Source organism: Arvicola amphibius, chromosome 1 (genome assembly GCF_903992535.2).
Source record: "Arvicola amphibius chromosome 1, mArvAmp1.2, whole genome shotgun sequence".
NCBI lineage: Eukaryota > Metazoa > Chordata > Mammalia > Rodentia > Cricetidae > Arvicola > Arvicola amphibius.
In genome coordinates, this window is record NC_052047.1 from 180,181,862 (window position 1) to 180,300,677 (window position 118,816).

The window sequence follows — 118,816 nt, forward strand, 5'->3', positions numbered from 1 at the left end:
AATAGGAGACACTGTTTAGATTCTGCACTGTCTGACCTTTCGTACTGGGAAACCAAGCTCAAAGGTCAGCCTACTGGCTGCTGTCAATAATCAATGCATGAGGTATCATATAAATGAGTAATAAGCATTCATATTGACCTGTGAGCAGAAGGGCAATTCCAGAATCTACTAAACACCCATTCCCATTATAGCTGCCACATATAAGCCAGAGTGCCCACCTCCTACCCAAGGAAAACATGGGAATGGACTGACAGAGCCAGTCACAGGCTGAGCTTTCAGTACTAATGCTCCTGATCGTCAGCACTCAGGCAGCCTTCCCCACACGGAGAATTCAGGTTGTTGGGAAGAGTCTCCTCAGAGGTCAGTGCTGGGTCAGCCACTTACAGACATGTGCTTCAGATACGTCACTGGACACCGCTTGCCCTTTGCTCCCAACTTGGGTGAGACATGATGCCACATCCTTCAGGCATGTCTACAGTACCCTTCCTGCCTGAATCTCCCCCACTTCCACTCTGTCACAGCAAATAAAGCTATCCTCCTGCACTACCAGGAACGCACTGTTAGCTGCCTGCCTCTCTTGGTGGGAATGAGGAAATAAACTTATGAAGGTGAAGCCCTGCCTAACCTCCTCAACAACACCTGCTTAGTGAATGAAATCAGACTGCAGTGCTGGGGTTCATAGGCAGGGCCTACACATGCTAGGCAACTCATCTACATCCCTAACCATATTAGAGGTTTGTTTTTTTTGTTGGGGGGTAGGGTTTGTGGTTGTTGTTGTTGTTTTTTGGTGTATATGTGTTTGCTGTTGTTGTTGTTGTTGTTGTTGGTGTGTGTGTGTGTGTGTGTGTGTGTGTGTGTGTATTTATGTAGCTAACCTAAACTGCAATCCAGTTCTGGGGTTATGGCTGTGCACTGCCCACCATCTGTAGGACACTTCCTAAACTAAGTTCCATATAAAAGCAGGGCTCTATCTACCATCCCTGAGACCAACGTCAGAACTTTCTCTTCATTCCGTGTACTACTTTAGTTAGGCCTGCTGGCAAGATGAGGCACTCATGAGAATGACATCACCAAGTCCTGAAACCCTGAAGAACAGACCAAACCCCCCACAGCTAAATGACCCAACTTCTGTCACTTCTGTCATCTGAACGCCTTTAGTGCGTATTTCTGTTCCAGCGTATGATGTGACCCCACTCTTCCCAGAGGACAGAGACAGAAGGAGGAACCGGCAGGAACAACAGAAAGGTCAGAATTAGGTGGGGCAAATCAGCAAGAATGAGACAGAAAAAGATCCAGGGTAGGAGTGACCAACTTGAGGATTCAAAGCAGCCCCTGGCTTTGAAATCTCCAGTTCTGCCCTGCTCCAGGAGGTCAACGGGTCTAGAAACACAGCTTCCCCTGGCTATTTCGTTTTCCAGGCTCCAGTCTCCTATTTAGAGAAGCCTTGTGGACTCTTTAACTTCTGCCCTTGTTTCATTCTCTGTAAGTGATCATTGGGTTGAGGATGGTGCTCCCCTGCGAGAATGCTTGCCTAGGATACGTTAGCACCACATAAAACCAAATATGACGACCCGCCTATAATCCCAGACCCGGGAGGAAGAGATGGGAGGATCAGGAAGTTCAAGGCTAGCCTGGGCTACATGAGACTCTGTTTCAATAATGACCCTGACCAGTATTTACCGTGACAACTGTGCCCAGGCCCTAACACCTGCATAACTGAATCATCTAATCCTCTTCTCTGAAGTCTTCTTATTCTCACAGCTGAGGAAACTGGGTTGCTGAGGCTCAGGCAGGATCTAGCAAGCAGCAGAGCCAAGACCTGAACCAAGTATCCTGGGAACAGAGTCCACACTCCTACTCACACTCCACCCCTGCATCCCACAAGGAGAGAGCCACGCTCAGCAAGGAGAGACCTAGTCCCAGCTTAGTCCATCCAAACTCGTACCCTTAAACAAACGACTCTCTGTGCTTCTGTTGACTTTACTATAGAGCAAGCTTGTCACAGACATATGGTAGAAAAACTCGAGTCTTAGGGCTGCAGTCCAGTCTGCCTGAAAGAACTGCTTGAAATGAGGCAAACATTCTAGCCCTGGGCTATCCACAGAATGGTCACCAAGCACAGAGAGCCACTGAACATTCAACTCGGGCACATGTGACCGAGAAACACAATTTCTACGGGTAGTCCATTTAAATGAACTTACAGAGTCACAAACAGCTAGTGGCCACCACGCTGGACACCTGAACTCTGGCCTGTAAGTGCCAGGAAAGCAGGTGTCATTTCCCTTTGACACTGTATTCCTAGAACCCAGTACGTTCCCTGGCACTCAAAATTATCCACTGAGCAAGTAAAAAGCAAAGCTCTTTCCAGGTGCTTCAATAATATTTCATCTCCCTTACAGGTATTGATTCTCGAACATTCCTGTCAGTAGGAGGAGAGCGTTTTCTGAAAAGGTGCCTCGGGTCTCCCCAGGCAATCTGTCAGGGAACCACCCACACCATGAAAGGTCTTCAGTGGAGCCAATCAACCCCTCAAACTTCCACTTACTAATCCTGGCACATAGCTCAAAGGTCTAGGAAAGCCAAAGTAAGTTATAAAAAAAAGCCCTCAAGTGTTTTTAAACACTTATCTATATGTAATAATCTCTACTTATATCTAATCTCTATATGCAACTCATTGTCATAGTTAAGATGACATCCATCTTACATGATAACAATGTGGGGCTTATTGAACGAGTCCATGACTACAACTCTAGAGGCTAGAGTCCTCTAAAGTCAGGGCTGCCATCCTGAACCACTATCTCCACCGACCTTAGTATCAATGCATCTGAACTTCTCAGCGGCATGAGTGGCCAGGAAATGAGCAGCAGGACCCCAACATGGAGACCTTTTCTCTGAGAAAACCCTGTAGATTCTGGCAGACAGACTTGTTATTTTCATATTCTCTCAAGAACCCTTGGTGGAAAAATCAAGTTACTCTAAATCTCCCATATGCCAAGGACTGTGGAAGACACCAAAGATGAAAAGATGACTATAAAGCCTTCCTACAAGGCAGCCACCGTCTAGAAAGAGTAAGAGATAAGCTATAAGAAGGACTTGCGCTATAAGACATGGAGTTAAGCCTTAGAGAGAGACATAGAGCTAATGTTATACCAAAAGAGATGAACACGCACAACAAGCAGTGACCTCTGGAAGAATCCTAACAGCGTGCTGTCTTAGTTTGGGATTCTACTGCTGTGACGAAACACCATGACCATAAGACAAGCTGGGAGGAAGGGGTCTGCTTGACTTACACTTATCATGGCCCATCACTGAAGGAAGTCGGAGCAAGAAGTCAAACAGGGCAGGAATCTGGAGGCAGGAGACGCAGAGTGCACAGGCCATAAGGAGGTGCTGCTTACTGGCTTGCTCCTCATGTCTTGCTCAGCCTGCTTTCTTATAGAACCCAGGATCACCAGCCTAAGGATAGAACCACCCACAATGGGCAGTCCCCTCCCCCATGAATCACTAATTAAGAAAATGCCCTTCAGGACTGACTACAGCCTGATCTTATAAGGGATTTTCTTTTCTTATCTACTCCTTCCCCACCCTACCCTGTCTCCCCCCTGCCACAAGATAGGGCTTTGGCTGCCCAGAAACTCACTTTGTAGACCAGGCTGCCTGAACTCACAGAGACCCGTCTGTCTCTGCCTCCCAAGAACTAGGATTAAAGGTGTGCGCAGCCACCACCACCGCCTGGCCTGAAGGCATTTTCTCAATTCCCTCCTCTCAGGTGACTTTAGCTTGTAACGAGCTGACGTCAAACTACCCAGCACACAGGCTTCTGCACACAGCAGCTCCCCAGCAACGAGAACTAAGCCAACACCCGACCAAGTGGGACAGGTCAACTGAGACCCAGATAGGTTAATAGATTCTCAAGGTAATTCATGTTGTTACTTATAGGGCAAAATACAGCTCCTGAGCCTCGCCATTCATGGTGCCAACATTCCACGACCGTGTTTCATGGTACTTTTTCTTTCTATATCGTGTGAGAGCAGGCAGTATCTGCTGCCTGTGATCATGTCCATTGCAAAATAAACCATGATTTATTTTTGTAAAATTCCATCTTTGGGTCTGTCTGGAAGTCTAATGCCTACTGTCCTTAAAAAAATGCATTCAATTGTTTAGCAACCATCTCAGGCCTGGGGTTACATCAGAGTGGAAGAGCACTTGCTAGCATACCTAAAGCCCTTGGTTCACAGCACCACAAAGGTGTGTGCAAGGTGGGTATCTCTTGGGCAAATACTCAGTATCAGGCAGCATAAGTTTAACAGCTTGGCTAAAGAGATGAAATAAATTTCTGATAAAATAAAAAGGCCAAACATTTTGTCCTCTATCTTCTCCTCAAATACCACTAAAAGAACAAAAGAGAAGCTTGTTTCTTAATGAAAGGAAGATAACGGCACCGCCCAAGCTATGCCAGCAGAACCCAGGGAGACACAGTTGATCAGCACACAGCAGCTGACTTGGGATCAGCTTTGTCTACTCTAAGTGCCAGCTGGGAATGGAACCACAAAACAAGTGGCCAACCCCTGGCAGAGAACCTGAGGAGTAATGGGGAACCAGGGACATGAGTGATTGGAAGGGTAGAAAAGCAGGATGGGGATAGAGAACAAAGCTTACTTTCTGAAAGTTCATACAAAGAGCAATCAGACCCGGGTTCCTTTCTTGAAGATACTCAGGTGGTACTGTCAGTCAGCAGAGGACTCAGACCCAGCAAAGGGAGGCATCTCTTAGAAAACAGTGCAATTGAGTGAAAGCCTTCAGAGCAAACACGGTAACTATAGCCCACTCCACCCGATGAGCAGGCGCGCGCACACACACACACACACACACACACCAGAGAGAGAGAGAGCAGGCTGAACCCTCTCCACGAAAACCTGCAGTAGGAAAGACCCAGAAATATCTATTGCTACCTAGGTTATTTGTGAAAATAAATAAAGAGGGTCTCTGAGGGATGACCCCACAAGGAAATTAACAGGTCCTTCTATGTCCCACAGATGCCTGTCTGTGAACAAGCAAAGATCAGCAAATATGGAAAGATGGCTCCAATGGGAAACACTGCAACCAAAAAAAAGCAGAAACGGGGACTTGGAAGAAACAAAGACGTTGCAAGGATCAGCAGAAATTTTCCGAAAGCAATCAAAAGTAAAAATAAAGAAGCCAGACATTTGAAGAACGTCTGTAATGCCAGCAAGGAGACAAGCTGGTGGATCTGGAGTTCAAGTCCAGCCTAGAACATGGAGGGAAAGGAGGGGGGGAAAAGGGAGAGAAAAAGAGGGAGGGAAATGTTGCAGGAACTAAGGCAGTCTTAGAAAATAAAACATGTACATACATATCATGTAAAAACACGAACATAGATATTTAAGAACTGAAAAGGGTTGAAGATACAGATACTCTTCAAAATATAAAAATAATAAAAAAGAAAATGAGAAATTAAAGCTTTTTAAATTATGAACTCAATCCAGGAAGTCTAACTAATAGGACTTCCAAAGACAAAATACAGGAAAATGAAGAAAAGAAAACCAAATATTCATATGTAGGAAATTTTTCAGACTTTGAAAGATGTAAACCTTCACCAAAATAGCATACTAAAGTGCAGCTTCCTATCCTCCCCTGTGGATCTCAGCCTGGGCTTCTCTAGTTCAAGAGGGCCTGGAGCTCATTATGTATCTGAGGATGGCCTTGCACTCCTGATCCCCAGGCCTTTCAAGTGTTGAGATTACAAGCATACCTGGCCTAGACAAATAATGTTTAAAACAAGGAAGTTCCAAATACAGGAAATGAGAAAACATCCTAAATATTAATAAGGTCCCCATAATGATCAAAAATAAGAATGGGATACTAATTTTCAGCCTCAGTATTGGCACCCTTTAATTCTATAATGGAGGTGTCAGGTGTGGTGGTACACACCTTTAATTCCAGCACTGGTAGGGTGTGGGGGGCAGAGGCAGGCAGATCCCTGTGAGTTTAAGGCCAGTTAGGTCAACATAGTGAGTTCCAGGCCAACCAGAGACCTGGCTTTAAAAAAATAAAAATAGAAAAGAATAAAATAAATAAAACTGTAATAGAAAATGCCTTTCAACCAAAAATTCTAGATAAGCCAAACCGCCAATCAAGTACTAGAAAAGAATTAAGACTATGTAGTGTATGCAAGTTTGAAGTAACCAATTCCCGCAAACCCTCTTTCAGAAACTGCTGGAGGAACAAGTCAAAAGGTCAAACAGAGGTAGCAACCCAAGAAGGAGTCAGGCCACAGGCCTACAGGTCAGCAATGAAGAACAGTGGAGAAGGGTGGAAGGCTCTCAAAAGGAAGGCTGGTGCGGGGTACGTGACAGAATAAAAACCAACGCATGAGAACACACAGATGTTTTTAAACTGCTGTGTAAGGCTTTGGGGGTTAAAAAAACTAACTTGAAGGGGTAAGGCCATTAAGTTAGTAAATTACATAAGATAGTGCCATTAAAGCATATTATAAGGCTCAACCATAAACAGTGTTTGCTCAGTCAAAACAATACAAGTATTAAGTGCCAACGTAACTAAAACCTGTGCTACTGCCTTATTGAAAGGATGGGAAAGAAAGGCTGGGGAGAAATATTATCAGGAGAATTAAACAGTATCAGGAAAAATAATAAAGGGTATAAAGTAACTATAATGGAAAAAATGATCGCCCCTCAAAGGTGTCCAGATCCTAAGCTCCGTACTAGGAACCTGTTTAGTTATGTGGCAAAGGGGAACGGAGGCTGCAAATGGAATCAAGACTGGTAATTAGGGGGCTGGAGGGATGGCTCGCCAATTAAGCACACTTACTGCTCTTTCAAAATAACCAAAGTTCGGTCCCCAGCACCCATATCAAACAGCTTAGAACTGCCTATAATTGTTATTCCAGGGGATTCAACACCCTCTTCTGGCCCCTATGGGCACCTGCAACTAACATGGATCAGGGGCGGGGGGTGGGGGTGGGGGGGAAATGACGACAGGGATGATAAATAAAGGGAAAGAAGAAATCTGTATTTTTAAAAACTGCTAACCAACTGGTGCTAAAATGGGAGACTGTCCCAGATTATCCAGGCAGCCCACAATAATTGCCAAGCTCCTTCAAGGCAGAGAGGGAAACACAGCAACGAGACGGTACCCATCAGAGCCGAGTCATGGCAGAATGGCTCAGACATCATTGGCACTGGCTGGCCTGGCTAGCTTTATGTCAACTTGACATGAGCAAAGTCATCTAAGAAAAGGGAAACTCAATTAAGAAAATCTCTCCAAGGCAGTGTGCACATCTTTAACCCCAGCACTCTCAGAAGGCAGAGACAGGCACATCTCTAAGTTCAAAGCCAGTTTGGTCTACAGAGTGAGTTCCAGGACAGTCAGCAATACACAGAAAAACTCTATCTCAAAAAAAGAAAGAACAAAAATCCCTCCATAAGATCAGGCTGTAGTTAGGTCTGTAGGGCATTGTCTTAATTAGTGATTTAGGTGGGAGGACCCAACCCATTGTGGCTGGGACCATCCCTAGGCTGGTGGTCCTGAGCTCTATAAGAAAGTAGGCTGAGCAAACCATGGGGAGCAAGCCAGTAAGCAGCACCCCTCCAGGGCCTCTGCATCAGCTTCCAGGTTCCTGCCCTGTTTGAGATCCTGTCCTGACTTCCTTCAGGGATGAACAATGAGGAAATATAAAGCAAATAAAGCTTTTCCTCCCCAACTGGCCTTTTGGCCATGGTGTTTCACTGCAGCAATAGAAATCCTAAGACACAGGCTTTGAAGACCAGGAAGACAGGCTTGAGTAGAGAATGCAGGCAGCTTCTGAAAGATGGCATCAGTGGGCAAACAGGCTCTTCTCACAGTAAGCACAGTCCTGCTAGCACCGTGAGTTTAACCCTGTGAGACCTTCTCAGATTACTAAAAGAAGCTAACATAAGCCTGGGTTGCTGAACATCACTGAGTTTATGGGGTTTTGTCCCCGCAGCAAAGGAAAACCCTACTCAGCGGTTAACTCTAAGGGATAGGTTACCAGGATGATAATGCCTTCTTTATAAACCTTCATATGTTTCTTGTAGTTAATACTACAATGTGTGTGTGTGTGTGTGTGTGTGTGTGTGTAAAACGCTTAGATACAAACTCCCCTCTCTTTCCAGAGCTCACAATATAGAAGAAAACCAGGAAGCCAACAAGAATAACAGAAACAGAAGAACAGAGAAAGAAATGCATGCCACTCAGAATGAAGGAGTCGGAAGTAGAAGGCACTACAAAGAAGTGTCCGGCCTTGAGGATGTAGAAGAACCAGCAGGTAAGGCTGGAGGGTAGTTCTCAACACCAACAGGTTTGAGTCTGCCCTACTCCCGGCTTCTCCAGCTCGTTTATAGACTACTGTGAGCACTTGGAGCAAGCTCAAGATAAACACAACATTTTCCTGGTCCATCAGTTGTATTCAACAGCAAAGCAATTTAAACATATTTACACTAAAAACAGCACAGATGTTATAGAGTTGAACGCAAAATTCAAGCAGATTTCTAGTAGAAAAACTGGAGACTTCAAGGTATTTTCTTGCTTTTTGAAGATCCCTTTAGATATTGAAGTGTCTGACTACTAAGCCCCAAGACTTAATTTTAAGGCTGGAGAAATGACTCAGTAGTTAAGAGCGCTTCCCAGTCTTGCAGAGGACCTAAGTTCAATTCCCAGCACCCATGTTAGATGACTCACAACTGCGTATAACTCCAGCTCCCAGGGATCTGACGCCCTCTCCTGGCCTCTAAAGGGTATCTGCAGACACATGTACATACATGCACAAAGACACACACATAGAGATACACATATAATAAAACAAGTGAAATGTTAAAAGACTCAGTCTTACAGAAGGACATTATGATGTTCACCAACACATTTCCATCACAACATCTAGAATTTCCCACCAGCAACCTGCTGGTGTGTGGCTTTGCCCAAGGTGGGCACAGGATACCCCTGAGTTCGACCCAACATTCATGGGAAAGGTGATAGTATCTTATTCTTTTCTAAAGGGTTTTGCATCCTGCTATAGCCAGTAGTAGGGTTGGGGTAGCCTGGGAAACAAGAAACCATCAGACTAAATTCTCCCTGGATGGACTCTCTTGGCAGTAGCCAGCTTCCTACCCCTAAGCATATATACCATCAGTACCCATCCAGTCTAAGCCTTCTTATTAAACACATTAATGATAATTCAGCCATTGAAGGAAGTCAAGAAACAGGATACATCTTTTGGGACAGGGTGTCCCTGGTGGCTCACAATATAAGGGTGGAAACTTTTTCTACTGTTATAGCTGGTTTTGTTTTTAAAACAATAACCACATGACAGAGACCTTGGGGGAATTTTTTTTTTCTAGAAAGAGCCACTACTGACCACAGACAAGAAGGGGGAGAGGAAAATCAATGGAAGGCCACACAGAAATAAAAAGCAGTTTAATTAGGTTTGCGTTTTTGTTTTGTGTGTAAAATACATATACATTCCAAAAGACTAAACTGCTTTTAAATTAAGAACAGAGAACATGAAATTTTAATGAGACAATAATACATTAAAAGACACTACAAAGATATATTACTAAGAGGATGAGGGAAGAGAGGAGGAAGAAGGACACAACAGGAAGGGGAAAAAAGGAAAAGAATGGAGAAAGGAGATGCAGGGGAAAAAAAGCCTGTAAAGCAACAAGGTACAGGGCCTCACAATGTGCCTGAGCCATGGAAAGATTTCCTAGCGCCTGAGAGCTGGCCAAGGGAAGACCTGCTACTCATGGCTGGTGGCTTGGGCCACAGACTTCAAAGTATTACCATCTTTTATCCTTGCCTTTGAATGGTTAATGCTCTGGTTATCCACTGCTCACTGCCCTTTAATTGCTCACTGGAACGCTGTGACGCTTAGCACAGCAAAGGTCGCAGGCCAGAGCCTCCCCACCTCCCGAAGATGAGCCAGAAGTCAGGAAGGAGCTCAGTTGTCTCCAAGTCGCTCCTCTGAAAAGGCAGTACATGAAATGCTCTCTCATAAAATGTATGGAAGTCAGAGGAAAAAATGCTGCCTGCATTAAAAAGAGATTCATCCTCTGGAAAACTTTAGTTTTGTGCTGAAAAAAAAAACTACACACACATCAAAAAGAAACTGGAATTTCAGCAGAACTGGGCCCAAGTTCAGCTCTCCCCAGCACCACCAGCAGCACACCTGACTCTCCGCGTGTTTAAGTTCTGCCTGCTCTGGCTAAAGGTCTTGCTAGGCTCTGAACCAAGCAGCATCAAACTCATTCTACAATCAGAGAGTCAGCAGGAAGCGTCTAAGACAAGATCAGTATTCAACACTTCCTCAGTACCACACACACACATACATACATATACACACATATGTTGCGGGAGCTCCTTCTGCTCCTTCAGCCAATAGCCGCTGAGATACCAGCCCATTGGGGCGTGGTCTCTCTTTTTAAAAATGCGGCCACTTCCCTCCGCTCGCTCTCTGGCTTCCGGCTCCGCTTCTGACGACTAGGCTCCCTTCCTGATTGCACAGAGGGCTGTTGTCTGGGACGGTGATCTGTAAGTTTTTTCCCCTTTAAATAAATAACCATTCTATTAATCATAATTCCAAACTGGTGTGGGATTGTTTGTGATTTACGCCATCACACATAGACATACACACATACATACATACATTTACACACATTCACACATACACACATGCGTACATATACACACATACATACACACATACACATACACACATGTGTGGGCGCTCGCGCGCGCGCGCACACACACACACACATACACACACAAACACACACACACACACACACACACACGGCTAAGCAAAAGGGTTCTGTTCCTTACTTCACTCTCCACTCCAAGGACACAGGAATGATCTGCTCTTGGCTCCGAAGGCTGACACTACAGCTTTCCTCTTCATCTCGTTTCCTCACTCTTCTCGCGCCCTTCTTAGGCTCCTCTCACAAAAGGGAGAGTTTCCCTCCACAGCATGAGACCCAGACTCACATTCCCATCTGCATCTTGCTAGCTGTGACCTCAGACAAATGGTCAAGCCTCCCAACACTCACTCCTCAGTGAAGGCTGCTGAATGGAGCCATCATAGAGGGAGGTCCCCTCCCCATGTTCCCAACATTTAAATGTTCACCTGTGCAATCATAAATAAAACATAGCTGGGGAGAGAATGAATTACAGAAACGCCCTTTCCTCGGCAATCTGTCGTCCCATCCTACCCTCCCCCATACGCCAACTCACTCTGAGGCCTGCGTCTCTCACTCGGGATCATTCTGAATTATTTATGTACTCTAAAACCACATGAATCGTACCAATCAAGAAAAAGGTAGTCTGAATCCAACAGAGGCCCGAGCTTCAAAGTGCTTTTTTAGTCCTGTTGCTAAATCCTGAGAATTTAACATCCAACCACCAAACAGGAAAGGATCTAAAATCGCCATCACAAAATGTACTTGTGAATTTAAATTACGTAGTGCTATGAGGAACCCTAGAAAGTCATTGCTCTAAAGCCGCCCACTTTCCCAAGAACACAGAATAAAGCACAAATCCAAGGCCCAGAGGGTGCTGGCCAGAGCCAAAGCTGGCTGTGCCGGTTCTGGTCCAAGCTCTTCCACCAAATCTTTTTTTTTCCGTCTTCTTCTTCTTTAGCTCATCCAATCCTCCTTCAATGACAGAGTAGTTAAATCCTAAATTGCCAGTGGGTGCTCTCTGCTTCCACAGCCAGAGAACAGTCCAGAGAGAGTAGAGCTGAGGTGGCCAGTTCATGACCAGCGCCACACAGACAAAGCCCTCTTCTTTGGGCCCTATCCTTCCACACTCTGCTATCTGCGCCCCCCCTCTATTTCAGAGAAGAAAAAGAAGAGCTGAACAGGTCTTTGTTCTGCCAGGAAGAAGCAATTTTCTTTTCTTCTTTGCCATCATTCCAACCCCATCCCAATAATCCCAATCTCTTCAAAAAGTTTACAGAAACTCTATCGCTACACAAATAAAAGCAGGTAAGAGGAAGACAGAGCCAACAACGTGGGCAGGGAACGGGGGATTCCACAGTTGAGGAAGGTGTTCCTTCACCCCACAGGGTCAAAAGTACTTCATTTCAGTTACTAATTGCCTGTAGAGAAGTCACCAGACAGTTATCACAGGGTCTCAAGCTGAGAAATATACCATCTTTGACACCCCTCTAAGAACTAACCCTTCCCTAACCTCCAAAGACGACCTGAGGAAGAGTGGCCCAAGAGACCACCCTTTCCCCTCAGGCTCAAGAAGGAGACCACAGGGTAGGGCTGGCATGAAGTTATTTAAGGCAGTAGCAGAAGGGTGGAGCAGAAAACTGTTGGCAGTATCTTCCTTCTCCACCCCTCCCCCTCACACTCTCTCTCTCTCTCTCTCTCTCTCTCTCTCTCTCTCTCTCTCTCTCTCTCTCTCTCTCTCTCTCACACACACACACACACACACACACACACACCTCACTGTGTAGACATCTCACTCACCAAAGGCTGAAGCTACAGAAATCTCCAAATGTGTGTCTGTGCGTCTTCTGTCACTGACACTTCTGTTCACTTCTGTTGTCCACCCCACTTTTAATCCACCCTTCAGTCACCACCAAGCTATCTTTCCAACCAAAAACACACACTCAAATCTAAACAGAGGCATTCAAAAATCAAAGAAGCATGTGGTCAGACAAGTCATTCCTGGCCTTCACCTAGGAAGGAAAAGGGCACACCAGTAGGGGTGGTGGTGTGGGGGGGGGGGGGCTGAAGGGTGGGGAGAAGCTGTCAGAGGCCTAACATGCCAGCCAGGTTCTATGATGTCTCTAGATGGACTTCCCACCTACTGACAGTGAAATCAATTTGAGCCATTTCAGTAGGCTGGCCCGGTGACAGCAAGGGCATCCCAGAGCTCAGCAATTCAAACAAAAATCTAAAGGCTCATCCAAAACATGCCGGGAAAACCCTCGGACTGGGTGAAATGAGCCCCGCTCAGAGGAATCCCTTCTGCTTTTATGTAGCAATGCATAATAAATTCTGTCTGCCCGAGGGAAAAAAAAAAAAAGCATGCTCTGATGAATTTCAAAGCCGTAGTACGACAAGCAGAGGCACCAGGATACAGAATTCGACAGCACATCGCCCTTCAAAGGACCATAATGACTTTAAGTCTCTTTTTCCTTCTATCTTGAATGTCACTATGGCTTATCAGGGAAACCATGCTGGAAAGCCAGGAAGGACTGCCCGGGAAATAGGAGAATGGAGTAGCTTTCTGTCCCTTTGGCAATGGGCTGCCTAGCGAGAGAGAAGCTGTCATCCACTGGAAAGATGAAGGGCCCTGGGCGGTGAGTTGAAGTACCTTATCCCCGGACACACACCCACCACATGCGGGTACAGGCGGGTATGGGCCAGCCGCTTAGTCCTTGCGCCCATCCCGCCGCCCTCGGCTTTGGAGATGGGGCGCGGGGGAGGGGGAGCGTGGTGCTGATGAATGAACACACCTGAGATGCCTCCATCCCGCGGGCTCGCTCCCTCCTTCCTCTTCTGGCCGCCGCAGAGGAGACCCTCGGTAGTTTCACTTTCCAGCACAAACCCACCAGAGATCTCCTGTCTCCATCCACCCACACTGCAGCCAGCCCGAAGCGGGCGGACATTCCCTCCTATCAAAGGCCATGATCGCACTTACCTCCACCTACCCAAACCGAAAAGGCATAAAGAAATCTGGAATCCCCCAAGCTCCCTGCGTCCTAGCAACTTTCCTTGAAGGGATGAAGGAGATGGGGGGTGGGGACACACGGAGCAGCCTGAAGGCACGGCTCGGTTGAGGTCCCCGGTGGCCACCCGGGATGCTCTGGGGGAGGGTCCCCCCCCCCCCCCAGGTCCCTCTAACAGCTGGCCCTTTAAAAGCACCTCCTCCGCGCGCGCGGAACAAAGGCGCCGCTCCAGGGACCCGCTGCGCCCGCCCGGGAGCCACCTCCGAAGAGCGCAGCCGCCGCCCGCTTACCTCGCGGGTCTCCGGCGAGGGCTGCGCGCGTCCAGCCCGGCTCGCGCTCCACGCTGCAGTCAGCCCCGCTCTGTTTTTCTGCTACTCCGAGCTGACTTCACCGACACTCTGCGGCCGGCCAATGGGCGGCGGCGGCCAGCCCCTCATTAGCATGCCCTGGAACCGTCCACTCCGGCATCGCCCAGGGGGCGGGGCCTGGCCCGGCCGTGACAGGAAGGGGCGTGTGCGCCAATGAGGAGGCGAGGAAGAGCCCGCCGCCAAGTCTGCGTTCCTGGGAGCGGGGCGCGCGCCCTCGGATACTCCGGGGAACGCGCGCGCGCACCCGCTAACCCTTTCAGCCCTGGGCTGGGCGCGAGTGCGTCCTGACTCTCGGTCCTGTAGCCTCCCCAAGGGTTCGCCCACAGGAAGCTTGAATATAAAAGTAAGCATAAACCAGCAGCCAGTGTGTCCTGGTTATATATAAATTCTTAAACCCTGTACCCTTTGACGATCTATAAAATGGCACAATAGTTCCCCTTTGGTGGAATGTAATTATTCACATGGTTAACATATGTAAGACATTTGGATCCATCAAATCTTGCTCATGACACTGCCACTCTGGTTATATTCTACCAGACGGGTGCCTAATGCTTCCTATTTTTTCATTTGATCTTCACAGCCTTGCGAGAGAAACTCTATTACTATTTTCTTTTAATTTTTTTAGACAGATGCTCATGTATTCTAGGGTGGTCTCAAACCCACTGTGTAACCAAGGATGACCCTGAACTTCTCATCTTCCTACCACCACCTCCTGAACGCTAAGATTACAGGTATGCCCCCACATACACACCCCAGGCCATCCTCCTGACTCAGCCTCTGGGATTATAGGCTGCGCCACTCTGATTGACTGGCACTGAGATTTTATTCTTGCAACCTATATTCAAGGTTCAATGGGCATGAATGCATTAACCCCGGGGGGTTACTGAAAAGGACCCTCCCCTTAAGAAGCTAACATTTGAGGGAGGGACAAATAAACCAGATCATCTGTAAATGAGCGAGAGTAATGAACAAGCATGGGCAAGGACAGGCAGGTGTGCAATTTTGTCTTTATGCTTACTGCCTTATGACCTTCTCCAGTTCCCTACAGAATGGCAGAAAGGAATGGGGTGGAGAGATTGTTGTGCAGGTTCAGTGAGCCAGCAAGAAATAGTCTGGAACTTGGTACTTCCATGACCAACATCCCAAGGACATCTGTCAAGGTAGGTATCCTAATCAGGGTTTATATTGCTGTGACCAAAAAAAAAAAAAAAAAAAAAAGCACCATGATCAAAGTAACGTGGGGAGGAAAGGGTTTATTTGGTTTATATTTTCATATCATAGTCCCTCATTGAAATAACTCAGGATAGGCACTCAAGCAGGGCAGGAACCTGGAGGCAGGAGCTGTTGCAGAGGCTGCTTACTAGCTTGCTCTGTTTACCAGCTTGCCCCCTGTGGTTTGCTCAACCTGCTTTCTTAGAGAACCCAGGACTACCAGCCCAGGAAGGCCCCACCCACAATGGGCTGGGCCCTCCCCTATCAGTAAGAAAATGCCCTACATGTTTGCCTATGGCCCCATAGTATGGAGGTATTCTCTTAATTGAAATTCCCTCTCTCACATGACTTTAGCTTGTGTCAAGTTGATGTGAAACTTTTCACCCTTCAGGCTGAGCACAACTAATTCTTTTCAGCTGCCTTTGGCAAGAACCTTCAGCCCAAGCATGTTCTCAGTTAGCGGGCTTTGTGGTGGGGTAAGGGTAGGCCTTGATGACTGCACAGGGAGGGGATCCCCATTTGTGAAGGTTCTGAGACCAGGGAACAGTGACAAGTCCTTGCTGAGCACCTGCTGTCCTGAACTCTGCTGTCTGTTAACTTATACCACAGTCTGGACAATCAGCTCTCCGGTCTGTAAAACAATAGAATAGTATTTATTTGCCCGTCTGGTCTGCTGTGCACTGCTGTACTTGTGCTAAGAGCTTTATGTGCACTGGTAACAAGCAACAAACCTGGGGAGTTAGGAAATAAAAGGAAGAGAAACTGAGTCTATCTACCAAATCCAGGTAATAGGATTTAGAATAGGAAAAAAAGTCATAATTCAAATGTTCAGTTTGGGTGGATGGGTTAAGGAAATAACAATACAACCATTTGACAGAGTTCCAGGTAGCTATGAAAAATGAGGAAGTATTTTTGGTTATTAAGAATATCAAGGGCTGGGGGATTGCCTTAGCAGTTCAGAGCACTTACTACTTTTTGCAGAGGACCTGGGTTCAGTTTCTAGCACACACATAGTGACTCACAGCCATCAGTAACTCCAGTCACAGTGGATCCAATGCCCTTTTTCTGACCTCCAGTGGCACCAGGCATACATGTGATGCAAGCACCTACATGCAGAAAAAGTATCTATTCACATAAAATAAACAAATCTTTAAAAAAACAAAAACAAAAACAACGATCAGATCGCTCTCTTTCTTTCCCTGGCTGTCTTTGAACTCCTGAGCTAGAATGTTCTTTCTCCCTCAGCCTTCTGATTGACAAGCACTACAGAGTGTGCCGCCATGCCCCGCAGTTGACATATCAACACTCAAAGATGCTTGTATTATTGAATGGGAAAGTTGATTGAAAAAAAACCATTCAAAGTTTCCCTCTGGAATTATGTACAATTACTTTTGTTCATTTTGGTTTTCTGATTTTTTTCCTTTATAAAGATCTATCAAATTGTTCAGTACAAATAAAAAATAATTTTAAAATGAAATGCCAGACTGTGTTCAGGGAAATTTGAAGTCTAGTCAAGGTCATTCCTGGAAGTGAGAGATAAACTCAAGGGACCTACAGTGATGCTGGAGTCTTGAAGTCACCCCTTAGCGGCATCAGCAACTGTCCCATTTCTCACTGGAAAGCATAAAATGGGGTGCCTAAGAGAAACAGAAAAATCTGGAAAGGACAGGAGGGTGGCAACTGGGAGAAACAGAGAGAAAGCAAAACCTTCTACCTCAAAACATTCCTCAGACAACCCTTCCATGAAGACCTGAGTGGGACAGTTCACTCCCGTGAAACCAACACTTGGAAAACTGAGACCCTGTCTGAAAGAGCAGATCCACAACTGTGGTCTAATAATAGTTCATAATAAAGGCAACCTGAGAGATCATTAGGTTTAATTATACCAACTCATCCTATCTCCAGTCATTCACTGATTCATCTGGGAGGTAGACCTGGCGCTACATACATGTGGCAAGAATGAGACCTGTCTCCCTGCTGCCCCAAGGTGAGGCTCAAGGAAGCAGAGACCCAGTCAAGCTCATGTAAGCTGTGCTGCATAGTTTATGTGAAATTGACACACACTAAAGTCATCCAAAAGAAGGGAACCTCCGTTGAGAAAATGCCTCAATTAGACTGTAGGGTATTTTTCTTAATGATTGATGGGAGAGGTCCAACCCACCTGGGTGCTGCCATCACTGGGCTGGTGATCGTGGGTCCTACAAGAGAGCAGCCTGGAAAACCATGATGAGTAAGCCAGTAAGCAGCACCTCTCCATGGCCTCTGCATCAACTCCTGCCTTCAGGTTCCTGCCCTGCTTGAATTCCTGCCCTGACTTCCTTTGATGATGAACAGTGCTGTGGAAATGTAAGACAAATTAAACTTTCCTCCCCAAATTACTTTTAGTCATGCTGTTTCATCACAGCAATAGAAACCCTGACCAGAGCATGGGTCCATCTCACTCTAAGAGCAAGCCGCCTCCACTGAGAAATAGAGCCCACACTTTAGTGCTATGGTCTCCTCTCTTGAAGCTCTTTATTTTTATATAATAGATCCTGAATTTTTATTTTGAGCTACACCCTTGGGTTAGGGATAAAGCTCAATGGTAGAACACCTAGCATGTGTTAGGCCCTGGGTTTGATCCAAGAACTGAGCCCTATAAATTATGTAACTAGTCTCGAGAAGAGGAGACACCAAGGCGAACAGTATACATCCATGTCAGAGCCTAGAGCAGTGGGTCTCAACCTTCCTAATGCTACAATGGTTCCTCATGTTGTGGAGACCCCCAACCATAAAAATGATTTCATTGTTACTTCATAACTGTAAGTTTTGCTACTGGCTACTGCTATGATTAAAATGTAAATATCTGATATGCAGGATATATAATTTTTATATATATATATATATATATATATATATATATATATATATATATAATATGGTTAAGAACCACTGGCCTAGAGCGAAGACATACAAGTGCCTCTTGTATGGCCCATCTCATTCCCAGCTCCCCAGGGATACGGGAAAGGCCCTGCTTTCCAGCCCCACAACACTATGCCGCTTCCTTTCATATGGAGTGTACCATATTTGGCATGAACTCGTGTATATTTTGTTGTAGTTTTACTCCTCAGCTCCCCTTTAAACAGATTGCAAATACCACGAGGTCTTAGCTTGTGTCTGCTCATCTCAATGCTGCTTGCTACTGTTCCTTACACACTGCAAAAAAATCCACTTAAGTTTAATTTAATCTTATTACTAACTCCTCATTTTCTCTTCACGTGCTTCGGATTGTTCCCAGCAGTCTCTCTACTACTGGAAAAAGAAATGAAAACATGAAACAGGAGAGTCATTCACACAAGCCAGAGTCCAGCAAGTTCCAGCATCTCTCGGCGGGCCATCTGTATAAGAAATCAAAAGAGGAAGAAACAAGGTTTTACAGACAAGCTGGGTCACCGGCCTTTCTGCTGTCCCTGGGATCACACAGGTTTAGTGGCAGATCTCCAGATGACAGTGGCAAGTTACAGATACAGCAAAGTGTCCTTAAGGAGCCAGGGGTGGTGGCCCACGCCTTTAATCCCAGCACTCTGGAGGCAGAGGCACGCAGATCTCTGTGAGCTTGAGGCCAGCCTGGTCTACAGCGCAAGTGCCAGGACAGACTCCAAAGCTACACGGAGAAACCCTGTCTCAAAAAAACAAAACAAAACAAAAGTCCTTAAAGAATCAGTTCTCATCCTGGCATGGTAGTACAGGGGCAGGGTAGAAGAAAGCAAAACCATAAAACATGTGCCTGAAAGTACAGAACTGATAAAAAGGACTGTGGGGGACACCTCTCTGTGCTGAGGATGGCAAGCTCCTGGGTTACATCCCCAGTACCTCAGAAAGACACACATGCACACACACACATACACACACACACACACACACACACACACACACACAAACTTAATGGAATGTCATTTCCAAGAATTTCACATTCTTTGAAAGTCTGTGACCGTAAACACTGCCTTAGGGAAACTTGGTGAAAGGAGTGGAGATTGGTCAGGACATGTCTATGGAGCCAGGTAGAAAAATAACAAGAGCAACAGGGATGAAGAGTCAGGATATTATATATAAATCACTAACCCTAAGATTCCAATTACCAAACCTATGTTTACCAAGCTACAAACAGGTGTACAAACGACAAGCTACAAGCACAATTCAGATGTGTTTTATGTTGTTCCTTGGGTAAAGGCATGCATATACAATGGAACCCCAAGTACTGTCTTTTATTTGACCAAACAAGGGTGGTTGCAGGGGCTGACTTGGATATTTTCATATGCTGTTACATAGTCAAATTAAATATGATCAAAATGTCCCAAGTGGATTTATGGTAGTAATCAGAATGCACTGCTGTCAACCTGTGTCTACAGAAGGGTCCACCACCCTTAGTCAGAGATTCAGAAGGTTGAAAGACAAGACAGACAGCCCGCTGACGGTGTTGCTAGATGATGTATCTTTTCTGACGGGGACAGGAGGGTCATTAGTTAGAAAATGCTGACTTTCAGAACACTTTTTATTGTAGAGTAATTTAATTAATGGAGTGTTTACTTGAGAAAACCATATTTAGGGTAGGTAGCTTACAGCTAACAACTCTCAAAGAGGCATTCTGGTTGAGGCTGGAGAAAGGGGGAGAGAACTCGGAAGGAGGAATCTGAGATTGGCACAGAGAAAGAGGAAGGACAGAGAACCTGGAAAGCCTGGGAGACTGTGTTAGATGGGGCGAGGAAAGAAACTCCAGAGATGGGGAAACTAGCCTTACTAAACAAATGGCAATTTAATAAGGGTGTAAAAAATCAACAGCAATGATGTTAAAGAGAATAACTGGCATTCTGGAAGCTGCGGGAGACTTATCAGAGGTAATTGGAGGAGTTCACTGAGGGACTCATTTCAGGAGACCAAATTAAGTCACAAGGATGCCTTGGGATGGGAAATTCTGCTTCTTGGGCATTTATCAAAAGGAGCGCTAAGGGAAAAGAGTGTACGGAAGATTGCTGTATAATGTTTTACTCTATTGGCTCTTTGAAGGGTCCACCACCCAGCTCCCAAATAAATTACACAAGGAGGCTTATTCTTAGTTATGAATGCCCTTAACTTGGCTTGGTTCTTGTCAGCTTTTCTTAAATTATCTCATCTATCTTTAACCTCTGGGGCTTTTTATCTTGCTGTATTCCTGTACACCATTTCTTTCCTTCTTACTCCATATCTGGCTGTGTAGCTGGGTTCTGGCCCCTGAAGTCCTCCTCCCCTTGTTCTCTAATTGCTCTCCCTTTTTCATCTGGTCTCCTATTTATTCTCTCTGCCTGCCAGCCCCGCCTATTCTTGCTTCTGCCTTGCTATTGGCCATTCAGCCCTTTATTAGGTGTTCTAGGCAGGCAAAGAATCACAGCTTCACAGCGTTAAACAAATGCATCATAAACAAGTCACACGCCTTAAAATAATATTCCCCAACAGAAGAATGTCACAAGGTGTCAGAGCTTTTATTATCTCAGCCCACCTGTCCTGCCCCAAACTTGGTTGTCTCTTCCTCACTCAGCAAATCTAATCCTTTTGTTATCTCAACCCATTGCCAGAACAGCAGGTTAGTCTCCAGACCATGCTTCTTAGGGATCTGACACCTGCTTCCCTGATGAGCTGACCCTCAACAGTTCATGGGAGCACAAAGGCGCCCAGTGAGAAGAGGTATGGGAAAGTCACCTGTTCTCAGGGCCTTGGTAATCAAAGTAAGGTTTTCGTGGCCTGCCTGGCTCTGCTGGTAAGAAGGAAACAGTCAGGCTGGAAATATAAGCTCAGGGATAGAGTGCTTGCTTAGAATGCCTGTAAGGCCCAAAGGAAAGAAAAACGGGAGGGAGGGAGGGACGGAGGGGGAAGAAGGGAGGGAGGGAGGGAGGGAGGAAGGGAGGGAGGGAGGGGGAAGAAGGGAGAGAGGGAGGGAGGGAAGGAAGGAAGGAAGGAAGGAAGGGTAACCCACAAATCAATCCTGTCTAATAACAGAATAGAAAGAGAACTGGACAGAGACGCCTATCTCTTTCTTAGGCCAAGAGGGCCAAGAACTCTAACCTTGCAGTTGAGGTAGAGAAGGAAAGCAAGTTAGCACCAGGTTTCCACAGCCATCTGCAGCCCAGAGAAAGAGGTGTTCCCAATAAACGCTCCATGGATGTAAGCAAGGTCCCCATTGGAACCAGAGGCAGTTCCTTTGACTCAGTGCGACCCTAGACACGGATGCTAGGTCTGTGAGTCCCACTCTTTGACTGTAGAGGTTGCTGGATCTAGACTGGGGCTTCTAACAACCAAAGCTGTACAAGCTGGGAACACAGCCAAACAAGCAAAGCTGGGGTTCTGGGAAGAGAACTGTCCAGCCATTCAATTTACAAACATTACATGCTGCCTCCTCTTTTCCAGGCCCTCAGAGCTGGAGAACCAGAAAGAGGGGACAAACCTACCACTCACGCTCAGTCTAATGGGAAAGGATGTAGGATCATAGGCAGTTACAAGACTGTGCTAGACACTGTAGCCAACAAGTCAATTGGTGATGTTGTGTGACATCTAAGACAGCGATCTAATTCCAGAACATTTTCTTTATTGTAAAAAGAAATTCTATTTGCACCAGCAGTTACTTCCCACCTCTCCCCTCTTCTCAGCCCCTGGCAGTCACTACTATACTTTCTGTTTCTATACATCTGCCTGTTCTGAACATCTCATATACATGAAACCATACAACATTGGCCCCTTTGCCTGGCTCCATTCTTTTGTAAGGTATACCTTTAAAGAATGTATCAGTATTTTGCCCCTTTCCATAGCTGAATAATATTCCGTTATATAAATATGCTACTTTTTTATCCTCTCATCATTTGACAGACATCTACATTGTTTCTACTGTTTGGCTGTTATAAATGACGCTGCTATGAACCTCAATGAACAACTTTTTGTATGAACGTGTTTTTGGTTCTCTTGGGCATACAAGTGGAATTGCGGGGCCATACACTCTGTTTTACTTTTTAAGGAACTCACAGGTGGTTTCCAAAGCAGCTGTGCCAGCTGACATTCACACAACACAGTAGGGCTGCAACCTATAGCCTCACAAATACATGTTATTGTCTGCAGTTATGACAGCCACGCTAATGAGTAGTTTTGGCAAACAATATTGAGTATTGTGTCCTTTTGGCCCCTAGTATATCTTCTTTGTAGAACTATCTGTTCAAAGATTTCTGTCTTATTAAATTGGATTGTCACTTTATCGTGGATTTGTATGAATGGCAGAGGAGAATGCCATTTAAAATGTCGGGGGGTAGAGAGGATAAGTAGAGGATTCTTGCCACAGAAGCCTTCCTGAGGGAGCTAATGTCTGGGATGCCTAGGAAGCAGTAGAACCAGCATTTTTCTACTTAACATCTGTTTACCAGATTTCCATCCTTCCCCACTGTGCTGGCACAATCTGACTGAGTCCTTACCCTTGAGGAGAGAGGCAGCTATTTCAGACTATCCATTGCTTCTGTAGAGCCCCAGGTGGTCTGACCCTGAATCTGCTCGGTTAATGTAGGTCTTGGATCTCACCTGTGCCTTCCATTTTCTAACCACACTTGAATTTAACCTCATGACCCCATGGAGGAATTTGAGTGGCTGTTTATTGCCACTGGTTGCCTTGGAGCCAGCTGACCAGCCAGCCCTGTGGCACTCAGATCCTTGCTGGATTCTGGTTCCTGGAAGACACCCTATCTGGAATGAGACCTGGTGCTTTCTAGTACCACACACACTTCCCTGAGCCAAGACGTTCACTCCAGTCAGGTCTCCTGAAGACCTCGCAGGTTCCAAATACACATCTACACACCCAATATATGGCAGGAGAAAGCCCTGCTTGGAATAGCTGTTCCAATATATTACGGCTTTTACAATAGGTTATTGAATAGCACATATCATATTGTCATATTTAAATTATTGTTTAATTATGTATAGTGGGGGGTATGTTCATGAATGCAGGTGCCTGCAGAGGTGTTGCATGTCTCTAGAGGCAGAGCTGCTGGTGTTGAGAACCACCAATGTAGATGCTCAAAGAAAATGCAGGGGGAGCATATGTTCTTTTGACTGCTCAGCCATCCTTCCCTTCTTTGTTGTAATTATATGTATAGGTAAATTTGACAGATATAATTTAACAGGGATTTCTTAATTTTTTTCTTTTTGCTTATCAACAGTTTCTAAATGTTTCATAATAATACCATCTTGCTAGTATATTTAAGGAAAAATGAGCTTAGTGCCACAAAATATTACGATTTAAACCTCACCAGATGTTTCGTTTTATAAATGTAAATTAATGATAAATTAATGATTTAATACTCTTGTGATTTGTGATTTGCTCTCCTAGATAGTTCATAAAATCGTATTACTTGCTAATTGTGTCGCTGATGGCCAGGGTGGTTTAGAAACAGACGCCCATGGTTGATCACAAAACAGGAAGTCCTTACTTCTTACACATACCGGCTGCCCAGGCTTCTCAGTCTTAGCACCAAACCTTGGCATATGCCAGCCTCTCTGGGTGTGAAGCCCTGGCCTGACTTTCAGAGGCTTAGACCAGCAATGCCACAAAAGCATCAGAACAATAGAATGTGATGTCGTGGGCATCCCGGAGGGAAATAAGGCTAGATTGAAATGCATTTTTGCATCACTCATTTCCCTGCTGATTGAACCCTGTTTATCGCATTTGCCAGATCAGCCGCAAAGTGCATGAACTATTTGTGCCTCATTAGTTTCCAATAGATTGATTTTGCTAGGATTGCAAATTGGCCATCTTGAATTGCAGCCTGCAGAAGCAGTTTTCCCTCACCCAGGGGGACACAGACCCATGGAGCCACAAAAGTCCAAGCAGCCATTGACATGAAAAGTCTAGAAAGCTGCTTAAGACCACAGTACAAAGTACCTTCCCATCTCTCCTGGGAACCAAGAAGGATAAAACATAGACTTAAAGCAAACAAGTGTCCACTCTCTCCTCTTTCTCTCTCATAATATTCTAGTACCTCTCTCTCTCTCTCTCTCTCTCTCTCTCTCTCTCTCTCTCTCTCTCTCTCTCTCTCTCTCTCAACATATAATACATACAGTATAATGATTTTCTTTTAATAGTAATAGAAGGAAGCCTGGAGGTGGTGGCGCACGCCTTTAATCCCAGCACTCGGGAGACAGAGGCAGGCAGATCTCTGTGAGTTTGAGGCTAGCCAGGTCTACAAGAGCTAGTTCCAGGACAGGCTCCAAAGCTACAGCAAAACCCTGTCTCAAACAAAACAAAAATGAATAAAGGGGCTGGGGAGAAGGTTCATATAGGAAAACTCCTGCCACACAAGCGTAAGGCCCCTGAGTTTGGATCCCCAGAACCCAAGCATAAACATTTATTCCTGTGATCCCATGTGTGAGGGAGGGGACAAGGAGAGGTAGATCCCTAAAGTTTTGTGAGCTTCAGATTCAGCAAGAGGTTGTCTCAAAAAAAGACACATGGCCTCAACCTCTGGCACATACACACACACACATATATACACAGAGATACAGACATACACAGAGATACTCACACAAACACACACACACACACCATGTACACAATTTTATAAAGCATAATATAGTCAAAGAAAAGGATAAAAGAAGCCAAATGAATCTAGTAGGGCTTTAGGTGCTGGGTATGTGGGTGGTATTCATTGTTACCTTTAAACTTTCCTTCATTTTCAAAATAACCTAAAATGATTAGTAACATATTTTTCCTCAAACTTATAAAAATAAAAAGTGGGTAAAGCAACAAAGTGACAAGTGTGAAAGTCTAAGAGAAACTCGTTCATCTCATTCACCACGGGATACGAGCCTCTGCCAGTTAAAACAGCAGAAAATTCAAGTTAGTCCAAATGAAAAGGGGGAAATGTGTTTGATTAGTAATTAAAATGTCAAGGGCAAATCTGGCTCAGGCATAATTCAGTCCAGGGACCCCAGAGCTGCCACTGGATCTCGCTTCGCACCTCTGCTGTGCTCCAAGTATTGGCTGCAACCTCTCCTTCTGCAGACAAGACCACCTTTTCCCACATAACAAGCAACCTGGCGATTCTGGACTCACACCCATCCAAGTCTCAGAACCTAGGTGAAACTCCCCGATAGCTCTGGTATGACAAATGCCTTGGGAGACTGTGGTTAAACCAGTTGGGGTCATGAACCAGGATAAGTCATCCGTGAAATAGTGACAAGGGATTGGCTGGCCTGTGTCACATGCCGCGATAGGGATACACAGAAGGATAGAAAGGAAACACAAAAGCATTTAAGAAAAAAAAAAAATCCTAAAATAGAGTTGTCTCCCTTGCGGGGGTATATGATATACTTAGTTAAACCAAACTTAGACAAGGAAGAAAAACTCATGGGGGATAAGCAATAGATTCACTGCAACAAAATAGAGGATTGGCACATTTCAGAATGTAACTGATCATCCTGCAGTGCCACAAGCAATAAATCCGAGACCAGGCCAGAATGATCTGAGGAAGCGTGATGTAAGAGAATAAAGGTGGGCTTGGTGCGGTGAGATGGTGAGGTGTAGAGAACACAGAGAAAGGGGAATGTCTGTCGAGACGGAGCAGGTGGCTGGGCATAGCTATGGAGCCGGTCAGGAGCCGGATGTGCACAGTAGAACGAGAGGGTAAGGACGGCTGCAGGTGATGGCCCATGACTGTCCCAGCACTCAGCACGCCGAGGCAGGAGGATTGCTGTGAATTTGAAGCCAGCCTGGGTTCCATAGCGAGACCCTGTCACTGGGTGGGGTAGGGAAGACCAAACAAGTAAGAAGAGGTTTGGGGAATGTGAGTGAGCGAGCAATATAGTCAGGGTAGGTGGAGCGCGGTGGCTTGAAAGCCAAACTCCCAGTTTCGAACTCCTGTCTCAGTCAATGAAGAAGCAGCAGGAGTGTTTAAACAGGAACCCGCTGGTGAAAGTGACACACGGGGGCAAACCGTCTCATGGCAGCGATTTGGGCAGGAGCAAGGGCCAAGAAGGTAAAGAGACAGAGCACCCAGTTGAGAGGCGACTGCCACAGCCCAGGTGTGAAGTAATGAGCACAGGAACCAGGGAGGCGGCCAGGGGGAATGGAACTCAAGAAGCATTTCATGCATCAGCTCACTCACTCGGCTAGCAAATAGTTGCTCAGTTGTTCATCTCCGAGAAGCAGGAACTGTGTGAGATATCGGAACGTGTTGCAAGACTTGCCTTCTGCTGAGATACGAGGAGCTGGGCAAAAAGCAAACAAAGACCCCCTACATAACCAGGAGAATGGCGTTTGCCACTAAGAAAAATAGGAAGTCTTAGGTTAGGCATCTGAGAGTGCATAATACGAATTCAGTTTTATGATAGGATCAGAGCAGAGAGGAGAACTGGCCAGAGACTAGAAAGGAGTGTGAGACTTGAGTTGGGGAGGGAGTTGGAGGCAGAAGCTGGACACACAGATACCTCTGCGAGGAGAGGCTTCAAAGCCACTGTGACATAGGAAGGTGCGAGCCAGCCCACCCAGGTCTATAACAGGGACAGAAATGGAGATATTTTTGCTTATCTGCTCTGTGCAATGCTGTGCCTCCCTTTTGTGATTCCTGACACCACAGCCCCATCAGCACCACACAAGCTGAGATGATTAACAAGAAGTTGATTGAGATCTCTGATCCAATTCCCATTCTACCCCTGCCTTGAACAGAGTTCTTCCCTCCTCTCGGCTAGGAGAGGGTGTACCACAGCCAGATGGTAAACTGTGGACAGAAATAAACTTTGTTCACGTGTAGCAAGAATATTTATATCCAGTCCAATAATATCACAGCAGGCCTAACTGTACCCAATCCTATTGTGGGGATCAGGCATCAAAAACGACCCCAATATGCTGCAAAGACCAAGGAGATGTAGCTATTGGGACAGGGGCCAATCAGCTGCCCCTGCAAGGTGGCTGGGCAGAAACAGGGTGGGACTGTTTGGAGATTTCAGAGGCGCCACCGGTGGAGGCCAGAGAGGATATGACGGTTTCAGAAATTTGCACTCCTGTTTCATAGTACTGTTTCTGTTTATCACATTTTTAAACATCGTAAGATTGATGCTTATTCACAGCTCAGGCTTAGGAAACATAGGAGGTACCATAATCCCACAATATAAACCAGCATTAACGTTCTTCATATCACTGAAATATGTGTTGAAATAGTATTTTAAAACTCCTGTTCATATTCATACAATGGAAAGCTACAAAGCAGTTAAAACAAATAAGGAAGATATTCATGTACAACAAATAACTGGTAAGTCTAATTTTAAAAGGTAATTTGCAGAGACAGATATTTTAAAGCCATTTATTGGAAGGGCTAAAACAATAATAGGTATAAAATGTCTAGAAAATTGAAAAGAATTTTCCCTGGGGAAGGAAGAAAAAGGTAGAATTTTCTTTATTGTTTCTAAGATAACCTAAATTAGGGATCCTGTAATTAATTCTGCATTCCTGTGATCCCAGTATCTGGGAAGCTCAGACAAGAGGCTCAAACTGAGTTTATCACACCCTTCTCCACCTGCAGCCCTGGTAACCTGTGGTCTGTCTCTGTAGGCTACCGTTTGCCCTTTCCCAGAATGCCCTGCAGTTGGAATCTTGCAGGAGACCTTTCAGATACACTTCTTTTTTTGTTTGTTTGTTTTTTTGTTTTGTTTTTCGAGACAGGGTTTCTCTGTAGCTTTGGATCCTGTCCTGGAACTAGCTCTTGTAGACCAGGCTGGTCTCGAACTCACAGAGATCCGCCTGCCTCTGCCTCCCGAGTGCTGGGATTAAAGGCGTGCGCCACCACCGCCCGACTTCAGATACACTTCTAAATGAAGTTTCCTTCTTCCATTTTCATGTGTGTGTGATATGTGTGTGCATGTTTGCACATGCGGGGAGTGCACATGCATGTGCATATATGCAGAATCCCAAGGTGACACTGGAAAATATTCTCTCTCTCTCTCTCTCTCTCTCTCTCTCTCTCTCTCTCTCTTTCTCTTTCTTTCTCAGTTTTTCCAGTCAAGGTTTCTTTGTGTAGCTCTAGCTGTCCTGGAACTAGCTCTATAGACTAGTTTTGAACTCACAGAGATCTGTCTCCCGAGGGCTGGAAATAAAAGCATATACCACCATTGCCTAGCTGGGAAACATCCTTGATCATGCGTCCACTTTATCCACTGAGGCAGGGTCTCTCGGTCAAACCCAGAGCTCACCGATATAACTAGATGCCCTGGTCAACTTGGTTTGCAGATTGCCCTGTCTTTGCTGTCCCAGCTGGAGTGACAAGTGAGCAACCCACCACCCTGCATTTGGAGTCTAGGGATGCAAACGCCAGTGCTCACACTTGCAAGGCAAGAGCTTTAAATAGCAAGCTCTCTCCCTAGCACCCCCAATAAAGTTTTAAATATCAAGAAATATATTTTATTTGTGGGAAAACCAAAACTATTACAGCACTTTAAAAAGAACTGAGAACCCTGAGCCTCAAGGGTCTGGGCAGTTTCTAAGAGATGCTTAGAATCTGTACTTCATCAAGTACAGATGAAGATGAATTCCCAAAAAACAAAAAGCAATAGCAGAAACAACAAAAATCAGACAGGAAAATGAAGAAAGGCTTTAAAAACCCTGAGCTATAGTTTAGATTCTAAAGGTCTCCTGAAGGACCATGTGTTAAGGACTTGTTTTTAGGGTGGAACTACAAGCAGGCGATAGACTCTTAAGTGAGGTCCAGTGGTTGGAAGTTAGGTCCCTGAGGGTGTGCCCTCCAAAGGGACTGCGGAGCCTGAATCCTGCTCCTTTTGTTCCGATTCATGATGTGACTGGTTTTGCTGCGTGGTGCACTTTACCGTGATATGACGCTTATGGCAAACACAGAGTGGATGCTGCAAAACTGTGGGCTTAAACAAATCTTCCCTTTCATACATTAATCCTCTCTGACATTTGGTTGTAATGATGGAATCCTGACTAATATGCCCTGTACGAAGTTCCTAATTGCATAACAAGTTTTTTTTTAAGTGCCGACTGCTGAATATGCCTGTTGCTCCTTAGCAAGAAAGAAAAATGCACGATCATATCTAAGAGATAAGATCTAGGCTAAGTCTCTGGATAAATATTTCCCCCAGGAAGAAGATACGTAAGTAGCCAAGAGACACTCAAAAATCTGCTCAACAGCCCTAATCATCAAGGGAACAGAAAACAAAACTACCATGCGACACCACCTCACACCTGTCTATAATTTTAAAGTCAAATGATGCTTTGGAATGATGTAGAGAACTGGAACCTTCATACCCTAGTGGTGAAAATGAAAAATAGCATAAACACTTTGGAACACAGTCTAAAGCTCACCAGATAACTAAACATAGAGTAGACATGTGACCCAGCAGCTCCACTAAAGAACATACACAACAGAAATAAAAACATATGCCTGCATAAAAACTTTCACATGAAGTTTAGAGTGGCATTATTCTGTCTGACCAAAAAATAATAAATGATCCAAATCCATACCAACAGATGAATGTGTAAACAAAATGTGGTATATACACAGAGGAGAATATGACTATGACAGGAAGTACTGACACAGATTACAACATGGATGAACCTTTGCCAAGAGTTCAAAGGAATCAGTCATGAAGGTCTACATATTGCATGACCCCATTCATAAAAACTGGCCAGAACAGAGCGCTCTATAGCAACATAAAGTAAATTATCAGTTGTTTAGAACTGAGTGGACGAGGTAGGATGAAAGGGGACAGATGAACTAATGGGCTTAGGGTGATTAAAAAAAAACATTGCAGTTATCTATGAGATTGCAGCCTCTCAAAGCCCAATCTTAACAAGAGGCTCCAGTCCTCTCACAGTCAGGGAGACCATCGTCAACCAGGCTTTGAAGGACTTGGCCTGTATGGCAGTGATGCCTTCTCTTTGAGAGTGGTCTTCTCTACGTCTTTTCATTAAAATACAAAAGTCTCCCAAAGAAAAAAAATTCTGTAGTGTGGGCTTTCTTTTCTTCTGCACTCAGTGCTTTTCTCGCTTGGCATGGTGCAGGCAGTGGGCTTTCTCATGACAGCATCTGTGAGTAGTGCTGGGGAGGCTAATGACTTAGTTCTAAATAAAAATCATAAAGCCAATTATAATGAAAGCAACCATGAGAACTCATTATTTTGAGATAATAACTATCATTAAAACAACTGACCCTTTCTCCTCAGTGGGCGCACAGCATGAAGTGCTTTGTTCTCTTTATTCCCACTTCACAACGTAGTAGGAAATCCGTGTGATTTCAGATGGTTGTTATTATTGGTGGTGGTGCTGGTGTGGTGTGTGTTCTTGGCACATATGTGTGTAGGCACATGCACATGCAGAGACCAGAGGAGGATGTCAAATGTCTTCATTTATCGCTCGCCTTTCTGTTGTTGTTTTTGTCTGGTTTTGGAGTCAGGGTCTTTCGCTGAACAAGGCATGTGTGCAGCCATGTTCGGCTTTTGGTGAAAGATGAATACTCTACTCAGGTTCTCCTGCTTGTACAGCAAGTGCTCTTAGCCACTGAGCCATCTCCCCATCACCTCCTTGTTTGTTTCAATATCTGCAAGAATGTTTTGTGGTTTATAATAATATATTTAATGGTTTGTGATAATGAATTGGTGATTTAACCAACGTTTCACTGCAGAACAGGCATTCTTGCTGGCTTTAAGTCTCCTCTTAAGCTAGCAAAAGCCCTTGAAGTCTCCAGGCAGCTGGGAACACAAGGCTTTGGGGAACAGACTTCTGATCTGATCACCTAGACAACTTGAGTGCCCTTCATTCTGGGTCCCCTACAGCCAAGGTTTATCACTTCTCCGCTCAGTGACAAACAGTCTAGCACCCACCAGGCACTTGATGAACGTGGGTTGAGCAGATCTGGCATGCTCAGAACAAGTTACTTTGGGGTGTCTCTAAGGAAATTCCTGAACCACTGTACTGCAAGCATAGCTCTTTTGGGAGCAAAAGACAGCGCTAGTGCTGGTAAGTAAGATTCCCCAAGCTTAAAAAGCCAGGGTGTGCCTGTAATTCCAGCATTAAATGTGAGGGTGGTGCAGAGATAGGAGAATCCCTGGTACTCACTGGCTAGCCATCAGTGAGCTCCAGGTTCAGGGAGAGACCTTGTTTCAAAACTAAAAACAGTAAGGTAGAGATAAAGGAATATACCTGACCTTGACCTCTGGCCTCCACAAGCATGCTGGCACAAATGCTTACGATCCCCCTCCTACTCAAACACATGCACACATACTTACATTACATGCACACGAACAAAACAAGGAGAAATAGAACTTAAAGGGAGGGACCCTGCTGTGTAGAGCAGAGCCAAAAGGATGCCAGAAAACTGGGAGGCAGAGACGGGTGTCTTAAATGGGAGGCAGAGATGGGTGTCTTAACTGGGAGGCAGAGATGGGTATCTTAACTGGGATGCAGAGATGGGTGTCTTAACTGGGATGAAGAGATGGGTGTGTCTTAGCTGAGATGCAGAGATGGGTATCTTAGTTGGGAGGCAGAGATGGGTGTCTTAACTGGGATGCAGAGATGGGTGCCTTAACTGGGATGCAGAGATGGGTGTCTTAGCTGGGATGCAGAGATGGGTGTCTTAAATACTTCTGTTGTTGTGATAAATTTCTCTGACAAAAGCAACTTAAAGAGAAGGGGTTTATTTTGGCTCACGGTTTGAGGGTGTGGAGGTCTTAGGCCATATTGTATTCAGTTAGGAAGGAGCTAGTGATAAATGCTGAGGTTCAGCTAGTGTCCCACCCCACCTCCGCATTTCAGACGGGTCTTACTTGACTGGCCTGAAACTCACTAATGTAGACAGGTTAGCCTCAAACCCATAGGTATCTGCCTCTCAAGTGCTGGGATTAAAGGTCTGCACTACCATAACTGGCTCTCTCACTCTTTTCTATAAAATTTTAAACTGTATTTATTACTGTCATGTGTGTCTGTATAGTGTATGTGTATGAATGCAAGCAGATGAGTGTCACAGCACACAGTGAAGATGGGAGGAAAATATCAAGGAGTGAGTACTCTCCATTTGCCGTGGGTTCCAAGAATCAAACTCAACTTGTCAGCTTTATACAGGTAAAAGAGATTACCTTTACCTGCTGTGCCATCTCAACCTTCCTCCCTGTGGTGATTAGTTCTAATTCTCAACTTTACACACTCTAGAATCACGTGGGAAGAAAATCTCATTGAGAGATCATCTAGACCAGCATGGCCTGTGGTTATGTCCAACACGATTACCTCGATTACATTAATTGAAGTGGGAAGACCCACCATGGGTGACGCCATTCCCTAGTCAGGGGCTCTTGAACTGTCTAGGAGTGGAGAAAGCAAGCTGGACACAGACACGCATGCATCTATCACTTTCTTCTTTAGAGTGTGGAGGTAAGGTGACCAGTTCTCCAAAGCTCATGCCTTTGCAACTTCCCTCTCATTCCAGGTTGTAATCTAGAAGCAAAAATAAACTCATTTTCAAGTTGCTTTCCTCAGAATACTTTTATCACACGGACAGGAAACGAAACCTAGACACTCCTTTTGTATGCAGTCCAGTTTCATAGCACAGGGAAAGGTGTCACCCACTTTTAGGAGGTGTCTTCTCATCTTAACTGATGAAATTCAAGATAATCCATCACAGTCAAGTCCAGAGGCTGTCATCTCCGTGACTCTGGATCCACTAAAGCTGAAAATCAATCTTAGCCATCATAGGTGGAGTCGGAGGGTACTGAGCATGTCCCTGAGAGAAGCTGGAGAATGGGGGATTCAGAAGCCAGGTACTTTACGGTACTGCCTTGGAGCGCCACAGCCTGGAGTACAGGAAGAGCTCTGGACACCTGAACAAACCTCCCCCACCCTCCAGTGGGTTTAATCATACCCATAGAGGACTCAGTATCTGGTACAAGACTTCTGGTTCAAATCCCAAACTCAGTTACTTCCCACCCCCCCCCCCTTTGGAGGAATGGCTAAGCTATAAAAGCCTAAACTCCAAGGGGGGAAGGCCAGAGCACCACCTCACAGAGTCGAGGCAAAGATATTTGATTACATTGCACAGCACTAAGCAAAGTGTCTGCCACTTCTCAAATACTCAGTAAGTGTAAGTGATAATGATTTTGACTACAGCAAGACATCTTGCTCTTGTCAGACACAAGATGACCCAAGACATAAGCAAGACACACTGAGAAAGCATGATTCTTACACAAGTGCATTTTCACCTAAAGGCTCTGAGCCTTTCCTAATGCCTGACATGACCTGGATCCAAATGGGTGGAGAACTGTAGGAGCAGGAAAGAGAACCAGCCCATTAGATAACTTGAAAGGCATTTGGGCAGCTTCAGTGATCTCTGCAGCTACCTGCCAATCTGCATGTGTGCTCTCTGTGTTTGAGTTTGTTTTCCTGTGTAACCACTGCTAGATCCTGGCTTTTGCTCAGCAGCTGAGCCTGGATTTGTGGGTGGATCTTCAAATGGCTGCATGGCCTTTGAGGCTCTCCTCCTTGCCCAGTGAGGAGATTTCTCTCTCCCAACATCTCTAAACATCATTACCCAATCCAGAAAACACCCCGGATCTTTTTCTTTTCATTCTTTTTCCAGCAAACTTTGCTCATTCTTATTGTCAAACCAGACTTTTTGGACTGGAGAGATCACTCAGCAGATATGAGCATGTGTTGCTCATGCAGAGGACTGGGTTCAGTTCCTGGCACCTACATGGTAGGTCACGACAATCCATAGCTTCAATTCTAGAGGATCCAGCACTTTCTTCTGACCTACATGGGTACCAGGCACTCATGTGGTTTATATACATACATGCAGGCAAAACAGCTATATGCATAAAATAAACCTAAAACAATTTGTTTGAATAAAAACAGAGGTTAGATTTCCTTTTCTCCTTTCGCCATTGGCATCTTCCTAAAGGAAGCCTTCTTCATAGTTCATCTAAGACCCTAACCTACACACAGGTACAGGCTGTTCTCCACCAGAGACCAGAGTGTATTTTATAAATGTAAATCAGGCCCTAGCTGTCAAGGATTGAGTTCCAAGATGCATGCCCTGACATAAGGATTCACGGGCCACTGTTTTACTTAGAAAGTGTCTCAGGAGACAGACATAAGAGTCTGGGAGGAGACAGCAGGCAGGGACAAGGCCTAGAAGCCCAACTTCCCAGCATATCTCTAGCCTGGGCCAGATTCCTTTGGCAAGTTGGGAGTTGCAAATTATATCCAGAATTTTGTTTTTTTCAAAAACCAAAAGTAGGCTTCCACATTCTCATTGAACTAGCAAAGTCGTGGGCTAAGGAGGTTTTGGGGGAACTTTCCATTGTTGATGAGCACTTAGCTCAGTGGCTAAGGGCTGTCATTGGAGCCAAGTTGTAGAAGTCAGGGATTAATATACTGGAAATACAAAAGAAACCCAGGAGAACCTCTGCAGAACATTCCAGACTTTTCCCTTGTGTCCTGCCTCAGGCCGTTGTTCATTTCCTTGAAGCTATATATTCTGGCTTTTAAATAATTAATGTAATAATCTGTCTCTGTCCTTGTTTTCTGTCCCCTCTCCCAATAGACACATACTAAAATAAGACACGTCTTTATTGTCTTTTAAACTACATTCCCTAGGACAGGTATGGATTCTCCACATAAGTAATGAGAATATGTTAATGATGGAATCTTGATCATACACCTTCAGCAATGGGGAGCTTCTGAAGCATGGGGTTACTACCCTCTACCCATTTTTAGAGGAAAGCCTTAGCGAGCAGTATGCCCCAAGACTGAACTCTAATCTATTTCTCAGTCATTTGCACCAACTGATCTCCCTGAAAAGACTCATGTGATGATAGCTTCTGTCTGTCAGCCCCTCACATTCCCAGCGTCCCTTCCTTCTCTGAGGCAAGCTAATCCACACATCATCTTATTCGACATGGATTTTAGGCTCCCTGGCATCTAGAAGCCCATGAGTCTTCTCACTACTCTTGCAACACAGCACACCACCCTGAATCTGCCCAGTCTTGGAAGGTAAATGGGGGAGCAGCAGAGAAGCTTCTGGAAGAGTGACTGAAGATTAATTAGCAGCCAGAACTCCCTCTGGAGTCAGCACACCCAGGTTGAAATCCTAATCCCGCATATCACCGAGGACTGGTCTTGGGTGACATGCTTATTTCTCTAAACCTCAATTTCTCTATCTGTGCTGAGAAAAACCAGAGTCCCCACAGTTCAGAATCACTGTAGTGGTTAAATGAAGACAATGGATGTCAACCACTTAGCAGGGTGTCGTGTCTGATATATTCCTAAGCCCCCAGAGCTCCCCTGAACTTCACTTCTGACTTGATGTCCGCAGCCAAATCCAGTTCCAGCTCAGACACCTCCTCATTTCTTCAGGCGTGATAATGCCCTCCTGGCTATTGTTTCTTCCCATTTTCTCAACCAGACTCCTCCCCTTAGGATTCTCCCGGTGTCTTCCACCTCCTAACTCCTCCCTCCAGGGATCACCCTTATCCGTTCTCCCTTTCTCATTTATTCCTCTTTTTGCTTAATCTCACTTGTTTATTGTTTTGCCCATCTTTCTTTTAAGTATGGAAAGTTGAGTCAGTAAGATATGTTATTGGTGTCTATTCTGGCTCCTGCCTTGGCTCCAGATAGAAAGAAAAAAAAAAAAAACAGTGAGAGCAATAAGTGCTACATCTCTCTCCTCTGAGGCATCTTAAACTGTGATTGTTTTGCATCTGCTCTTTGCCATAGACAGGTAGGTAACCATGAGGACAAAGGCAAGTTAGAAGTCAGCATGGGAAATGGGCCATCAGCCATGGTCCTTCATGCCCTCCTTGAAGCTTCCCTCTCCTCACATTAGATCCCAATACAAAAGGAGCTATCTGTCATGTCATTCACTGTGACAAAAATTCCTCTGACAGTTTACTGTTAACTGTGGCTCCCCACACTGGACCCTCAACTAGGTTTTAGGATAAATCGTCTTTATCTAACTGGAGGGAGCCCTCTTTTTTATACCTTTTTAGCTATGGTACATCATTGAGCTTACTAGTTTTGAGTTTCTAGACCATATTGGAGCACTGAAGATAAGAAAAACAGAGTACCTCTCCTGCAGGTTGGAGAGGTAGCGATAGGATTGAGGCCAGGCAGCCAGCCTGGAGATGAAGGAGCATCCTGTACTGAGAGACTTTGATGGGACACTTAACCCTCACACTTATTTTTAAATGGAGACGTTGCAATGTGGCTCTAGGGGACCCCTGGGTATAGTAACAGCAAAGCTGGGCTTGAGATCTTGTAATTTACAGAAACAACGCTCGATTTTTTTCAGAAGCATTTTGACTAAAGCTGAGATATCTGAAACTCGGTCTACCTTTCACATGGAAGCTTTTCTGCAGATTGGTACTCCATGTCCTCCTAATCCACTCTGTGGAAGCTGGTTCCTGTTCTGCTTTGGGCAAATCAGAACTTGTTTCCACCGTCCCCGCCCCTTGAAGAAAATCCAGGAAGGAAACCAAATCATTTCCAGCAGAGATAAGAGCTGATCACAGAACTATCTAAAAGGGCTTTTAAAGAGTCCAGTCCTGGACTGGAGATATAAGTCAGTGGTCTTCTTGCAGAAGACCCGGGTTTGATTCTCAGCATCCACGTGGTGGCTCACAACCATCCGTGGTTCCAGTTCCGGGGCATCCAGAGCTCTTTTCTGACTTCTCCGGGCAGCAGGCACACTTGTGGTGAACACCCTTGCATGTGGGCAAAACATTCATCCTCATAAAATAAAACAAATGAATCTGAAAATAATTTAAAGATTTCAAATTTGCATGTGGGAACCTTGACATCCAAGGAGTACTGTTTGCTCTGTATTGACAGTTTGTCGGGAGGCTGGGGAGGAGCTAGGGCCGGCTTCTGTCGCTCTGACAGGAAGCACTGTTGGAAGAAGACACTGCTGGTAAAACATGGACAGGGAGCACACCACACTGGGAGCACACCACACAGGGAGCACACCGCACTGGGAGCACACCACACTGGGAGCACACCACACTGGGAGCACACCACACTGGGAGGGCTCCAGCAAAACTGATAAGATTCCAGGGCAAGTAATGAACACACACAGTCATTTCCCAAAACACCAACCTGCGCCTGATACAAAGTTGATGAAGGGAAAGGCTCTAAGTTCCTGCATTCCTTGGCTTGTTGCTACTGTATTAAACACCCGAGACAATAAACGTTAGAGCAACGAAAAAAAGGTCATTTCAACTGGATTTGGGAGGCTTCAGTCCTTGTTGCACAGGCAGATTCTTGCAAGCCTCTGCTAAGAGGGAAGCCTATGACAGAACACACAGAACAACAAAACCGCTCACCTCACTGGTGGGAGAGGAGAAGAGGATGGCGTGAGGGCTTTATGATTCCCATTGGTAGATGCACCACAAACACACAAAACAGTCTTTCATGAGGCCTCCCCTCCGAAAGGTTTTCCATCCCTCTATAGTGCCAAGAAAGGACGAAACCTTTCATATACAGGCTTTGTGGAGACATTCCATATCCACCTCTACTGATTGTTTGTCTGCTTCTATTATATGCTTGCTCTTGTTTTGTGCTGACCTCAATTAATAGACAATTGGTCAACCGGCCCCGTGCAAGCTAGAAATGACTATGCGTCTCTTCCTTCCCTAGTCACACTCTTCTTCACTGGAGAGAGGAAAACACAGGTTCTGCGACCTGTCATAAACGGAAAATTTAGACTCAGCAGTGATGTGTGAGACAGCTTTGGACTAACCTCAGAAGATGGTAAGTAAACAAAATCTACAAGAAAAAGTTGAAGGAGCTGGCATCACTCGGCTTTAAAAACGGAAGCTGACAGTCTATTACAGTGGCTGTTTCTCCAGCACAAAAGCCAAGATCATCTGTACTCTCCGGATCTCCTCTGTGCTCCACCAGTAGAGCTGTTCTGGAAGAGCAGTGAAGCTGGCCTCAGGAGAGTGGGGTTCCAGTTTCACCATGGCTAGCACATGACCTTGGCGGATAAATAGCTGGCCGGCTTCTGCTGGGCTCAGCTTCCACCTCTGTGGGCCTTTTGGGGAACTCCTCATCAAGACTTCCTTTGAGGGTCCATAAAAGACTAAATGTCTGGAATATCCACACTGTGAGTGCTGTTGTTGTTGTTGCTATTATTATTATTATTATTATTATTTGTGGCAGGCTTTTGCTGTTGGGCCACCAGCCAGCTCCCAAATCCTGACACAAAAACTTCTTATTAGTTATGAATGCTCGGCCTAGCTTAGGCTCGTTCCTGGCTAGCTGGTTTTTTCCCTTTAACTTAAATTATCCTGTTTCTCTTTATCTACCTTTTGCCTCAGGGTTTTTTACTTTTCATTCTGTATGTCCTATTCTGTGCCTGCAGGCTGGCAGCTGTCTGGTTTCTGGCTCTGGGCATCTCCCTCTCTCCCTTGTTCTCTCTTTACTCTCATTCTCTCAAGACCAGATCTCTCCTCCTATTCATTCTCTCTGCCTGCCAGCCCCGCCTATCTCTCTCCTGCCTAGCTATTGGCCATTCAGCTCTTTATTAGACCAACCAGGTGCCTTAGGCAGGCAAGGTGAAACAGCAATATATCTGTTTACAATTACACAAATGCAGCAGAAACAAATGTAACACACCTTTACACAGTTAAATAATATTCCACAGCACAAACAAATGTAACATACCTTCACACAGTTAAAGTAATATTCCACAGCACAAACAAATGTAACACACCTTTACACAGTTAAAATAATATTCCATAGCACAAACAAATATAGCACACCTTTACACAGTTAAATATTCCACAGCATAAACAAATGTAACATATTTATATAGCTAAATATTCCACAACAACCTTATTATTTTTACTGTTATTATTTTTATGTGCATGAATGTTTTGTTTGTATGTATGTCTATGCACCAAGTGCACGCCTGGTGCCAGAGGAGGCCAGAAGAGGGTATCAGGACCCCTGGAACTAGAGTTACAGATGATTATAAGAAACCACGTGGGTGCTAAGAATCGAGCCTGGGTCTTACGGAAGAGCAGCCAGTGCTCTTAACTTTGGAACCATCTCTCCAGTCCATGGGATAGAATACTTTTAAATCATCACAAACCAACAACACTTATCCAGTGACCCATTGGGTATGGAATGCAAAAGAAAAAAAAACCCTAGCGAAGCAGAGTCAATAAGTGTGAGGTGGTGCACACCTGCACTACCAGCACTCAGGAGGATGAAGTAGAGGATTTAAGTTCATGGCCAGCCTAGATTACATAAGAAACCCTGTCACAAGAGATCCTTTTTCCCCCCTTATTTTTAGTTAGGAAAAGACTGACGTCTCTCTCTAGAGCTGGTATGGTGTTGTGGCTCCTGTATCATCTCAGACTCCTTAATCCCCAGCATGTACATCCTTGCACATATGGTTAATGATGTACTTGCTGGGGTTCAAACACACAGATGTAGAAAGAACATACAATAGATTTTCTATTCCCATCACCCACCCTGTCTTCCCCAAAGGTCACTGTAGCTTTTCTGTACTTCCACTAACTGACCCTTAAACCTCCCTGCAAATTATTTTGAGGCAAGTTCCAGAAATTCTATAATTTCAACTATGGATATTTCAATGTACCCTTGTTTTGTTGCTGTTGCTTGGTTAGTTTTTGACACAGTTCATGATGGCCTTGAACCCATAATCTGTAGTGTGATTTCTAGTTGGCGTTAACAATAAAAGCCCAGGCCGGGCGGTGGTGGCGCACGCCTTTAATCCCAGCACTTGGGAGGCAGAGGCAGGCGGATCTCTGAGTTTGAGGCCAGCCTGGTCTACAAGAGCTAGTTCCAGGACAGGCTCTAGAAACTACAGGGAAACGCTGTCTCGAAAAAAAAAAATAAATAAAAGCCCAGAGTCAGATATTATGGGGTGAAAGCTGAAAATCAGAGAAGCAGAGCAGTCAGCCACTAGTTCTAACCTCTACGAAATCCTCAAACCAAATGGGGTATCCTGTCTCTACAAGTCCTCTCAGACTGAATGCCGTCTTTACAAACCTCAGACTGAATCCTGAGCTCCTGTCTCCTCCTGCCTTACATTCCTCTCTCTGCCCAGACTTATCACTTCCCATCTCCACCTTCCCAGTGATGGAATTAAAGGTATGAGCCACCTCTTTTAAACTGATTCAGTCTCAGGTAGCCCAGGGTGACTTGAACTCAGGGATTCGCCTGCCTCTGCCTCCCAAGTGCTGGGATTAAAAGTGTGTGCCACCACTGCCTGGCCTCTATGGTTAACTAGTGGCTTAGCTCCACACTCTGATCTTCAGGCAAGCTTTATTTATTTATTATACAAATAATATATCACCACATTCTATTGCCTCGACCACTAGAATGTTGAGATTATCAGTATGTGCCATTATGCCCAGCTTCAAGGTATCATCTTAAAAGATAAACACTTGGTAAATACTATACAATTGCAATATCATTATCTCATCTAAAAATCCATGATGCACTCTCAAACTAACTCACTGTGAATTCAAGTGTTCAAATTTCCCTGATTTGCCATAAGTGGTTTTTAAAATAATTTGCTTAAATTAAGACCTAAGTCTCATTGCTGTGTGATATGTTAACTGTTGCAGTTATGCTAGAGCCCTATTCTAGTTTGATCAGTCTAGAACCCCGTAGTTGTTTGACTAATCTAGAACCCTATTCTACTCTCAACTACTTTTGATTTACTTGTTGAAGAAACAGGGTCGCTTGAATGCCATACAAACTGGCAGTGAAGCCAAAAGTTGGATGAGGTCCGGGTTCAAATTCTCAGCAAGAATGCCTTATAGGTAGATTTCTGTATTTCTCTAAAACTGTTGGAAACTATTGATCCTCATTATCTAGATACATTATTTCATTCAGAGCAGCAAATGATGATATGGTAACCTCATTTCTCAGTTGAAATATGTCTATAAACCTTCATTAACTCCCTGCTTATCTTGCACACAGAAAAGAAAGGAAGGGCAGAATAACTGTTGATCCTTTTCTGTATCTACCTTTTCCAGTTAATGGATTGAGAACTGGAGGTGCAGCTCATTTGGCAGAACTTTGTCTGGGTTTGATCTCTAGCACCACATAACCCAGAAATGGAGACAGGGGGATCAGAAATTCCAAGTCATCTTTGGCTATGTAGACAGAGATCCTGTCTCCCCCCCACCAAATTATATATATTAGATTTTATTAAATTATATATATTAGATAATATATTATATATTATATATTAGATATATATTAGATATATCTAATATATTATATATAATATATATTATATATATAATTGATTCTTTACCATTTTTCAAAGCATGGCAGTTGAGAAGAGTGTCCACTGAGGAACACATGTCCTCAAGGCTGCCAGGAGTTTCCCGGGAAGAATTACCGTGGGGACAACCACACAGCTAGACACAGGAGACTAAACAACATAGCAAAATTGTCTAGCCATCCAGCATCCCACTTAACCTCTTCCTCCATGGTGCACCGAAGCCCCTTAATCACGGTGGAAATGAGACAGAGAGATATTAACTCAGCAAACAGCAGGCTCCAGTCCTGGATTTCTGGCTTTCTGCCTGGGATTCACCAAGGAACACATATCTCTTTCCACATGCAAATGGTCTTCCTCTTCTGAGAGTGTACCTTTTAAGGAAATTCCTTCTGAGTGGCTTCAGTCATTTGGATCTGGTGGGGGTTTCCAAAAGGTGACCCTAAAATTTAGCAGCTGGGAAAGTACTGCTATGGACCAATCAGAAGAGATCCTGGCTGCCATGAGCAGGTGGGCTGCTGGAGACCCTGGCTGTTAACTCCCTAGTTGTTGGTCATAGAGACATGTGGGTAAGGAATTCAGGAGGCTTGTGTGAACAGATACATTGGTATGCAAATATTTCATTTAATGAATTTTTAATTTCAGATTACCTTTTCCAATTTTTGATGTTTATATTTTTGATGCTATTTCCTAGGTTCCAATTGTCTTTTGAAATGCTCTTTTACCCTAATGTGTCTCCTTTATTTTCTTTACTCTGTTATAAAATCCTTCTCTGCTAACTCAAATATTAGAACCGTTTGTGGGTCTGCTTTCATGGTTGCTTTTTTCCTTGATTATTAGGTAATGTTCCTGCTTTTTAACCAACTCTGATTACAGAAGACACCAGAGGCAGCAGGTACTGATTGATGTTTCTTTTCTTTTGCTAGCACACGTGGTGAGGGGCTGGTCATGTCAGTTTGGTTACACGGTCCATTGGGTTGGACCAGTTTCCAATTCTCTTCATCCTGGTGCATCTCTGAGTCTTTCTGATGGTTTGATGAAGCCCTCTTAAGCTTTGGACTGATAGCCTGGCAAGTCTCTTGTCTTCTCACTCCTGAAAGCCTGTGGAAGATTCCATTCTGTTCTTAGGAACTTGAGCTAAGCAAGCTGTTTGACGGCTTACTCCCAAGTTTGGCAAGCATCTTGAGAGGCACACCCATCTTATGTTTGATGCAGGCCTCCTCTTTCCATTAGGACTTTGTTTCTCAAATACTATAAGCCCATGGGAAATGTATCCTGCCATTAGAGCCCGGTTTCTGCTGCTCCGTCAGACTCCATCAGAATCATCAAAGTGGATGCTTCTTGGGGCAAACTGTGCATCAAACTCTACTATGTTCTCTTTGTCCCAGGAATGACCTCACACTGGGGACATCCTGTGGCCTCAACTCTCACCTGGGTTTGGAAGAAACAAAACAAAACAAAACAAAACAAAACAGGATACAAAATTGTCGGTTAGGACCAGTTCATTCAGAAAGGGCTCATTTCTCTCAAAGTTTTAGTCCACTAGACCTCATCATTGTCAGCTTTCTGTGTCCTTAAAAATGTGATTGTTGGCCGGGTGGTGGTGGCACACACCTTTAATCCCAGCACTCGGAAGGCAAAGGTAGGCGGATCTCTGAGAGTTCGAGGTCAGCCTGGTCTACAAGAGCTACAAGAGCTAGTTCCCAGGACAGGCTCCAAAGCTACAGAGAAGCCCTGTCTCAATATATATATATATATATATACACACACACACACATATATATAATATATACATAATTTTTATTGTTATACCAAACCTAGTTTTACTAGGCATTTTTAGCAACATATACTTCGTATGCAGAAGAGGAGACCCCACACAGCTTTTTTAATATTTAACCATGGTAAGGTCACACAAATGTGGCTGTCAACCCAGATCATATGGCGACGTCTCCTCATACCCACTACAGTGAGAACCAATGACCCAAGTAGACAAGTTAGGATCTTTTTAAGCCGAAATGGGGAGAGATGGGAGAAAGAACCTTCTTATTTTTTGCAGTGGGGAGGAAGTGCTAGAAAGTTGTGGGAAAAGTCTGGAAGAAGCTAACCAAGGGCTAGAGAAATGAAGCCCTCACTCTGGAGAGGGGGCGAGGTGGGGGTAGGTTTGGAGCCCTGATTCCTGTCACTTGCTTTTTCTATGGTTTGATGATTTGAACTACACGCTTCCCTTTTTTTCTCTGAGCTGAGTCCAGGCGTTTGAGAGGCTGGACCATCATAATCCATCTCTACCGTTGGGCTCTGTGGACACCGGGCATCCCCATCCCTGTATCCAGATCCTTTTCTTCTTAAGCTATGTGGAGGCGGTTTATGTTACCTGAGTTCAGAGTCTTAACTAAGACTGCTGCCATAGTGATAGACACGTCTAGCGGGGTCTGTGGATAGGAAGAGAGAGCGTGGATGGAGGACGGAGGCCTCGGCTTTATTAGATAATGGGGCCCTGGAGGAAGGAGAAATTGGAGCTTCTAGATTTGGGTCACACAACCCTAAGAGGGAGGAGCTTCAGATATGTTTAAGATGTCATCTGAACATCTGCCTGAGCCAGGCTGTTTCCGACTTTAACCAAACCAGGAAAGCGAGTTCCTCAAGTGGCATCCAAAGATGGGAGGGAAAACAGGAGGTTCTTGTGTTTGTACATTTCACCTCCGCTCAGGCCTCCTGGCTTGCAGATGAGCCCTGAGTTTACACCAGAGAATAAACGGGGGAGCTATTTGGACCTCACACACCACTTTGCCAGTTTCCGTTCTCTTCAATTATTTACCGTCTAATTGTCTACAGTGAAACAGAATCTGCAAACAGAATCCAAGATGTGGCCTCCTGAGCGGTCCGGAGAGAGCAAGCTGAAACTGTGATAGTTTTGTGTCAGCTCGACAGAAGCTAGAAAGGAGGGAGCCTCACTGAGAAAATGCCTCTTTAAATCTGACTGTAGGCAAACCTGTTGGGCATTTTCTTAATTAGTAATTGATGTGGGAGGCCCCAGCCCATTGTGTATGGGGCCAACCCTGGGCTAGCGATCCTGGGTTCTATACGAAAGCATTTTGAGCAAGCTATGATAAGCAAGCCAGTAAGCAGCACCTCTCCACGTCTTCTGCATCAGCTCCTGCCTCCAGCTTCCTGCCCCACTTGAGTTCCTACCCTGACTTTCCTCTGGGATAGATTATGATGTGGAAGTGCAAGCCAAATAAACCCTTTCCTCTCCAATCTGCTTTTGGTCATGGTGTTTCATCACAGCAGTAGAGCCTTTAGACAGATACAGTTGGAGCAGAAGCAGGACACCCCCTCCTGCATCCAATGGCCTTCAGAGACTTAGGAGTGCTGGGTGGAACCAGCACAGGGCAGTGACAGAGCCTGGACTGGAAGGAACCTCAGAAGTCCGATCTAGTCTCTGAGGCCCAGCACTTCTTCAGGGTTGCTTTGGGCTACAGTCTGGACTTGGCCCTCACTTGTTATATCTCCAGATGTCCCTAAGCCTTGGCTTCTTTCTTTCTTTCTTTCTTTCTTTCTTTCTTTCTTTCTCTCTCTCTCTCTCTCTCTCTCTCTCTCTCTCTCTCTCTCTCTCTCTCTTTCTCTCCCTACCCCCCCCTCTCTCTCTCTCTTTCTTTCTTTCTTTTTTTTGGTTTTGTTTTGTTTTTAGAGACTAGGTTTCTCTGTAGCTTTGGTGCCTGTCCTGGTACTGGCTCTGTAGACCAGGCTGACCTTAAACTCACAGAGATGCGCCTGTTTCTGCCTCCTGAGTGCTGGGATTAAAGGCGTGAGCCTCCACAGTCTGGCAAGCCCTGGTTTCCTCATCATCAAAAGACAGAATGTAAAAGGGAAAATAAGTCTCTCTTCAGACTGAAAAGACTGCTATGACTAATATTTTGTCAATCATAGGAAAATATTAGTAGCTGTGAAAACAAGAGAGATGTCTTAAAGCAGAAAACAAAAATACAGATAAAATTCACTGTACTCTCACTGCTTGTATTAGTTAATTTCCTCATTGCTATAACAAAATGACAGACGAAGCAACTTAAGGAAGGAAGGGTTTGTTTTGGCTCACGTTGGAAGGCACAGTCCATCACGATGGGGAAGCAATGGCGGCTGCAGGAGTGTGAGGCCGCTGGTCACGTGTCATCCCCAGTCAGGAAGCAGAGAGGAGCAAAAGCTGGTGACTGCTCACTTTTCCCTTTTCACTCGGTTCACAACACTAACCCATGGATGGCTTCTCCCATGGTTAGGATGGGTCTGCCTCCTCCAATCAGCGGAATCCAGAAATTCCTTCTCAGACATACGCAGATCTCTCTCTCCTAGGTGAGTCTAGTCCTATCAATAACTGATACTACCCATCGTGTTGCTCAATAGGATTTTCTCAGGAACATTTTGATATATTTTCTTTCAGCATTTCTAGACAACTATATACAATACAATTGAGGAATGCTATCATTTTTAAATGCTTCTTTGTGTGGGGCAGTGGGGCTCGTGCTACTTCATGAATGAAGTCAGAGGATGATATGTGGGAGTCAGTTCTCTCCTGCTATCGTGTGGGTTCTGGGGAGCAAACTCAGATTGTCGGGCTTGGTTGACTGGCAAGTGCCTTCATCTGTTGAGCCATCTTGCTGACCTGAGAAGTATTATTTCTAGTCTAGTTTTCCTACTGACATTTTATAATAAGCTTCTTCCCAGTGCCAATATATACATACTGTAGTTTGCTCTCTGTTGCTGTCATAAACACCATGATCAAAGCCAACTTGGGAAGGAAAGGGTTACTTCATCTTACAACTCTCAGGTCACACTCCCTCACTGAGTCAGGGCAGGTGCTCAAGGCAGGAACTGAGCCAGAGACCACAGGGATGCTGCTTATTGGCTTGCTCACCTACTTTCTTATTCAGCCCAGGTCCATTTACCTAGGGATGGTACTGCCACATATACCAGCAATCAAAAAATGTCCCCACAGACTTGTCTGATGGAGGCAGTTCCTCAACTGTGATTCCCCTTTCCCGAATGACTCTAGTTTGTGACAAGGTGACAAAAACTTAGCTGCATGGTATTCTTCCAAAACATGGTGCTTAATGATTAATTATTACATTGTAAGGAGGTCTGTGATTAGAACTCAGTGGATTCATTTGGTTGTGCTTTAAAAAGCAGCTGGGGAGCGAGGAAAGGTAGTGGTGACAGTTCAGTCACAGGCTGATAGTGAGGATCAAGAAGAAATCTGAAAACGGCTCTTTCCGACGTATCAATCTCAAGCAGCACAATGCCCCCCCCCCCACGCACACACGCACAAACAATAATAGACCTGAAAGGAAGGGGGAATGAAGAAGTGGAGCAGTTCAGGTCTGGGGGTATGTGAGTGCCCAGATGAGAGCCATGCATGACCCTGGTGCCTGCATCTAATCCATCATTTGTATGGGCCTAAGAACTATGGGCCATTTGCTGCCTTTCTATTCATATTTCCTTCCAGTCCATTTTCTAAGCATATGACCCCCGCCTCGCCATTCTTCTAGCTGAAATCTACATTATGAAAATCTAACTTTTTTCATTCATGTAAATTCAGTTTTTGGGTTTGACTTGTGTAAGTTTAGGTTCAGGGAAAGGAAAAGTGTTAACAGGAAAAAAAATGAGTCTTCCATTTGCTACTTAGGGTCCTATCTATGCCAGCAGGTGCAGCTTGATGTTTGCGAGGAAATTGGTCCAGGTCTTCCAAAATGGATTTGGGGATAAAGAATGAAGAACCAGACACACCCACAGGTTGTGGAAGAACGCCACCTGCTTCATCCTCAGACATCTAGGAGGAGGGGACAGGGGTAAGTAAAGGCATGCTGCAGAAAGTCAGCGAAGCATCCACACCTGCTGTCTGTATCAAGTGTCCAGAGACTCCCTAAATAATTGAGACGCAGTTGGCGCCCTCCCAGGGCAGGTGTGGAAGAGTTTCCAGACCAGCAGCTCCTCTTGCAAAGCTGGAGCAGAAATGAGGATCTGGTTACTTGAAAGGGGGTCCAGTTAGTGGCTATGGTGACCTCCTTCAGCCTTAGGATGCACCTCAAAGCTAAGGCACAAGAAACTTCTGGGGAAACTCTTCAGCTGCAGTTCAGTGGAGGTTGAGAGCTCTGAAGCCCACTGTCCCTTGTTTAGATCCAGGTTCCCAAGTGACCTTGAGGTGCTTACTCAACCTTTCCAACCTTCACTTTCTATATTTATAAAACAAAGATAGCAATTCTCTCATATTATTGCAGTATCATATATAAGGGTCCTATTGAAACTTAGTAGCCATGTCCAACTAAAACACAGTAGCTATGTCCAAAGAATGGTATTACCTCTTAGGAAGAGATTCTCAGAGGTATGTCCAGGGCTAAGGAAAACCTATTCTTTAGAAGTACACATTGTAACATGAAACCAGTGTACCGTGTGCTGAACATGATGTTGAGTGCCTCATAGAGGATCTCAAAAAACTTACTTATGCTGGGCGATGGTGGCGCACGCCTTTAATCCCAGCACTTGGGAGGCAGAGGCCGGTGGATCTCTGTGAGTTCGAGACCAGCCTGGTCTACAGAGCTAGTTCCAGGACAGGCTCCAAAGCCACAGAGAAACCCTGTCTTGAAAAACCAAAAAAAAAAAAAAAAAAAACACCAACTTACTTATGGATCAGTATTGCAGGAGTTCAGAAATGTTATAGACTTTCCCTTGGTTAAACAGCAAATAAGGATAAAAATTTTAAAAGTCCATGCCCTTACTCTGTAGGTGAGTGGGCCTCCGGATGCAATTTAGTGATTCCTAGGTGAACAGAATGGGAATTGAGAGCTGATCGTTAGACTGAAGAAAAGCAGACTTTGCTCAGGCCAATGGGGCTAGACTGCCCTCTAGCGTTAGCAAAGTCCCGGGGCCAGGTGGCTCAGAGGGAGTAAGAGCTTTTCCTCTGAGGTTAATTGCAACCTCCTCCCCACCTGCCCCTATCCTGCCTCCAGCAAGCTCTATCTGTGCCCTCATAGCGCCTGAAACACAGGCATACATGGCTACATCCAGGTCTTAAAGGTGATTCTGGTGGCCCAAACTCAGCCATTCATGTAGCACAGCAAACATTCTTACCCACGGGCCCCATAGGAGTCCTTTCTAAACCCAAGGCCTCCAAGACAATAATCACCCTTCCCCACACTGTTTAGACTGCCATAACAGAACACTGGAGATCAGGTGGCTGGACAAACAGCAATTTATTTCTAATAGTCTGGAGCTGGGGAAGTGCAAGGTTCAGGAATCAGCTCTTGGGGAGGGCTTGGTTCCTGGTTCACAGAAGGCAATCTTGTTTTGCTGCAGTTTTAGCTGGTCCATCTTTGGGGCAGTTTGAAGGTATTTAAGGCCCATAAATTCAGTGATGGCTAAGGACTCCAGTGTGTGTACACGCACGTGTGTGTGTGTGTGTGTGTGTGTGTGTGTGTGTATGTGTGTGTATAGGAGGAGTGTCAAAGTTGTTGCACTTAGCTTTGGTCATCTCAGGCAACAGAAAACATTCTCCTGGATACTTCAGGTTCAAAATCAAATCTCTGTCCCTTCATGCCCTTCTTGATGACAGGTGCTCACATTGCCCAGGTACTTAAAGGGCTGGTCAGACTGGGCTCTGCACCTCACTGTTCCTGGGGAGGACAAGTCTGGCCTTCCGGGGGGCAGATGTAGAAAGGATAGGAAAACCTGACTCTTGAATATAGCCTCATCAGTAACAAGAAGCTTCTGGAGTTTGTGAACAACACTGAGCTCATGAGGACTCACAGCAAGTGACCATCTCTCCCTCCTCAGCTGTGCCAACTACAGACCTTATCATCTATGCAGCAGACATAGCAATAGTCCTGAGAAGAGAGAAGCAACTTGTGTTAACCAGGCCACTCATTTTCCAAGTGGCAGAGCAGAGATCTGAATCCAGCTTGTCATCCAGTCTTCCAATTCGAAAGAAATAAGAAGCGAACTAAAACTTTTTTTATTAAACAGAATTTCTTTATTCTTTGGGAATCTCACATCATGCACCCTAATTCAGCTCATCTCCCAGTCTCCCATATCCTCCCATCACCCTTGCAGCACTCCCCGCCCCACAAAAAATTTTTTTTAAAAAAATCTAACTTAACCAAAATAAAGCAAACAAACATAAGAACAAAACTAAACAAATAAAACACCCAAACAAAAAACCTTCTTCACTTTTCCTCTTTCCTGCCTCTGTAACACCTCTTCATTTGTCCTGGTGGCACTGAGAGCAGTGTATCCAATCAGCTTTACTAGCAAACATTCATTGCCACGAGTCGCTGGTCTGGTTCAAGGCCTCTGGTTTCTGGCACACCATCATCACTGGATCCTCACGGGAACTCCTCCGGGATATCCCATGGCCACTAGAGTCATGGAGATCCTGTAGGTATTGTTCCAGAAGACCGGTCCCTTCGCGCAGCTAAAACTAGTTTAAGCAGAAAACTGAATTACTGAGTTGAGCCTAGTGGTATGTTTCAGACGCAGGTGGAAGGAGCCAGGCTAACTACACAGCCTCTGGCTCCTCCTCCTTTTTCTTGGATGACTTTTACGCACCTTCTCCCTACACAGTAGGCAGACTGGACACAATCAGCTTTAATCTCCTTGAAATAGACTTTATGGCCCCAGGAGACTAGCACTTGCTTTTCCTAATAACTGCATAAAAATTCCACCAACATGCTATTTGGTCAAATTTAAACCACATGCCCAGCAGAGTGTTTGGATTAATGAGCCCCGAATCATGTGAATGCCAATTGCAGACTAGGGGAAGCAGTGCCCCACTTTGAACCATGCCAACTGACAGGCTCGTGACAGGGCCAGGGAGAGACAGGTTTGTAAAGTAATGGATGAAGGACAGATATTCCTCTCCCCATGCAGTCCTTGTGTGTATCCAATAAGTTGGTATGTCCCATACTGTTGCCATGGGATGTAATCACAGAGAACCTACAACTGCCACTTGACTAAGATCATGCACTTATATATGCCAGAGGGATTTTTTTTCTTTTGCCCCTAGTGGGAACTGGGAGACTCAGAGCTAGCTCATCATTTTGTGGTACATGTGGTTAGGAGCTGGTAGGAGGCAGGACCTCAGGAGTGGCCTCAGAATAAGAGATTCTTTCCCATAGGACAACCCAGTAAACACTTGGTCACCCAAGTGTTTTTCAAGACTATGGCCGCCTCCTAGTCCCCTTTAGGTTTCTTCACTTTGGATGGAGGAGAGGGTGCTGGTGATCCAGAGTCTGTGGAAATTGGTATGTTTATGGGAAATGACCTTGTTGACTAAGCTTTACCTGCCTTTTCTAGATCATACCCCATCCCTGTCCCATGCTGTAAAAATGGCATCTCCAGGAGAGATGATACCAACACCATGGCTAGGACTTGTTTTCTTAAAGTGTTATAACCTGCCCTAAGTCAGCAGTCACTGCTCTCCAGACTTGCTGGTTTCATCCTCATGCTGGAGCTTGCGTGCACCAACCTGCGGCCTGCAAGCTCTGCCACTAATCACTCCCAGAGCCCATCTCCCCCAGAGCCCATGTCCTGGCCTTTGCTATCAGTGACTCCCCCAAGGGCTCAGCTCTTTTGGGGCTGCAACTTCAGACTTGTGGGGCATCTGCTGTCTGGTGGGAGCTGGTTGTCTTTCCAGCTGGACCTTGCTTATTGCCTTTTCAGGCAAGCTATGTCAGAACTCCCCCTTCATGGGGCAGGGCAGGCTGAGTGGCTTGCCAGACCATGTAAGGGTCTGGCTGAGAGGTAGAGCCTGGAGCCAGACTGGGAATATGATCTCTACGACTGTGATACTTATGCCCATAAAACTACTACTCTGAGGGTCAGAAGCAGCATGTCAGTGAATAATGGCTTCCTTTGGAGGCTCTCAAGCAACAAGATGTCTTTGAAATGCAGACTATAGAATATCAGAGACTAAGTGCAGGGCTAAAGGGGAGGGAGTGAGGAGATTATAAATTCACAGGTCAGGAGCATAAACTTAGTTACAGCCACAGTGAACCAAGGACGTGGGCAGTGTCCTGGTGAAGTGGGTGCCGTGGGGACGACATGTCGTGCACACCCCAGACATCAGATCATCATTTAAGTAGCCTCCACGTTCTTCATGCCCACTGTCCTGCTTTCCTCTCCTCTCGAGGCCTGAGTCCCTCCCTGGAGGGCTTCCAGGCACCACTTCCATGGAAACTGTATACACACACACACACACACACACACCGGCCCCAGCCAACTTCCAGAGAACAGCATGCTGAGAGCAGGCAGGGGAGAAGGGTCACCATGCAGGGAGAGGGCAGGCGAGGGTGAGGACAAATAAGGGAGAAAGCTTGAAACGTGCACACAGGCTTTTATAAGAATTTAATTTCTCAAAAAAGGGGAAAGAATCCAAAGTATTAAAATAATGCTCTAATCTTTGTTCTGGAGGTCAAGAACAGGATGACAGAATAATTCATATAAAAAGGTCAGGCATAATTGTAGGTCTTCCTCCACTTGCAGGAACATCTTGAGATTCAAAGCTCCAGTGTGATGCTCAGATTCCAGCTACATCAAAGGTACCACGTGTCCCTGGCCAGGGACCGACTGCAGCTGTCTGGGATGCGCCCTTAAATTCATGAAGACCAACCTTCCCAGGGAAGTAGGTTAGTCCATTTTAGGCACCGTTTCCGGTGAAAATGTTTAAGGTTTTAATGAGTTGCCTCTCCTTAAAGATTCCCAATCTCCCCTTCTGAAGATGAGCACGTATAAAAGAAATAAAATTACACATGGAGAGTCTGAGGATGGCAGGGTTGGTCCTGGTCGAATGCCAAGAGACCTTACCTCACTGAGGTAATACAAGCAGCCAGGACTTCCTTGTCATTGATGTGAGATGATAAGAGACGGCTCTCCCTTAGTTTCTGGGGGAATGGGCCTGGGGAAAGCCCAGTCTCCGCCTGCAAGAATGGTTCTCTTCCTGGACTGGACTGTGTGGCTAGAGAGCCAGGCTGGTGGTACAGCCTTTGCCTAGCATGTTTGAGACCCTACGGTCAACCTCAGTAACAGAGACAGACACATACAAGAAGCTGGGATGGAATATGAACATTAGCTAAGACTGGAAATGCTGAGTTGAGCCAGAAGCATAGGTGAACTGTCTGGAAGGCAGACCCTTCTAAGAAGGTGGGGACGAGGTTCTCTCTGCAGATCCTTGAGGAGCCCAACTGTGACAGTGCACAGCACAGTCCTGACAGCCTGGCTCCTCTCAGCTGAAGTTTCTCTGAGGAACAGGGAGGTTCTCGTGAAGGTATTTTAAGCTGCCGTGCTCTGAGAAGTCTGAGACCACGTGGTCTTGCCCGCGAAGCAGCCACTTAGTAGTTAGCAATCCTTCCAGGCCTACGGGTCCCCGGGCATGGATTCGTGATGTACTGATTCCTACTTCAGCTCCTATTAAAAAGCAAAACAAAACAAAAAACCATGGAGAAAGGTGTAGCTCTCCCACCCACTGCTGCCTGCTCGCCCGTGAGCCCACAATGAGTATCTTCTCTCTTTGCTAACTCTGGCCCATCCTCCCTGGCCGGAAAGCTGGTGTTCCTCACCCAGGCTGAGTGTGTTCTGTCTCTACAGATCACAATGCCCCTCTCCCACTGCCCTTCATCCAGGTGTACTCTGACAGTTTAAGCATCTCAACTGTGTACCCCATTGTAATATCTGGATGTGTTTTGAAGTGTATCTCTCTCTCTCTCTCTCTCTCTCTCTCTCTCTCTCTCTCTCTCTCTCTCTCTCTCTCTCTCTCTCTCTCCCTCTCCCCTCTCTCTTGAGATATAGTCTTACGGTATAGCCCAGGCCAGTCTTGAATTTTTCATCATCCTGCCTCAGCCTCCTGGGTGTTAGGACTTCGGGTATAAACTATTATGCCAAAACAGTATTTATTTTTAAAAGATTCATTTTTTATTTTGTATGTGTAAAGTTGCATGTATATATGTGCACCACATGCTGGTCAGTGCCTATATGGAGGCCAAAAGAGAACGTCAGATCTCCCAGAATTGGGGTTTCAGTTGGAAGTCACCTGATGTGGGTGCTGGGATAAGAACCCGCATCCTCTGTGATAGCAGCATGTGCTTTGAACCCAGGGCCCCCAGAATAGTCTCCATACTCTCAAAAGTATAGTTCTTAATACTCCTTAGGAATTTAGCATGAAGGCACCTGCCAGTTACTGCCAGTTACTACTCATTTCTGTTTCTCTCCCCTCTTGCTCCTGAGACCAGGGATTTTCCTGGGTCTGGCTCAGTGTTCTCTACTGTGTTCAGTGGGGCTGGGATTCCCCGTGCATCACAACTTCATTGAGTGCGCATGGTGCACCAGGCCTCAGGATGAAGTGGTGAAGAACGAGGTCCCGTGACTGTGGAGCAGTAGTCAAGGGAGCCAAAGGACGGGCCAGCTGTCACTTTTCTACTGGAGTAGAAGTGCTGGAGTGCAGGGCTGTGAAAATTAAATCAGAATCCCAATGCGACAGAAACTCAAGTCAAAGTCAATGACTGAGAAAACTGTGGTAAATTCCCTTACAGCTTTCCATGATCAGGGAGAGGGGTTTCTCCAGGCAGATCACATATTCCAAAAGGCTGGGGTGGGGGTGGTAAGGGGAGGAGGTGAGGGTGTAGCTCAGTTGCAGAGCAATTGCCTAGGATGTTGGAGGCCCTGGGTTTGATCCCCAGCACCGAAGAGAAAAAAACCAATACCACCAACAAAACAAACAACACCAAAAAGGGTAAGGAGATTACAATTCTCAAATGTTGGCTGGATGTGGTGGCACAAGCCTTTAGTCCTCACATGTGGGAGGCAGAGGAATAAATGTCTTTGAGTCTGAGTCAGGGCAGGTCTACATAGCAAGGTCTAGGATAATCAGTGCTATATAGGAAGACCCTGTCTCAAGAAACAAAACAAAACCAACACTCACCAGTGCAGTAGTAGGCCGCTTGTTGGTTCCTGGCTGCTCAGCCCCAAAATAACCACACAGAAACTGTATTAATTAAATCACTGCTTGGCCCATTAGCTCTAGCTTCTTATTGGCTAACTCTTACATTTTAATTTAACCATCTCCATTAATCTGTGCATCGCCATGTGGCAGTGGCCCTGGCACAGTTTTGGCATGTCTGTCTCTGGTGGTGACTCCATGGCTTCCCCCTGACTCTGCCTCCTTTCTCCCAGAATCCAGTTTAGTTTTCCCTGCCTATCTAAGTTCTGCCCTACCAACAGGCCAAGGCAGTTTCTTTATTCACCAATGGTATTCTTAGCATACAGAGAGGAATCCCACATCACACCAAGATACCAACACACACACACACACACACACACACACACACAGCCCTTAACACCTCAAATATTCACAAAATGTGCTACAAATGTCTTACTGGATGCTTAACAGTCCCCTGGAAAATCAGACTGCACAAACAACTCTAGAGAGCTGGATGTTTTATAACTGATGAAAGGACCAGGTGTCTATTTCTATGATCATGTTTGTGCTGGTGCCAGAGATGAACCCAGAGCCCTGTGCATTCTAAGTACATGCTTTGGGCTAAATCCCTCACCTCCCATCTCCTTGCTGGTTCCGAATGTTGGTGCTTAGGCTCTGTGGAGATGCCGAGCTCAGCCCCTTCGGTTCTATGTGTAGTTCCTATCCCTGAGGCAACCTGGCTGTGTCACTCAAATCTGCAATGGCATGCTCTCTGGGGACCACAACAGCTCGTGAGCCAAGATAGGTTGCTCCTGCCTGCATTGAAATGGGGGCACCCGGGCTTGTGCATATTGGGTCTGACACCGGCTGTGTGACTATGGGCGAGTTATCTGACTTGTCTCTAGGTTTCCCCACTTAAGGAAAAGGAATCAGGAGCAGGTGAACGGTCTGCCAACGCAGGTGGGTAAACGGGCCTATTCTTGATTCTCTGTTCTTTATCTAGATCACGCACATGACTGAAGGAGGTGTCTTTACAGCCTATGGTGGGAGAGCCACAGGGGCTCCTTTTCCCTGTCTTTCTTACCCAGTCCAAAGCGGTAGCCATCGGAGAAGCGAGTGCTAGCATTCCAGAACACGCAGGCGCTGTCCACGTGCTGGAGGAAGAACTCCGCTGTTTTTTCTACAGGGAAAAGAAAGAGGAACCAAATGAGGATAACCCATGGAGAACACGCCCACTTCTGGCCACTCCCCGGTGACAGATCTGACTGCACGTGTTCTCCTCGCATGTTAAACACGCAGGCTTAGGAGAGTTCTGAAGGGAAAGATGGATACCAGATCCCATGGTCCGAGCTGGTAGGGGACGGCTGGAATAGGGTAGTTATGCCTCCATGCTGGAACAGCCTGTCTAGGTCTGACCTCCAAGACCACACATTAGCTCTGTGGCCTTGAGGAGGTGTGTGACATCTCTGCACGCACGAGGCGGGGACAGTACCTGGCGCTCAGAGTATGGAGGAAGCCAGTCGGCCCGAGAGCCCTGACCCCAGTGCCTCGTGGTCAGTGGCCAGTTAATGACGGCTGCTGCTCGGCTGTGAACTCCTCAGGGGCCATATGGCTTCCTGCACCACAAGGCCTCGGAGCCAGACACCCTGGCAAGTCACTGATATGCTGTTTGGGCGGTAAATGAATGAGTGTGCAGTCTCTCCTGCTCTTAGCTTCCTGGTACTAGTTCCCTCAGCTGTAAACTTGTTTTTCTTTTTTGGACTCAAGGTCTTACTATGTAATCCAGGCAGCTCTCCAACTTGTGGCAATCCTCCTGCCTGAGATTTCTGGGTTCTGAGATTACAGAATGTCTGGCGTTGAAGTACTTGGTAGGCAGCTGCACAGGTAAGGACAAGGCCTCTGAAGCCCGGGAAGCCATCTTTAAAGTGGTACCAATCATCTCTGTCCTGCCATTGGGGGCCCTGCGATGGACCACAGGTAGATCAGAGAGCACTCCAATGCCAGGACTGTTCCTGGTCAGTCTGGAGTGTGCTTTCCTGCAGGACCAGAGCGGCTGGGAGCAGCAGAACCAACTGTAGGTCAGAGCAAAGAAACCTGGCACCACATGCCTGAAGTCCTACAAACTGACCATTCTCTGTGACGATGACATCTGTGTGGGAGCTGCCGTATTTATGGATGTGGTCGATGGCTTCCTGGACGCTGTCCACCACCTCAATGCACACTTCCAGGTCTCCATACTCTATTCGGAGCGACTTCACTTCTGAGGGGCTGAAGGTCAGATAGGAGGCAAACTTGGGGCCTGCGTGAATTTTTACCTGTCAGAGAGAAAAATCCAGTATAGAAACAAAAGACTGCAGCAGCAGTAGGAACCAACAGCAGGGCCTGTGTGAGCTGCTCGTGGGCCTGGAGAGTGACCTCCCCCTCTTCACACCAGCACGCTCTGCCCTGTGGTGGGCCAGGGCTTGCTGGCCACTTTGCCAGCAACAGGGCCCTGAGCAACCTGGGGCAGGGATTCCAACGGAAAGCCTTTGAATGTATGAGGCACGGAAGCCCTTGACTTCTGGCTTTTGAGGAAAGGAACCTCTGACCAGAAATTCCCATTCGCTATGAAGTGGAACCTGCGCTGGACTCAGGACAAGAGAGAAAGCGCCGCAGATGTATCTTTATTCCCCACACCCCAGGGAAGCCCTGGCCTGGTACTTAAGACAACCTCAGTTACCCGCGTGATTTTGGCCAGTCATAGCCAGCTCCAGGCTCTCAAACTGATCCATTTCCTGTTGGACGGACATAAGGATCCTGGACTGACCTGAGGGACGTCATCAGTCGGCTTGCACACAGGCCTTGCTCTCCGAGACTGCAGACTAGGAACATGCCCTGACTCCTTCAGGTCTTGGCTCCAGCTATGACAAGCTCTATCTGTCTTGCCTGGTGGCTTGATTTTATTGGAACTGTACTTTCTGCAGGACTGAGGAACCCCATCTGTGATCAGGTCACCCCGAGGATTTGGTTCTGATATACAAAGGTGCTGCATGCAGGACACACATTGCCTCATCTTGGTTTGAAGCCTCTGAAAAGGGTTTGCCCACAGTAGGAGGAGGAGGCTCAGTTCTAGCCAGGGACGGCTTTTCCTCCTCCATTTTTCAAATGGGCAGTGACTGTAATATTTGGCATCTGCAGGTAGTCAAGCAGATGGTCTCTAGTGGATGGGCGTGAACACGAGTAGTCGTGTTCTGATTCCCTTTACTCTGTGGGGTGCAGTGACTTCTGGTGCTGGGTGGTTCTGGCTGCTAACCTGACTGGGGATTCGTGAGGTACACCTGTGTCTGTGACAGGCTTTCCAGAGACGCCTAGACCTGAGGGCTCTGGCCTAATGGATTAAACTGGTAGGGGTGGAAGGCAGAAGGTGGGTCTACATGAGGAAGGAGACCGCCAGAGACATGTCCTTGAAGGCTGTGTTCCCCTGTCCTCCGCTTCCTGGCTCCAGTGATCAGAGCCGCTCCCCAACCATGATGGAATGAACCCTCTGTGAGCCAAGCCAAAGAGTTGCAGATGGCAGCAGGCTATGGGGTGACTAAGGAAGCGGCTGCTCTGCCTCAAGGAAAACGCTGAGTCCCACTAGGGGGTCACATTTCCCCACTTCTACTGACAGCCAGTTCTGCTCTAGACTAGACTGATACACAGTGCTGTGCTCAGACACAGACATTCCAGGCATCTGCTTTCCTCTTGTGGGTTTGTGTAAGTTTTAACAATTTTTATATTGTGTGTATGTGTGCGTACATGCACATGTCTGTGTATCTGCAACATGAATGTGGTTATATGTGAAATTTATATGTGAATGCATATAAATTTTACTCTTGAAAACACTTGTAGGGCTAGAGGAATGGCTCAGCAGTTAAGAGCAATGGTTACTCTTCCAGAAGACCCAGGTTCAATTCCCAGCAACTACATGGCAGCTCACAACTGTCTGTAACTGCAGTTCTAGAGGTTCTGATGCCCTCTTCTGGCCTTTTGAGGTACCAGGTACATGTGGTATACAGACATACAAGCATAACACTCATGCACCTAAAATAAATCATACCTCACCAAAAAAAAAAGCCCTCACCTGATGGAGGATTCTTATTGGCTAATAAACAAACTGCCTTGGCTTTTTGATAGGGCAAGATTTAGATAAGTGGAGTAGACAGAACAGGAAGAAGGAAGTGAGGTAGATGGCTCAGTCAGATGCCACGCCACTCCTAAGTTAGTCAGACTGCCGTGCCTCTCCTCAGGGAGAGAGTCGCGATGGAGCCAGCCACCAGGTCAGACATGCTGAATCTTTCCCAGTAAGACACCATTCGTGGTGTTACACAGATTATTAGATATGGGTTAGTCAAAATGTGAGTAAGAGGCTGAAAATAACGGGCCAGGCAGTATTTAAAAGAATACAATTTGTGTGTTGTTATTTCAGGTTTCAAGCTAGGCAGTGGCCGAGAGCAGGGCGGGATGAAAAGCAGGCCTGCCCGCAGCTACACACTATACTCACCACAAAGCCAAAACCATTTCTGCACAACTTTTAAAAAAATATTACATAAAGGTAACGCCTAGTTGGATATATAGTTTTGCCACCCAAATGAAACTCTGCTGTAAAGATCCACTCTGTAGGGTGGTATAAGGTCTGTTACCTTTGCATCCTTGCAGCAGGGATCCACGCGGCCATCTGGACATCAGTTCCATCCGCCCAGCAGACCGCCACCTCTGTACCCAGCACAGCACACACAGTGCAAGTGTCACACACTAGTCCCTGTGGGTCTACTGTACCTGTTCCACTCTCAGCATATCAATGATCTGGTCAAATAACGGTGTTCTCAGCAGATCGCGGTGGATGAGCAACGTCTCCAAAGCATTACAGGCAGCCGGATACTCACACTTGGAGTCCCTGACTGAAGAGAATGGAGAGCAAAGAGTGAGTCCTGAACACATGATCCGCAGGCACAGAGCGATCACTGAGAACTGCTCACTCCGGGGCCCCGGGCCAGCTCACCGAGCCTGGTGACCTTGTCCACGCTGGCCTCGGAATCCACATACATGTGGCAGATCCCCTCGCTGTGGCCCATCACTGGGATCCCCTTGGCAGCTTTCTGGATGTCTCTGACCAGCTGGGAGGAGCCGCGAGGAATGATCAGATCTATTATTTTGTCAAGCCGGCAGAGATCCTCAACTTCTTCTCTGGTATTCACCTGAAGAGGGAGAAAACCAAAGAGGAAGGCAGCGTTTTCTGGCTGCACAAAATAGAGAAACAGCAGCTTCCTCTTTACAGACCAGTGTCTGCACTCCCCAATAACGAACTCCAGCCCTGGGAAAGCTTACTCTGAAAGCAAGTTCCTCACTGTGGAGACTGAAGCGCTGTCCAGCAAACGCTGGCCATGCCGTACAGCGACGGGACTGTGGGCCTCGCTGGGACCCATGCTCTGCATTTCAGAGAGCTTAGTCCCAGAAGAGAGGATGGTGGGGCAGCTCACCATAGCACAGGGCAGAGGATGCTCGGGAGGGGCAAAGAGTTGTGGGTGGATCACCAAACCCGGGGCATGCTGGGTCTCATTAGGAGGTTCCATTTCCCCAAGACATCCAATGAAAATCTATCCTGGGAGGCAGACTGTACTTTCACAAGTACCTGGGTTGGACACAGAGATGCCAGGCATTTTCTTTTCTGAACTTATCACTGTCTTCCATCTAGTCATGTTACAACAGGAATATAAAGGTACATGTGCCGGAATATTCATAGCTTCTTTATTTCATGAAACCAACAAAAAGATGAACTGAGTATGTGGCTATAAATGGACTGCTACATGGTAATGAAAAAGCAGAAAGAACTGCTGGATGCAAACATACAGGCGAATACCACGACCTAATAATAAACAAAAGTCACGGAACAGAAAAGCACATTATGGATCCTCCATCGGAGTTCAGGGACAGACAGAAGCAACCGAATGTGGTGACAGTCAAAGAAAGTGGTTACCCTACGGTGTGGTGGGCACAGTGGACAGGAAGGGCAGGGGGGCCTGTGGTGGGCTGGGGACACGTGGCCATGTGTATCCACACAGACAGAGTCAGAGAGAAGTCTATGTGTGATCTGTGTACTACTGTACGTATGGTACACATTGGCAGGGAGAGAGGGAGGAAAGGAGAGAACTCTCAGCCAGGCTGTGCTTGAGCTGGGCTGAGTTCCTAAGCCTGGAATCTTCCCTGAGCAAGCGATGAGGCAGGCCCTCCCAGCAGGGAGAGGGCAATCCTGAGATGTTGGAGGGAGGGGCCTTCCATGGGAAAAGAAAGATCTAAAAATGACTTAAATCAAATCTAAGCCCTACCACTGACTGGCGGATTTCTGCACCCAAACCTGGTTTTCCCCGGTCCAGAACAGGGCGTAGGAACGAACAGCACTTCCCTGCAGGGGTCTAGCGAGGATTTCAGAGAAGATGGAAGTAGCTCGCACGACCTCCAGCTGTTCCCATCACACTCACCTGGCAGCTCGGGCCAGGCCAGTGTCCACAGAAAAAGTGGCAGCAACAAGGTCTCATTTGTCCATACCACACGATGACAAACTTCCTTAAAGTGACCTAAGTCAAATCTAAACTCTATCAAACACTGGTGAATTCTTTACCTCGAAATGATTACCCTAAAAAACTCCACCAATGAGAGGAAGCCAGCCCTAGAGAGGGTCTGGTGACCAGTGATGTATGGCTCAGCAGGTAAAGATGCTTGCCATGCAAGCCTGGAGACCTGAGCCCAAAATTCCTGGGACCCATGTAAAGGTGGGAGGGGAAAAGGGGCTCCATAAAGTTGCCCCCCCCCGACACACACACACATACACAACCAACAGGAATAAAGAAAATTAAATTTTTACAAAGAGTGAAGGTCTGGTTGATACCGAGTTACCAGCAGTTCCAGGATACGTCTGTATGGTGGTAGCTGTCCCAAGTCAATGAAAACCCACCTGACTCTGCAGAGTGGCTGGATTCACAGAGCCTGTGGCCGCTCTAGTCAAGCTTGCCTGTAGAAGCATCTTGGCTTCACACAACCTAATACTTGCTACAAATTTCCATAGATGTCACCTGGCCCTGTGACTTACCAGCTGGATGGCGTCCTTGACTCCGTGGATGGACAGGGCCTCCTGGGTCAGGAGGTGAAGGATGCGGTTGCTGTGTGCAGCCTCCTTCCCTCCTTTGAGCAACAAGCCGTTGCCACTTGCAATAGCCAAGGCCGCCACCTGCAGATCAAAGGGAAGACAGGCGGAGTGAGAGTACAGTTCGCATTGCTGAGCACCGGCCGGTGTGCATTAATACTGTTTCCAGCTCGCCTTTACCACCATCCAAGTACATTACAAACTCAGTTTATCCCACGCTATACTGAAGCCCAGGAAGGGTGGTGACCCCCCAGGTCACACAGCTTACACACATAGGACTGGCAGAAAACTTGTGAGATGTCTGACTCTGGGGAACTATACTATCTGGCTTCCACAGAAGCATCAGCAATGCGACCTGAGTTCAGAGGCCAGGGTCACACAGCAATCTCTTCCCACTCTGGTCACGGGTGGGGGGGATGGGATGCTCAACTCCCTCCACAGTAGAGGACCAGTTCCACTGAGCCAGCAGAGGCTGGGAGGCACCTGTGGTCCTGGAACCGACCTGGGCCGATGCTAAGAACCTGGAGAACCTGAACTCGAGCCAGCCCTGGACAGTGACAGCAGCCTGCTAGGAGGAGCACACTGCCCAGGGCAGGGTAAGGATGAGCTATCCCATTAAAGCAGTGATAGACGCCAGTCCAGTCATCCTAAGCCCGAAGCTGGATTTTCTGAATACTTTCACCCAGGTTTGGCAAGGGAGAGAAAAAGGCTACCAAAACTCTTTGCCTGGCCATTTAATCTCCAGATTAGGGGTTCTTACTCCTTTCCATTTGCTTGAGTTGCTCTTGCGCCCCTTAGGAAGGTTATAAAAACTTCCCCCCACATTTTTTAGGATTTGGGTGTTGTTGTCCAGGGCTTACACTTCAGGTGAGGAGCCCTGGCCACAGTGGGAAGCCTTGTGAGGCTTCGGGTGGCTGAGAGGCGTCATCTCATAAAGAGCCACACAGAATCAGAGCCCATACACATCTGCTAGTACAAATGAATTTTTCAGCCACCACCAGGCTCTTCCAGGAGAGGAACTTGTGGCCAGAGGGGTAGTGAGCCTGGCTGAGGACAGACAACCAGGGGGAGGGGGTCCTCTGAGGACCAAGCTGCTGTGAGGTCCGCCAGGGAGTACATCCACAGTGCATCGCAGGCTCCATAACCCCCTGTGCTTTACACGCAGAAGAACTGGATTTTCATTTTAAAACAATTTCTCTTTGAGACCTCGGAGCCAATACAAAAGGCAGAGTACATCTTGTCCCACTCAGCTCTGCGGGGGAAATGATTATCAGTTCCTCAGAGTGGAGGGAGACAAAGCGAGGCCGCCTTCTACTGTACCTCATGTTCCCAGCCCTGGCGCTCGGACGTGTGCTAACCACATTCCTTAATCAGGGCTGCATGCTACTTCCACTAATGACAGAAGCGCTTTTTCTAATAACGTGCCTACAGGAAGCACTCCGTGACGCTGATAACGGAGTGTGTGTGTGGGGGGCGGGGGGGTAGACAGGTGTCGGGCGAATGACGGCAGCAGGCTACAGGTGTGCAGTCTCAGAACATAGTGCACTGTGAGCCAGGAGAGCTGGGAAAGGGCTTTACCCGTCTTACAGGATGACTTGGGCTCAGGTGACAGCTCTACACTTACGAGTGTGACAATATTAACTTTACAATGCCTGGTTGCATCTCTGCTCTAGGATGCCTGGAAGGCTGCAGAACATAACCCACCCAACAACAAACTGACAATCCCATGGACATAGTTATCTTTGGGGTTGAAGAAAAAGATCTTTTTCTCTCCTACACATCCACATGTTCATACACACAGACACACACACATCCTGTGATGTCTTCTCTCTAATTCTGATAATATATGCTTCTTCCAATCATTCCCAATGGCAGGGTCATGGTCACACATACCTGCGGAAGGCAGTCAGGGCGAGACTCAAAGATCACCAGTAAAACGCCTATTGGGACAGTCACTTGCTCTAGTTCCAGGTTTTTGGCAATCCGAGTCCGGCGCAGAACACGGCCCACGCTGTCCTGGGAGGAAGCTGCAATCTGCCGCAGTCCGATGGCCAGGCTGTTCAGTTTAGATGTGGAGAGGCTCAGGCGCTTCAGCAGAGGGGTCGCAAGCCTTCCTGAAAAGGCAGCAGGACATGATAAAGCAGCAATGTGGGCAGGCTTCGGCCACCAGCTTTACTGTAGCAGGGACAGACGGAACTGGGGGTCTGGGTGATGCAGTGACATGCAGTCCACATAGCTCTTCCTGGAGGAAGGGAGGGACAGCATGAAACTGTATCTCGTGTCCCAAAAAATCATCACTTTCAGCGTGCAGCAAGTATGTCAGAGCACTTCAAAGCAGGGATGCCTGGATTCTGCCTGACAGTGTAGACAAGAAGCTGTGATGTAGTTGTTACACATAATCCACCACGACTGCAGACAAGCTAGCTATCTGGGGTACGGCATGTAAAACATGCTAACTGTGAAATATCAGGTCTGATCATCAAACATGGCTGTTGTACAGGTTGATGTCTTGATGGCATCAAGAACAATGACGATTTGTCTACCTTTTCTTTCTGTTATTATTATTGTTGTTTTTATTACTATTTGCGACAGGGTCTCGCTATGTGACCACCACACCCAGCTCGCCTCCACAGTCTTAAACTGGCACAGCAGAAAGGGAAGGAAGGCACCTGAGCCTGGCTGACTGTAACTGTTGTCTGTGAGGCGACATTAGCCACATCTCCTACTCCACCACAAGCGCCGCACAGAGCGCTCTGGACAGCGCCCGACGACCATAAGGACAGCACACTGGTTTAATGGCCCAGGAGGTATCTCATCTTTCTCTGCAGGCAACACAAACCACTTCTGTGGCTCTTTTATATGGAGAGTTCATCTGAACGGGAATCCTGAGCCCGCCGTTGGTCACGTGACTTTGGGTGACTGACAGCTTTGCTGAGTGGACTAATAAGCAGTAGCTCCCTCGGCCACACTGGGCTGTGCAGTTTAAAGGCGACCCTATTGGGAGAGCCCTTAGCACAGTGCCTGTCAATACGACGGTCTCAGCTATCAGTAGCTGAGCAGCCACAGCAGCCAGAGCTCACATGACTCCTGCGGACAGGGAAAGCACCTTGGAGGGCTGGACTAAAACATCTGGGAATGGGGCAGGAGGAAGGACCACGAAGGGTTAGCAAAAGCTTAAGTGTCACTCGATAAAAACTACACATAATTCATAATGCGATTTCTTCTGACAATCTCTCCTTTGGACAGATGTAGAATTACCATAAAAGAAAGGAAGACAATGATAAATGCGTGCACAGCTCCCTACCCTCTGCCTCCTCCAAGTCTTTTTTGTTGGCTAGCAGGATCTCTTCCCGCTGGTCCGTCAGCAGGTCAGCCAGATGATGGATAATTTCTGCTCTCTGCAAGAAAAGCAAATCATGAAGACACCAGGTAGGTCCCAGAACGCACAGGCTTCTTAGTCTACCCTCATGGTGCCAGGCTTGTCCTGGGAGCCAACGCTGTCAGACTGCAGCCCCTTACTTCCGTTCACATGCTCCGGCACTGCCCACCTCCTTACGTGTTTCCACAACCTGCCCTCATCCTTCTGTTCCCTTACTGATTACCGTCATTAGGGACCCACGGCTCAGCACTGGGGAGAGGATATGTTGAGTTATATAATTTGTCCAAGAGATAAGCTGAAATGAAGTAGGAATGACACATGGCACAACTTTACAGATTTTGTATCCATAGACAGTTTATTTCCCAGGTAAGTTTTTGCATCTGGCTTTTCTTTAAATTTTTTCTTTTATTTTATGTGTATAAGAGTTTTGCCTGTACGTAATCATGTAGTGTCTGAGAAGTCCAGAAGAGGGCGCCAGATCACCTTGAACCTGGAGTTATAAATGACACAGCTACCATGTGGGTGCTGGGAATCAAACCCAGGTCCTCTGAAAGAGCAGTCAGTGCTCTTAACTGCTGAGCTACCTCTCCAGCCCTCTGGCTTTCCTTTTTGGTCAATTATTGGCTATCATTGTGGGAAATGATATCATTTGGGGAAATGTGGCCGTAGGTGTGACAATCACTGAAGTAGAGCTGAGTGGCCTGAGAGAGGAGCCAGGCTCCTCCTTTGCTTTACCTTTCCTCGCTTGTAGTCATTCTCGCCTCCCTTCTCAGAGCAGAGTGCGCCACAGAAGAGACCTGTACTACTCGGGCCACAGCAGCACAGCCCAGGCAGCCGGTCCCCTTCACCTGGCCTTACCATCGGCAGCTCTATCACATTGCTGCTTACACTGATTCCCCGTGGACAAGGAGGGGAGGACCACAGAGGCTTTGAAGCTTCCCTGCCAGGTGTTACAGGTGATTCAGAAAGGACAGGAAGAGGTAACTTGCCATGTGTCCATGTCTGCCAAGTGTCAGATCCACACTTTCCTAATCTTGTCTTTGATCAAACCATGGTGACAGAAACGTTGACTTCAAAGGGGAGCATAAAAAATTAATTCTGATAATTCTGCTAACACTAGGAATAAATGGGGCCAGCAGACTTAACCATTAAACCACAATGTATAGCACACTTTGTTCTGAAAACCTACCAAACTGTGAGTGAGTGGCCTCACCTGCTCAGGCTCTAACGTGGCCAGCATCCTCCCTCCGGACCGAGCCATCTCTCCCTGCTGCTCCACTGTAGGGCCTGCAAGAGCACATGCAAGCGTCAGACCATGGTCAGCTTCACACTCCCACCTTCCCAGCCCACGCTTTGCCGACCGCAGAAGAACGCCTGGTGTCTTGGTATGCGTGGCTGATACCACGAGATCACCAGGGCCACAGAATGATTCCCCCACTCCAACCCCCCGTTGCAACCAACAAAATGAAAAGACACAAACAAACAAATCCATGACAGAATAACTCAGGGATAAACAGAAACTTCCCGTGTCTGACGTAACAGGAGTCTGTGCCTTCCAGAGTTCAATTTCATTTCGGTATGCACATTTCTTTGTGTGTGCTTCAGAGCACACACCGTGTCTCTGCCTCTCTACTGCTCATTAGTTCCTAGCATCTAGTGCAGGCTTAGCAAATGGTTCCTGATTCTGGAGAACAGGAGGACTCACTAGGCAGGTAGATTAAGACTCTAACAAAATCCAGTTGTGTAAACTGTTTAAAGCCCTAGAGTCTGTGATGTGACTACACTGGTTTCACAATCTGGATCTGCACGCAGGACGAGAGCTCAGGCTTCAGTCCCACCTAGGCTGGGGTGGCACTGGCTATCACCCACAGGCCCCGGGACTTGAGGGAGAATGACTCACCCGCAGGCTTTACTTCTGAAAAGAAGGTGCCGACTTTCTTCCCCTCCACTATGTCTGTGATGACGTGCCCAGACACCTTTGGGTGGGTTCCATTGGCAATGACGACAGAAGTACCACCTTGCAAAGCCCAGAGGGCTGCCTTCACCTAAGAGATTAAGTTAGACCCAGAGATGAAATCCAGACCTAGACCCACACAATCTGAACCACACGATGACAAGAGACACAATTTGCTATCTAGCAAGTGAAATAAACAGAGGGGCGCGCCTAACAGCTCAGATCAGGGAAAACACATACAGCCCCCCATCACTTTCCAGTCCAGCCTCAGCATGCACTGCCTGAAGGAGAACCAGTGTGTTCTGTGTCCTGAGAGCTGCTAGAACTGACTCAAAACTTGCACATTTTGATTAGTTACACCTGAGCATTTTGATTTGTCATGCCTGAACTTAGCAACACCTGAGCACTTAGAGAAGCGGCAGGAACGAGGTTTGTGCAAACAAGACTCTGCTCTTTTGTGCTGCTGCTGTATGACGCTCTGCCTCGAGGGGACACAGAACGATTAACGGAACAATTGATGGGAGGGAAAGGAGCCTTGAAAACTCCTAGAAATACCTGAGATGATAAAGGATTTATTGTGTGAAAATTACACAGTCCCTGTCCGCTATGGGCTTACAACACTGTGGACAGTTAATTTTCATCGTCTACTTGGCTGGATTTGCATTTATCACGGAGATCCACTTCAGGATGCCTATGAGAGCATTGCCAGAAAGGCGTAAGTGGAGAAGTAGGACCCCAAATGTGAGCAGGGGTAGCAGGCTGAGTAAGGAGAAAGTGAGCTGGGCACCAGCACATCTTTATCTCCTCACCGTGGATACAACATGACCAGATGCCATGTCAGCCACTGCCAAGACGTCCTTGCCTCAGAGGACTCATTCTCTAACCGTGAGCCAGAAAAGCCTTTGTCAGCTATTCTGCCATAGCAACCAAAGGTAATGAACACACGCACAAAATGCACTACTTATGTTAATGAAAATACACAGAAACACATGATTTAACATGGATATACAACAGTCATGAAACATACTTAGGTATGTACATATTTAAGTGCATGTGTGTGGTATCTGAACCATAAGCTCTCAGGCATGTTTAGCAGTAGAGAATGATAAAACACCATTTGGGCTTGAAGACTGAAATAGTTCAGTAGCAGCTCACCTTGGCTTCCATGCCCCCTAATCCCACTCTAGATTTGGTTCCAAACGTCACCGACTGCTGGTCTCCAGGATAGAATATGTCAATGAGCTTTGCATCATCTGTGCCTGGGGGACTGTCAAAGAGGCCTAAAGAGTGGAAGAGAGTCGGCATCAATGCACTGACCCAAGTGTGTCCCCCACAGGCCTCCCCAGGCACTTGTCACTGTACACAACAAAACAAGCAAACGAAAGCAACGAACGTACTGTACCAACACCTGCCTCACCAGGAAAGACAGTGAGGGATCAGTGAGCCGACCTGCACTAAGCAATAGCTCCAGCACCTTTTGTAGGCTCTAAACCAGCCTTGAACAAATGTCTCCCAACCTCTGAGCGAGGTCACGTGCTAGGCACAGTGCCTAGCACCGTGGGATCCTTCCCTCTGCTATCGCTGCTTAATCCTGCTGCACCTCAAAGATACAAGTCAGAGAGATAAGCACAGAAACAGCACAGCGGCCAGAGCATCTGGGCGGGATGAGATGCAAGTGGCTACTCATTAACTCTCTCTGGACCCTTTGACTGATACCTCCTGGTTATGAGTGAGTGTCTTGGAGGGTGGGTGAAGTCAGCATGAGAGTTAGGGCTCTCAGCATTCGGGCTGGATCCATTACTATGAACATACAACCCGCATGCATCTGAGCTGGGGGCACCACAGGGAAGTGAAATGTAATGGGAGTATACCATGAGGTTAAAAAAACCCTCACAGTTTTTCTTTGAAAGCGCAGAGACCAGGAAGGGGAAAGGAGAATGGGAAAAGGGGCCTGAGAAAACTCTTAAATCAAGACCAAAGGAAGACACACATTAGGGAGACACTGCCCACGGCTGGGAACAGCCTACAGGACACTTTGGGTGGGATAGCTTTTTGGTTTTGTGTTTATGTGCACATGTATGTGCAGGTACACAGGAGTGCATAGGTATAAACACATGCACAGGCATGTGGAAGGCAGAGGACAAGCTCAGGTGCCGTTTCTCAGTCACTAGCCACCTTTATTTGACTTTTTAAAGAGTCTCACTGGAACTTAGCAAGTGGGCAAGGCTGGTTAGGGCCAAGTTGTTCTACCTCCTCAGCTCTCAGATGACGGCCTACACCACTCGGCTTGGCTTTTTCTTTTTAATGTTTGTTCTGTGGTTAAACTCGGGTCCTTGCAGGGGCTTTGCCCAGAGCCACCCGCCCCCCAGCCGTTTTTGGCTTTAAATCACTGCTTTTCCTGCACAGGACGCCCACATCGTCCCAGATCTCCAGGACAATCCCGGTCTGTGAGAAACCTCTCTGAGGAATCAGGGTGCTACCTAGGACTGGGGGAATCAGGGTGCTACCTAGGACGGAGCAAGGCTAAAGCACGGGCAGCAGTAAGTGCCCGGCCGGCCTGCCTGCAAGGCTCAGGCAGTCCCACAGCTCTAGGATTCGGGGCAGGGGTCTCCCCAGAAGGGGACAGGTGCAGACCGAGGGGCCGTTCAGTTTCAGGTAACGCTGTGGGAAACTCCCAGAGGCCCTACCAGTATGTTGTAATTCTTCCTACTTCTCCCCCTCCCCACCGCCTTTCAACCCCACCTTCAGGATCTTTAACACAAGATACTGTTCTAAGAACAAACGCTCGATGGCAAAGCCGCTTATCACTAAAGCCCGAGTTTGAGTCACATGACGCTCACAACTTGTCCTCTGACTTCAGCCTAAGAATTTCTCATTAGGACATTCTGTGATTGTAACAGAAAAACATACAGTAACAAATAGGTACCTCAGACAAATTAGAACCCTTGTACTCTGAGGGTGGCAACACCAAATGGCACAGTGGCTGTGAAAACCACTAAGGTGGTTTTTCAATACCAAGTTACCACAAGAAGCAACAAGTTTTCTCTCTCCTGCCCCCTCTTCCTCACATCTCTCTTAATTACAGATTTGAAAGATTGGCTCTAGGGTCTTCTTCTTGGTAGGTAAGCATTTTACCATGGAGCCCAACAATTACACTCTTTTTTTTTTTTTTTTTTTTTGAGACAGGGTTTCTTTATGTAGCCTTGGCTAGCCTGGAACTCACTCTGTAGATCAGGCTGGCCTTAAACTTACAGAAGTCCGCCTGCTTCTGCCTCCCTAGTGCTGGGATTAGAGACATATGCCACCAACACTTGACAACAATTATACTCTTAGGTGAAAATAAAATACTTATACACAGTAGGTTTATAAAAGCATTATTAGTAACAGCAGAGACGCCCACCAACTAATGACTGAATAAATAAAATGCAGTATGTCCAGAGTGGAATATTATTTAGCAATATAAAGAAAAAGAGCATTGGTGCATGTTATAATGTGGATGAACACACTACACTAAGTGGAACAGTAACAAAGGACCATACAATATATGATCCATTCATATAAAACCTCTCAAGGCAAGCCCAGAGACAGAGAGCAGACTGGAGTTGTCTACGGCTGGGAATTTGGGTGCAAGTAGGCAACTGCTAACAGGGGTGGGGCTTCTTGTCAGGGTGAGGAACGCAGCTTGTAATCGATAATGGAGACGGCTGGGTCCAAAGATCGCTGAACTGAAAGCTTTAAATAGGTGAATTATGTGGCGTGTGATTATTTCCTTAAAGCTGTTTTTAAAATAAACAAAAATGAAAGCACAATTTCTGCATTCAAGCTGCATTTTCCAGAAACACCCACCCGAGTCACAGAAACAGCTCACGTGGCTCAGGAAAGAACTCCACAGTGAAAAACAATCAGAAGACAAACTATGTGTGAACAAAAGAAAAAGGCATTGCTGTGTACCTTCTACATCTGAGAGGACAATCAAAAGGTCAGTTTTCATTTCCACGGCCAGACGGGCAGCAAGGCTATCGTTATCCTTAACACTAATCACCTACAAGGCAGGGAGGAAGTAGTGAGTTAGCTGTGCAGTTTCCGATAGCGAGTCAGCTGCGCAGTTTCAGAAGAAATGCCCAGGAGCTTCCAGCTGGGCTCTGGCAGGCAAAATCAAAGGTTCAAACATGCAAACGAGAGCTCAGGCCCCACTGCCTGCCCCACACAAACATGCATGCCCGACTCTCCAAGCCATGCTCACACACAGCACCCTCTAAGGCACTGCAGCACCTCACCCACTGACTGAAACCCACTTCAGAGGTGCCACCGCCGCCGTGGTTCTGCAATGCCAGGTCTCCCAGCTCCTCCTTTGGCTCATGCCCAACGTCCAGTGTTAGTACATGCAGCACAGCGCGTGTTAGTGTCGCCAGCATGCTCAACTCTCAGTACTACTTTACCCACATTTACCCCCTGAAGATCACTGTTGGGCTCAGCTGGGGGGACGACAGCGTCGTTGGTGTTGACAATGGGGACGATGTTCATCCGAAGCAGCTCATGCAGCGTGCCGTTGAGATTCCGGCGCTTCTGCTCATCGTGGAAATCCAAGTTGGTCACCAAAATCTAGAGAGATTGAACAGGACATGTAGCAGGGAGGAAAATGATAACTTCCTCGGAACAGCACTGAACTTCTGGAATAAAACACGCCTTCGGATACAGATCCAGTTCCTTGTTTTATTTTCCTATCTTAATGAAACAAATGTTTTTGGCCACACTGGAGATCAACCCTGGGGTCTAGCATTTCTTTCCTGGCCAGGCAAGCTTGCACTGAACTATACTGCCAGCATGTTTAACCAACTGTCTGAGAGACCCCTGAAAGAATTACAATTGTCTGGAAGATTTATTTAATGATGCTAAGATCTCATCTGCATACAAAGTTGGGAAACTGGTACACCTACTTTAAAGGAACATTAGAGTGATCCAAGACTTGATTGGAAAACTATCTTTGCACTCTAGCATCTGAATCAGGGGCTGGCCACAGTAGGACTAATGTGCGAGGTGGGAGGGCCACTGGTTACCTGTCTGGAAAAGTGCATCAGACACTGGGGGTAGGCTGTCCCTAGTTTGCGCTGATGCCGAGCACTACCAGAGTTAAGACTATGTGTGAGTATGTGGGAGTTGGAGCAGAAAGAAGGTTGGACAGAATTTAGCTCAGGGTTAAGAATTAGAATAAAGGTGCTCATGGTGGACAGCTGGAGTGGAAGTCATCAATGGGTCTGTTTTCATTAAAGAATTAGAGTATCAGGCAGAAGGTAACAGGAGACAAACGTGAATGAGAATGATAGCGAGAAACCAATGACAGCATACTCAGGAGAAAAAGTTCCCTGCAATCCCTGCCACAATGGTGGGAGGAAGGCGCTGACACAGACAGGGGGTGAGGCCTGCACCAGGGCCTGGCTAGGAAACACAGCCCTGTCCCTGCTACAGTGTAAGGTGAGGAAGCGTTTCTAGAGAGTTTGTTCTGCAGGCACTCGACAGGGTCAAAGCTGAAGCCACTGGTTCTGTGTGAAACTGCAGATGAACAGAAGCGGATGGGTCCAGGAGGGGAGTGGGAGGGGTGAGCAGGAAGTGGAAAGGTCCCAGGAAATACCTGTAGCTACACAAACAAAGGCTGCAGCTCCGGCTGGGAAGGCAGGGCCGGGGCCTCCCAGGTGGGGAAGCTGGTGCCTGGGTAGAGGGAATTGGCTGAGAGGACACAGCAGACTCATCTCTGTGAAGGAAATATGAGCCGCTGCTGCGCTTGGGTGAGTCTTTAACCTGAGGCCCGTGCAGTGGGGTCTCAAGCCCACTGATAATGGTCTTCTACACAGGGTTCCTGCAGAGAAGAAGGAACCACAGGACAAGGTACAAAGAGCACACATGATAACCCCCTGTCGGGGAGGGGCCAGGACAGAAGAGGCCCTGGACTGGAGCTTCCTGGGAACAGGATGGGCAGAGCTTTTACCTCACTATCAATGCAAACGGTGGCAGCGACTTCTAATGGAACTGTGGAACTGTCACTACACAGGAAGCTAAACAAAACTGTCCAAGAGCATCAACCTCAAGGGGAAAAAACAAACAAAACAAAACAGCAACAAGAACAGAAACCCAGAAGTGCAGTCCCTGGACCACAGTGTGCTCACCTGGCTCCAGGCACTGACAACTAGCACTGCTGATGGATTAGAGGAGAAGGAAGATTAGAGGGCATGTGTAATGGAAACGGAGATTTCTACTGTGTTTACACTGACTCGTGGTTCTCAACCTTCCTAACGCTGCAACCTTTTAATATAGTTCCTCATGTTGCGGTGACCCCCAACCATACAATGATTTTTGTTGCTACTTCATGAACATAATTTTGCTACTGTAATGACTCATAGTGTAAATATCTTTAGAGATACAAGTCTGTCAAAGGGGTCGAGACCCACAGGTCAAGAATCCCCATACTAACGGAAAACTAAATCTCAGGTGACAGCCACAGGCCGTAAGGTAAGGAAAGAACTCTAGGACCTTCTGCTTCGGCGCACTTGAGAGCACTTACACAACACGAGAACATGACTGTGGGTGGCAACCACAAAGAAGACAGAGAATGAGAAAAAGCAATAGGAACCGAACACAAAACCCAAAATATCTCCCATCTAAAATAATAAACACATAACTAGCAGGGTCAAAGGTACCAGAGGAGTCAGTAAATAAAAACGTCAGGCTTTTTACCAGTTATGTGACTGTATTTTAGATATTTTTATTTATTGCACAGCTGTACAGGTTGCTATAGAGATGGACACTTTGCATTGGTATAGATCTTGGTTTATTGATACAAATTTAAGGTCAGTTTTGTTATACTGTGTATATATCTTTCTGCTTTTAATTAAGGTATTATGTTTGTGCAACTCATTTAAAAATGTAATGTATAATTAGGAAATAGGTTAATAGATAATTATCTATAATAGTCAAGCTTGTAGTCATGTTAGTTAGGTTTTCTAGATATATAGAGATATAATTCAATTCAGTTAGATAGGTATTCTTCAAATTTTTTAAAGACCACAGAACATGGCATTTAAAGTGTTTTAAGAACTTAGGACTTTTCATGGCAATGAGACACATCTGCTCCTGACAGCACCAATTAATTCAAGAGGAAGATGGGCATCAAAGAGGCTCCTTATGGACTTTGCTAGCCATTTGGGCAAGAAACTGCTCTTGCCTGACCGCTTAATGTTATGCTGTGTGAATTGGACATGCAAGACCCACAGAAAGATGACAGCTGAACTTGCCTAAAGGTGAAACGGTTCCTGCTTCATGAAAGAGTCTGCAAGACATTCTGCAGGACACAGAAGAAAGCAACGGCTGAACTTTTCCATTACAAGGCAGAATAAAGCTTTAAATTTCCTGCTTCGCGGAAAAGTCTGCCGGACAGTATAGGTCTGTTGGCTAAAGAAAGGTGCCTGCAACATTAAGAAGAACTTTGGGTGACTGTCCAGGCAGCAAGATGTATCTGTCAATTCTAGAGTTTTGGAAGTTATTTACAATGCACTTCCTGTTTACTTAGGTAATATATTCTTCTGAAGTCTTTGATGGAATTGAAGAATAAATAGTTACAGTTTCCTTAGTTATTATACAAGATAAACTAGATATAAATATTTTAACTATAATTCTTGCTTAATACTTGTCTTGTTTTATGTAATTTACTATGTTAAAGTTAAAACCTTCCTTTTTATTTCAACAGAAAAGGGGAGGTGATGTGGGATTCCCCTCTGTATGCTGTGCATACCATTGGTTAATAAACTGTCTTAGGCCTGTGCAGGGTAGAATAGAACTAGGCTGGGAAAACTAAACTGAATGCTGGGAGAAAAAGGCAGAGTCATGAGATGCCATGGAGCAGCCAGAGGGAGAAGCCATGTAGCCCTGCTGGAGACAGACGCCAGAACTTTACCTAGTAAGCCACAGCCACGTGACGATACACAGATTAATGGAGATGGGTTAGTTTAGGATATAAGAGTTAGCCAGAAATATGCTTTAGCTATTGGCCAAACAGTATTGCAAATAATATAGTTTCTATGTGGTTATTTTGGGTCTGAGCAGCCAGGAACAAACAAGCGGCCTCATACAGGTGATTAGAGCCCAACAGGTGATTAAAATCACAGTTTAAAGAAAGTCAAGACATTTGAGTAAAAATGAAATAATGTAGAAAAAAGACTCACAACATTTAGAGGTAAGTACTCAACAGTAAGTCCCATGAGGATTGGAACATTGTACCAGAGAAGCCCAATGCCAAGCAAACTTCTTTGTACATCAAAAGTGACCAATAGCCAGGCGGTGGTGGTGTACGCCTTTAATCCCAGCACTCGGGAGGCAGAGGCAGATGGATCTCTGTGAGTTTGAGGCCAGCCTGGTCTACAAGAGCTAGTTCCAGGACAGGCTCCAAAAGCCACAGAGAAACTCTGTCTCGAAAAACCAAAAAAAAAAAAAAAAAAAAAAAAAGTGACCAATATTAATTGGATAAATATAAAACAAACCATTCACCAGCATTTCTTCTTTCCCATCAACAAATTATGTACTTACTATAAATGACAACCAGGCACAGAGAAGCAAGCTACCTGGAGTCAGAGAAAGCAATGAAAGTGAAGTCTAATTTGCCTGGTTCAGGAGCATCTGCCCCGTAGCAGTTTCTAGAGCAGTGAGGGATGGAGGTGGGGGGAGGAAAGGGTCATGTATCAGATAGCCTGCATATCAGATATATTACGATTCATAACAGTAGCAAAATTATAGTTATAAAGTAGCAACGAAATAATTTTAAAATTAGGGTCACCACAACATGAGGGTATTGAAGGGTTGCGGCATTAGGAAGGTTGAGAACCACTGCTCTAGAGTTACTATCGTGGTAACTCGTGGGCTTGAGGTATATAGACACCAGGTGCTATCTTAAGTACTTTTCATGTATTTTCTCCTTGAGCCTTTCCTAAAACTCTCTGAAGTAGACACTGATAATACCTCACTTTTCAGATAGGGAAACTCAGACAGACGCTTACAGACCACACACTGGCACCTGGCTGCAGGACCTTGCTTGCAGGCTTCTCACGCCACAAGAACCACCCTCACAGGTCCCACACCCCCTGGGAGGCCCGGTCTCTCACCTGGGCAGCACAGATGCTGTACTGTGTAAACATGGCCTCGTACAAAGCCATCAGCCCACTCTGTCCAGCAGCTGCACAGGCTCGGGCCTCTAAGACTGGAATCGCCTGCAACACATCAATCAGACAGTATGTGGTGGGGAAGGAGGGGAGACCTGAGGACTTTGGGGACAGGGTTAGGGAAGCGGCACTCACCAACTCCTTGAGCTGGTTCTGCCCCGAGTGTAGGGCCTGCCGCACACTCTGAGACAGAAGGATCTCATGGCGCAGGCGCTGCTTGCCGAAGGCAACGGCTCCACTGGTGACCAGCATCATCTCTCGGCCCTGATTCTGAAGCACTGAGACCTGCAATGGAAAAAGAAAAATGCACAAGTCATAGTACCGCCCTCTTCTCTCCTCACAAGAGACCCAGGCAGGGCGGACATGAGTGGATTCCAATACTGTTCTCGGGGACAGCGCTCAGCTGGCTCTGGAAGAACTGCTCGGACTGTTTGGGTGAAACATTCTTACACTGCTTCAAGTGTCTGTTTAACAGGTGGCAGGCAGAAAAGAGATGTTGTAGGTGATGCTAACAATGTTGGAATCTTGATACCTTCTACCTATAAAGCAGAAGAAGTCTGGGAAGACTCTTGATTCCTGTGGGTCACCCTCATCAGGGACAGATGCTGACCCTGCTCTACTCTGCCCAGGACCGGCTATGGTCACTTGTGATACCTAAGATAGATTATCTAAAAAAAAAAAAAAAAAAAAAATCGAAGACTCACAATGCAACAGTCAGTGCTCCTAACTGTCCATTCCCCTAATGACTGAACCCCGTGACCTGCAGAACTCACAGTGGCTGCTAAGAAGTGTAATCTACAACAGTCAGTTCTGTAGACCAGGCTGGCCCCTATCGCAGAGAGGCCTGCCTCTGCCTCTGCCTCCTGAATGCCGGGATTAAAGGTGTGGGTCTCAAATGCCCAGCTTAAAATAGTCAATTCTTATCTTAGAAAATTTCAGTAGCTGGGGCCTGGGAAGTTGGCTCACTGGTTAAGAGCACTGGCTGCTCTCCAAGAGGACCTAGGTTCAATGCCCAACACCCACATGGAAGCTCACAACCGTCTGTAATCCCAGTTCCAGGGGATTCAATACCTTCATACGGACATACATGCAGGCAAAAACAACAGTGCCCATGAAATAAAAAATAGACAAAAGAAAATTTCAGAATTGGCTGGATAGATTGCTCAGTGGTTATGGGTACATTCTGCTCTTGCAGAGGACCGGAGTTTAGTTCCTAGCACCCATGATGGGCATTTCACAATCACCTGCCAACCTGGCTCCAGGGTGACCCAATGCCTCTGGCTCCATGGGCACCTGCTTGTATGTGCACATACCCACACAGAGACATGCATACAGAATTAAATAAATCTTTTTTTTTTTAAAGATGCATTGGTCATTTGATTTTTTTTCTTTTTCCCCTTGGTTACTGGAGACAGGGTTTCTCTGTGTAACAGTCCTGGCTGTCCTGGAACTAGGTTTCTAACTCACAGAGATCTGCCTGCCTCTGACTCTCAAGTGCCAGGACTAAAGGTGTGCGCCACCCCTGCCTGGCTGGAGATTTTTTTTTAAATCAGTATTTAATCAAAGTAGTGAGGATGATTTTATAAATCATACCCAGTTTTAGCTCCTCCTAGAGCTAATTTTCCTCTCCAGTGAAACCTGCTCCACCATGGTTTACCCTCAGTCCCAGTCCTCATGCATTATGTAGGTATCTCAGCAGCAATCCTTAAAAACCATGGAATATGCATGCATGCAAAACCATTATCACCCAAAACATGTGAAAGGCCTCCTCCGGATCAAATAGCCAGGGATCATATTCCCGCCCAGCTTGCCTTTTAGCTTGCTCAGACTGTGAAGCAAGTTAAGCCCACCGAGCACAAGCAGTTAAAATATCATTAGTCTTTCAATCCATACATTTTTCTCTCCACCATTTTCTGTTTTGCATTTTTCTGCTCATGTGAGCTCCTCTCCCTTCATGATTTCCCAGCCCTCATTTTTCTGACTCTGCTTCAGGTTTGGAGGCTTTGGCTGGGGTGTGTGCCAAGGATTTTCTTCAGGTTGTCAGCTTAATGCCCGGTTCTCTTCCTTTCTGTGATGTTGGCAGCGACTGCTGACCACCACTGATTCACTCCTCCCTTGGGGTTTGCAATATGCTGATATTCTAACTTAGACATGTGCTGATCAAACTCAGGGCCATGGAGCTGCATCCCCGAGCCTTGCCATCAATGAGTGCCTGAAGTTACCATGAACTCACGGATTCAAACATCTTGCTGCCCCTGAGCAGCTGTGTACTCATGCAGACTTTCCTACCTACGGCCACTGATGGCACCTGATGCTGCCTTCTGAACCCACCTGAAATGACCCGCTGTCTGGATAAGACTGTGTATAAGGCCCTGACCTGACTGCTGGAGCCTTCCTATCAGGTCCACAGCAGCGAGAGGCGAGCAGGTGACTGGAGAAAGTCTCTGCCAGGTTCTCCCAGCCATTTCATCAAGTCTCTCCTCTGATCAGCATCTTTCGTCCCCTGGGAGGCTGAAGCACTGATCTAGAGGAGGGTCTAGAACGCAACCTGCTGTGATGCTCACTCTGATTCCCAGCCTCCCCGGCGCTCCCGTCGCTGCTCTCAAGCTTGCCTTCTCCCTGGCCCGTCTACTCTCACACACACCGTTCTCAACAAGTTGATCCTCTGGTATCGACTCGGAGACCCTGTTTTAGTTCAGCAGAATTTCCACCTTGATAATTACCTGTTCAACAATAGATGCCAGGCGCCCTAATGCCAGGCCACACTCATCTCCTCTGGTCACCACGGCACTGCCGAGTTTAACTACAATTCTCTTGGCATGCTTTAGCTCGCTTCGGTGGGCAAAGGGCTTGCCATGGGCACGACTGAGGGGTACCGTGATAAAAGGGATGTTGCTCCAAGAACGAACATGTCTGACAGCTGAAGGCTGGACTGGATCTGTATATCCCAAAGTCAGGGAAGAAAAAGAGAGAGAGAGAGAGAGATCCAATATAATTTTGCAATGAAAAGGTGCATGCATATTAACCAGCTGAGCTATTGCACTGTATCTCTAGTTCTTAAATACAATCCCTTTGTTGTTTTGCTTTTGAGTCAGGGTCTCAATATGTAGCCCAGGCTGGCCTCAAACTCACAATCCTCCTGTCTTAGTCTCCCAATGTTAGGATTACAGGCATGTGCCACCATGCCCCAGCACACACAAATCTTAAAAAGACTGTCTTATACAATAACACCAAAGAGCCCTTTCCTTCGTTATATGGCTATTCTTTCAAGTGACTATATATTTCAGGTTATGAAAAGGCAAAGAAGATAGTCTGGCTTTTGTACAATGGGCTTGCAGTCTGGCACCTCACAGAGATGCTCATTGAAGCAAGATCTGGGACGGGGGAGCTGTAGCATCCTTACTGGACCCACAGGCACACTGTTTTTTCCTCCTGTGGACACCCCAGGGACTGAAACACTAGTGTATGTGTTGTTAGAGCTGCCTGTCTTCTCCAGAGTAACCAGTACCTTCAGCCTTCAGGGTATTATTCTAAATGACATGTATATCTATGTCTAACTGTGACCTGACAGAGAGAAGGATGGTGGGGAGGCAGACTTACACCCTTGGGGTTCAGACCTGGATCACCAATGGCATTTACAGAGCCCTGCACTCCACCAAGTATCGTGTGTCCCTTTGGCAGCTGTCAGGACCACGCCCGCTGGCTCTCTGTCTCTCTTATCTATTACAGGGCCTTCCTTGTCTTGGGCACGTGGGTATGGCAACCCGATAAGAGTACCTCAGGGGCAGAAAGAAACAGTATGCAGCCCAGGTGGTGAAATGGCAAAAACCAATCAGAGCCCAGCAGCTGGGCTAGCATGAAGAAGGCGTGTGATCCACAGTCTCTATCAGCAGAGGAGCATGGTCTGCCCTAGAGCCAGGCAGTCAAGGGACTCGCAGGCAATGGGGCCCAGACGAGAGCTAATAAAGTTGAAGAGGGGCCATAAATATCAGTAAGGTTTCAAACAGATAAGAACTTAATGGAGTTCAATGGGGCATTCAAGGGCAGTTTCATGTGATTCAAGGTTTAGGAGTTTCCTGTTGAACAAAACCATTGAGTTAGGGTATCATGTAGCCCAGGTTAGCCTCAAATTTACCAGGTCGCCAGAGCTGGCTTTGAATTCCCAGTCTCCCTGCTTTTCAGGTCGAGTGCTGGGAATATAAGAGTGCACTACCATACTGGCTTCTTGGGGTAGTTTTTACACTCTATAATTTATTTTACTTTTTAAGGTTTACGCTGAGGACTGCTATCCCTTAATGTTCATGTAAGCAAGCCTTGGTACCCGGCCTATAGAGCTCTTGGAAGGTGGTACAGTCTTTAGGGTAGGACCTAGCAGAAGAAGGTATGATATCTGGTGGTGTGTCCTTAAAGGACCTATGGTGACCCTTGTCCCTCTCCTGCTTTCCAGCTGCCACGAGGTAAGCGGTCTTCTATCATACACCTCTGAGTGAGGTACTGCCTTACCACAGGCCAAAGGGTGATGGGACAGCGACCATGCATTGCAGCGACCATGCATTGCAGTGAACCCGCACTGCAGCGACCATGCACTGCAGTGATCATGCACCGGAACCTTGGAAACCATGAACTCAAATAATTCTTTCCTCATTTCAAGCTGATTTTTCCCAACTGTTCTGCCACAACGGCAAAAAGCAGGCCAACACATGGACTAGAAAGATTTTGATTAATTAGGAAAACCAAAAGCGTCCGGGTAGTTCTTCCTCAATTTCTAAGAAATCTTTACCTCCTGGGCACTAAAGAAAATCTGTGTCTCTAGAGGAAGTTATGTGTGCACACGCGTGTGGTGGGGTGGGTGTGAGAGGGCTGGTCATGTTCAAAGCATGCCATTGGTTGGTTATACACCAAAGGATGCAAAGCCCTTTGCCACAGCTTTGCACCCTCCTCTGCGTCCGAGAAGTTCAGAGATTAAAGAGACTGCCGCAGGCTTCAAGAAGGATCTTGCTATCGTCTCTCTCTCTGGCCTTTCGCTTTCTTCTGTTTTTCTCTGAAAACCCTGTGAGGTGGTTTGAATGAAAAATGTTCCCCATAGGCTACCATATTTGAACAGTTGGGCTCCAGGTGGTTTGGGGGAGGCTATGGAGCCTTTCAGAGGGGCAGCTCTGCTGGAAGTACATCATTGGAGGTGAACTTTGAGGGCTTAGAACCTCATGCCACTTCCTGTCCTCCTCCTCTGCATCCTGTGCGTGGATAAAATGTAACCAGCCAGTCTCCTGCTGCTGCCAACAAGACAGGCCTTCCCTGCCATTATGGACTGGAGACTCCGGAAACATGCTTTTGGTCCTGATGTTTACCACAGCAGAGGCAAGGCACACACCTCTCCATGCTGCCTTTCTTACCTCTTGTCTGCTCTTTGCTCTCCATGTCCAGTAACCCAGGGCTCTAGCACCCAAAAAAAATGACAAAAGTCAGAAGTGCCTCTTTTTATAAGTGTGAATAAATAATATCAAAAATAAAGATACCAAAAACTGGGCCAGGTGATACACGCCTGCAATCTTAGTCCTCGGAGGGTAGAGGAAGGGGGATGATGAGCTCACGATCAGCCTGGGCTACACAGCAAATCTGAGACCAGCCTGAGCTACTCGAAAAGTTTGAGTCCAGCCTGGGCTACCCAGTGAGATCCTACCTATCAATAAGTAAATAAATATTTACTATACAGTGGAACTGAGCACACTAGTCACAGGCACCACGTGATGACCCTGCAGAGATTTCCTCAGGCACTGCCACAGCAACAGGAAACAGAATAACAGTTATTATGACCATGGTTTTATCGGTTTTTATGAGTTAAAGCTGATAAGTTCTCCTTTAGTTATTAACCCTATTTTATAAATAAAGAAACCTAGGCCAGGAAAAGATCACCAGATTGAAAAAAAATGAACACAGTACTTCTTCCATCAACAGGTGGGCCGTCTACTGGATGGTAGGAGACCACCCGGAACACAGACGAGCTAGCATCCCAGCAGGAAGCCCTGACCACAGCAATCCCTGAGCCAGTGTGCAAGCAGAAAGACACACAACCACTGTAATTATTTCATTTGTGAGCAGCAGAGCTAGCTTTCAAACTCAGGGAGCTGGTTCCAGATCCCATTTTCCACACTTAACACTCTTCTGTATAGGAAAGAACAGGGATTCTCTCACAGTGGGAAGCAAGCCATCTTCCAAAGAAGCTGGTAAGATTTAGATTTGACATAACTTGAGGTAGCAGCTAGCTAAAGATACCAGTCTTTCAATAAATGATGCCAGAGTACCTGGTATCTATCCATATGCAAAAAAGGAACTTTGACGGACTCTCATACCCTGCGCAAAAATGAACTCAAACTAGCTTATGAGCTTAAACGTAAAACTTTAAAATTTAGGGGGAGAAAAAACACAGGAGAAAATTTTAGAATCTAAGGCTATCTACTGAGAGTTTTTGGACGTGGCTCTTAGGTAAAATTCATAGAAAAATCCCAGTAAGTTGGACCACATCAAAGCACAAAGCTTTCCTCTGTGAAAGACCCTGTTGGAAGAGTCAGTCAACACGTCAATAAACTGCAGGGACATGCCTGCACCACATACCTCACCAAGGACGGGCACTTAGAAGTCAGGACTGCATGCTTGGGCATTCATCTCAGAGACATGAAAACTATGTTCATATAAAGCCCTGTACATGCGTGTTCAATGTGGCGTTATGCATAGCCTCTCTGCATCCTTGAGAGATCAAAGCCCAGATGTCCTTAGTGAGAGTGGTCATTCTCGCTACCATTTTCAGATGGTTGCCTTCACCGTTAGCTACTACTCAGATCAGGCTCTGGAGAACTATGTTGAATTAACGGAAAAACAACCACAGAACCCAAAACAAAACAACAAACAAAGCAAAACAAACACACACACACACACACACACACACACACACACCCCGCCAAAAAAAAAAAAAACCAAAAAAAAACAGAGTAAAGCAACCCAGAAAATTCAAGCCACACATCAGATGATTTCATTTACATAGTATTCTTCACATGAAAAAAAATAATCATACAAGAGTTTAGTGGTGGACAAGGGTCGGGGCTAAGGGAGAGGAGGCAGTAATAACAAAGAGGTGGACACAGAGGCCCAGTGGTTTATCTTCACTGTATTAACCCTAGCATCCTGCTAGAAATACTGTTTGAAATTGGGTAAAGGATATAAGGGCTCAGTATTCTAAGTGTAATGATTAAAAAAAAAGTCAAGAGGAAAGACTACCCCCCCCCTAAAAAAAAATCCCACATTATTGACAAAAACCAATACTGGGAGCATCCAGCAGCAGGCAGCCTCCTGTATGCTTCTGCTGGCCTGCAGTCCACTCTGACTACCTCACTCCCCGCATACACGTCAGCGGTACATACACAATCTGGGCACAGCTACAGACTGGACACAAGGCAGCAGACGCTGGCTGAAGGGCTGGAACCCAGAGCGGTGTAAGTATCTCAGCATGGCGAGACGTGGTCACGGATCCAAACACCTGCAGGAAGAATTTTTTAAAAGGGGGGGGGGAGTCAAGAAAAATGCTAGACAACACATTAGATTCCCCTCCGTTTCTCCTTCTCTTAGCGTAAAACTGTGACTTACGTGATTTAAACTTTGCTATATTAAATGACCACCTCCTCAGTGTTACAGGAATAGAAAAGAAAAAGAACAAAGAGCTTCCTTCGCTCTCCCCCCTTTCTTTTTAAAGCACTGCTTTACTTTTTATATACCAAACAGTAATTAGATACAATAAATATTTTGAATGATAAAATAGTTTTAATATATAATGTTTAAATGTCGGTATTAAATTTTCATTGTATTTCCTTTCCTGTTAAGGGCTCTCTAATGATTAACAAATCCAACCTCAACAGCAGCCTGCCACTGTCTCCCAACCGAACGTGGAGGTTCGCAGAACTGAAATGTCAGCATGGTTCTTGCCAGCACAAGAGGAAAGGTGGGGGGGAGGGTGCAGTGGATGGTGGGAGGGGGAGGGCGCTACAGTCAAGTTCTTCTGGTTGCTGCAGGAATCTAAGGTAAACTCTGGAGGTCAGGGAGGTAATGTTTATAAATGGCTAGCATCTTATTATTGCATTTATTATTATTAGTGTATGTGTGCGATCTCAACAGTGAGGATGTAGTGGTCATGAAAATTTTCTTATCCTGGGTCAAACCTATGGTTTTAGACAAAGAATGTCCCACACATTTATCTTTGGGCCTTTGTCTTTTTGTTAAGTAGTGAACCATGAACTCAGCATGCGTCTTTCGACATACAAAAACACAGCAGAGGACTCACTCATTCTTGTACATAGACAAGCCAGTCGTTACTGAGCTCTTATGCTATAAGGCCACTGGGGTCTCACAAGGTAAGAAAAATAACTGCATTTCCTTTGCTGGTGGCCCCCCTTTAACTTGTGCTTCATAGACTGGGGGATATATCCCAAATCGTATGTGTGTATATGTGTGTGTTGGGGTTGGGGTACCTGCAAACATGGAGGTCAATTCAAGTGTCTTGTTTTTTTCTGTCCACCTGGTTTTTGTTTGTTTTTGAGATCAAATCTCTCACTGAACCCAGAGCTTGCTGCTTTGGTTGGGCTGGTGGGCCAGTGAACCTGCTTGTCTCCTTCCCCCAGCTCTGGGGTTACAAAGGTGTAGCACCATACCCAGATTTTACATGGGTGCTAGGGATCCGAACTCAGGTCCTCATGCTTGCACAGCAAGCACTTTTCCCACTCAACCATTTCCTCAGGCCCCCAAATCCACAGCAATTATTCTACAATTATTCTGCACGGAAGCGCAGACACGGAGAGAGAGGAGATGATAGGCTCACTCTGCAGTAAAACATATGGCAGCAGGCTGATGAGTGCACGCGGTGCAGGATGGCTAATAGTGACATACTTCCGGTGGCAGCCCCTTTGCACCGTCCTCTGCAGGTCTAGCCGTCAAAGCTGAACATAATCCTCTAGGTGAGCCGGTTCAGGCACTGTTGCTCTCCACAAATGAGTTATCAACTTCCCTTTGGTGCAGGGTACACAGGACGGGGAACACGACTTTAGAGTTGGGCAGACTTGGGTGTTAGCTCTATCCTGGCCAGGGGTATGCCTTTTGGAGGTTTACTTGGAACTTTGTAAGCCTCAATTTCCTCGTCTGTAAATGAGGAATAATAACGGTTAAGACAGCATGAGATCACTATGGGAATTAGACCAGGCAATACACGGAAAGCGCCTGGTTACACGGGTAAGGCTCATGTCTCTCTCTCCTCTGCCTTTTAAAAGGCACAGACATGTCTTCAGCTTCCCACTTTTTATTCCCTTCAGCGACACTAAAAGGTCAAAAGAGCCACTGATGGGCAGCTGAGCATGGTACCATACTCATGTAATCCCAGCAGTTGGGGGGAAGGAGAGGCAAAAGACGAGAAACTCAAGGTCATTCTCGGCACATAGCCAGTTCTAGGCCAGCCTGAGCGCCATAGCACCCTGGCTCAGAATAGATTCTGATCTAATCACATACATGTTTCTAGATTGTTTTCCCCATCTTGTCTAAGTACAGTTTGAGATCCATTAAGTCATCGGGTCTTCCCTTGTACCTTGTCTCTGTTCCCAGTAGGTAGCCTGTTCTTTCAGTGCAATGGACTGTTCAACCTGGCAGTTTACTGTGCCGGCAAAAACCAGACAAGTGATATAAAGGCCCAAAGCAAGTGTGGCCGAGACGGAATTACATTTTAACTCAGAACATCTCTCAAGCTCCTATACACAACTACACTGAAAGCTCTTATCTCACTTAGAGAAGTGAACTTCAGTCTCAACAAACCACCCAGAAAGACACATGCTGAGTTCATGGTTCACTACTTAACAAAAAGACAAAAGCCCAAAGATAAATGCCCCTGCTTTCAGAGGGTGGGGGAATAAAGCTGGGGTGAGGCGTGGTGAGTGAAAATTCTGAGGGCAACCTGATTGTGCCAAGAGATAATTACCGCACGCAGGGGTTCTTGGGGTAACCCTGGCTGCAGGGAGTATCAACCATGCACAGGCCCCATATGTCAGGGCGTGAGCCACAGAGAACTGCAGACCCAGGCCGTGGGGGTGTGCCGGCGGCTCATCACGTACCAGGTCTATCACTACTCGCAGCGCCGGGACACTGGAAGCCGGTTCTGGGTGTGGGTGAGAGAGGGCTGCAGGGTCTTCAGGCCTCCACCTGGTCGCGTGCCCAAGAGATCGCCAGATACCCGGGGCCTCCTATGCCCCGCACAGGGAGCTGTGCACCAGCATCTCAGAGCACCTGGGTGCCCCAGGCCGCCACCACCCGCGACCCGCTCCCATCCCCTCCCCCGTGGATGCGCCACGCGTGTCCTCCACGCCCCGAGAGCACCCTCGCCCAGTGTCACCTGCTCGCCTACCTGCTAGCAGCCGACCCCAGTCCCGGCCCACTCTCCGCGCCGGCTGCCCTGGCCTCCGCCTTTTCTTCCGTCTACGTCCCCGCTCTCCGGCGTTGCGTCAGCCGCGTTAGAGTGAACCCCGGCCGCGGCGCCAGCGCCGTTGACGTTAGGCGACGGGTCCGACCCGAGCTACGCCGCGGCGACGGCGCAGGCGCTTCTGAGAATCGCGCCCACGCTCCACGTGGCGGCCCCCTCCCACCCCCAAGCGCGCCCTAGGAGTTTAGGGGCGGGGCTCCGGGCACCCAGACTGGGGCCGGCCCAGGCAGCTTCCCAGCCAGGTGGAGGAAGGGGATGGAGTTGGTAAGGAATGTTTGGCAGTGATCATCTGTACGGCAGGCTCGCCTGAAAAATAGATTGGATCAATTAAGACCCTCGCCCCCCTCAAAAACAAAAACTGGCTGTTGAAAACAAATGGCACCATAATAAAATAAGTTGGCACCTAGTTATCCGGAAATAACAGCCCAAGAGTTTTCCGCAAAGGTAAGAATACCGCATTTTAAAACCGTGTGTTTAATCTCTAATAACTGATTATTCCAAAGCTGAATGTGTAAAGAGCACAAGCTGTCTTCTTCCCAGCTGGCTGTTCTCCTCACATCGCACATAGGCACACTGTGGTTGGAAGTTGGTGCTTTGGGCTTTTGTAGTCCTGACAAATCTGCTGAACCTATTCATTTATTTTCTCATTCACTAAAGGGGGCTTACCGCCGCTTCAGTCGCCCACAGAATTATCCCCCCCCCCCCCAGTGCCAAAAAGAAACTTGACTGTTGACAGCATCCTTATTAAACTGGATGCAGTTCCTGCAATCCCAGCATTCCAGAGGCAGAGGTCAGTTTCCCATTTCCTAATCGCCAATTTATTGTAAAAGAGTCTTAAAGTCCTTGTTTCCTGCTTCTTTACCACAGGTGAACCAGAATCTCCAGAGGCAGGGCTCAGTCTGTGTTTTATCTTAAAGAACCCCAGCAGGATTTTGGGGAACCTATTTCCCATGCTGGGTTGCCTTGCACAGCCTTGATTCAGGGGGAGGAGCTTGGTTCTGCATGAACTTGTTGTACTGTGCTTTGCTGACTCCCATGGGAGGCTAGTCCCTTTCAGAATAGAGACATAGGAGTGGGTGGGGGAGAAGGAAGAGGGGAGACTGGGGGATGGAACGAGAGGAAGGAGGGAAAACTATGGTTGGGATGTAAAATAAATGAAAAATAATAATAAAAAGAAAGAAAAAAGGCCAGGCAGTGGTGGCATATGCTTTTAAACACAGCACTTGGGAGACAGAGGCAGGTAGATCTCTGGGAGTTCGAGGTCAGTCTGATCTACACAGCGAGTTCCAGGACAGGTTCCAGGCTTCAAAGCTACACAGAGAAACCCTGTCTAGAAAGAAAGGGAAAAAAAAGAACCCCAGCAGATCACAAAGTGACAGACACATGGGAACGATTCTAGACAGGCCTGGGATATTGACTACATCAACAGAAAAGGGAAGTTAGTCATTGCACACAATATTCCTGCACATAATAAACTGAGGGTGTTTTTTAAGAGAATAGATATCAAGTTTCTTCAAAATATAGTATTTTCTGATTATAAAACAAGATGTCATTTTTAAAAACTTTATTTTTGTCATCTAGTCATTTAAGTTTTGTTTCCCATTCACAGATATATGAACATTTCTATTTTTAAAAAATAGAACTATAGAGTATCTGTGATATTTTGTAATTTGTTTTGCTCACTTAAAAATAGGTCATGAGGGCTCAGTGGCTAAGAGCCACATAGTGTTCACAACCATCATCCTCAGGCAAAAAAACTCAAACACAGAAAATAAGCCTAAAAGAAAATTTTAGAAGGTTCCATTTTAGTTAGAAATTTTAAAAACAGACTAGTTTCATAGTCTTGGGTGATGTGGGATGTCTCTCTATAAGCTGTGAATATGTTTCATTATCACTGGTTAACAAATAAGCTGATTTGGCCAATACCAGGCAGAATAGAGCCAGGCAGAATAGAGCCAGGCAGGAAATCCAAGCAGAGAGACAGGGAGAAAGACGGCAGAGTGAGGGAGATACCAGCAGCCACCAGAGAAGCGAGATGTGAAGTAACAAGCCACAAACTTTGTGGTAAAATATAGAATAATAGAAGTGGGTTAAGTTGTAAGAGCTAGTTAATAATAAGCCTGAAGAAAAGAACCTTCCAGTGACACTTAGGCATAGGAATAAACACCTGCACAAGGGAGAACAGAGTGAGGGACTGATTCCGGAAAGAATCAGTAGTTGGCTCCAAGTGTCAGCTAGCCCACAATTTGGGATTATTAACTTTTAAGTACTCTAATACGTAGTGGTCAGAGTGACCATGTCTGGGAGCCAAGGCTGCTTAGCTAGATAACCCCTATGTAATAGACCCTGTGGGGAACTGTGCTGTCAGCTTCCCAAGTTCCTGCCTGCCCTTAGCAGTAACTGCTGTAAGACTTTGGCCTCTTTCAGAGAAACTGGTTATTTACTATGACAGTTGAGATGGTGTATATAGCCAGATTTTCTCTCCTGAAGCAGGGCTATAACAGTTTTATTAAAAGACAATTTGGATTTCAGAGCATTAATACATGGTAGAACAGAAAACTTCCAATCCTCTCTGCTGGCTTTCAAATTCCCACAGGGGAGCCTCCATCCGCTTCATCCATTCCGTAATTTTCCTAGGATAAGTTTAGTCCATAGAAACACCTGGTCCTCCCAGGTTCCCAGGTCACTTCCCCGCTCCCATTCACTTTCCCAGGCCCGTAGATTTTGATGTTCCTGCCAACCTCATTATGTGGTGAAAGCCGTGTTGACTGTCTCTCTCCAAACAAACGTGTCTCCAGGGGCACACACCACGCAGAGGCAGATGGTGAGGACTGCATGTTTCACTTGGGTTACTCTTCATGTTAATGTTTAATGTTAGATGCTTGATGCTTAAAATAATTATATATAATGGCATTTATTCCCTCAAAACTTTTCTTAATTAAAATGACAGTATGAGTCTTTAAGTTTCAAATTTTTTACTATTAATTCTCAACCAATTTTCTTCACTCAAGAAGAATAGGAATCCATGTCTTCAAGAAAGCTCTGTGTATGTTACTATCTGTGAACTGGCCAGGCAGTCAGGACTCTGTGCAAACTACCAAAGCCTTACCCTTAAACAGATTTCTAATAGATGTCACGGGCATAAAATTGGAGTGAAGGGGAGTATCTCCCCAGGAAAAAACACAAGCCCCCTGATTTGAATACTACTGTACAACTTAGAGTCCTAACGCCCCTTTAAATCTCATACACGGTGTATCACAGGATGTCACTTAGCAGAACAGAGTCTCAGTTGCTTGTATTTCTCCACACCACCAGGAAGGGAAGGACAGAACAGAACGGTCGAGCTATTTGCTAGTGAGAAGATGGGATTCCATCCATTTTGGAAAATGAATAGAAAGAACGATTTTCCTACCTCGGGTCTGGGCAACAGGTATACTTTGGCAAAAGAGCCAGACAAGATATAGAGCCAGCAGTTTCCTGGCTTGAACGGTCAGCCCTTCTGAAGTCATGCTGGGTGACATCAGGAGCATGGGCCTGAGAGCTGCGGAGATGCTGCACACATTCAGACAGAATACGACGTGAAGAGTTGAAGACTGGGGATTGGCAGGCTTGAGAAGCAGAGAACCCAGTGTCTACCTGGAGGCCTGTGGAGCCCTAAGCAGAGGGTTACAATGATGGAGTATTTTTAATTGAATTTTTAGAATACATCTTCAACTTATAAAGATTCCTGGCTGGGCATGGTGGCACATGCCTCTAATCCCAGCACTTGGGAGGCAGAGGCAGGGGATCTCTATGAGTTTGAGTCCAGCCTTGGTCTACATTGGGAGTTCCAGGCCAGTCAAGGTTACACAGTGAGAAAATGAGGAAAATTTTCCTTTAGTTAGGTTCTGTTTCCCTAAATGGCCTTCTGTAATCATGAGAAAGCAAGGACCTCTTTAGCCAAGACAAGCAGGCTGTCTTAGAATTTCCCATGGGGAAAAATAAAACCTGATCGCTTTCTCTCTCTTCACTTAGTCTGCGAGCTGAGAACCCCGAGTAGAAAGATGCACAGGATGAGCACAGGGGAGGCTGAGTCCTTCTGAGCCCTGGCCCCTCTGCTGAATGCCACTTTGAAAGGAAAGAAGAAATCAAACGGCAGTTTCCAGTCTGTTTGAGGTTGATCCCTTGGTGGCTCTGGCTTCTGAGTAATGTCCACAAAGTTCACAAGAGTTGTCAAAGGTACTTCTATTCCTCTCTTGTGCTCCTGCAGGAAGAGAGGCAAGGATAAGTCAATTCTTAGTATATTCCACAGAATCTCAACCAGAATTATTTTCTTTGGACTGAAAACAAACATGCTCTAAGCAATATACATCTTCTCCTGGAATAGTCCCGTGTAGTTCTCTTTGTGTGAGATATAAGCAAACAAATTTCTAGCAGCCCATGACTCCAGAACTGTGAACAGGTACATCTAAGGATTCAGTCTCAGAGCCTGGCACACACGTCCTTGGAGGGTAGAGTCAGGAGGATCAGGAGGTTAAGGTCATCCTTGATTACAGCAAACTGGAGGCCAGTTCTGGGCTATAGAAGACCCTGTCTCAAAAGAGACTTTCACTGTCTCTAACTAGGGAGCTGACTGATAGCAGAAAGGCCAGAGGGTCAAACCACCGCCATTACACGTTTAGCAGCTCTCCTTTGTGGGCCCGTGAACTGCAGCTCTGAAGCAACACACAGTGGAGGCAGAGAAGATAGCTGAAATTTCAGGAAAAAACAAAACAAACCAAACAAAACCTGACCTCAATGATCAGATTCACAGATTCTTAGGTGTAAGGAACTCCCATCCATCCACCAGTTCAAGTCAAGTAGAAGGGACGATCCCAGGAGAAAAGTCTGGCTCCTTCTCATTGGTTTCCAAGGCAGAGAAAAGACTTCAACCCAGGGATTCAGGTCAGCATACATCTAGATCTGACTTCCCAGACACCCATGAGCCCAAGAAGGTACTGTGACACCTGGGTCTACTCAAAAGTAGAGTTTCAAGTGGCATTTGGATGACTAAGAAGCTGCATACAATAAGCTGTCTGAACAAGGTCCTCTGAGCTCACACAGGACACACACTCAGAGCTCCTTCTTGACTAGACTTTCACGATGTCTTCAAAACAACGCATCCATGAAACGGGTACAGAAATGGCCCTCTGCCCGATTTGGGAAGATGGAAACCTAAGGAAAATGTGGGTGGAGGCAGGGTTTACAAAGGAAATGATGGCCATGTATGAGGAGACAGAAATGCTCATTATTCTCATTTGATCGTTACACCGTGAATCAAAAGCCCATCCTGTATCCCATAAACACTTACATTTATTATACTCCAATTAAAAGCAAGAAAGTCTCTGCAGTTGTATGAGGGCTTAGAGGAAATGCAATCCAGAAGACTCCCCAGTTAGAAGGGATGGGATTGTACTCATCAGGCACTGAGTAACACCACATGTGGCTGACCCACTGGAGAGTGCAGTTTATTACCACCAGAGAACAAGGATTTTCAGGTATGTTCAACGCATTAAATTGGGACTCTGAAGTCTAAAGTTTCTGCCTTTGCATTCTGAAGTTATGTACAGGCGAAAAGCGTCCGGCGTGTGAGTCACTGAAACAATCCCCTCCAACTCCGCTCACCCGTTTCTTTTGTTGGGATGAACAAAGGCACAGCCGCGGCAGCACATTTCTCCTTACTGCGGCTCCAGTTCTGCTATGGGTGGTTGATTTCACGTATTTCCACTTTAATTGGGAATATTTTATGATGCCTACTTTAGAAATCACTGCCAACACTTCCTGAGGTGTAAGGTTTGCTTCACTTCAATCTAAATACAGCAAACTCCTTTCTTCAATATAAGCTTTAGTAGCCAGCAACGTGAAAAGCTTGGGTTCGGTTTGTTTGGCTTTTCTAACAGGAGTTCACCTCATGTGTTATACTGCATCTTAGTCAATTTTTAAACCAACATGTTCTCCACCCAATCATCACAAATGAAAACTCTTATTAAAAGGCTGGGGATTCCTCTTCTGACATTCTGTTTTGCAACTACACTTAATGTCTATGAACTAAAACAGACGTCTCGGCCAGAATGTGACTCATGACTGAGACACACAAGTTCTTTATCCTACATCGAAGAACACCACTGGGTAATATATTGCGAGTATTTCCCTTAGGCCTGGTTTTTCTTTCATTTTTTTTTTCTTAAATGTCATTGTGTTCGGTTTTAATGTTTTATCTGATGACTAATTTATAAACAATAAAATCAATGTGCATTAGTGTTTAGGTCAGAGTTCTGACTGATAACTGTATGTAATCCAGCCAAAGTCAAAACAAGAGCCAGAAGGTGCGTCTGAGATATGTGATACGGTTTTAGTCTTATCACTGGCCCAGTTAATGGCTCATGATCAAAACACAGCTGAAATTCTAACTATTATCCGCTTCCGCCAGGTGGACTCAATAGCACTGCAGGCAATGCAAACAAACTTGAAAAGCTAACTGCAAACTACCAGAAAAAGACATGGGGTAAAATATATAGGTAAGGAAAAAGGCAGTGGGTGGCTGCGATGCCCGAGAGAGTCGAAGACTTTGGAAAAGAACAAGCACAAAACCAGTCCTGCGACAACAGAACCCAGGTTACAGTTGAGAAGGATTTATCAGCAGATTCAGTGCGGGCTCTGTGACAGACTACGCGAGCCTCACAGAAGCATGTCCATCTAGACAAAGAACAGGAAGCTCTCAGGGAAACGTTCCGATAACCTGAGTGTTAACACCACTGATAGGCAGACAACCAAGCTCCCCAACTCTGCTGCTTGCAAGAGTAAAAGTACGTGACGCCAGACCCAAATGCAGCTCCCAGTTTCTTCTCTGGAAAGTAAATATATTGCAACAAACAGAAATTCCAATGTTGTAATTTTCATTAAAAAATAATATCATGCCAGTTCATACACAAATCGTTTCACCTCAGTATTTCTAGGTTTAAAAGTTTACGTACTTTTGAACCTGTAACGCTAAAGATAATACTCTAAAACCAAGGCAGATGGTAAATGTATCCTATAGTACATTACAAACAGCAGATGTATGCTTACTAGAGACGAAAGAATTTATTTAATGGAGCGTATAAAAGAACTGATAACTACACCAATAACTTTAATCGCAATCAACATTTCCAAAACACCATTAACTAAGTGACTGTCACAGTGAACACACAAGCATGGAAAATGCTTTCCGTGGTCAGATGAGTAGTAACAGCATGATTATTGAAAAGAAATTAACCTATTCTGCTAAAATTGGGGTAGGGTAGAGAATATAGTTGCATTCACTGTGACAAAATATTAATTTTTATAACCCACCTTGGAAAGATAAACTCGAAAAGCATTTTGGGGACTCACTCTAAAGAAACACTGAGTGGTAACATATCCTGCCTCTCAGAAGCTTAACCATGCTCTGGTCACCAAAGGGCTGCTAGGAACTTGACTTACCTGTACAGACTTGCACTGGTACAAGAACCGGGCTCCTGCCACATGCGCTTGTGGGTTGGACTGAAGTCCTATATGTGCCCACAACACCTGGATCTCCAGGGAAACCGGTATGAGACAGCAGGAAGAGCAGTTAGCAGCCTGCAGAAGGCAAAGACGCAGGCGCTCAGATGCCATCTCTTTTGTTTCCTTCAAGATTTTTATTTATGTGTATGTGTCTCTCTGTGCATCTGCACATGTGTACAGATGTGCACGGAGGCGAGAGAGGTGTCAGATTCCCTGCGGATGGAATTATAGGCAGCTGTGAGCTACCAGTGGGTGCTCTTAGCTGCTGAGCCATCTCTCAGCATCTCTTGAGTAGCTACTGCTTTTTAAAGCATTATGTGGTAATACAGAAGGCCCATATGGCTTAGAGAAGCACAAAACTAGACCATAGTAACGCTCTTAATCTTACAAAAAGTTGCAGCTAAAAGTAATCAACAGGTTGAAGATTCTGAAAGCTAAAGATGAATCTCTCAGATGGCCTGGCTACTCCACTCTTGGTGCATACACTCAATGAAAAGAAAAGCAGCATGTTAGGGAGACAGCTGGCTGCAGCACTGTCCACGGCAACCAAGACAGGATCTCAACTGAGGTTCCCATCAATGGGTGAAAGGATGAAGAAACTGTAGTATTCATATAATGGAGTAAGAGTCATTCATTCGTAAAAGAAAGAACGAAACCTTGTCATTCGCAGTGAAGGGTGGATATGGAGAACACTCCCCCCGTGAAGTCACACATGGACACACTGTCACATGAGTGGGAACTGACAATGTTGACCTTAACACAGAAGAGCAGACTTCTACAGTGATTACCGGACACTAGTTAAAGTTGGGGTGGGGTGCACAGAGAGGAAGGTGGGATGATCAGTACCACAGAACAGAAGGGCAACTACAGCTTTAAACCACTGGTTGTGCATTTTATGCAGAATCTGAAGGTTTAATTCCCACCACTAAAAGAAAAAGGAACTTGAAAAGGAGCTAACAGACTCTGAAGGTAACAATAAAGAGGAGAAAATGATCACTAAATATTGTATGTATATACTGAAATTTCACTCACAGCTCATAAATATATACAGATTATGTTAATTAAAAATAAAACTTCCCAAAAGGCACACAACTAAGAACACATGTTGCCAAGGAGAAACACTCACTAAGTGACAGCTACAAAGTGTCTCCTAGGGACCAAGGATATGAAAGGCAGTAGCCTTGAGCAGATAACTTAGAAAGCAATGACAAGTTAGATAAGACACATCAGGGTTAGATTCGGAAGCCATCCAAACAGTTGGTTGTGAAGGCATCGGGAGCCATGTAAATTTTCAGAACAGAAACACGACATATTTAGAGCAGTACCCTAAGAGAAATAATTTTAAGATGTAGAAAGATACATCTTCTTTGACTTCATCTTTTAAACCATTAATACACTTTAGGCAGATGTGGAAAGTGTGATCTTTAATTGGTGGCACTGAAAGCTTAACCCAATTCAGTGAGCTGGAAAGAGTTCTACATCGAGTCACACACCTGCCCTAAAAACCTAACCTGTGGCAATCATGAGAGAATGGGCCTGCTGTCAGCCTCATACACAAGCCTGTGCTGACCAAGAATTCAAGACTGTATATAAGGGTAGCTGGAACCATGGTTCAGTAGGTAAAGCTTGCTTGCTGCCAAGCCCGGTAGCTTGAGTTTGACCACCCCCAGGACACACATGGTAGGTGAGGAGCACCTCTCCAAGCTGTCCTCTGACTTCCACACATATGCACACATAGGATAAATATGGTGGAAAAATGAATGTAAGAGAATATTTGAAATATATGGCATGGCTTTGAACCACAAGCAACCATCAGTGGTTCTCAACCTTCCTCATGTCGTGCTGACCCCCAACCACAACGTTACTTTCGTTGCTTCTTCGTAACTGTAATTTGCTACGGTTATGAATCGCAATGCAAATACCTGATATGCTGGATGGTCTTACCCTGGGAAAGGGTTGTTCAAACCGCAGAGGGGATGCAACCCACATGTTGAGAACTACTGCTCTAGATTAGCAAGTCAGGAAAATAGATTAGATGCATGTGCAACCTGCAATAGTGCCCTCAGGCAGTCCTGATTCCTTCCATTCCTCTTTATATGATACATGCAAACAGGAGAGCTGGTTTTTGCCTTGCTTCCCACCAGTTCAAAGGCGGGAAATGAGCTGCCAGCCAGCAGTGGCTTCCTTACTCTAACACTGCAGTTCCTGCTGAGGATCCTGGTCCACCCTCCTTTCTGGGCTGGGTCAGCATTACCAAAGATGGCAACGTGCTCTGGTCTGGGCCTTCCATGAAGAGCTTGATAAATCTCCTCCTGCAAATGGCTGCAGTTCACCTCTTTGGGTCTGGAAGTAAACAACATAGAAGCTGGAGTCCAACATTAGCATGGTAGCGGCCATATGAGCATTCAAATGTTAAAATTAATATTATGACAGACTGGAGGAAATAACCTTAATAGGTTCATACCATCAGAAAACGCTTGACCATACAGTAATAGATGTAAATAAAGACTATCATTTTTAAAGTGTTATTTAAAGTGTTAATAGTTTCTATATCAACATAGTCCCTATAAAACAAACAAAATTGTGGGAAGTGCTCTGAAGCAAATAATTACCTTAACTTGCATCCAGATACTGTGTTTACTCCAAACTGAACTTCATGTCTCTTAACAGAGCAAATTCCACTACCCTCGCTCTGCAACAGGGTCATCTGAGGTGCAAAAGTGATGGTCAAGGTGATTATAACAGGAATAGGAAGTGGGCAGGGCTGGGGAATTGATGTTTTCACCATTCCCTAAGCACTATCTGCAATTAGTTTTTCTAAAAATGATTAGTCATGTGTGTGTGTGTGTGTGTGTGTGTGTGTGTGTGTATTAGCATATAAGTATCTCATTAAAATAAGCAAAAGTCAGTACAACCTCACTTGCAGTTAGTCTATAAAGCCTTTGGTGGCATCAACATCTGAGAACATAAAACACTTTGGTAAAGAAAGTGCTGAATACCAAAGTCCGAGGGAACCTTGAGAATTGAACAAGTTGAAACAACAGCAGCATTTCTTGTCGGCTGCGACAGTCCACCCAGCTCCAAAAAAGATACCGAGTGACCCAAGTCACCAGTCAGCGCCAACAGTGGCTTCCCGATGAGGTAGCCAGGATTCCCGCTTCTGGGACCAGCAGGAAGAGCAGCCATGCGTGGTTTGAATGCCTGCAGAAGGAAGACGACAATTACTGCGCGAACACTCCCTGGCCGGCCTCATGTCTTCCTGTCTTCCCTCCTCGGGCAATCGAAGAGCTGCACTGAGCAGCCTTCTCTCTGCCACACTGCAGCCGTATCCCCACTGCTCCCTTTCCGCCCTCTCTAAAATAAATCTGGACTGATGTGTTTGCTGTTTTGTTTTGGGGAGTACTGAGGACTGAACTTAGGGTCCTCTATGTGCTAGACAATCTGAACTGAAATTCACTACAGACTCACTCTGCCAAGGATTAAAGCCAGGGACCTAGTAAGGATCCCTTGACACTACTTCTCACACATTGATACTGATTTCGTGCAATGCGTGGCCTGGCTAAATCCAGGGGAATTTAAATGCAAATTTAATCTGAACCAGAAACAGGGTTGCGAGGGACACTGAGCTTGGCTGATCACAGACTTGGAAAGAACTCTGCTCGGTTCAAAAGGAGGAAAGAGGTAGGAGAAAGGCAGATAAGTGAGACCAGTGAAGGCTACAAACCAGAGATTCAGTGAGAAATAAAATTATGAATGTCTGAAAAAGAGGAAAGGAATTTCTGTGTGCTGCTGAACTTAAGACTCACGGTGAACATCTTTAGCGAGTCTGTTTGAATACCACTCTGGTTGGGCCCAAACAGAGCATCAGAGAAAATGTTACCCCCCTCCACACATACTGAATACCTGTCACTCTAGCCAAATTAAGGAACAGTAAATGTCGAGACCTCACAAAAGACCAAAGCAGGCCTTAATATTCTGCTTCTATTTTGCATGTATTACAAAAACAGAGTGTTATTATTTCTTTTCTATGAACCAGAGTGGAAGATTTTATTAACAACATTTTAGTAGGAGAAAGAGAGGTGCTCAGAAAGACAGACAGACAGACTCAGCATGGATACTGGCTCTTCAAAGTGCTATTTCTAAGACTCAGCCCCTAAACCCTCTCTGAGAGAAGGTCACTGACCCTATAGTGAATGATGAAGTCTTGTTGTAAGGAAACTCCTGGCCTGATAGTCAGGTTGGTCTGTTGAAAGCTGACAGAGACTTTCTGGATCCCGGAGGTGCCATTGGTCTCTATCTCATAGATGACCTGAAAAGCAGAAGAGTCGATTAATAAACAAAAATAAATACCGTGTCGAGCACAGAAGCCTCTTCTGTCTGTATTTTAACTGCACGCGAGACACTTAGAGAGTAATCAGAAACACACCAACAATAGCAGCATGAAAAGAGAAAGATGACTTGATATTACATTTGCATGTGAAAAAAAGAGACCAAATAGGGCTCTTAGGGAAAGTTCACAAGAGAGGTGTGATTAAGACAAGCATTTAGAGTGGGCAAAGATGGGCAGGTATGGTATTGGGCAAAGGTAAGCACGGAATGGAAACGTGGGTTATTAGACCCTCACAGTGTCAGAAGAGAAATAAGAATAGCAGCTGGGGACAGAAAGGAACACAGTCCTTAAAAAATGCTACTTTCAGATAATTTTTACTCCTTTACCCATTTCATTGACTTTAAGAGACCACTAAAGTCGACTCATCTCAGATTCGGAAAGATACTGTGTCAGCAGACAGAAATACGAAAAGTCAGAAAGAGCTGGCACTAGAGGGTGTGCGACGGAAGAGGATGAGCCTACAACACTGGACTACAGCAGCGACGGCCATGACGGAAACATGATGGGGTCAACTCCAGCAGTTCAGTGAGTCGGTCCCACCACCCCTGTGGGAAGATGGGATCCCTCTGGAGACACTGACCAACAGCACCATTTAGAATCCATACCTGGGAAACTATATTCTGACACGTGTTTCCAGCCAGCAGAGGAGGACTGGTTTCTGAGGCAAGTGTTACCGGAACTTGGAGCTGGCAAGAGGAAGAAACTGAAAGTGGCCTTTTCTCTATGGCTCTATATCATGCTTAAATGAATACATTCTTCCCCCTCGACTATTCCAATTTTCTCTCCTTCCAGTGCCGGACGACTTAAATCCGAGTCATTCTAAATCAGCACATCTCAACACAAGCTTCTTGGGACACCAGTCCTGGTACACACGAATCAAGGGCCCACAGCCAATCAGATGTAAAGAATTCTGTACTCCACCTCCAGACACTGACAATGCCCGACAGTACATGAAAAGACTCTGAGACGCCCACTCCAAACGTAGCATTTTAGTTAGATTTAACTCAGGCGTTCTCTAGACTTATCAACATCTCATTGATCTTTATCCCATGAAGTTATGTCTAGAGGCACGCTTGACTGCAGTACAAAGTGCCTACATTCTCTTTTATTATTATAATCTGGAATGAATTGGCCTCGGATACACAGAGGCCAGATGTTCTTTCTCCTGACAAATGGCATCGTACCTTTGCATTCTGAAGGTCAGTCATTCCTCTTGGAACCTAGGAAAGGCAAAGGACGGAGACGTGAAGGTGCACACGCCTTTCATAAAACCGCCAGGAGTTTCCGCTTCACATGACCCCACCCAGACTTTGGTGTGTGTGGGGGGGGGAGATCAAAACACTGGAGTGGCCTCTCCTCTGCCATCTGACTCTCCAGACAGTGGAGCTGGAGGCCAGGCTGGGCTGCAACGCCTACCTACCCAGGCAGAGCTCCAAAAGCAAGAACAACTTTGGCGAAAACGGGGAACTGTCACCCACTCCTTCACTCTCTTGAAGGTGACAAGGTCTTTCCTTGGATCTGTTGCCTCTGATTCGTCCGTCTTTCTTTAGACAATAGTTTCCATACCCTCTACCGTATATGTAGATCTTAGGAATCATGACTTCCAGCTTAGGGATTTTCTAACCCATGCTGTGGATGACATGTGAACTTCACGATGAAGCTGAGCAATTTGAGGGAGGAGGGTCTGTAGAGTGGGGTCAAAGGAACACCTACCTTCAAGACCGTGAAGTTATAGTAAGTGGCAGCATCCAGGGAGGGCTCCGAGGTGCAGCTACTGGCCAGGTCCCTGAAGAAACGGGTGCAGGTTGTACTTTTACTCTCTAGGAAGCCTTGCGACACAAAGAATAAAGACACAGGTAAGTGGAATGTGAGAAAGCCTGTTTCCAAAAAAAGCAAAAAACCGGTGGACTCCTGTCTCAGACCCACCTGCAGGATTGCTCTCAGTACAAAGTCCGCCAGCTCCCGCTGCTGCAGGCTGCCTCAGTGAACTCACTACTGACCAGCTTGGGTAGTAAGTCAGGATAGGATCCCCAGCCTGAAAAACCACAACATAGGACAAACTCAGCCACAGTAAGGAAACAAGTTAGCTTGACAGAGTTGACAATGGCTAATCTCTTTGTAGGAGGGAATTACAAAGTTACACTGCCAACTGTACTCTGCCAGGAAAACCAGTCTATTCCGCCCCTTCACCTAGGCTCACCCTGTAAAACGGTGATGGTGGCTGGGTTTCTGATGTCGCAGTAAAGGATTGGCCTCCAAACTCTGCAGCCAGGGCCTGGAAGTTGGTTGTATTGACTGTTTGGAGCTTCTGGAAATAGTTTAATTTTGCTAAAATATTTTTAAAAAGAAAGGATAATTAGATAAAAGCATTTCTTTTTAAATATCTGACATAATAAACAACATTTGAAGCACAACAAACATGCATTATCACATGCAAACGAACATCAAGAGTTAAGAAAGGACTACAAGCCAGGTGTGATGGACGCCTTGGAAGGCAGAGGCAGGCGGATCTCTGCGAGTTTGAGGCCAGCCTGGTCTACAGAGCTAGGCTCCAGGACAGCCAGGGCTGCTACACAGAGAAACCCTGTCTTGAAAAACAAAACAACAACAACAAAAAAAACAAAAACAAAAAAAGGGACAAAGTATTACAAGATGGTTCAGCAGGTAAAGGTGATTGCCTCCAAGACTGACAACGACCTGAATCCTTGGGACTTACATGGTAGAAGCAAAGAACTGATTCTCACAAGCTGTCCCTTGATCTACACAAGTGTGCTGTGGCATGTACTCATTCATACGCATGGGTGTGCCCATACCCTCTCCACAACACAAAGTAAATTAATGGAATTTTAACAAAACAAAGTACTTTTCAGACACAGGTGTGCTGACACCTGCTCAATGCGCCACCTTCTAGCACAGGTGCGCTGACACCTGGTCTGTGCACCACCTCCTAGTACAGGTGTGCTGACACCTGGTCTGTGCGCCACCTTCACATGTGCCCTGCGTCTCTAGAAGCTGAGGCTGCCAGCTCTGCAGCTTCTGGAGCAGATTAACATTTCCTCCAGAAACTGCACAGAAAGGCTATTTACTTCATATCAAGTCCAGTTATTGCTACCTTTGTAGGAAAAAGTTAAAGTGAAGTGGGGGAGAGAAGATGAGGTCAGACAGCCAATATCCATCAATTCTTCCTGTGGCTTTTATCAGTAAGAGCAAGTTACCACTTGCCCCTCACTTCAGGACAGGTGGAAGTGGTGATGAGGAGATGACAGAGAAGGCATACAAGCTAAGGCTACATTACATATAAATGTCCACCTTGCACATGACACCAATACCCAACAGTTTAAAGGTAGACTCTGATATAACTGTGAATTCAAAAAGAAGCCTAGAGACCATCTCATCAAATCCCACTAGAAAATTTGGATCCTCAGAGACAAATGAGCTGCAAGAGCCTCAGAATAAGCTAGCCAAACCGGGAGTAGAACACCAATCTCCCAATTCCTGGTCTGCAGTTTTTTAAACCCACATGAAGTAGAGACGCTGGTGAGGTTAGTCTTCTCTGATCATTACCAGGAGGTATTATCTCTTGTGAATAAAGATATGGCTTTTTTTTCCCCAACTTGGACAGCGACAGAAGAGTCTTAGGAGAGCTAAGGTTTTCAAAATGCAAGGAAAAAGAGGACCACATGAGTGATGGAGAAAAGCAAAAGTCAAGGCATATCTTGAGGTCAATGAACATTAGGCTGGCCAAAATAAAAGATCAGTGTACAATCATTAAAGAAAAGCTTGAAAAAAAAAAGAGAGATAACTCAGACCGCCAGACTAATGGAGCTGGGCAGTATTTTCAAGGTAAAGGAGAGTCACCGGAGGTTTCTGAAATTATTAATGTCCCCTACCAACTGAAAGGAAGAGGGCAGTGGTAAGAGGCAGAGACGGTAAGAGATGGGGATTCAAAGCATGAAACAGACAGGGCAAGTCCAAAGACAAAGCCACGTCTTAAATGACAAGAACAGCCAAACTTATTTCTACTCACAGTTGTTCACACGGACACAAAACTGGGCAATTCCATTGGAATCCGTGAGAACTCTGGAAGGAAATGGGGAGTTGCTCCTGAAGATAAGAGAGTGGTCGACACATACCCAGCTGGAGGATCTGTGAGCAAAGATGAAGATACTGAAGAGTGGCAAGGGTAGGCTTTGGAGAGGGGCCCCTCAGATGTCTAAAGGCTCAGCTCTACAGAAACGGAAGATCACTCCCAGGAAAACCCAGGGGAACATCCCAGAGGAGGAAATAGGGGTAGGAGGCTCACTCTTACGTCTAGACCCCAAGAGCACGGCCGCTCACCTTACACTACCAGGAAGGCAGAAGGAAAAGACTGTCCTGGGATGGAGAAGATCGCAGTCCTTGTCACAGCAGCAGTTTAAATCGCAGGTACCAGGAGTCAAGTCACAGATACAGATCGGTAAGGCTGTAGGTGCAAGTTAAAGCAAAGAGAGATGAAGTTCCCCAAAGTTTTCCCGCGCGAACAGCCTACAGAATTTAGATCTGGGAAGCCAGCATTTCCATCCCATATCCCGCCGCATCACCTGGGAAGGAGTCTGTAGTTGCGTTCTCGGGCACCGATGGGGTCCCAGGAGTAGGACCCTCAGACCAGTCCGGGAGAGCTGCAGTCGCCACTTCGGGCGTCGCTGGCCCCAGGGCCGAGGAGGTGGGCAGAGCCTGGGCTGGGGAGGAGGGCTGAGGTCTGGCTGCATCAGGAAGCATCAGGACCATCACCGTCAGCAGGAGCAGCTGCGGAGTACACATAGGGCAGCCGTGCTGCAGAGGGGTGCGACAGGACCCTAGATCTCCAGAGGCGTCCTAGGAGCACAGGGAGGAGGAGTCGCATGACGCCATCAGCTACCATCTGCACATTGGCTCAGTCGGTTGTTGAGTGCCCTTCAGCCAATGGAAGGCCGTGTTGTTGAGACCCTGCGTATCCTACGTGCTGTGCCCGCCTCCTTAGCGGCGCGTGGCTCCCGTCACCTGGCAACCGCTGGGCCCCATCCCGGCGGAGGCGCCCTTGCCCCTTCCCGCCGCTAGGTGGCGGCTGGTGTCATGTTGGTGCTCTACGCGGACCTGGAGGAGTCGAGTGAGGTCACCTTCGAAAGGAAGACCCAGAGGCAGGCACTGGAATTACAAGGCTCTTTTGATCCGTTTTCCCCAAGGTAAGAAGAGGCACTTTCTGTGGAAGGGTCATGATCTAAAAGAGAAAAACACTTCGGAAGTCACATCCTTTAAAAATGCCGGGAAACCGAGTGCCGGATCATGCTCGTTACTCTCAAGACTCAAGCAGGATCACGAGTTTTAGGTCAGCCTGGGCTACAGAGTGAGATGGTGATCCTTAAAACAAAGACAAAGTGCCATGGCAGGGGCTGGAGAGATGGCTCAGCTGCTAAGGACATTTGTTCTTTCAGAGGACTGGGGTTCACTTCCCAGCTCCCAGAGTGTGTCTTACAACCATCGGTAACTCCAGTTCCAGGGGATCCTTTGGCTGTGCCATCTTCTGACCTCAGTAGGCATCACACACCCACAGTGCACAGATGCATGCAGGCATAGCATCTAGAAGAAAAATTTAAAGTAGCTCCACTGTAACTTATGGTATTTTTTTAAGGCACAATAAAAGCAATGCTTATTGAACTCCATGATTTTCTTTTCTTTCCTTTTTTTTTTTTTTTTTTGAGTCATAGTTTCATGTAGCCCAGGCTGACCCTCAAACCCAAGATGGGGCCAAGAATGACCCTGGATTTCTCATCCTCCTGGGTTGCTGGAATTACAGCATCCTAAATGCCACTGCAACATTCTGGAGGGCAAACTCAAGGCTGTGGCTTCATGCATACCAGGCAAACAATCTACCAACTTCAATTTTATTACTGAAATTAAAAAAAAAAAACCTTTAGTAAGTACATCACATCTGTGCGGGTGACCTATGTGTTTGCTGCTGGAGGGGGTGGTAAGCGGAGAAGTTGGGTATGAGTAACAGGGTGGGAAAGAATGTGAGGAGCTGGGAACATCGAAATTTAGAAATACATTCTGAGGAGAGAGTAAAGCAAGATACAGAAATGGAAGCAGCCAAGGAGCGGAGGAGAACGCTTATTTCTTTCTTACCATTTTAGATACAAGATTTTGCGACACTCTCAAGAGTGCTTTTGCTTTTCTTTGGAGTGGAGCTGACTGCCCACATAGAGGAAGCATTCCGTGTTTGCACTAATCTGATCGACACAGGCATGTATGGCCATTGCTCACGTGTTGAGCACCGAGTACGCGCGAGCTGCTAAATATTTAATTTTAAAATTGTAGTTAATCCAAAGTTAAATAACTTCAGTTGACTACTAGTTATTTAATTGAGCAGCTGGATTATATATGATTAAAACCTGCCTGCCAGACGTTGTCTCCCTGTCATCACAAGTCCAACATCTGGATGATTTTCATTGTCTGTTTGGTGAAATAAAGTAAGTTACCTGGCTAAACTCTGGTCCACTTCTTTAAAGTTGACTTTTGATTCCTCTCTTTTCCAGTGCATTTCCTGGGCAGATAAGATTTGGGACACTTGAAGTTGCTCCTATTTCCCAGAAAGATCTTAATTTTTTATAATACCTTGAAATCCATAGCTAAATATTTACTTATGCTCTAAATATTCTTAAAAATTTTATGTGATTGAGTGGCAAACAAGGAAATAAATAATATGTGTGTGTGTGTGTGTGTGTGTGTGTGTGTGTGGTGTTTGGCCTTAATACGCTTATTGGTTGTAGTAGCAATTTCCACAGTTTATTTTTTATATTTATTTTTCTTTATGTGTTAGTGTCTCTCTCTCTCTCTCTCTCTCTCTCTCTCTCTCTCTCTCTCTCTGTGTGTGTGTGTGTGTGTGTGTGTGCCTCATGCGTGTCGAGCCTGTGAAGGACAAAAGAGAGAGTAAGATTCCTAGGGAGCTGGAGTTCCAGGAGGTTGGGAGCCTCCTGGTGTGGATGATGGGAACTGAATGCTGGTACCCTGACGGAGCAGAAAGCTCTCTTCCACACTGAACCATCTCTCTAGTTCATATCCCACAGTTTCCCAAAGATCCCTTGCCTAGTCATGCTAACTATGTTCATATATGCGTATTTGAGATGTATGTGAATGACTGTTTTGTTGAACCCCTTCAACTTAGTTCTTGGGTGGTTATTTTATAAACTCTGCTTTATATCAGATAATAAAGTATTTTAGATCTCAAAGTGGAGAATTCACACTTCCACTCGGCCTTATTTCGGAACGATTGTTGGGAAACTCTTCTGATTGAAGTAATCTCAGGGTTGACTGATAAGGGACTGCTGTTTGGCAACATTTCAGTTGCTTTTTCTTATCTTCAAGTTTCAGCACTTCAGAACTGGGTTCAGCTCAGTGGCAGAGTGCTTGCCTGCTGCGTTACAGGCTCTGCACCCTGGCCCCAGCCCTGAGGGAGGGGCAGTTTAGGTCTCCATTCAATTTATCTGTGATTTGTCAAGAACTGGGAAAGACGGAAGAAGAGAGTTAGAATTTGTTCCCAGTCTTCCATCTTGATCCAATCTGCTATGTTTTTCAACCACACATTGCACGCTTTTCCTCTCAAACAGAGACGGTTTGCTGAAATCATATGATCTAATTTGGAAACATCTTCTAAAGTGATGTCATATTATCTCATCCAAAGACTTGGCTCTGTCTTAAAATTGGCATCTGCTTGGCACATGAAAACAAATTTTATTTTCCTTAGAATTATCTTTTATATTTTATTTATTTATTGGTTTTTCAAGACTGGGTTTCTCTGTGTAACAGCCCTAGCTGTCCTGGAACTAGCTCCTGTAGACCAGACTGGCTTCGAACTCACAGAGATCCTCCTGCCTCTGTGTCCCAAGTGCTGGGACTAAGGGCATGTGTTGCCACCACCTGGCTAGATTTTAATATTATATGTTCAAAGAATTGGATTTCTTTTTGTTTTTTTATTTGTTTTTCGAAACAGGGTGTCTCTGTAACAGCTCTGGCTGCCCTGGAACTCAGTCTGTAGACCAGGCTGGCCTCGAATTCACAGAGATCCACCTGCCTCTGCCTTCTGAGTGCTGGGATTAAAGGTTTGTGCCACCACCGCCCAGCAAGAATTGAGATTTTGTGGTACAGGTTCCAGCAAACAACATAGGAAGAATTTAGGCAAATTTTTGGTGAACTGTTAGAACTGGGAACGAATTCGCTCCTCTGTTGTAAATCTAAACATCACAGCAAAGGCTGCTGAGTGCACAGACTCACGTGCAGAAATGAACACACCTTGAAACTGAAAAACAAGAAAAGGAGAAGAGATTACAAGCAGACAGCTGTGAGATGCCCACCTGCTGTAGCTTTGGTGTTGTGGAACCTCGGTAGGTGAGGCAGTCTCTCATCTCCTACCTCTTGTGAAGTTTTTGATCTTCTGCAATGTTTTTTTGGCTTTTCTGCTGGTTTTCTGATAAGGTTTCTCCTGAAACCTTATCAACAAAGGAGATGGCTAGCAATGTTACCAACGGGACGGCCCCTCGATCCATGACATCTCCTGTATTCATTAGGAATCTCAGCCCTCTGTGGTCAGGAAGTCTGGTGTGGAGACAATCTTTTCAAAGTACCGCAAAGCTGTGGGTCGCTCTGCCTTGGTCAAGTATGTTAATGAGAAAGATACCTGGGCTGCCGTAGCCACAGAGGATGACAGAGTGATTGCTGGCCAGAGATTTGATGTTACTTAGTCTGGCTGCAGGACAGAGAGGGAACTGAGGAAGAGTAGGCGTGAAACCATCGGCAGTAGGAAGGTATGGTTCCTTGTTTGACTTGGACTCTGACTCCCACGGAATTATCGTGACAGGATGGCTGTGCAGTTACCCATCTCATCCCCAGTGGAGATGAGGAATGAGAGGTCTAGAGAAGGGCCGAGTTGCCTGTCTGTGAGGAAATATGGAGTCTGATGCAGATAGAAATGGCTCTGCTGAGCAGATGGCCAGCTGGAAGATGCGGGGAGGGTGTGACGAGCTGGAGTTGATCAAAGATGATGAGGAAGGGGCTGAGGAAGGAGAGGATGACTCTTAAGCACAGGGTGCAATTTAGAAGTCGTACCCTGTTATTCTGTTACCTAGGCGCCTGTGAGAGATTGAACTAACAGCTCCTCATTCTTCAACAATCCCCATTGCCCTCGCTCTCATTCATAATTGCCCTACACCTCGTTCCACTTCCACTTCCTCTGATGCTCCTTGGTAGTTCTCTCAGGTCTTACCCTGTAAGTTTTGTTTTAAATATTGGTATCTCTTCGGCTTCACAATAAGAAAAATTTTTGTTTTTAATCAAAAAACCAGAACCATGAAACGGTGTTCTCAATGATCATATATTATATATATAGTTACTATATATAATATAGTTATATGTGTGTGTGTGAAATAAAGACTTTTACCTAAACTATATGAAGAACCCATAGAAAAGTAACAAAAATTGGCCAAGACTTGACCAAACCCTTTATGGACGAGGATGTCTACTCTAATTTGGATCTGAAGTCTCAGGAGACCAGCCTCAGGGGGGTGTTGTGTGATGATAGAACCTTCTAGAAGTGGGGCGTGGCAGGAGGAAGTTTCCTGGGTGCCATGAGGTGAGTACCTTCCTCTTGCCCTGTGCTTCCCCCGCCACACTCTGCCTCACCCAGGCACAGAGCCTATGCGGCCGAATGACCATGGGATAAAACCTCTTGTCTAGACCTTTCCTTCTTGAAAGCTGTTGTGTCAGGCATCTTAGCACAGTGCTGGAAAGCTGCCTAACACAATATACAAATGACTAATAAACAAAAGCACAGAAACATTGTTGATCAAGAAGACCAGAATAAAGACAACAATAAAATACCATAACCCTCAGAAGAGCAAAAGATAGAAAAAAACAGCTAATACAAAGTGTCAGTGAGGGCGCAGGATTACCATATTTCCCCCTTTCCTCTTTTTGAGACAGGATCTTCTTTTGTAACCCAGGTTAACCTCAAACTGATGTAGGATGTCCTCCTGTATGCTGTGAACATGCATTCCTCCCATTGGTTAATAAAGAACCTGCTTTGGCCTATGACAGGATGGAATATAGCTAGGTGGGAAATCCAAGCAGAGACACAGAGAGAAGGAAGGTGGGGTTGAGGGAGATGCCAGTGAGCGGCCCATAGAACCGGATACCGGAACACCTAAGGTAATGCCATGGCCCCATGATGATATACAGACTATTAGGAATGGGTTAAAATACAGTGAGAGCTAGCCGGTAATAGCCTAAGCCATTGACCAAGCAATTATATTAATATTAGCTTCTGAGTTATTATCTTATAAGTGGTGCAGGCACTGGTGGGCAGAAAAAACCAGTCCAGTGGGACCAGGAGAGAAGGAGGAAAGTCTCCATTTACATTGAACTCACAGTGATCCTCCTGCTGTCAGACTCCTGAGTGCTGAGATTATAGGCCTAAGATATCATGGTGGCTTCACATTTGTTACTGGGAGAGTAAATTGTTATGACCAAAAGGCTTTCGTGAGAATATTTATAGCATAGTGTTGTTTATATCTCGCCAATGATCACACAGCAACAAATGTATATAAGTCATAGTATAGTATAGTCAGTCATATGAAAGAACAATATATTGTGAAGAAAATGAATAACTTTTTATGATTTCATTAAAAATCGGTTCAGATATATTTATTCTGTATGTATAAGTGTTGTGCCTACATGTATATATACACTCATGGAAGCCAGAAGAGGACTCAAGAGCCCCCGGAGCTGGAGTTACAGATGGTTATGAGCCACTGTGTGGAGACTGGGAATGGAACCTGGATTCTCTGTAAGAACAAAGTGCTCTAAACTCGTGAGCCATCTCCCCATCTCCTTCCTCATTTAAGGGAAACTCAAAACAAGGCAAAATTGTGCTGCTATTGGGGCCAGGACACTGGCTTATCTCAGGAGACCTGTGAGTAGGTGGGAGGGCAGTGGTGTGTTCTGAGCTGGCAATCAATTTCCTCAGTTTACTGTATGGCTGTATGGGGCTTTTTGTTTGTGTTTTCCTGAGACAGGGTTTCTCTGTGTAGCCCTGGCTGTCCTGGAACTCACTCTGTAGACCAGGCTGGCCTCAAACTCACAGAGATCCGCCTGCCTCTACCTCCTGAGTGCTGGGATTAAAGGCGTGCGCCGCCACTGCCTGGCACGACTGAATGTTTTTGGTGGTTCTGCGCAGTGTTAGTGAATGTGTGCCCTCATATTTCTGCCACCACAGAAAAGGCACAGAGCTCTGTCTCCTTCCCATTGTCTTTTCCTAACCAAATCTGTCTCCTTCCTCCTGCTCCTCCCCATGGTGCAGTTTTAACTATTATTAATTTATAATAGACATGATTACCATGATCGTATAAGTTATTTAAAAATGGATCACAGCAGGGTGTGTTGGTACATTTAATCCCAGCACTTGGGAGGCAGAGATAGGAGAATCTCTGTGAGTTTGAGGACAATTCGATCTACAGAGCAAGCTCCTATGAACACTACATAGAGAGACCTTGTCTCAAAAACTAAAATGATAATAATAATAATAAAAAAGCAGCTAACAAACATTTATCAAGTATCAAATGTATGTTACCTGGAGATAAAAAGTTGGATAGCTCCAGAAGAATTGAGTCTGCCTGCCTGCCCTCCTCCTTTCTTACTTCTTTCTTTTGAGACAGAGTCTCATTAAGTAGCCCAGGGTGACTTTGAACTTCAATCCTCCTGCTTCAGCCTCCTGCCCTCTGAGAATACAGGTGTGTGTCTCTATGCCCCACTTCTGGTCCTTGCTTTTGAGTGACCCAGCCACTTTATATATTCTTGCAGTACAGTTAAAAAACAAAAACTCTGCATTGTCAGTACTAAGACCACACGTATCAAAGTCTTCCTGAAGCAGTGCCTCCGGTCTTCAGTGAACACCAGTCTCATGAGGATTCACCTGCCTCTGCCTCCCGAGTGCTGGGATTAAAGGTGTGTGCCATCACCACCGGGCCAAAAAGTGTGTATTTTGAAAAGTACATATGCTAACAGGATGTAGGAGTTATATGATGACTGTATATTAGTTTACTCTTATTTAAACAGCTAAGTTTAGGAGTGAACCCTAAGTTTTGAAAGGTCTTAGTTAAATATGAACCTTTTAACTCCCACATATGACCACATTCCAAAAATCACGTAATAATTTCAGAGAACATAACCACGTTTATTTTCAACACATTCAATCAAGAATTACTAGATACATAGGTTGGTCATAAATTTTAAGTGGAAAATCTTACATTTTGATTGTGGTGGTATTAACTCACCATCTGGGTTATGGTTGGACAGTGTTTACAAGACACCAGATAGTTAAATTTAAGAAAATAAAACTCTTGGTGGTGGCAAGCTGGCTCAGTGGTTAAGAGTGCATGTTGCTATTGCAGAGGACCTGTGTTCAGTTTCTAGCACCCACATTGGGCAACTCACAAGTTCCAGGGGACCTGATCCCCTCTCCTGGCCTCTGTAGGCACACACACACACAGGGCACACAGACTGGTGTTCACTGAAGACCGGAGGCACTGCTTCAGGAAGACTTTGATACGTGTGGTCTTAGTACTGACAATGCAGAGTTTTTGTTTTTTAACTGTACTGCAAGAATATATAAAGTGGCTGGGTCACTCAAAAGCAAGGACCAGAAGTGGGGCATAGAGACACACACCTGTATTCTCAGAGGGCAGGAGGCTGAAGCAGGAGGATTGAAGTTCAAAGTCACCCTGGGCATGTCTTTCAACACAAGGACACCAAAAATAAAATAAATCTTTTTAAAAAGCTCTTAAAGACTAATTTTTGTGATTAGATTTATTTAAACCCTTTATACAGATGATCTTTATTTATAAAGATGTACTTAAACACATTTAAGCTAGAAATCTAAGGAATTTCAGGAGTCATTCAAGGCGGACTCTCTTGAGAATGTGAAGCACTTAGGGAGCGGTTCGTGTTGGGGAGTTCTCACGCATCTGCAGGCTCCAGCACCCTGCCAGCTCTCAGAAGGTCAGGAAGAAACTAGAAAGTCCTCTCTCCTCCCTCCCCACAGTGATGCTTGAAGGAGGTGGTGCCACCATGCAATCCTTTCAAACATCTCCATTACAGAACATAAAACTTGATGTACAAAGTGTACGTGTGGGGAGAAACAGCACTTGGCTTATAGGCCTTGATGAAGTACTGTGGTGGGGTGGAGGGCTTGGTGGAACTCTGCTCTCACCTCACTTAAATTTCAGAAGCTTTACTCAGTCAGGGGAAAGTCCCCACAGACGAAGGAGCTTTGGGGTGACTTTGAACCCCAGCCCATAGATACCTAGTGCAGCCAGGGCAGGAGTGTGGGACGACGGTGGGGAGTTCTTAATTCCTCTCTGATCAGGAGCAGAAAGAAGGGAAACCTGCCATCTAGCTATACAGCATATCTATGAATCAATTTAAATAGTCACAGCTAGTTTGGTTTTAGGGAATAAACCCAATGATTTGTGCAGATAAAAATTTAGTATGTCTATATTTTATTTTCATTGTGTAATAATGACATTGTCCCAGAAATAAAATATAGTTTTTTTTTAAAGTTTAAACTTAGAAAACTTAGTTTACCAGCTTTATCCTTATTCCAATTAAGGATTCCCAAATAAAAATTATAAAACTGTATTAACCTTAATGACATGCTTCTTATTACTTAATATTAAATTATTTTAATTTGTAGTTAAAATTTTGTTTTAGGTTAACAGACAGACATTTGTAATGTTAAAGGAGACAGAGACCTTCATAGCCTTATTTTAGCTTGGAAAGCAGAACCATATGATTCTAACTGAAAGAAAACAAAACGCTTTCTCCCAGGCCTCAGGTTTTAGGGGTGTAACCGGTCATGCTTCCTCTGGGAGATGGGTGGTCTCTGTAAAGTTACCCGTCACACCCTGTGTGCAAGTTACAGTTCTGTGCTAAAGAGACTGCCTTGTGTTCTGAGCTTAAGATTATATTGAAAAACAGAACAAGAAGTTTGAAACACCTTCATTTACGATATTATACCAAATAGACTCCATCTTGGAACTAATTAAGTTCATAGTCTCTTACCCCTTGCACAACACTTTTCTTTATTTATCTGGTGTTATTTTTATGTCCAGTCAGGAGTATATATAATTTATAGTCATTTTTCTAAAAGGAATTTCAAAAATTATTTCCTTTTTTAAAATTAATTAATTTATTTTTTTAAGTTTTGAGACAGGGTCTCTCTACATAGCCGTGGCTGTTCTGGAACCCACTGTGCAGACCAGCCTGACCTCAAATCCATAGCGATCTCCCTGTCTCTGCCTCCTAAGTTTGAGCCCAGGATCAAAGGTGTGCACCACCACACCTGGCTTTATTTCCCTCTTTAAGATTTGTAACTTTTACAAAAAATGGTAACACAGCAACAAAAATGGGAGAGGGAGGGGTTGTTTATCTTTGAGATTGTATTTTAATGACAACATTTCTCCCTTCCCTCCCTCCCTCCAAATCCTCCCATATGCCCCTCCTCACTCTCTTTCAAATTCATGGCCTTTTTCTCAATAGTTATTGCATACATATATGTATTTGTATATACATATATATTTCCAAATATAACTCCATATAACATTACCTGTATGTATGTTTTCAGGGCTAATCATTTGATACTGGACAACCAGCTTCAGTTTTTATTAATTTATTTATTTTCAAGAAAAGATTATTCTCCAGAGTCTAGAATACTTGAATAGAATTACCATATGACCCACAATATGCTATATATCACCATATATCATTCCTGTGTGTTTCCTGAGGACACTGAAGTCAGTATGCAACAGAGACACCTATAAGCCCATGTTTATTGCAGCACGGCTCACAGTAGCCCGGTGCAGCACGGCTCACGGGAGCCCGGTGCAGCACGGCTCACGGAAGCCTGTTGTAGCATTAGCTTAGGTGCTTGCGGGTGAGTGACCGAATAAAGAGAATGTGGCGCACATGCGCAGTGGAATTATATTCGGCTGTGAAGAAGAGTAAAGCGATGCTACTTGCAGAAAAACAGACGTTAGTGGAGATCATCACAGTCAGCAAAATAGGCCGGTTTCAGAGAGACAGATGATGTGGTTTCTCTTGTGCATGGAATCAAGATTTGGGAAAAGGGCTCAAGGAGGAGGGAAGGTGGTGGGTTTTGGATGGGGCAAGTACGGTCAATGTATGTTATATGCATGTATGTAAGCATCACAGTGAAACCTGATATTTTGTACAATAAAAACAAGTTTAAAAATAAGTAAAAACAAAACAAAAGACAAAATGGAGTATTTTTAGGTCTACTTCTTTGCACTTTTTGGGAGTTGCCTTATGTTTTAGTAAGCCTTGGGCCCGAGTTGCCAAAAGATGATAGAAAAGAGAATACAGGAACGATTAGTTTGAAATCAGATTTTTGTTTTAGAAATAGCAAAACTTGTATAAGTTATGTTAAAGAAGAGAAAGTGTATTCTTATGTCCTTATTTTAGCCTATAAAAAAGAATCATAACAATGCAACTAATTTTGAAACAAAGCAAAACAAAATATTCCCGCAACACATTTTGAGGCTGATTCCTGAAAGGCAGAAGGCTGATGACAGGGTCCTGAATGTCACTGCAGTCGTCCTTTTAGGAGCCCTTCCACCTGCAGGCTTAGCTTTTATGTCTGTGTCAGTATAAAATTATGTTTATTAGGTCACCTAAACCAAAGGTTTGTACACAGACTTGAGAGATGCATTAGCCGGTAAGAGCACTTGGACTTGAATTTGATTTCCAGAACCCGTATATTGGCTCACAACCTCTTACAACTCCAGTTCCAAGGGACCCAGCACCCTCTCCTGACCCTGACAGACACCAGGCAAGTATATGGTGCACAGGCATATATGCAGGCAGAGCACTCATGTTTAAGATAAAATAAGTAAATCTTTAAAAATTATTTGAATATTTATTTAGTGATTCTTTTTATGCTCTCCTGATTTCTTCCTAAGCTTCATAATAACTAATTTTTGTGCACATTATTTAAAGCAAAAGTTCTTTAGGTAAGTGATTCATATTCTTTTTCTAATTCCTTTAGGTTTTGTGTTGTGTTGTTTTTGTTTTTAGATTTTAATTTACTTATGTATATATATATGTGTGTCTGTGCTCTCCCTTTCTGTGTGTGTACATACGTGTGTGAGTGTGTGTGTGTGTGGGCACATGCGTGCATGTGCGTGTGTGTGTGTGTGTGTGTGTGTGTGTATGTGCACAGGAGTGCAGGTGCCTTTGGAGGCCAGAAGAAGACAAGAGTAGCTGGAGTTACAGATAACTGTTGAGTTACCAGATGTGGGCTCTGGGAACCAAACAGAGGTCCTCAGCCAGAGCAGCAAGCCTCTTAACTGCTATGTAATCTCTCTGGCCCCTTCAAATAGTTTTAAAAGTTTGTTACTTTAAATACTTTATTTGGTGGCTGCTCTAGAGAGTCTAAGATATGTGTTTAATTGATAAAAACAATCAGGTGGACGCTGATGTGCTGGTAATAGAATAAAATAGAACCAATTTTCTCCACTAGAGTTGTATTTTTTTTCCTCTTGCTTTTGTGTTTGGAGAAGCAGTTCTCGGAGTTCATATTTTTTTTTTCTAGGAGCTTGTGCTAAATGTGCTAGATTGCAGGGTTTACCTATCTTCTGACACCAAGCTATTCCTGCAGCTAGAAGCTTGGGGATCCAAGTGTAATACTGGGAACTTCTCACTGGCCAAGAAGGAAGAAGGAAGTTGGCTCTGCCGCCTGCTAAAAATCCTTGCACCCTCTGCCTTGGGCTTCTTTTTAACAGCAATCCATCGTGTGTGTGTGTGTGTGTGTGTGTGTGTGTGTGAGAGAGAGAGAGAGAGAGAGAGAGAGAGAGAGAGAGAGAGAGAGAGAGAGAGAGAGAGAGAGAGAGAGAGAGAGCTGGTTCTGGCTAGGAATGACCAGAGGCTATGACTTCCATCTCTTCTACATTTTCCCCAACATTGTCACCTAGCTACATGATGATTCGCTTTGTTTTTTATCTTACCTGTGCTTCATCGATGCTTGATTTTCTTAGATTTTCAGGTTATTTTTAAAAATCCAATCATTTTCTTCCCTAACAACTTTCCTGAGATTAAACTCCAGACTCATTAACCTCTGACTTCTGTCTTTATGGTGTGTAGCCACTCGGCTGTCTACCCATGTTTCTATTCTTGTGTTTTGGTCTGTTTCCCTACAAGTTGCCCAATGTTTACCGTACATTAACTGCAAAAGCTCAGTTTGTAGTTTGGTTGCCAATGTAGAGAATCACCGGTGTTAGGAGGCTCTGTTCTCAGGGATGGCTTAGTGTTCATATTAGCATATTGCTATAAAATGTCCTGAACCTTCTTGACACCTCTGCTCCTACCCGTGGTGGAGTCATTATTCTCCCAGCGCGCCCATTCTGTGAAAAATGATGTAGCATGAAGCCTCAGCAGCTGTGGCTGCCTGCTCGAGAATGTCTCTGTCCCCAGAGCCATGAGCCAAAAGAAAGATCATTTCTTTATAAATCTTCCAGTCTCATGTATTCTGTTAGAGCAACAGAAAACAAAGATATCAGCCAATGTTAGGTAGGAAAAAAAATCTCCGAGTCCATGGAATTTCACTGTGCCTATAAATCTGCGTGTGTTAAGACTTGTGTCCAGCTCTCAGGCCTGGATCTCACTTTGGTTAGGTTTTATAAAATCTCTCACAGAGAGATCCGAAGGCCTTTTGTCAATGTGGAGAACCTCAGTAACGTTCTGGATGGTCCACCTCTGGACCCCACTGGAACTACAGAGCTGCGAATCTCCCCCTTTCACGCCCAGTGACTGCCACTTTGTCTGACAGGCCTAGCTTCCTCCTTCCATTTTGGATGTGAGTCAGACTTCTCTGGGAGGAAAGCTGCTGGTCTCCACGGCCAGCCCTGTACTGACGGAACTTCACTTCTGCCAAGCTTGTGTGTTGGAGGTGGGGAGGAAATAAAACACATCCAGGAAGGCAAGTCACAGTTCCCATTGACTTTACCCAAAGTTTTGGCAAATTTTCAGAAACAAATGCTCTCCAACTTCTCTTCTTTTGTCTGATTTTCTGTGTCCAGAAATGTAGTTGATGGTAGGAACCTTTTTCTCCTCCTCTTTAATTTCTTTAAATATGCCTTTTACATACATATAAGGCTTGACAGAACACAAATGCTATTTTTCTTCATTCTTCAAACAAAATTTTAAAAGCCCAAGAGAAAATTAAAGACTGTTGTGCTCTCTTGTATTTTTGGCTCTGGGCCCCCTTCATCCTGATGTTACCCAAGAAATTCGCCTGCCTCTGCCTCCTGCGCACTGGGATCATAGGTGTGGACCACCACGGCCTGGCTTTTTCTTGGAACTTAACTCTCTTAGAATTCATTCAGCTGTTAGGCCTTTTTATTCAAAACTATCAGTGTCCTCGTGGAAGCATCCTTTAGAAGTAGATGGATTTTGCTGGATTCCTCGCTTGTGGGTTTCATTTATGGGCATCCTATAGTTTCAGGCCTTGAGCCTCTCCCAGGTTAAAGTAACACTGCTTCTCTGTAGGCAGAAACTGCTCAGGTACCGGCTCACTTCTAGCTGCAGTCAACAGCTTCCTTCGGATCCAGGAGCTTCCCAGAATTCCCACCCCACCCCCTTTTCCTTTTATTAATTAATTTTTTTAGATTTTATTTTTACTTAATTACGTGTATATGCATGTCTTTGTCCAAAGGAATGTGCACTGCTTGTGGGTTGGATGCCCTGGAGCTGGAACTCCAGGAGTTTTAGATAGCTGTGAACTCGGGTGTAGGGAGCCAAACTCAGCTTCTCTTCAAGTGTGTGTGCTGGGAACTGCTGCCCCCTCCTGAGCCCCAAGGCGATGATGTTCGCTAGCAGTGTCTCTGCAGGAAATTACGATCCAGCACAGGTCCAGATATCAGTAAAGATCCTCTTCGTTTTATCTGGTGATGTTCCTGAGCAGTCTCATCGGTTTGTGAGCCTTATTTGTTAAGACATGGAGCTCTATCATTTGAAAATGGGGTCACATTTGCTATCCACAGCATTTCCTGACCTTCAGAATCCAGCATGGCTCGGATACGTGGAGTTTTCCTGTTTACCTGAGGAAAAGAAAAGGAGAGAGTTGTTTAGTCAAGAGCAGGTCCTGTCTTAACAGACCTGGATGACCAGCAGAGCACAGGGTCTCCATCATGTTTGCTCTCAGGAAAATGTCTCCCCCACCACTGAGAGCAGTGGGCAAATTTAGCCTGGAAATGACCCCCAGATCCTTATTCATGCTTGGAAGTTGTGTAAGAATTCCCTGCAGATAATTTGTATGCGGCCAACTTTTTAATATCATAAAGATTTCCTTTAATCGTTACCCATTTTGTTCATGGAAAGAATCCTCACCCATCCATCACCTTTATGAGTTGCCAGTGTCAGAACTTAAAACATGGGAGAGTATGATTGCTCTAACTCCTATCTCCTGTTTATTGGCAAAGTCAATGCTTATAATCCACATTAATATAAATATTTATCATTCCTTCCTTCAAGTACATGCATTTTCTTATTTCAGCCTACAAGTAGTATTACTACTAGGTGAAGGTTTCCCTTCTGTTCTTCTGGAGGAAAGAATTCTAAGAGACACAGCTAGGTTTCTTTGTTGTTGTTGTTTTTTTTTTTTTTTATTTTTTGAGTCACGGTTTCTCTGTAGTTTCTAGAGCCTGTCCTGGAACTCGCTCTTGTAGACCAGGCTGGCCTCGAACTCCCAGAGATCCGCCTGCCTCTGCCTCCCGAGTGCTGGAATTAAAGGTGCGCGCCACCACGGCCCGGCAAGACACAGCTAGTTTATTTAGCAATACCAAGCAAAGCACTTTGACACAGACACACACACAGGACAGGACAGGACAGTGACTTGAGGAAGAGATGGCAGCTCATTCAGTTCTGCATTGTGTATTTTAAAGAAGATTTTATAAATATTCTTGAGGCGGGCAGCATACCCATGGAAGCAAGGCAAGCTTGCTTGCCTTCCCGGATCACAGTGGACTGGATCTCCCTTTCAGG

General features: G+C 45.6%; 2 protein-coding genes across 4 annotated transcripts; both read right to left on the bottom strand.

Annotated features, from left to right (window-relative positions):
- Positions 1-51,982: 51,982 nt before the first annotated feature.
- Aldh18a1 (aldehyde dehydrogenase 18 family member A1) lies at positions 51,983-86,891 on the bottom strand. 2 transcript variants are annotated; one of them, XM_038328279.1, is made up of 18 exons: positions 86,692-86,891; positions 83,678-83,793; positions 78,986-79,200; positions 76,398-76,547; positions 76,206-76,310; positions 71,509-71,661; positions 71,011-71,101; positions 68,215-68,339; positions 67,006-67,150; positions 66,319-66,392; positions 65,031-65,124; positions 63,620-63,840; positions 61,673-61,810; positions 59,588-59,783; positions 59,365-59,486; positions 56,696-56,882; positions 55,652-55,747; positions 51,983-53,060 (listed from the first exon to the last, which is right to left on the bottom strand). In XM_038328279.1, the coding sequence occupies exons 2-18, from the start codon at positions 83,763-83,765 to the stop codon at positions 52,879-52,881; spliced, it is 2,382 nt and encodes a 793-aa protein (XP_038184207.1). In that variant the 5' UTR covers positions 83,766-83,793; positions 86,692-86,891; the 3' UTR covers positions 51,983-52,878. The 2 variants fall into 2 exon arrangements, with proteins under 2 accessions (XP_038184207.1, XP_038184202.1); XM_038328274.1 differs by having other exon boundaries at positions 71,503-71,661.
- Positions 86,892-89,615: 2,724 nt separating this feature from the next.
- On the bottom strand, positions 89,616-103,547 carry Tctn3 (tectonic family member 3). 2 transcript variants are annotated; one of them, XM_038334774.1, is made up of 14 exons: positions 103,279-103,547; positions 103,037-103,160; positions 102,726-102,844; positions 100,899-101,026; positions 100,625-100,733; positions 100,412-100,527; positions 99,883-99,918; positions 99,304-99,384; positions 98,492-98,617; positions 97,402-97,509; positions 96,921-97,015; positions 96,498-96,651; positions 94,246-94,383; positions 89,616-91,009 (listed from the first exon to the last, which is right to left on the bottom strand). In XM_038334774.1, exons 1-14 carry the CDS (start codon positions 103,496-103,498, stop codon positions 90,773-90,775), a joined length of 1,791 nt encoding a protein of 596 aa, XP_038190702.1. In that variant the 5' UTR covers positions 103,499-103,547; the 3' UTR covers positions 89,616-90,772. The 2 variants fall into 2 exon arrangements, with proteins under 2 accessions (XP_038190702.1, XP_038190711.1); XM_038334783.1 differs by lacking the exon at positions 94,246-94,383.
- Positions 103,548-118,816: the final 15,269 nt, after the last annotated feature.

What these genes read in the sequence shown, in the direction of transcription:
- Aldh18a1 (XM_038328274.1), bottom strand. Translation starts at nt 83,765, where the DNA reads ATGCTGAGATACTTACACCGCTCTGGGTTCCAGCCCTTCAGCCAGCGT. An exon ending in GGACAAGGTCACCAGGCTCG is followed by an intron (nt 59,487 to 59,587) that starts GTGAGCTGGCCC and finishes CATTCTCTTCAG; the next exon opens with TCAGGGACTCCAAGTGTGAG. An exon ending in TGTCATCGTCACAGAGAATG is followed by an intron (nt 55,748 to 56,695) that starts GTCAGTTTGTAG and finishes TTTTCCCTGTAG; the next exon opens with AAAAAACAGCGGAGTTCTTC.
- Tctn3 (XM_038334774.1), bottom strand. Translation starts at nt 103,498, where the DNA reads ATGTGTACTCCGCAGCTGCTCCTGCTGACGGTGATGGTCCTGATGCTT. An exon ending in ATAACTTCACGGTCTTGAAG is followed by an intron (nt 99,919 to 100,411) that starts GTAGGTGTTCCT and finishes TGCCTTTCCTAG; the next exon opens with GTTCCAAGAGGAATGACTGA. An exon ending in ACCAGTGCAAGTCTGTACAG is followed by an intron (nt 91,010 to 94,245) that starts GTAAGTCAAGTT and finishes CTCTTCCTGCAG; the next exon opens with GAGCACAAGAGAGGAATAGA.